Raw genomic sequence first — 107,323 nt, forward strand, 5'->3', positions numbered from 1 at the left:
TCCGGCGAGTCGAGTTTTTGCTCGCCCGGGCGGACTTTCGGTCGCCCGGTCTCGCCCCGGCGACGCCTCGGTCGCCCAGGCGAAATCCTGGAATTTTTTTTTTTCCGCCCAAACGGGTTTTTGCTCGCCCCGGCGACGCCCTGGTCGCCCAAGCTCGCCCCGACGACGCCCTGGTCGCCCGAGCTCGCCCTGATGACTCCTGGTTCGCCCAGACTACTGGAATTTGGACAGAATGCTAATTTTTGTCATTTTCAACAATCAAGACACATTCAAACATGGTTTTTCAACCACCTGCACTCAGAAAATTTCACAACAACATTCATATACAATATTCAACACATTTCATCAACAATCACATATATTCAAAAGCATTCAAACATAAAAATCTTGGGTTTCTTAAACCCAAGTTAACTCCAAAACCTTTGAGATGGTTTAGGAGATCCGGGTGTCATATTCGGACACCACTATGTCACGATGTGTTCTCTCTCACCTTAATGAAGCGTGCTTTACGAAATCCCTATGGTTCGGTTGGGTTGCAAGGTTCAAATGCCGGAAATCTTCGTAACTACCATAATAAAACTCGTTAGTTTCCGATATTTCTAAAATCGTTACCAAAATACTTAAAACTCCATATTCCGATTTAAAACATTCTTTGATAATCTTACCACTTTAAAGTAAGTTATACAAAGTATCATTTAAGAGTTTCATGAGACCTTCATGTACTCATAAACCTCAACATCATTTTTAACAAAGATTTCTATTTTTCCAACTTGATTCAAGCCATGGTTTAAGGCTAAAAACAAATAGAAATACATACATTCTCATTTTTACAAAACATTTCCTAAAGGTTCCTTTGATTTTATCATCATCCCCTTTGGCTAAAACAACAAAAGTATGTAATACAACATTATAACAACTCTATGAACACAAGTTGTTCATGTTTTCAACAAGATATTTTCATGAGTTCAAGAACCACATCATTTTCGGTTTTGAAGAGAAAATGAGTTAGAAAGTGTTTTAGAAAATTTCAACGGTTGAATATGTTCTTGACATACTCATGAACGACATACTTAAATCTCATCAACATCCATTGGTTGAATGTTGAGAGATCAAGGATTGAAGATGGAAGAAGACTTGAGAAAAATGAGAGAAAAATGGAGAGAGTTACCTTCTCTTTGAAAATGCCAAAGTGAGTGAGTGAAGTGTGGAGTGTGAGGGTTTAAGGAGAGAGGGAAATCAGATTTTCCCTAGGCAATAAGGACAAATCTCATAGGGTGGCTAATGATGAGCTCATGAGATATGGTGAAAGTGATGGGAGATTTGCTTTATGGAAGTCAAATCTCTCATCCCAATGTGTAATGATCACCTTGTGGACATGTGTGATAAACATTCCCGAGTATTATCGGCCAATACTCGATCGGGTATTTTAAATCGCCCGATCCTAATATCCGATTAGAATTTCGGATTTCGGCATTCCGATTGAAAAATATTTAGAAAATAGGTATGAGTGTATTCAGGGTCTATATTGACTCAAAATTAAATTACGAATCCAACGGCGCGATCGGAATTCGATTCCGAGTTATGGAACTCAAAAAGACACGTTTTGAGCTGTACCGGGCGGATTCGGCCCCGACAGTGGTCCAGAACCGACTGTCTCAAAAAATTACCAAAATTTACCAAAATATCGGCAATAAAATTTCAAGAATAAAACTCAACGAGAGTTTTGTCTAATTCTGTACCGAAAATTCCCAGAAATTCATTTTCGAATATATAATTAATGAAAATATTAGTAAAATATTATAATTCAAACTCGTAAAATTCGCGGTGTTACAATATGTCACCGTATAACCAAAATGAGTGACTACTTCTTTCATCAATGCTTTAATTAGTATATCGAGATCTTCAGATACTAATTGAATAATACGGTTTCGATGAATGATGAGTTCAATTTCGTGTGATCATGGGAAATATTAGTGGATACACAAGTGTGTCTTCCACTAATTTTTCTAATCTCCCAAATATCAGGCTTCCCATTTTTTGATGCCCGAATTCTCCATTCACATTCATCACCAAAATATTTACATTTTCCAACATATCTATCTGGTCTAGACTCTTCCACATGGTAATCAACAGAATTCCTAATATGAAACTGTTTTACATCATTCATTGTTACTTCTTTTGATTCAAATGGTATGCCAACACATAGATCATTATCAATATCATTACTTAGATTACTACTTCTATATGAAAAATCTTTCCTAGATTGATAATCAATGTCAAGGGAAAAAATGAAGGAGTAGCATACACTATGCTAATCAGTTCACTAGTAGCAATGTCAACATCATCACCATCACCACCATGTAGCTCAATGTCCTCATCATTACTAAAATCGTTAACAATATCTCTAATAATGACCATCCACGCGTAAACATATAGTAACAATAAATAACAAATCAAAAAACTATATGAAATTAAAATCAAAATAATAAATTTAATTACCTTATATAATGACTCTTCATAGATTAGGAATCATTCTTATTAGATAATTATGAATCACTCTTCTTGGATAATAAATTACACTGCATTTTTTCCTTATTTTTTATTTCTTCAGTGTGATTTGGAGTAAAGGGTAGATATTGTATATATGGTGTTGGGATCTCATGTGTTGCATGCACGACCACGGATCTCGTGTTGTACATGCACGAGATTTCCATAGAACTCGTGTCCTCTGTCCACAAGTTCCATGATGTGTGACAAGGTGTAAGGAACTCGTGTCTACCATGCACGAGTTCCATTGGATCTCGCATTGTTGGTTCACGACATCAGCAAAATTGTGGATGTCATCCATGACTTCCCAAAAACTTATGCTAGTTCTGTAAATATTTCAAAACCTACACTAAATATGTGATAGTGTAGTCAAACTACATTATCCATGTAATTTTTCTAGCAAAGAGGGTGAAGAACACTTTGGTTGGACAAGGTCTCTAAAAAAGTACTGCACGAGGATAAATCAGACGAGTTTAAGAAGAAATAAATATTTCATGTATTGGAATGAGAGCCGGGGGAGGTTGTGGAGATAAGGACCCAACTAAATGAATAATCATACTATGAGACACATGTTGACAATATCTCTCTAGTTGATGGAGATGATAATCTCATTGCTGATAGGAAGTAGTATATACTTATGGTGTTTTCGCACATCATAGAGAAATATGTTAATTGCTAGAGGATCCATAATAGCACATGAGCTCTAACTAACTTTGATTCAAGGTTTAACACTAACGTTGACATGGATGTAGAGTGTGACATGAGCATTGATAAGATATAGGGTGTGACAGAAGCATTGGTTTGGATGTACAAGTGCGACACAAATATTGGTTGGCATTGATGCAAGGTGTATGGTGGATATATTCTCTTAAGGTAGAGTATGATAGTTCTTCTGAACTATAATTGTCGATATAGATAATGATAGTCGTGGTTAAGGTTTTCCTAGGAAGCTCCATTGTTCAGTTAGGTTGAGTATTGAAGAAAACGGTTGTTGGTGAACTTTAATGTAAATGTTTCATAATATTAAAAGACTTCCTAGCAATGAAGAGTTAGGTGACGGTAGTGGTATGTGAAGTTTCACTACAATTTTAGAGAGTTAGACTCTTGAAAATATCATCAAGGATACTCGGAAAGACATATGTTGATGGGGGCACGCTCTTATTTGAAAGACTTGTCAAAGAGAGTTAGACATTAAGCAAGGTGGGGGCAAATATTGGTTTAGGTGAAGTTTGTTGCGTAGATTTCCTAAAGACTTTGATATTCGTCCATTTCAATCAATGCGAAGATTGTTGATGTTGCTTGAAATATCTTAGTCATTCATTCTATGAAAATCTAATGATTAAGATTACTAACTAATTCAAATTATGTAAACCATTAGATTTTCATAGAATTGATGACTAAGATTTGAAATAATTTTTTTAACTTACTCCTGAAGTAAGTGGATCTTCTCCCTTATTATATATATACTGACAATCTAGGATTAGAATGAAGGTGAGAGACCAAGAGTATATATTGGACTAAATCTCTTTGTTACAACTTCTACAAGTTACAAGCACAAATAATAGGTATCATATTGATCTGAGGACCTTAGACTCATGAATATACTAGAGCTTATTGGTAGACACTCAATGCTCATAAGGACGTTACAATTGATTGAACTTCATTAACAAGTCTATTGTTTTCTTTACTTTTATCTATTCTTTGTATGTTATTTAATCGTTTGTAGCAATGTTGCACAAACATGAATCAATTTTTATGATAAACTCACTACAAGAAATTTGCATATACCTACGAACGCTTATAGTAACGGCTAATAAAACTGTTGGTATAGACATAATATACCTATGAACGTACAATAAAGCGTAGGTATAAATATAATATAGCTACATATGTCTAAGTTCATAACTATAAGTATTAGTGACATAATACATTCTGTAGGTATAGATGCCTTATACCTACAGAAAGTAATATTTGTAACTATATGCTTTAACAACGGCTTCAAAACTGTAAGTATAGATTACATATACCTACATATGCCTACTTTTAGAATCGTAGGTATAAATTGCATATACCTACAAATGCATATTTTCAAAACTGTAGATATAGATTACATATACTTACATATGCCTACTTTCAAAACCATAGGTATATATATATATATATATATATAACTTTTTTTAAAACCTTGGTCCTAAACTAAACATTTTGTCTTTTTAGTTCCTAATCTCTAATTCTTCTTACTTACACTATCCAGAGTCCATATTCCTCCATTAATGACTAAATAGATTTTGAAATATTTAAAATTTAATCATTTATGAAATAGATGAAGCTGGAGAAACTAATGTCCACACCCATCAAATCTCAAAAATATTTTTTAAAATAGTTGGAAATTTATTTTTTGATTAAAGAGCCAGCTCCTTGATTATATTATTACTTAATTTTTATGAAATAAATTCACATAGGAAATGAACCAATAAAGATTAGAAGTCATAAAAAACAAATATTGAGTAATAAAGAACAAATATTGAGTATAATTAGACGTAATAAAAAACAAATATTGAGTAATAAAGAATAAATATTGAGTACAATTAGCCAAATACACTTATGCATATCTTGCTCTCTCTCCCTGTCAACATTGTTGTTGAGGTGTTCTAGGTATGTGCTTCTCTTTCTCTCCCAATACAAAACAGTAAAGAACAAGGTGAGGCAGAAACGTTGAAGAGTCGGCGACAACGAAAGAACAAGGTGCGTGTCTCTCTCTTTCTCTCCTCTTAGGCACGAAAATGTTCATCTTCTTGAAGAAAAGTTTATGTTTCTATTGGAAAATCCCAACATCCATCATCTGTTGCAGCAAAACATGTTTATGTTTCTTCTTCTTATTCATTGAACCTTAAGTCTCTCTTTGGTAGAGGAGAGTTAGAGTAGAGAGAAAAGGGTGAGAGAGAGAGATTGAAGAGAAAATGCAAATTTCTCTTGTTTGGTTTAGAAGAGAGAAAGAGATGAGAGACTAAAAAGTATGTGGGTCCCACCCAAAAAACTTTCTCTCCTCCTTTGGTGAGAAAGTGGGAGGAGATGAAATTTTTGCATGCAATGACATAAATGTCCTTCAATTTTTTCTCTACTTTTTAGTTTTAAATATTATTATGGACATTTTTGTCATTTAAATCCTAATATCATCTCTTTTTCTCATTTTCTATTCAACCAAACAAAAAATAAAGAGAATAAAATATGTCTTTCTATTCATTTTCTCTCATTTTTCTCTTATACCAAACATCACTAAAATCTACTTTATTTCTCCTCTTTCTCTTTCTCACTTCTTTCTCTCTTCTTATTTTCTCTTGTACAACCAAATAAAGCATAAAAGAAACAATTGCATTCATCGAACCCTAAAAAAATGAATTTATGAACCCTAAGAAACAATTGAATTTATTGAATCCCGTAAAAAAACATGTGTGAAACAAATCTCAAAAGGTTTTTTGATGAAGTAATTAGCTTTATTTATAGAATCTGTAACACAAACAGGAGGGATGGCGGTAACACTTCCTAATTTTAGGTATTGTGCTTGAGGTGTTTGTGAAAATGACTCAAACAAATTGTCTCTTGCTTTTTTAAACTCCATGTCGGGTCTTTTTTAAACTCCATTTAAAACAAAATCACACAAAATAAAAATACACTATCTAATCCTTATTCTTTTGTCACGTTATGACAAAAAATTATATGTATTTAGACAAGTTTAATGAAATATTAATAGCTATTATTTATTTTGTTTGTATTATTAACAGATACTTTTGGAGTAATATGGGTTTTTTTATTTCTTTTTGTAGTATTATAGATTTTTTTTTATCTTGTTTGCAGTATTAAAAGATCAGTGTGTTGAGTTTTGTTTAAATTTAATTTTGAGTAATAGTGGGGAAATATACATTGCCTAAGCATCCAATATAATAAAGTTTATCTACAATCATGAGTTTTACTTGCATTGTTAAGGAAAAGATAAGAGTGAAAAAAAATCATAAGTCTTGAATAAGCCTGTTTTACAACAACCTTCATTACACTCAAAAGCATTCATCAAGACAAACATTTTATTGATTCTAAATATTGCATGGATATAAATGCTAAATAAGTTTATGGAGGTTGTGATTAGTACTATTTTTGGAATAATTTTACAATTATTATCAATATTGTTGTTCTACTAATCTGGTTGTTTAGAATTGCTTATGCTAATGTTTGACCAACTCTACCTTATGTGCATGATAAGATGCATAAAGCAAGGATAACTATAAAGAGGGTATTCATGGATAAAAAGTCATTATATATGCTCTATACAATAATAATTATACATCAAAGGTGAGATAAATAATTTCATACAAAATTACAAATACTAAGTTGTATGTGTTGTTAATGTTGTTATCTTAGTACTATGTATTGAAATTTGTAAAATATAATGATGTTTTATTAGTATTAGTATCTTTGTATTAGTTTATATCTTTATTCATTTAGTGTACAAACATATATATGATTTTGTTTCTACAATTAAGTTTAGTTTAGAGTATATTTGGTTGTGTTGACTTATAAGTCAATCAACTAGCTTTTGTTTGCTAAATGAACTTAAAATCTCTAAAGTGGTAAGTCCATAATCATTTATTTGGAGATGACTTGTAACTAATAAGTTAGGAGCTTATTTTAACATACACCTATTAGCTAAGGTGTAATTTATTTTATCAAATAGTTCCATTTCATGGGCTATCTTATAAACCCATACTTTTATACTCTTCTTTTATAAATTTCATATAAAGTTAATTGATCCCCTTTTAGTTTAAGTCCATAATTTTTTGATGCAAGAACTTCTTCCGATAACATTAAGAAGTTTAGTGCCTAATAAAGTTACTCAATTGTAGTTGACCTTTGTAATTTCTTCAAATAAATATGTTCTAAGGTACTTAATGTGGAGTTTCTAGAGCAATTGGAGTCTCGTTAGGAACAATACTTTGTCACCTATAAATGATTTTTCCTCCATCCTTTTTCACTATTAAGGTGCATTTGGTAATTCATTTGACATATGAGGCTAAAGTTGCAGGATCTGTACATTATCGATGGATGTATCCTATTGAAAGGTATAAATTATTACTTTTTAAATATAAACTATTTGTTATAATTTTTAAAAACTCATATGTGTATATCTCAACTTACATTTACATTTGGGTTTCTTCTCACTCTTAAGTCATTTGTACGTAATAGAGCACAACTATGATGCAGTTGCTCTATTTATAGAGTAAGACATTTACCATTTTTGTTTTTACCATTTTTTAAATAAGTATCATTTAATCTCTTTGTTATTATTTTAGAGAATACATTGGACTTCTTAAGAGGCAATCACGACCACGACGAGTATCACAAGTTGAACTTGATAAACAAAGTCAAAAATTTAGTGAATGGTTTCAACGTAGGGTAAGCAATAAAGGATTCAATTATTTTAACATTTAGTATTTATTTCATGTTGTAACTAAATTTTATTCTTAAAATATGTTAGATTCAACTGTTGGATGATCAAAGGAGCTCACAAGTTACTTATGAACTTAGATAGTTAGCTCGTGGACCATCTGAGGTAGTAAGGAGATACACAGGTTATGTTATTAATGGTTTTAGGTTCCACACAAAGACAAGAGAACATTACTTGAAACACAAAATAATGTGTAGTCGTAAGGGCTAAGACCATAAATGATGAGATCAATTACTATGGGGCTTTAACTAATACAATCTAACTAGATTATTCTGGAAGATACAAGGTTGTGCTATTCAAATGTGATTGGATTGATATCAAGAAAGGTGCCAAGAAAGATAAATTTGGGATGACCATGGTGATTTTTAACTTTTTGAAACATACTAGAAAACATATTCTTGATGACCCATTTGTTTTTGCATCACAAGCCAAAAAGGTATTTTATGTATATAATGAGAGAAATAAGGATTGGCCGGTTGTTGTGAATGTAAAGGTGAGAGATATGTATGATACGTGTGACAATGAATCAAATGTAGTTGAAGAAATCTACGAGTAACAAATGCTTGGTACAAATGAAACTACTCAAAATGTAATGATTTGCTTAGTGCAGATATGGACGATGACAATGAATTCTTTGAAATTGATGTTGATGTTGTTAATCATACTAGTGGAAATGAGGATGAAGATGAGTAATTGGAGAATATTTTTTAGACTTAAACTATTCTGGAGGAGATGTTGATGATATGATAAAAGCTGCAAAACAGGTTTACCATATTTCCCTCAAATTTAATTTTCAAAGTTTATGTTATATTTGTATGACTTTTGTGAACTGATTGATATAGTTTAATAGCTCTACTAAAATTATTTTGTAATCTGTTTTTTATGAACTGGTTTGCTATAATTCATTAACTTCAATTTTATACATGATACTTTGAGTTAAGGACAAAATAGATCACACCACAATAGTTCACTAACATGTATTCTTTTGCTTTCACATTCAATAGGTTCAAGATTCTTCTACCAACTCAACTTCTTTTGTTCTCCAAATTCATGTTGTAATTATAATAATGAATATGGTATAACAATTTTTTATTAATAGAGTTTTCATTGGGTTATTTTATTCATTCATTGATGATTTATTTTTATTCTTTGCAGGTGAGATTAGCAAATAATTTCTTTTTGATGCAACAAACTCACAAATGAACCATTTTGATTTTTCTGGAAGCACAATTTCTGTCTATTTAGATGGACATCCAAATTGTGTAGTTTTTAGGATTATAAGACTTTTTATGTCTATGCTATAAGTATTTATGTTATTTTTAGATAGGCATATTTAACTCATGTATTTAATGGGATTGTATGATTTTTTTTTAAATTTTAAAAATAATAATGTTTTCAGATATTTATTTTTCCATTGTAAATTCCTATTGTGATTTTATATTAAGATCAATCACTAAAACAGGTCAAGTTGTAAGTATAGATATGACTCTTTTAATATCCCCAATACTTATACCAACAAAATAAAACTGTAGGTATAAGAAAAACATATTAATCTATAGTGATGAACAAAAACTGAAGTTATAGGTTTTAGCCATATACCTACAGTAATGATTATCATCACTAAAACCTATTGTGACAGGAAAAATCCGTAGGTATAAATACTTCTAGTGACGGAGATAATTCGAGGGTATAGCTTAACGTTTATAGCCACGTTTCCGACAACCATCACTAAAACCTATAGTGACAGTGAAAATCCGTAGGTATAGCGACTTAAATATGACGGAAAAATATCCGTATGTAAAAGTTTTTATGAACTACACCCTACGGTTTTTTATCTTTTACCTATAGTTTTTATCCGTAAGTATATGACAAATTTCTTGTAATAACTTAATATCTTGTATATAATAAGGTAAATGTAGTATGATATGTATGCACCGTGGGCCTATCTGAATGTGTAGCATTCAGTTTACTCTTACATTTATTATTAGTTAAACTCGTTTGTTCAAGATTTTATTGATTATTGTATTATATGATCATAATTACTGTAAAATTAAATTAGGGAGCCGCCCTTAATGTACTAAATATATCATTCAATGTCCATTAAAAATGTAATCAAAACTAAAAATATATTACGTCCAAGTCCCCAATAAGCATCAGTAATGAATGAGTTAGAAAAGAAAATATATCATAACCTTCACAATTTGTCTTAGATTTTTTTAAAATTTAGTTAATTAAGTGCTTTTTATAAATAACGAATACTGCTTCTTCACTCATATTTTGTTTGGAATTCTCATTTTCGTTTAAATTTTACATATAAATTTGAGTGGGGATCCACTTACTCTCCATTTGAGCCATCAATTCTAAGGATATCTAATGGTTTAGATTTACTAACTAATTCAACTTATTGAATTTCCCCCTCACATAGCCTATAAAATGTCATGATGTTGTATGTATGTATGTATGGTAGAGGAAGGAATTATATGTAGATAAAATTCCAAGGCAATTCATTGCAGAAGTTGGGGAACAGATGCGACAATCTTAATAGTTTGTTTTGCTAAATCGTTATATTTCAATCTCTATCTGTCCCATGCTTGTAAGGTATTTATTACACCAAATTGATGAGGACAAATTTTATGCTTAAAATATGTAGTTAAGTTGTTATGTGTTAATGACTTAATATGTACAATCCACTTGAAAAAAAGTTGTGTACCTAAATCATACTGATAAGATTCTGATACAACACTCTTTATCATCATTCTCCTCTAAAGATTAAACTTTATTTTAATAAATTTCATTTACTTAATTTTTGAATATTTTTATTAGATTAATATTTATTAGTTTATTTTTTATTTCAAAATATTTTTATATTCAATTAATATTCATAAATTCAATTTTTATTTCCAAATATTATAGTATATACATTCAGATAGCTTTATAAGTTCAATTCTTTATTTCCTAAAATTATACGTAAAAGTTATCACTACAATCATTAAAATTACGTAAAACATGAATTTGTTTTTTATATTTCTTTATTTTATTGTCACCAGCGGAATTTCAACGAGCAAACTGTAATGTCTTTTAGTAAACAAACCCAGAAGATGCTAACGGTTTTTGATAAAAATAAATTTATTTCTATAGGGTGAGAATGAAATCAATCCACCTCATATACTACCATATTATATTCAATGGTTGCATGGGAATTTTGTTTGTATTCCCCCTTATATCACTATTGAAGATAGAAAGGGATTAAGGTTCAAAATCAAGCCCGATCAAGAAAACAAACAGACTCATGGCCTTGACACACGACTGAGGCACATGATGTAACCGGGATGTATAGAGCAAGACTGAGGATGGCACATGAGTCCACAATGTGACGCGTGAAGCTTGACCATGGTACATGAGTCCTAATCGAGAAGCATAAGGTATTAGGCACTGGCTCGAGAACTTGGCGCATCAGAAGTTGTATGACATCTTTACTTATTGATTTAAATAAAATGGCATGGGCTTAGGATCTAGGATGTTCTAGAATTATTCCTCAGGTAACATTAGTTTAGTTTATTGGGTAGTTAGTAGTTGAATTCTTATTTTTAGAAAGGTGGCTTATTCTTACTTGTGAAGCAAGTAATGTTGGGTAACCACTTTATCTTAGATAGATACCTATCCAAGGCACTTCTAATCAATAAGAATGAGTTTTATTTTCATAACAAATCGCAAAACCAAACATAGTCTTTTTTTTCTTTTTACAAATGGGTTGGAAATTGAGTTGAAAAGTTGTATTTTTTCCCTTGTTAAAAGTAGTGTGAATCCCTAAAAGTTTACACCGAGACGTTCATAATAATAATGAATCAAAATGGTGGTAAACTAATTGCATAGTCAATGTCCATAATAACCATGCAAACATTCTAAACTATAAAATATTTTGAAGTGATTTTCTATTTAAAAAAGTCACATGAAAGAAAAAAAATTGAAAGATTTTAAAACCTATTTATTATTCCATTAATATAGTCGACTCCACCTAATAGTAGAATTAAACTAGATTGTTGTTGTATCTTAATACCGTATTCACCTGCAGATTATAAATTAGTATATGAGAAATATATGTCATTTCTACAGGGTGAAAACATGGCATAATCAAGGAAAAAGAGCTTCCTTCAAATAATTGATTAAACACATTCACCAGAATTTACACCACTTGGATATTTCAGTACTTCCTTTCACAAAACACAACAACTCTGCAACAAAGATATCCCATCAAGATCGCTTAATAATGAAAAGAATTGATCCCTAACCACTCAAATACATTGTTTTGGGATTCATATTCTCAACAAATGACATTGCAAAGAGTGAAAACATAGACAAATAGGTGCAACTTCAAATTAATAAACTACAAAATGAGAAACAAAACTTTCTCTTCTTAAACTCCATAAGATAAGCAAACATAGCCAACAAGTCTTGTTGAATCGTCCATCAAATGACCATAACTATTAAATAATGCCAGATATTCATTCTCTTGGAAAGCATGTCAATTCCATTAACACAAAAACAAAAAGAAAAGGGGCAAAAGCTTATAAGCTTACATGTACCTCAAGCCACCCATTGAGCCTACTTCAAAATTTACTGATTTCCAAATTGTGCAAGGGTGATTGGCCAAGTATGTCTCTCAAATGTAAAAGTTCGTAACAACAATTGTTTTAATAATAGTTATCAAAGAAAAAGGGCCCCTGAATTTTCATCTTAGCTTAGAGCATTCTTGCTGGAAGATGTCTTTAATGTTGGATAAGAAGCTGACTGAAAGCCAAAGAATATAGTTATTTTTTGTATAACCAAGGGTTCCCTTCACCCTGTGGGTAAGGAACTAATCCCTTTCAGAGTGTGTGACTGTCCCTTGCAACAAGTGTCACTTCTCGGAATCAAACTTTTGACATTTTGGTTTAACTAGTGGCTTACTTAAAAAAGAAGGCTTTTAGACAGACTCTCTGCTACAAACTTACATGTATCAGTGAAATAATCTGAGGTCAAAGCAGCAGCATGTGGTGATAGGACAACATTATCCAATGTAATGAGCTCTTTGGGAACTTCAGGCTCATTCTCAAACACATCCAAGCCAGCACCCCTTATCTCCCCTTTCATCAAACACTGCACCAATGCGTTTTCGTCAATTAGAGCTCCGCGTCCAACATTGACAATAACTCCTTCCTTCCCTAATGCCAACATCACTTCCCTGTTGATCATGTGCCTTGTTTCATCAGTTAATGAACAACAAAGCACAAGGACATCACTATTACTGGCAAGCTCCAAAATATTAGAATAAAAAGTGTACGAGACAAATGGCTTCTTGTGCCGTGAATGGTACATAATTCTGCAATTGAAGGCCTCCAGCCTTTTAGCAACTTCTCCCCCAATTCTTCCCAATCCAACAATCCCAACTCTCTTGCCTCCCAGCTGAAACACAAAGCCAAATGCTGGTTATGATTCAAGCTTCGGAATTTTCTGTTTCAGTTGTCAATTCTATGAGTACTATGGTCCTACATGGTAAGCAAATATATTGCCTGTCCTCTATTAAAAATTGGAACACAGTGATAGACCTCCAATTAGGAGGGTATTTCAGAGAAGAAAGAAAGGTGACCAGGGTACTTTAGGAAGGAGGGAGAATGAGCAGATTGCACATGACTCTAACCAACAGGACATGTGGCAAGCCACAAGTGGATAGAAGACCCTAGAATCAAGGGAGGGAAGGGAATATGAGGAGGGAAGGCAGCACGTTGGAGGCAGACAATCTTTTGGGAATTGTGGGGTGACTTTTGTCACAGGGTAGATTGGGATTATTCCCTTGAGTCATTCTATTATACTTTTTCTGCCATTATTCCCTTGAGTCATTCTATTATACTTTTTCTGCCATTACAGTTTACTATTGTACTCTTGCAACCTTACTGGTATGCAATACATTTACTTACACTGGAATAATACAATGTTCCTCTGAATTCTTACCTTTCCTGTCTATTTTCATTATTTCTTTTGGTTGGTATCAGAGCTCCCGATCTTGGGAGCATCTGGATGGTATCAACACGAATGGAGAATAGGTTGGAAAATGTAGAAAAAAGGCTAGAGGGAATACAGTCCTCTCTTCAAGGAACCTTAAGGCAACAAATGGAGATGTTGATGAAAACGGTAATTGACCGTTTAGAGGAGACGGTGGGAGAAATAAGGGGACTAGGGAGAGAAGAAGCAGGGAAAAATAGTACTCGTGATGGGAGGCAATGGAGGGGAGGTACTCGCGACAACGAGGAGAACCGACGAGAAGAACGAGTGAAGAGGGTCAGGGTCCCATATTTCACAGGGGAGGACCCCCACGGTTGGGTTTACAGGGTGAAACGCTATTTTGAAATCAACCGCGTACCAGAAGATGAGAAGGTAGACATGGCCGTAATTTGCTTGGAAGGGAAGGCCATGAATTGGTATCAATGGTGGGAGTCTCGCATGATGGTAGCGGTGAGGTGGTCGTTGTTCCGTCAAGCTTTGATGAGTAGATTCCAGGTGGCTTCATCGGAAAATCCTTACGAGGCATTAATGGGGTTGAAGCAAAGGGGAATAATCATGGAGTATAGAGAACAACTTGAACTCCGATCTGCTCCACTCCGGTTCGCCGATGAAGAGTTTATAAAGGGAGTATTTATGAATGGTCTTAAGGAAGAAATTAAGGCTGAAGTAAGACTTATGAGCTAGGGTGATTTACATGAGTTAATGGAGATGGCGCAAAAAGTAGAAGAAAGGAACCGGATTTTGGGGCGGTCGTACGGGTATCCAACCCGAGGGAATGGATCTGGGTTCACCAAAACTGCTTTGCATGGACGCTGGGCCGAGTCACCCGATTTTAAAGAAGCAACTCACGAAACTCACATGCAAGTGGGCCAAAAAGAAAACCCACGAGCCCAGTTGGGAAAAAATGAAAACGCAGGGGGCAAAGGAGGGTTGGCTGGACATGACGGGGAATAATTCCACAACCAAGGAAGAGGGGTAGGTTTAAAAAATTTGACGAAGGAAGAAGAAAACGAAAAGAGAATAAGGAATCTTTGTTTCCATTGCGATGAACGTTACTTTCCCGGTCACATTTGCAGCAATAAACATCTTCACATCATTCTGCTCGGACATGGCGAAGAGAAAGAAGAGGAGAATGGGCTCGAGGAAGAAGAAATGGATGAACTGAATCTGCAGTTGAATGTTAGCAGTATTGCGGGAATGACTTAGAAAAATTCCCTCAAGTTGTGGGGGACAGTTAAAGGACGCAAGGTCATCGTCATGGTTGATTCTGGAGCTTCCCATAATTTCCTCTCACCTGGAATAGTTGAAGAATTGAAGATTACCACTAACAAAACGCCGGGGTATTTTGTGGAAGTGGGCAATGGACAGCGTCTCGGTAGCCAAGGGGTTTGTCGCGATGTGGAACTCCAACTTCCAACAATGAAAATCATCCAGGATTTCTATTTGTTTGATTTGGTAGGGGTGGATGTCATTTTGGGCTATGAATGGCTTAAAAGTCTTGGCAAGTTTAGTGCGGATTTAGGGCGGTACTTGTTGGAGATTCAAGATAACGGACGGATCATTGAAATTCGGGGCGACCCGGCGTTATCCAGAACTGTGGCCTATGTAAAAGCCATTATGAAGGAGATGCGTAATGAGGCAGAAGCTTATTATGTCGAATTTGGTATGATGAGTATGATGTGCTCTTCTGAAACAGTTATTCCTGACAGCGTTCAGCATCTTATATAGGAGTTTGGAGACATTTTTCGTGATCCCACATATTAGAGAACACGTGTCAAATTGAATCAATATTCAATTTGCAACACGTGCCTTTAGTTTTGCTCGAACTGTTTACACAGTTAGAGATTTGTTTTTTCTGTTACTGATTTTTCAGTAACTGTTTTGTGTTAGTTATAGAGGGTGAGTTTTTAATCACCTCCTCTTAACTCTGTTGTGATTCCTTTAAATAGGAACATTCTTTGTTGTTTTCTAATCAATAAAATTACATTCCAGAATTAACATTCTGTTTACATCATCTTCTCTATATTCCTTCTTTATCCTATCTTTTACATCTTTTTACACCACAGGATTACCACCTCAGCGCACATGTGATCATGCCATTGTCTTGAAAGAAGGGGCAGAAATTCCTCACCTACGGCCGTATAGACAGCCACATAGTTACAAGTAAGAAATTGAGAAATTTGTAAGGGAGATGATGACAGCGGGGATGATTCGGCCTAGTGTGAGTCTGTTCTCAAGCCCTTTGATCTTAGTGAAGAAGAAGGACAGAGGATGGAGAATCTGTGTTGATTATCGAGCCCTCAATAATATTACTGTTCCTAACAAGTTTCCTATTCCGATAATTGAAGAAATGTTGGATGAGCTAGGGGGAGCTTCGTTGTTCTCCAAATTGGATTTGAAATCTGGTTACTACCAGATTCGTATGAAGGAGGAGGATATTCCCAAAACTGCCTTTCGCACTCATGAAAGCCACTATGAATATGTGGTGATGCCGTTTGGGCTCACCAATGCTCCCTCCACCTTTCAACCACTCATGAATGACGTTTTCAGACCATTCTTGAGAAGACTTGTGTTAGTCTTCTTTGATGATATCCCGGTGTACAGTGATAATATGGGAGCACATTGTGATCATTTACAGCAGGTATTCCAAACACTTAAGGAGCACAAGTTGTGGGTGAACTACAAGAAGTGTTGCTTTGGTGTTGTCCAATTGGAGTATTTGGGACATCTTATTTCTGGTAAGGGCATTCAAGCCGATCCAGAAAAAATTTCAGCAATGACGCAATGGCCACCGCCGAGAGACATTCGGGGTTTGAGAGGATTTTTGGGTCTCGCGGGTTATTATCGGCGTTTTGTCAAGAACTATGGGGTCATGGCTAGACCCTTGACACAACTCTTGAAAAAGAACAAGTTCAAATGGTCACCGGAGGCACAACTTGCATTTGAAAAGCTTAAAACAACCATGGAGCAGTTACCCGCGTTAGCCTTGCCAAATTTCAAATTGCCATTTGAGGTGGAAATGGATGCATCTGGAATTGGGATTGGCACGGTGCTTATGCAGCAAGGCAGACCGTTGGCATTTGTCAGTCAAGCCTTGTCGGAACGAGCAAAGGTGAAATCGGTCTATGAAAGAGAATTGATGGCTATTGTCTTCACTGTCCAAAAATGGCGGCAATATTTAATGGGACACCATTTTATTATTAGGACCGATCAAAAAAGTCTTAAGTTCTTATTAGATCAACACATTTTGGCAGGGGAGCAACTGAAATGGGTCACCAAGCTCATGGGTTTTGATTTTGAAATTCAATACAAGCCCGAATCTAAAAATAGAGTGGCGGATGCATTGTCACGAGTTATGGAATATAAGCTAACTTCAATGGTTAATAATGTTAATTTGGTGGAGTTAGCTGATGAAATCTTAGCTGATGCTAAGTTGTTGCAACTATTGCAAGAAGTTGCCCAGGATTCGAAATCTCATCCATTATATTCCATTTCCAAGGGCTGTTTATGGTACAGAGGATGGCTGGTTTTGCCTAGCAATTCTACTCGAATTCCATTATTGTTAGAAGAATTTCATTCATCTCCATGGGGGGACATTCAGGGTAATCCACACATATAAACGGATTGCTATGGCATTTCATTGGACAGATATGCGGCAAGATATAGAGAAGTTTGTGGCTGGTTGTATTATATGTCAACAGAACAAATATCAGGCATTGAAACCAGTCGGGCTATTACAACCTCTTCCAATTCCCAACCAAGTATGGGAAGATATTTCCATGGATTTCATCGGTGGCTTACCAAAGGCAAAGGGAGCAGGCACAATTATGGTGGTGGTCGATCGATTGAGTAAGTTTGCTCACTTTATCCCTTTACATCATCCTTATACAGCCAAAGATGTTGCCCAGGTTTTTATTAAGGATATCATTCGCTTGCATGGTTTTCCTAGCTCTATTGTCTCGGACCGTGACCGTGTTTTTATCAGCTTGTTTTGGAAAGAACTGTTTCGTTTAGCAGGTACCAAATTGTGTTTTAGCTCCGCCTACCATCCTCAAACGGATGGCCAAACAGAAGTGACTAATCGTACTCTGGAAACATACTTAAGGTGTTTTGTTACTGAACACCCGAGACAATGGCTAAAGTGGTTGGCATTGGCAGAATTGTGGTTTAACTGTTCATACAACTCATCCATCAATATGTGCCCTTTTAAGGCATTGTATGGACGGGATCCTCTATCCATTATTCCCTTCCACAGAGAAAGCACCATTGTAGCTGCTATAGACATGTTACTAACAGAGCGGGACAGCGTCCTACTAGAACTCAAAACCAGTTTGGCTAAAGCCCAACAGAGAATGCGGGACCAAGCCAACCAGCAGAGAAGACAAGTGGAATTGCAGGTGGGTGAAATGGTGTATTTGAAGGCACAACCTTACAAGCTTCGGTCTTTGACGTCCAAGATAAATGAAAAGCTAAGCCCTCGCTTCTATGGTCCTTTTCCGATTGTGGAAAGGATAGGCACCGTGGCATATAGACTGCAACTTCCGGATTATTCTCACATACATCCTGTTTTCCATGTTTCACAGCTCAAGCAGGCCATTCCCGCTAGTGTCCCTTGTCACCAATTACCTGTTGGACTGACCGAAGAATGGGAATTGCAAGTGGTTCCTGAAAAAGTGTTGTCCAGTCGCAAATTGTTGAATGGACAAACTGAAGTTTTGATCAAGTGGGTCGGCCTCCCAGATCATGACAGTACTTGGGAAGACTTTACATTACTCAACGCCACCTTTCCTGATTTTCACCTTGAGGACAAGGTGTTGCTCGTTGGGGCGGGTATTGAGAGACCTCCAATTAGGAGGGTATTTCAGAGAAGAAAGAAAGGTGACCAGGGTACTTTAGGAAGGAGGGAGAATGAGCAGATTGTACATGACTCTAACCAATAGGACACATGGCAAGCCACGAGTGGATAGAAGACCCTAGAATCAAGGGAGGGAAGGGAATATGAGGAGGGAATGCAGCACGTTGGAGGCAGGCAATCTTTTGGGAATTGTGGGGTAACTTTTGCCACAGGGTAGATTGGGATTATTCCCTTGAGTCATTCTATTATCCTTTTTCTGCCATTACAGTTTACTATTGTACTCTTGCAACCTTACTGGTATGCAATACCTTTACTTACACTGGAATAATAAAATGATGCTCTGAATTCTTACCTTTGCTATCTATTTTCATTATTTCTTTTGGTTGGTATCTATCACACAGACACACACAAGTGATTGGTTTGAGGTGAAATTAGTTAAAATCTTAATCGAAATAGAAACAAAAACCAGAAGCATTAATAATATGCATATACCATAATATATACATATATTACATTGCAGCTCAATTTTCAAAAAAAATTGTTCATCAATATGTAAAGAACATGCACAAAAAGCAGAAGAATAATGAGTACCTTCGAACCTGGAGGGAGGTTCCACGGCTTAGATGGAACCCATTTCCTAACATATCGATCAGCAGCAGAAATTCTGTACAGGACATCAATCAACAACCCCACAGCCATGTCAGCAACATCCTCAGTAGACTGGCTTCCAACATTGACAACCTGAACACCGCGTCGGTTGCACTCAGGCAAGTCTATGTGGTCGTTTCCGATGGTAGTGGTGACAATGAGGGCAAGTGACGGGAGGAGCCGGATGACATTGGCAGTGATGGGCTGGAGTTGGTTGCATAATATGGTTCGGATGGATGAAGGGTCTACATTTTGGGTGGTAAGGAATTCAAGGAGAGGGAGTTGAATGGAGAAAGCTTTGAGGAAAAGGTATTTGTGAGAGTTTCTTGATTCAAAAACTTCAAAGATTAATGGAGGACCAAACACAAGGAGTGGTTGAAGCTCCTTATTATCATCCTGGTAGTGCTCATCTGCTACTGCCATTGATGATTGAACTCTGGTGAAGAATACCCATCAAACACGGTCAAACTAAGATATTTTCACCATGTTAAATCTTAAGTTCACTTTCTTTTTTAGAGAGGAAGCTACAAGGATGAATGTCCAATGAATAGGAGATAGGTCCGAGAACTCTGTTAAAAATATTAAGATATGGAACTAAAAGATATAAGGCTACTGTGAGTAACCAGATTTCAGATGGAAAAAAGGATTAGTAGCACTTCACCATTCAATTTCAATAGAATAATATAAGCTATTGCATATTAAGTGAATGAAAAGGCAAATTTGGTTAAAATAAGAACATCACATTAAGTAGGTCATGGTACAGAGAAAACTTGACCTGATTTGATCCATCCCAAGTAAAGATGAGGTTTGACAAAATGAGTTGCAAGTGTAGCTCCCAAGGTCTGCGCAGGAAGAAACAAGAAAGTTACAAGACATTTACACATCTAGAAATGTGAGACAACATGATAGGAATGTACGGTGTCTTAAATTGTGGTTACAGCAGCGATTGTGGCCGTTGTGACCATTTTGATTTGAATTATTTTGTAATTACAAAAAAAAAAATTTGAACTTGATGCGACCCAAATGCGGTCTAATGAGGTTGTGGTTCGACGAAGTCACGTCATTATAATTTGGTATGACACCGAAATTACAGTGTGATGCAATTGTGGTGGTCATCGCATTCGTAATATTGTGGCCACATTATGTGGTCCACAATTTCAATAAGTGGCAATTTGATTAAATAGAGCAAAGAAGAGGCATACAAGAAATGTAATCATATAATCAAAAGGAAAAATATTAATTTTTCTCAAGAGGATGAAAATGTATATGGATAAATCCAAGGTTAGGAGGCAGATATGGAAATATATTGAAGATTTTCACACAACTGAAAAACAGGGCTCGCCATAATATAGATGTCCGCAACTTTATCCCACAAGCGAAAAGGCTCTTTTCGAATCGCACTAGGTAGCAACCTCGTGCAATAGGTCGTCCTTTCGAAGATCAGGAGTCTAAAACTATATGGGAACAATGAAGAAGCCGTGGGCAGACATTATCTCAAACAGTTGATGGGGATAATTTCATTCCAAAAAACAGAATAGATAAGTAGCATTAAAATGGAAGAGAGTAAGGTTAGAAATTACTGTAACAATCCCCACCTCTTTGTTGCTGCTGCTTAATGGTGGCAATGATCACTTATGGCTAAAAAAATTTCATTTTCCATCATCCTCAGTATAACAAGTGAAATTGTAGTGGATGTGTTTAAGCCACACTGTAAATCAAAATCCTAATCTGAATTCATCACTCAGCATTGGAAATGGTCGAGTTAGCTAAGTTACTATCTAACTAGCATAGATGAAATTTTACAAATGAAATTTTTTTCAAAGTGAAGATCTATTTCCCTTAAAATAAATTTGTCTCCATCAATTTTGTCCTTGAAAAAATCGAAAATCTTGAATTAGTCCTTCAAGATACCAAATGTCAGCTAAATTAGAATTTTAGAACTCTTTATGACAATTGTTTAGATACTTTAATCTCCTAATCTTTAAGGATTGGCTAGGATTTTCAAGTATGTATTAATAAATATTTCGGAATGATGACACATGGTGCATTATTATTACCACTAGATGAATAAATGTTTTAAAGAAAATTCTATAACTAACCAATCAAATTTTATAAAATAATATAAAAATATGAATTTATATTTTTATTATTATTTTTAATTAAATAAGAATTTTTAATTAAAGATGACATGAAATAATATAAGAATAAAGACATGTGATCTTCATCCTCATAGGATATAATGCCTTTTTTTCTTCTCATTTTGAAACATCCAAATTGTTTAATAGTCAGTTTTGGAGAGCTCCTAGTGTTTGATGAACATCTCCAAGATAATGCTAACAAACCAGTTTCAGGTATTATGAATTTTCAAGAGAAAATTAAGTTATATGATTTGATTAAAAAAATGCAATATAACAATAATCAAACCTTAATCCTACCACGTGAATCAAAGAATGTTTGAAGTTGAAGCTGTGATTGAAAAAAGTACATACTACTGTTAATAACCTTTGAATGAATATTCCTAAAACTAAAAGTTTAGACAAAGGAATGAGTTGCCGATGAAGTATGTATGTTGAAGCTGAATTGAGGAACCCAAACTTCATTTTGCATTCCATAAATCTTAAATGTAACAATGCCCAATCAATTCAGGTCTTTCATCCTTTGGGTCCTTATTCTCTTATCCTATTACCCTCTCTTTACATTGTCCAATCCTATGCTTCATACAGTGTTATGATAAAGGACATCAGGGTTTGATTTATTCAAGATTTGAGTGATGATTTCACCCTAGCTACATGTATGCATTAGGAAATGTAGTAAAGAAGACAATTTGGACTAGCTTCATGTGAATTAGGGACACATCAACGCTTACATTTTTGTAGTTTTTTTCTTCATTATGAAACAAATACTGTGCAGATTAGGGATTGTGTATTTGTTGATTGTTAGTTGTATTCTTAAGCATGAATTCCAACTAATAGTAACGGTTGTGTTGAAGAAAGCATTACAAAAATGTATTATCAACATTGCTCATTCAAATAATAAAAATTGACCCAGTTAAAGGTGGTGAGTTCTTTTGCTAATGGGTGTCCCATTTGGAGAAAAGAAAGTGTCGATATCGGAGTAATGTTATATTTTCTTACTAAATCTTCATATCCATATAAATAATCTATGTTACTCCTAAACCAATCATTACTAAATAAAATATCATTTTATGACACATATTATTTTTTTCTGAGTATGAAGATTCAATAGGAGGATTTATCATTTTTCAATAATATAAAGAATCCTTGTATTCTACCTTCAAACTAGAAAACTGTATGGGAGACATGAGGATCAATTTATGTAGTTGCATATTCCATTAAAAATATTATGTAGTTGTATGAAAGGAGTAGAGATGTGGTTTTTGTTCAAGTTCAAGAGAAAAGTGAAATAATATCATACCTCTTGATGATTTAATTTCTTGAAAATTAGTCCTGACATTTTGCCAGAAAAAAATATTAATAAGCATCTTCTTATGTTAAAGCTTTGAAAAAAAGTAAAAATATTGCATTGCATTCCCTCATTTTAATCAAGCACGCGCTGCAAAGTTGAAAACAGATCAATGCCTTTCGGCTTATAGATTAAAGGCCACACCATGCGTACTACTGAGTGGTGATGATGTCCACAACACGGTAATAAATGACTTCCAAAGTTTTGAAAGTTTCTTACCAGAAATTATTGTGTGGTCCGAAATTAATGATCTCATACAGATATAAATTGATATTTTGTTAGTACAAAAAAATACATCTAAATCACTTATTATGCATTACTCAATAAAATTATCGTTATTCATAAAACCAATATAGTAAATATGTTTAGAAAGAGATTAGTTCATTATCCAAAAAGGTGATAAATATTATTGGTGGTATAAAAAAAGTAAACGTGTGAGGAGACCCAATAATATTTAAGTCAACAACACAAAAAACACATCCAATTTGTAGACCAATCTGATTTCTAGCAATGTAGTGAGATAATAAGATTATGGCGGAAGGATATCTTAGATATATTTTCAACTGGTTAGGGTACTGGTATAGTAATATAGTGGTTCAACTGGTGATTTAGTAATTAAACCACATGCCGGTTAAACTGGACATATATACTTATATTTATATATATAAAAACCTATAATAAAAAAAATTCAAATAGGCAGATACTTAAATTTATAATACATATTCATAATCTACTCAAAATTCACATAAATGAACAACTTTAAGTCTTTAACAAATTCAAAATATAAATTACAAAATATATATCAATTCAAAAGTATCACTTAACAACCACAAAATATAAATAAATGACACAAGTTCACAACTCACTCTACAAAACAAATAAATTTGGAGTTTTAATATTTAACAGCAAAGTGTCAAAGATGTCTCATATTGAGATTATATTTTTGCATCAAATCTTATCTTCAGACACTCCAAGATTACACAAATGTCATGAGATTACACACGAATGTTAGAAACCAAAATGTGTAATCTAAGTATGCCTTGGAAGCATGTGTCTTGAAGTGTTGAAAAAGAGTAGGGAAAATGAGTCACCTTATAATGGGTTTTTAAGTTTTTTTTTTTTTAAAAAAATGTGTATAAACCGGTTGGTTTAGTCAAATACCAGCCGGTTCATCGGTTTTAACCAGTTTTGACCGATTTTTGACCAAATTTGATACTTGGCTGATTCAACATCTGTACCCTACCGGTTATGGGTCCAGTTTTCCGAGCGAACTAGTTGGTATGGTACAGTTCTTACATTATTGCTAGTGCATAATTAGTGCTCCATATCTTATGTGTGTTTCCTTGTGTAGAAATTAAATTTTGCAAATGGAGGTGGTTGAGACTTGAGGTTACTATGACAGCCATCAATGAAAAAAACTTCTTGCACTAAAAGATGTATGCACTTACTAAAAGATATATGCGCGCATAAGAGTTTTTTACACTGTCATTTATCATTCACATCTAATCATTATTTATTCTTCAAAAAACAATACAAATGAATATTATATGATATATTGTCTTTATATAAATCTTTAGACTGACAATATATAGATATTATAGTTAAAGTTCATTTATGTTTTCTTTGTTTGCCATGTTCCTATTTGGAGTTTGCCTCCATTTAGGAGCCATATTTGCCACAACACCATACCTTGTCCTCCCTTGATGCTTTTTAGCACATGTACTTGTCACAACAAACCAAATGACACCCATACAAAATCAAATAGTAATATTAATACTCTTATATATTGCATTCATAAAATTATAAACATAAAAAAGAGGGTATAACCTCAATAGGTTCAAGTCACTTCCATAATGAATTTTATCTACTTTAAGTCACACATAAAATTAGAAGACATCAGTGATAAAACACAAAGAAAACATGAAAATAGTCCCTTCTATCATCTCTATACTCTCATAACAGAACAAAACTCGGTTCTGGAGGGTCCAATACTGGAGAGGAATCAAATTCCGGTTCAAAAGCCTGAGAATGTAGCTGCTACCAATAGGCAAACAAGCAAGGATCCAAGTGAAATTGGGAATAGTGCAGATGCTGTGTTCCTTATAGCTGGTGATGGTGCTGGAGAATGAGTTAGCTCATTTTCAGGACCATTTACACTACGTGCTGCAGCAGGAGATATTGAAGGTTGTGGAGAGAGGGACCCAACTACAAAGAATTAATAACAACAAATTATACAAATTAGAGACACCAATAATGTTTCAAGTATATCATTATTAGTTATGAAATTGGTCAAAAAAATTCATAGAATGCCATAACAATAAATTATTAATGAAGGCAGGTACAATATGAGAATAAAATATCTTTTTATACCAAAAAATAATTTATCTTCTTAAATTTACTCAGTATTTGACATGTGTTTCTTTCATTTCCTTCAAAAAAACTTTCATTTTAAAATATATTGTAAAAGAAAAAATAAGACACATATTAAATACTGAATAAATTTAAGATAACAAATTATCTCTTTATAAAGAAGAGACTATTTATTCTTATAGAATATATAAGATGGATAATAGATGTTGATTTTCAAATTTTATAATTTTATGCTCCTTGAAGATACGACCATTTCAGTATTGATAAAAAACTGAAAATCTTGTCATCTCCAAATAATATAAAACAGAAAATTATATGATCTTCATCATAGTCAAATGAACATGTACTAAATCCCAAAGGGTCAAAATATCAGAAAGAAAACAATGATAATATCCTGTTTAATTTATTGACAGTTTGTTCCATCAATATAATAATTGGCAGAATTTTAATAGATCCTATTGTGCTAGGAACACAGACATTGGAATTAAAAAATATTGTAGAACATATAAAATACAAAGGCTTGTAAAGGATCACAACTATAGTATAAATATTTTTAATTTGTTGGTAATTAGTTAATTCTAGTTTAGACTGCCAAAGGAATAATTAGAAGAAAACATCCAGCAAAAAAATAATAATAAACAAGAACACAAAATCAGATATGGTTCTCATTTATTTAAGCATAAGAACCTGAACACAATTAAAAATAAAATCAAGATTTGTGAATAACATTTATGTATTAAAAGATTTGAATAAGGAAAGAAAATGATCTCTGAGAAATTACCTGGAACAGAAGCAGGTGTTTCAGATACTGCAAAAAAAAAGCTGAAGTAAATAACATGAATCCAGAAATGGATTAAACCTCAAAGCAAACCCACTACACATAAAAATAAACCTTTTCCACTAGAAAATAAGACTAAAAGAGAGAAATCAAAACAATGTATACATAAGAGGTAAACTTTCTTCAACAACAGTTCAAAGCACCAAATTTTAGATGACAATACCCTCAAAGAGGAAAATACTCCCCAAAAAAAAATAACATAGAGCCAAAGAATAAAGCTTTTCAGTTTAGATTCTCAAAATAACTAATTCTCCAAAAACAATTCATGGCATAAACAATTTGTGAGAAGCAGGGTATATATATATATATATATATATATATGATCCTAACCGAGACTAAAAGAACAGCCCAGTGCATGAAATTCTCACTTAGTGGAGGATCCAGAAAGTTCTATAAGCAGTGTTTCTAAGATTTGTACCTGTCACCGGTCACTAACCAACAACCTTAGTTTTGGCCAAGGTCACCCTCTATCCTAAAAGTGTGTCAAAATTTATTCTAGAAGGGACTAATTTGTAGAATTTTCCAAGACCAAATCTATCACTGGTGGGTCTTCACTCATTTTTCAAGTAAAGGGTTTAGTAAAGCTCAAAAAACATGCATAAGTGTCAAAGATGATTTGTTTAACTAAAAAAAGACATTTTTAAAAGAAATGAGAAAAATGAAAGTATGTAATAAGAAGAATAAGCTTACATCCACAGTTAGTAGCAGAAGGAGCAGAAACTTTGCAAGCAGAAGGAAGAGTAGTAGCCTTAGTAACATTCAAAACAACACCAAACTGAGCACTACTTTTAAAAGCTTCACAAAGACAAGCAGGGTCAGTTTTGAGAACAGATTTCAATCCAGAACAACAAGAACCTTCTGGTTTAGTTGTGGTGCTTCCATTGGTCACAAAAGACAAGCAATCAGCCATGGTTAATACCAAGGTTGAACAGTCCACTGATGGTGCTGGGGCATGGTGTGATGATGCACCATGAGATAGATCAATGGCCCAGATGGAAAGGATGAAGAGAATGAGTGTGAGGTTTGGTGCCATGGATATTTGTGTGAGAATGGGAATGGGAATAGAGGGTGTGGGATTTGGAGAGATGAGTGGTGTGTGAGACTTGAGAATGGAAGAGAATGTGTATGGAAATGTGGGATTGTGTTGTGGGGATTAAATAAGGGAAGTAGGATTTTGTGGAAGGATATTTACTCCATTGCTGGATTTCACCACTTGAGTACATTTTTTTTTATCTAAAATGATATACCATGAATCAAAGTAATATTTTTTTATTAATGTATTATTTTATAGGGTTCATTGTGATGTATGATAATTTGGTAAGAGATATATCATTATTATTTTTATTATTTTACTTTATGTTTATTAGTATGTTGATTAGTATTTTGTGTCTGTCGACCCACGTTCTTATTTTTTGATATTAAATATATATACAAACTTTTTATAAATTTCTCAACTTATACTTATAAATTTCTCAACTTGTACCTATAAATTTCTCGTTTTCAACTTCGCCACAATATTTGTTTTGCTATTCCGCATGGTGGAATTCAACTAATTATGGACATATGCAATTCTTGGTTAAGAAAATGTATGTTCATTCATTTTTATGTTTTATACAACATTTAGGTAAAAACAATTATTTGCAACTGTTTTACAAAACTATTTGAAATATGTGTTATAAAATTATTAGCAACTTATATGTTACAAAAACAAACATAAAAATATTAGATATAATTAAGGGCAAAATTGAAATTTAGAAATTATACATGTTCAATTACATATTTATTTCTTAATCATGTTTTGACTTTATATATTAGTATATATAAGTATAGATATAGTAACCAACTCCTTTTTATATAAGATATAATTTTTTGTTTTAGTTTCTAATTTTTTTAATGTATTTGTATATTCTAACTCTTGGTCATGGTTGAAGGCCAAAACTAAGGGTTAAGCTTTTTCTTCTGAAATTTGGAACTCAAACCCATTATATTTGTTTAAATTGCGTCTAGTTGCCTAGAGGCATGGGTGAAGAATCATGTTGATTGTACATGATAACTATTTTATATGGATGATGAAGTTGATGTTTCATTTGGGAATTACTTTATAACTATTTGAATACCACTAATATGGATTCTAGAATATGTATTCTAGACGTGTCATTAACTATGCCTATTACTAGAACATATCAAAATATTTTGTCTTTCACATTTTCAATTATACAATATGTACTATCAAGATGTTGGTCTAATAAAGTAAGACCTCGTCAAAATTTGGAATAATAAAAAATTAATAATTCAATTCATATAAATAACACTTGTTAGGAAAGGTAACCTACATTTGAAATTTATTATTTTCTTATTTAAAAAGATGAAGAATATCCTTGTTAGTAAATATTGTGTATTATGGTGATTTAAGTTTGTATATTAGTAAGAATGTATGCTTTATTTCAAAGGAGAAAGTGCAAATTAAAGTTTTACCTTTGTGAATAAAACATCTTTAACTTTCATTTTGTCCGAATCAGGACTTCAATTTTATGTTTTCTTATTACAGTAAGACTTTTTGTTAACTTCACTTATCAACATTAAATAAATCCCAGACAGCCAATCTTGATTAAAGGCGCCAAAAAGTTCAAAACGTTTATGCTTTGGTAATGTTTAAATAAGCAATAATATATATTTAGTCATAATTAACAGTTAAAGTTTTGTTAGCATTAATAAATTAACCAAGAATTAATAGAAGGACATACATAATGTCAGAATACATAACATTTAAGGACTAGTGGAAATGAATTAAAGTGGAGAGTATATACTTTGCAAAAGACTTAAATTTTTTGATTAGTGGGCTAGCCTCCAATGAAAAAATATGAGCTTCTGCATTAGATTTTAGAAGATAAAAAATGTGTTGACTATTTTTATTATATTTTTTAAACTTAAAAGAAGGTAATTTAAATATATCTAAAATATTTGATTACTAAATGAAAACTTGTAATTATAAATTAAAATTTAAATAAATCTTTGCAATACGTAGAGACATTTTTTGTTTAACTTGTAACATTTTTATGAAAATAGATCATAATGGTACAACACTAAATGTGGTTGTCGGTGATGATAATAATAATGGAAAAACAACACACCAAAGTGTTGGAGAAATGAACAATGAGATTGAGAAAAATCAGAATAAAAATGTACTTAATTATGTAACAATCACCAATGAGATTGAGATGTCAATAGTGATTTAAGGTTCTCCTAAATCCTAAATAAAAGGATTAAGATTTTCTCCGTTAAGAAATTTTTTATGATGGGTAAATTTAACCATTTATAAATAATGTAATCACATTTTTATCCTTAAATGTAAACGTAAAACCAATAATTTGTCTCTCCATTATTGAAGATGATTCTTTTTCAGGTAAAAAAAATGTTAAGAGTTTGATCTCCATTACTAGAGATTACACACCCGAGAAGAGATTAGTTCCTAGGAAATGTTTGGTTATACAAAAAAAAATGTAGCAGTGTCACTGTCAATATTTAAGGTTCTTATTGAAGGCCAAGGTAGCAATTTTAGAATCAAATGCCAGATTGTTGAGGAAACAGTTGAGGTAGAAATGGGTTTGAATAGTCTTCCATGGTGACCTAATTAACAGGGTCTTTCTTCTCCCATCTTCACTTTCTTCTCTGCATTACTGCTTATGGAACTTGACTAATATATATATTGAACTATTCAACCATCTAACTCTAGTTTACATAATTGTTTATATATTATATATACATACATAATGATCATTAGCCTCTCCATGCATGAGGTATTTGTGTAAATAATTTTTTTGGGTACTACCATGAGTATTCTTTCACTATATGACTAAGGAACTAATCTTTTTTGGAATGTGTAGCAGTCCTTTCAACAAATGTTGCTCTCAAGAATCGAACATTTGATGTTTTGGTCATCATGTGATCTAACGAGACCTTATATCATTAAATCATATTGTTTGTGTAAATAATTTGTTTTTGATAATTTTTTATTTTAATTTCACTATGTATTTTTTAATGTACGTAGAAGGAATGCATAGTTCAAGTTTTCTAATTTTAAGAATTTTTTTCTGAACTGTATATTCCTATTTTCTATATAAAAAATCAAATAGAAGGAATGCATTCTCACTTCTCAGCATGGGTGTTCACATGATGATAATGAATGTGGTCCACTAATAAAAATGCATCCCATGTTCCTTTTCCAACCATACTACATGGATTAAGAAGTTGGGCTGCTGCACCTTACTCTTATTGTCTTATTGTTTTGCTTGAAATTAGACATGTGTCTGGCTAGACTCTCCGATACCGAAGATGGAAGTATTATTTACAATAATATTATATGATATTTTTATCTTTTTATTTATAATGGGGTATATCTTTATCCGTAAAGCAAAAAAAACTCTTTCATGTAATATTAGAAAGGATCTTTGTTCCATCGTAGGAGTACATCAAACATATACATTAGAGAGCACACGGGATCTAATAACAATAGCACATGGATCAGTGCACAGAATGAGAAAGAGGAGAGATATATTCACTTTCCTATCTCTTCAAAATCTTTGAATAGGAAAGTTGCACATATTTATTTGATTATGAGATTGGGTCCGGTGAGTGCAAATGATTATAACATATGGGATCGGGAATAACAAGCATAGGCACACCTAGTGGCAATTATAGAAAGCAAATTGCTCAATCCTCGCCAAAAGGGATCAAAAAACACTAATTATACATTGTGTTGTAGTGTGCCTCCCAAAGCAAAAGAAAAATAAAATATATATATATGATAAGATGCTCATGCTACAATATCATAATAAAAGACGATTACGAATATGAGACTCCTATAATTGGGATTTGAAGAGATAAATATACATAACATTATTTTATTAGATAAATGATTATTTATAGAATTTGAACTCATATCATATTTAGAATTAGACATTTAGACTTTTAGAGTAGGATGCATTATTTTAATCCGTTGCGTTGTCAAGCAGCAACTTCCCACAATCATCAAATGGAAATGCTGAGATCATTATGGAGCCACATAATATAAAGTTTAAATTACATGGGTAAATTTGATGCTTTTCAAACCCTCTTATGCGTGACATATAGATGATGGTGGTAATGATGTATTTGTTAGGTGATATGGATCTTTCATACTTTAGATCATATAAAAATGTTATGTTTTCATGATTCTAATTATTTTCCTATAACGTTAACTAAATAGTGCGTGGAAAATTTTCTTCTATGGGAACTGATATGGGCCCCATGTCATTGTAAATGTGATGATGGATGGTCAAAGTGTTTGTAGTCTTATTTGCTAATTTAGGAAAGCATTTGGTATGATTTTTATTTCTATTTAAAATTATAAAAATGTTAGTGTGAAAATTACTCTACGTAATAAGGATAATTGAGCATTATTTGACTCTAGAAACATAAATAAATGTTATTTATACCATGTATTAAGTTAAATAATTACACAAATCATATTACATGATTTTTATTTCTTTCAAAGTATTAAGAGGCAAAAAGTACATAATCTGGTGACATGAAGTTGCGCCCAGGCACGAACCAGGATGAGCGAAATATTTGTACAATAGAAAGCCCAATCCCATTAAAATTAGTCAAATTAAGACAAATCTAAAACAATCTTAGAAAATTAAATTACAACCACATTGAGATTGGGATAAATAGGAGATCAATAAGAGTTATAAGAGACCATGAAACCCTAGATTGAGACGACAAACAACTATATGCAACCTTGCTTAAAATAAAAATGTCAACCAAATAAGGCACTAAGTTTTTTTTTTGTCTGGGATTAGATGTAACTATTTTAAATGCGATGAATCCAATATGATCTTATGCTTTAATATTATTTTAGTGATTTTCATGTCTACTCTTGTTTCTAATGTTTGTTTGATTTGATCACTCAATACATGATTTAATATTTGAATATGTGTAATGAAAAAATCATACTTAAACTATACCTAGAATATGTCATCTAATAACATGTTAATTCTAGGAATAGAATTAATTGAACTAGTCATTATAACATCCACTTTATTATGATTGGTTGATTAATTTGTCAATAAATTGAGAATTGTTAATTCACTTATTGATATATTTATACAAGGAATTGGAAAATAGATAAGAACTAGTCGTAGAAAATTCATAAAAATAATCATTTTTATTATATCATTATATGTTAGATACCAGAGGTTAAATAAAGTCTAATGTCAAAAATTTCACCCTTCAATTCAAACTCCCCAATATCAAAATTCAACAAGACCACAACTCAATTAAGTCCGCCTTCTGTCCTCCACTACCAAAAGACGTGGAGACCTGTTTATCTCGTCAGCTCCTTACCTAAGGTTACCTTCACCTCACTTCCTTGAACTCGCTTAAGGAAATCCCGAGCTCCAATCAGCTCAGCTCCAACACTCTAAAATAGTAGCTACACAACAACAAGACAATTGGGCCTACAGACCCCCACGACTATTAATAAAGCACTGCTCTTTCCTAACATCTACCTAACCAATTCCGATTGAGCGCGTTAAAATGCAAGATGGAGGCCTTTCTGAATGAAAGGAAGATCATCCCTTGGGAAAGAGATCGATACAAATAATATTGTTGAATAGCATGAATCATATTATAGAGAATAAGGTTAAGAACTGCTGAGAACTTTGCCAATGAGACTGGGGAACAAGGTCAAATTCTTTGACCCTTTGAGCCTTGCAGGCACAATCAAAGATGGAGTTTACATTGCTGATACAGAGAAGCTAGAAAGACTTAAGCTGACTGAGATTAAGCATGCTAGGATTGTTATGTTGGCTATGCTGATTTTCTATTTTGAGGCTGGACAAGGGAAAACACCCCTTGGTGCTCTTGGCTTGTAGACTAACCAATGTATGTAGATAATTGAATTGAAAGGCTAGGTAGTCGTGCATGAATCTTTGTCATGTAGACCAAGATTTCTCCCATGAAAAAACTTCAAGTTCTATGCATATTTGGTCATATTTATATAAGTTTCAATATTTGTCATATCTAACAAGTAAAGAAAATGTATATAAGCTTCTTTTTTTTTTATTTGTATATCCAAGTGTGAAGCCTCCCTATTGGATATGAGAGAAGGTAGAAGAGTTTATAAGTGAAAAAAACTCAGAATCATTGCCTTAAAGTTTTGGTTAAAGACTTTGTGTCTCACATGTGGCTTTTTACTTTTCGCATGCACGATAATGAGACTCCCCAATGATTGGAGGCTCCCATTCGCGGTCTGGTTCAACAAGTCATATCAAAGACGGTGGTCTGGCTAACATGTTGAACTTAAGGAAGGAGCGGACCCGTAAATGTGTAATGCCCACACTAGAAGGAAATATGGTTGGGTATATACAACATTTGGTACTCACCTTCATCCATAAAAAAAACCTCACCAAAGTAGCAACAAAATTGAAATTGCTACATATCAAGGAATGAAAGGATAAATAAGAATCCAAAACATGCAAAACCCATTCATCAACAGAATCCTACAACTCTGCTTAACCATGGTGTTAGTGTGTACATATATGCCATCACATATGGACCATTGCACCAACCAACACCCTATAGCCCCTGTGGAGGGTAATGATCACATTATCTATATTTGCCAATCTCCCTCTTCCTCTTGATCGTCCTCCGACCGTAATATATTGATGAATCTACTATTCCCGCGATAGTGAAAATACCTACCCAAAGAGGTCGAAATCCAATTTTAACAAGTTGAATGAGGAAATAAACTGAGAAAATTACACTAACATTTCCTAAGGTTTGGTTTAATTACATTCGGAATCTCTCTTATTCCAAAAGCTACAACCACTTTCCTTGAGATTACATTGACTTACCCTTGACGAGGTGTAGCTTTTGAAGCAAGAGGGTGTCAAGTGTAGTTAAGGTAAATTTCAAGGAAAGTCGGTGTAACATTTCCAAAAACTTGTGTCCAGATAAATTCATTTATTTCTAAAAACTAATTCATAGCTATAAATTCTACTATTTTCATTTAGTATTATGAATGAGAACTATATTTATCAATTTACCTAATTGTTAGATAAGAAATTAATTCATTCACACTTATTTTGTTGATGACCCAAGAAGGAGGAAGGGACAGAGAGAACAAGGAAGTACCTCCAATGATTGCACAAATATTGGTCAAGAAGTGAAAAAATGGAAGATGTTCCTCTTTAAAGGTGACCTGCAACATAAAACATATTAATATATCAAGGATCAGATGACAAAGATCATTTTTTTTTAAATAAATAAATGCATCAAGTGAATTATGATATTAAGTTCTTACAGCTCCTATAACTAATAGGAAGACAATGGTTATAAATCATGAGTTGAATCAGCAGGATGCATTATATTTTGGGTAAATTCAGAGTTGAAGGATATTGCAATACCAATACCAATACCAATCATAGGTGTTTAGCTGTAACACAAAAAAAGTAAAGTTCTATGTTTTTTATGGGATACTACAGTTCTATTTTGTACTTAGCAGCAGCTTCAAATTCAATAGCATAATTGAGACCATTGAGGTAAGTGGCAATTGTTAATAGGGCAATATTGACAGAAAAACAATATTGTCACTATATAAAAGTCTTCATAGCTGAATGCAGCAACTCATTTTTGGATATTGCGCCATAGTACATCAATAATATATATCTTTTAGAACCATTCACATCGTACATTATGCTCACATTATGCATATAATCATGTTATTGTCTTGATCAATTTCATCATTGTCCTCTAATAACAAAACTGCAAAATAGGGCCCAAGAATATCACAGGATGGATGAGATCATCCAAAATGCAAAGGAATGGGGCGAAAATGAAATAAGTGTTGCTTAAGTTTAATCGTTCATTTAAATGTACACAAATTTTGGAAACTCAACCCCAATTCCCCAAATGTGCCTCATTCACTATATGAGAAAATATTCAGAACCAGAAGCTAATATTTTGTCAGAAATACTAAGACTACCTTTTCCATGCTTGTCGGTATCAAATTAAAGTGAAGAAATACATGCACTTCCATTGTGATCATGGGAAAAGAAAAAAACACTCCAATCTTCACACTAATTTGCTTGTAAAACTAAACATTTTTTACCTTGATTGGAGATATGTCATAAAAGAAGAAAACTCCAGGAATGACACCTTCATCTGAACTCTTGAAATGCTCGGTCACAGAATACTGTGCAATAACATTTATGATACTACTCAGGCATTATCCAATAAACATGAAAATACATTATATTTATGATATTTTGACAATACCTGATTTGAATTGATAACATGACCTCTAATGTCTTTATATACTGTAGGGACCACCTGCAATGTGTTCACAGAAGTATCAGCTCAGTTCATTAGTGCCAACGGAAAATGTTCAAATAGTTTCGAAGCGTAAAAAAACATTGGATGCAATATTTCAAGGGAATTATTCCAAATGTTTATTTTCTGATTCTCTCTTATGGTGCACGCGAGACAAATGCAGGACCAGAGTTTGTTAAATGAATGTGACACCTTGTTATTATAAGCATACCTGCAAGTAGGAAAGGGTAATATAGCACAAGGATATGGTAAATACTTGTTAATAATTTCCATAAAAATAATAGCTTATGTTTTAGCTAATAACACTATCACACCAGGCACATATTCACAACATTGAATAAAATAAATAAATATATTAGTTGAATTTAATATCATCATTATTAGAATATCTTAAATTATATTATAGATAATATATACATAATACTTAGATATAGAGAGAATATCTCATGATGATTATATCTTAGATTTGTTTGGAGTATCTTAGAAGATCTCTTAAGATTGAGATTACTTTATTTTATCTTTTATCATTTGTTACCTTATTTGATTAGGAGTCTAGTATTAGTATAAATCGGGATTAATATTATATCTTTTACATCACAATATTATCAATACAATTTACTAGTTAGATCATTCCTTCTTCTCCTTCCATATCTACCTATAATTTCAACAAATACCAAGCAATTAGTTAATAAAGTTAACATGCAAACAAGAAATTTAATTGGGAAAATATCCTGTGATAGTACCAACCTTTATGAAATACTGGTACATGCCAAGACTTGCTCCCTGCACCCATTTTACCCTGCAAAGAATCGAAAGCAGAAGGAAAGAAAGATAGGTTAAATGGTTGGAACTTGGAACAACAATTTTTCTCATAGCATTTTCTTTAATAAAGGCTATCACTCATTTAAGTATAATACAGTATTCATATAATAAATTCAGCATTACCAGCTTATTCTAAAATTTCACAGCAAAAATTCGATGCAGCATGTTATATTTAAATACTAAATGTTAAGTATGTGTATGTAATATACATATCTGCCACTCCAATTTTTTGGTACATTAGAATTATGAGCAAATTACTCTCTCTCCACTGTATTCGCATATTCGGCATTTCCATTTACTACTTAAATCTACCCTCTATTATGAAGACCTGTGCAATACTCCCTTTTATGTTGTAAGGAGTCAACAACTTACTTTGAGATATTGTCAAGACAAATAGATTCGTTAGCTTAGTTATAGTTTTTTTTATAAATACAAGGAAAACATAGTGTAAGTTTTAATGGTAGAGGGTTTTCTGTGTAGTAAACACACTTTAAATTGCACTTTATGTCATTAGATACAAAGTTGAGAATTTCACTATGTAAAAACACTTGGGTCATACACCACCCTTGTCACCAGAAAATAAAGGTTTCTGCTTGAGAGGAGAAAAAAATTACCCATCAAGAGGATTTACCAATCCAGGGTAGTGGTCACCAAAACTTAATTTGTTGATCTGACGGCTTATCTGCGTCATAAACCATACTTTGAAAATCAATCATGTGATAACAAGCAAACAGAAAACATTAGAAATATATCAAATAATAATTTATTTAAACCAAATTATCTTGGAAATTCAGTTCAGTCGTACATTAAAATGACTATCCTGTAAAGCAAGCAGATCGGTTAGAAAGATGGCTGAATGAAGAAAGCTTTTCCCAATTGCGAAATGAAAATTTCCAGCCACTTTACTGAGTTCAAGAGATCCATGAACATTGCATCCTTCACCTTCTTCATCCTTTACACTTTGCACATAACCTTCTCGTTTACACTAAAACAAAACCAATCTGTCAGGACGCTATAGTGTAGGTTGCCAAATTCTTTAAAATGAATTGATGATTTCCAGATCTTGGAAACAAGACATACAAATAGGAGAGAATTTGTTTCATGTGTAAAGTTAAAAATATTGAAAATTGTTAAGAAAAAGCTTATTCAAGGGTGAATAAGTGATTAATTGCAGTTAATTAGGAGGCAGATTTTGTGGTGAATCAGGTGATTCAACTATACAATTGAATGATCTTGCATTCTTACCTCTAGTAGAAATATAATCTCTCTCTCTACACACACATCAGTCTCTAATGCCTTATATAACACATAACTTCTCTTTTTTCTAATTTTTCAACGTGTACAGTTAGAATACAATTCCAAAACTTGTCACGCCGGTTAGTAAATTACCATAAATGTTGTATATTATTCTACCATGCATGGATACGTTGTATTGTGCTCAAAAAAAGTTTTGCTTGAATTAAGATATAAAAGTTGGTAATGTAATGCAGATAAGGTTTATACAAAATATAGCACTGTAATATCAAGGGAGTCTCTTTGATGTTATTAGCATCATCACTGTGTTCTTAAGCTTTTACAAATTATGACATGTATGTTTCAGCAATAACATAAACAAAAGGTCTATAGGCTCGGAAGTGGGGCATTTGAATGCATAAAAAGTTCCAGTGTACTTAAGTAATAGAATAAGGGTATCGAGCCAACCTGGTCAATCAAATCCACATTTGTCAGAGCCCAGCCTCTTTTCTTATATGCATCACGCACTTCTTCACAAGAATTACAACAGTGATGATCTGACTGTATATGAGAAAGAAAAATGGCGCAGTGTATAAGAAAATAAGAAACATATGGAGAGTATAAGTTGTACTGTAATAAAAAAGTCTACTAGTACACAAAGAAACAGGACATGGCACAATTCTATAGGACGTGGGACGGTTGGTCAGGACACCCACCTCTCCCCTAAAATACAACAATAACCAAGTCTTTATCCCATTGAGTAAGGACGACGCGCCCTCCCTAAAATAAATAAATAAATTCCTTCCGGTTAAATGTCACCAATACTGTAACTATATATTCCTTGAAACCTAATTTATGCTCTTTTTTTCTTTTAGCTAAAACACTGCAAGTTTCGACAGTCAACATTTATACTCAACACATCTTACGAGTAATGACAAGACTATAGAAAAACCAGAGCAAATATAAGGATATTAAATGATCAAATGTACCGATTCTGCACCAAAACATGAACCACAATACTCCTCATCACGTCCAAGTCTGCCACCATGTTTCTGTAAGGGCCTCTCAATCTACATTAATAAAGATATACACAGAAATGGAGAAAGTAAATTTATTATACACAAATGAAAAGAAACTTGTCTTTTGAACGTAAAACATAATTCTTTTGTAGAAATGTGTTGAAAAATAACGGATTTCAACTCATCCAAAGGGCAACAATGGATCCCTGGACAACTACCTCATACTATACCAAAAAAAGTTTGATCATCTGATATGAGGTATAGACAACAATTCTGTTTAATTTAATTTATGCTAATAATTCTTGGTAATGAAGAGGCATGAACCAAGATCCATGAACAAACTCCCATCAAGGAAAACAATTCATGTAAGCAAATGCCTTATACAGTTTTCATACATAGATAAGCCATTACAATGTATAATCTTTTCAGTCCACAAAACAATCAAAACATTTTTCTTTGTTTAATTTAATAGAAAAAGGAATTCATTAACAAAGAGCTCTGAAGCACGGATTCGTCGAACACTCTCACGTGTTGGTGTCCGGCACGGGTAAGCTCGGATTCACGAAGGATATGTATCAGTAGAGTATCCAAAAATATAAAAAAATAAAAAAATAAAAAAAATATCAAGGCACATATCAGATTCTTTTTGAATAAAATATAGGATAATATAGATTTGTTTTCAATAAAATAGGATAAGATAGATTCGTTTTCAATAAACACCAAAAATTTAAAGGCCACAAAGACTGATACCAACATATCTCTGATGGCAGGTCCACCATACCGACTCTCCGATCCATAACATCATCGTCAAGGAGGAGATGAAATTAATATTATTTCCGTTTCTATGGCTAGACAATAAGCAATTTTATAAATTATTCTACTATATTTTCTAGTTTTGGTACTTGGAATTTTGGAGGGCAATGATTTTCAATTTCTATTATATTTTTTTACTTTGGATATTTTGATTTACATTTATACTTTTATCATATTTTATGTGTTTTTTATTATTTTATACATGTATCCTTGAACATATCGTATCACATATTTTAGATAAAATGTATGTCTATGTATCATATACATATTGTATCTGACGCACGTATTTGAATTTGTGCTTCATAGACAGAGGATTATAAAAAGGGATGATATGTAACCCTCCACCAGAAGACTAACAATATAAAATATAATGGATTACAAAAGCTTTCAAAGCTAGGAACCTTCAATTTCCTTGTAGCACCCATAACTAACATGTAACATTGACTGGGGAGAATAAATATGGAGCTGGATAAGCAATCTTCAAGAAAAGTAATCACAGAGATTTAGCTATATGATTACAATCCTAAATAATGAGTATTCAGTTAAAACATTCTATTTTTGGTATTACCAAGGGAACTAATCCATTTCGGGGTATGTGGTTGCCCCTCCCAACAAGTGTCACTCCCAGGAATCGAACCCTTGACCTTTTGATCTTTCTAGGGATCTAGCAAGACCTTACACCACTAGACCAATACATTGTTGGTAATTTAAACATTCTAGTGACGACAAAAAAGTCGCTAATATTAAACATTCAGTAAGAGTTTCATTGACACACAACAATCATGCCACCATCCACATTACATTCCTCACCTAAGAAATCTCTTATTTACGCCAAAATCCTTTGACATTAAATATGAACATCCTTCAAAGCTGATAGCTGAGATAAAGAACCTAGCTGGAAAAATCTCTATTGTAGTACCTTCCTTTCCATGTTTAAACCACCTACCAGCCATCCATATACATAAAATGAAATAACGACAAGCATGCTGATCAGGGTTAAGTCCACCATAGTAAGCAACTAGATTAGATGGCAATATTTTTTATTCAAAGCCCAACATGCACACAGAACATGGCATTGAACTTCTCATGAGAAAATAATATTTCTCCTAACAATAGTTCCTCCTAATTTGTGTTGTATTTGATATCAACCACAACTTAGACTTCTTTCAATCTGTTAGGTCAGCTACATGATCAAGTGACGGCTTTGAGCTCTACCAAAAACCAAATTTTTCAATAAAATGAGTTAGAGTGGTTTTTTATAATGTTTTCTCTTAACTTGATCTCCTGTCTTCATCTACACCTTTTAATAGGACTATCTTTCACTTGATCCACATTTCATAAGCAACATAAAACAAAATAAACATAATCATATTTTATAGTTAACACAGTACAGGCAACTACTCTACAGTGAAAAATTGTTTGATCATTGCAGCTAACCTTCGGTGCACCAAGTCCATCTTTCTTCACTTCGATGACATTACAATTAGCATCAATTCTCTTTTTCATTATATTATGTCGCTGCAAATAGAAATAGGTAGTGTAAGTAATAATTAGCAAGAATGATATAAATATGAAACATAGAGAAAGATTAAGGATAAGAAAGAGTGCAATGAATCAAAAAGTCTAAATATGCAGTTAGAATTACTGGAACTGAAAATTAATTGATAAAATGCTCATTTAAGCAGCACTTACTATATCAAAATGCTGCTCCCCACTAATATCCTTTGTGTCTAAACTGAGCATTGAACATCGAACAGCCGGAAAAGTGACATCAAACTGCATTTTCAAAGGAGAATGAAAAATAACAATATAAGAACTCTGGAGAAGTGGTTGAAGTTAAAGCTAATGTCCGCAAGCTGACAGGATAGAAGTTATAAGACCGATCACGCCATTGCAAAATGATTTGGAATGATGCATTTATGCAATTTTTCTTAAAAGTAAATAATCACCCTAATAGATTTATAACAAAATAATCTAGCACAACCCTTGAATCATGACAAAGTCCATAGATTGGACTTGAAATATGAAGAGCTGAATAAAACTACAGAAGTTATAGCATAAATATATCAGATAATTTATAAATACATTGATCTGTAAGGTTTCTCCTCTTGAAGTATCCACCAAAAGCTGACTCTCCGTAACTGTATAGAGGTATAATCCTGCAACCACAAGTAATAGATGACAATATTAAAGGTTATTGAAATTTTCCATAATAATATAATGGGGGAATGGAAAAAATATTTTTTTTTAATTCCTTTTCCATTGGAAAACAACAAAGTATTTCAAATTCAGTAATTGAAACAAACTAGCCAAGCAAAATACATAAATTGAGATGATTTTCTCAACACCCCAGAAACCGAAATCCACATAATTCAATATCTCCCTTACAAATTTCTAAGCTTTTCTTAACCAAGTAACCAAAATCACTCAGAGTTTAAATATTTACAAAAAAAAAGGAAAAAAAATATTAAGAGAGAGTGAGATAAGGTCATACTTAGCTCGGAAAAAAAGAGGAAGAGCATGACGGCGGCGGAGACGACGGTAACGACGCCTCCGGCGAAAGTGCGGCTATAAAAATCTTCATTGACCTTTGGGTATGCGTCTAAATTGCGAAGCTTGTTGAAGACCTTGTCCATGATGATGATGGTGGCGCCAAAACCACGGAGCACCAAACTTTCTATCTAGGAAAAGAGCGGAGCTCCGCCGGAGACGGTGGCCGGAAAGGAATGGGATTTTGGTGAAGAATAAAAAAGAAAAGAACCAAAGTTCGAATCAAATCACGGTCACTACTACCTTATTCAATGGTCAATTAAGTCAAATTTGTGTTGTTTGGGGTGAATTGGTTCTGGCATTATTACATGCACTTAATTTTTTGAATCTGAATAATTTAAAGGCTTATTTGGTCTTAATTGTGGATTGAGTTAATTTTTAGATTCAAACATTTTAGTATTAACTGTCATAAATGATATAGATAAATATACTGATTATATATAAATTTTTATACGTGGAGTCAATCATATCAGAATTGTTGAGTTAAATCATTTATATTAAAGTTTCTTAAATTAGCAGTGAAAAGCAATTGAAAAACACTTTTAAAAGATGAGATTAATGTTTCCCTTGAATGTTTTATCTAGGTTGGAATAAAAAGATGTCTTACTCATATTCACTGTACAATTAAGCAATTACATAAAAGTATATAAGCATTAATCGAGTAACATTTATCTATTTTCCAATCTTAAATATATTTTTGAACTTAACTATCACACCCGGTGATATTCGATTATATGCAAATCCAATTAGGACTGAATCAAACTGGAGAAGCTGATATGTTGGTCTTAATCACCTTAGATTGTGCATTGTTTTTTTATTTATTTATAAAAAAACAACTTTCTTTGTTTTATTCAAAAAATTAAGCATTTAAATTTTGAAATTTTTTAATTTACAATAATTACTCCTATCACTCTTCACTGAATCTTAAAGTGCATAAAATTATATGTAAAATAAATATTTTAATCTATTATATGCAGATGTAATTGTATTTTTTTTAGTATTACTCCCCATGATATGATAGATAATATAGGATATATTCTTTATAATGTTGTAATTCAAAGTATGACGAGTTAGTAAAATATAATAGCACAGTCTTGTTGGATTATAGTATATTTTTTAACTAAATTTAAACGAACTAAAATAATTTTATTTAAAGTATACATTTTTATAAATAATCAATATATCATTCATTATTAATTTATATTACTTTTTAAAAAATTAATATTAAAAATATGAATGATTGACGATACAATAATAATATATAAAATATATTCGTTTTTAATGTATTGATTTTTTTCAATTTGTCAAATACAAACTAGACATTAACATCTATCATTGTCAACATGCTATCAGTATTTTTTGTGGATAGCTTATTACTCCTTCATTTTCCACCGATATTTCGGGATATGATTCGGTTTAATTAGGGTAATGTTTAATTTTTATATAGGAACCAAAATACCAAATCAATTATAAATGGTTAGTTTGGTTACAGAGTTTAATTCTTATAGGGTTTGACAATAATGTATAATTATAGTTCTCACACTGTGTAAAACTTAACATCAAAATATCAATTTATAAATTTTAAATTTTGTTAAACTTTAAAGTTTTAATCATCTTATATCTGTTATGATGGTTAGTTATCAAATGAACTTAAATTAAAAATATGAAAAGTACTAAAACTAAAAATATTCATATCTAGTCAAATTCTAGCCGTTATATTGAAAATAAAAATAATTCAAATAATGTAAATATTTTTTAAATATGTAGTTCGTTCCAGCAATTCTTAAATCTTCGAAACCACAAACACGTCTTAAATGATTTTTTGAAAAATAATTGATTCCTGATCTTCTCAGTTTCATGCTATAAATCATATCAACTTGCACCCTTAAAGAGTGAGGAAGCTACATATATGGGAGGGTGTGCAAGTTGCCCATCCTCAATTTTGTAGAACAAAAAAATATATTTCATTTATAACTCTACAAGTCCCAATTTTTTAAAAGACAGAGAATTTTTTGTGAAAAATAAATAATTAGTACCATGTTGAATTATTTGGATATATAATTTAAGTAATTTTCATGATCATAATTATTGGTTTGTATATTTTTTGAGTTTAACTGATTTCTTCTATAGTTTTGATAGGATAAAATTGATTGAAATTACAAAGTTTTGTTTAACTAATTTGATGATGTTTGACAGTCAACTTAAGACTTACATTATTAATATGCAAAACAATGTTGAATTTGTTTCTTTGAAATGAATCAATAATCTTTTATATAAGTTTATTGAAAGTGGAAGACACGTTATTTTTACATTAGTTATCTTCTTTTGAAGTTAGCAATACAAATGTAAAAATAGTTTTTTCAACTATAAAAATTGTAAAAAAAATATTGTGTGATCGAATAGGAGATGTGTGGATGAATGTATGTCTAATCTCTAGGGACTTATATTTAGCGAAAAATGTTCAACAACGTTAAGAACAAATTGATCATTCAACAATTTTAAAATTAAAATTATAGAGAGTAATTATAAAATATGTTATCAATTTCATTAATATATTTACATTTTCTAGCTCTCACATAAACGTTTTCATTTTTTTATGATTGATCATATTTTAATTTTTAACCCATATATTACACACGGTCCTAGAATAGTCACTGCCCTTAAATGCCAACAAGATTTGAACTTTAAAATGCTATTTTTTAATGTGAATTGTCTCCCATTGCCTAATGCAATAGTCATAGAACTTAGTTAGGTTAACCTTCTTGATAATTGCCCTGCTAAAGATTTATTTTGGTCTACCAAAAAAAATTTGTATCAGTTTTCGAAAAATTAAAAAACTTAAAATAATTATAAAAATATTAAATGTAGGTCAAATAAATTATATTTAACATTTTTATAACTTCATAACAGATATTATTCTGACTCATGTTTACAATATTTGAATATTTTAATTTAAATTTTGTTTTTTTTGAGATGAAACTAATACACATAAAAATTTACAAGACTGAATAGAATATTTACACTTTTATTTATCATAGTATTAGGCTGTTTTACCAAAAATATTATTATTATGTTTTCTCAATTTCCTCGCACTTATTTCATAAGTTTTCTATATAATAATAATTGTAAAGGTATAATGAGTAATTAATATTATCTTAAACTTTAAAAGAATTATTAAATTAGAACAAAAACTTTTCTGAAAAATGGTTCTCGTGAAAGAATGGACAGAGTACTACTTATATACTCTTTTTTTGGGTACATAGAGTACTACTTATATATACTTTGATATAAATTGAAACTCACTTTAACCAACCATGTATATGTTAAATGTCAAACTCAAATGTTAGAAAAAGACAGTTTTGTTAGAAACAGAAGCATCTTTTAAAATCTAAATTAAATACTGGATTGTGTTAGCCTCATAGAATAAAAGGTTAAAGTAAGGTAAATAAAAGTTATAAATTTATCATTTCTCAATACATCTTAACTCTAAGTTTAATATGTACCTTAAATATATTAATCTTTCACGATCAAATGAAATTAAATTCATATATATATATCAAGACACAAAGTTAATGAAACCTAGTCTTATATTATTAAAATGATCTTACATACATGCATGATACATAAGTAAAGGAAAGTTCAACACAACACACCAAACTAGTAATGGTTTAACAGTGACAAGATAACTTGATTACACAACCATTGAACTCTTTATTCACAAGAACCACTTCACTTCCTTTATTTGCATAACATTAACACAAGAAATGTTCTCCTCATAGACCCATCAAAACCACCCTCTTTCACTTAACATAATGTCCTTTTTCTCACCCTAAGAGGTGGTAGAACTTAAGACTCACTTTATATATTTGATGGCAGTGGCAACGTTGGGGTTACCAGTGATAAGTTCTTCCTCTTTTACCCAATTTGAGAAAGCATCAAGGGTTTTTGGGTTACACCTATAATGCTTCTGTGTAAATTCATGAAAAGTTGGCCAATTGAAATCTGGATAGAGTCTTGGATTCTCTTTGTTAATAAGCTCTTTTGGAGGAGTAACCACTTTTTCAGCATTTGTACACAGAAAGAAAGCAATTGATTTTCTCACTATTTTGTCATTCACAAGTGCTCTATGCAAGCAACTCTTGTAAATCCCATTAGATAGAGCCTGATAGATAAATCACAGTATATAATCATTTCATGTTTAACTGGTGCAGAGTAGAGGTATTAATATTAGGTGTATCATTAAAAAAATGTGTAAAGTATTGGCTATATATTGAAAAATATAGCTAAATACAAAAATAGTTATAACTCATAAAAGTGAGTGGCAAACATTGGATAATACAGAGACAAAATAATATACATCAGCCATGTGGTTGATTAGCACACCTAGTGTTATTAATTGATGATGTGTAAAATGGACCATAATTTCACAATTCTACTGTAACAAATTCATCATACTACATATTGCATATTGAGCTTGTTATAATTTTTTTTATGAAATTGATGTAAAAAGTGACAATGCATATCCAAATGAATCATATACTTGTGTCTATGAGGTAAGTATGCAATGGACACAAATAGTATAACTATTTGATTCATTAAAGTAGTTATTTTAGAAGACAATAAGGTTCTTGTTGAAGATATTTGATTTAAATATGTTTTTTTGTCTTCATGAACTAATGGCTATTTTGATTCTGGTATTTATAAAAATATTTTTTATTAAAGTCATTTTAAACTCATTTATTTTGATTGTAGTCATTGTCAATAGTTCTTATTGTGTTTTTTTATTTGGTTTTTATGATATGTTGATATTTTGGTCTTTTAGATATAGTCTCCAACCAACTAAAATCTAAATAAATGAGTTTACAAATTATTTAAAAAAAATTATGTTTGCATGACTAAAATCAAAGCATCTCAAATTTCATGGGAACTAAAAACACTTAAACAGTTATTTTAATAAATGTATTGCTTGAAATTATTTTTTATGATTGGATTATATTCATGTCCATGCAAAGTCTTGCACTCTTTGTTTGAATGATCATGTGGACCTAATAAATATGAAACTTACCATAAAGGTGTCACCAAGGTTGACAACAAAGGCATCTTCTTTGGGAACAATAGAGTACCATGTTCCATCCACAAGCACTTGCAAGCCCCCAACTTGATCTTGGTTAAGTATGGCTAGTGCAGGAGGGTCACAATGAGGTCCAGTTCCTAAAACCAAGTCAGGTTTTTGGCATGGTGGATAGTAATTCAATCTCATTATGGACTTTGCTCCTTCAAAGAAATCTCTGAAATATTCTCTGCTAACTCCTAGGCTCAGTCCTAGAATTTCCATGACCACAAAGGATATATTGTTCATGGCTTCACTGTAGTCTTGGTACATATTCCTAGCAAATGGAAACATAAAGTGATTAAAATGGTTTATTTTAAATAAGAAAATATATATTATTGGCTTGTTATTACATGTTATCTTCTCCTACTTCTATTTTAGGAAAAGGAATGAGAGATAACAATATAATGCATTGGAAGTTGTGCTTCTCCTATTCTTTTACCCAAAAAGGAAGTTATAAGAATAAGTTTTCAACTTGATGAGGTTGTGAAACTAATGTAAAAATACTCTTCAGGTTCTGAAAGTTCCTTTTTTTCTGTTTAAGGCAACTTTTATGGTTCTTAAAGTTTGTAAATAGTCCTTTTAAAGTGAATGTGAGTTTAAAATGAGTAAATAAGGATATGTTCAATAATGTTAGATTTTTGGGAGGGACAGTTACATATCTGAAAGAGATTAGTTCCGTATGCATAGGTTAAAGATACTTGATTAAATAAAAATGGTGAATACCTTACTTCCTTGTTCATTTTACACTCAAAATCACTTTAGAAGAAATTGGAACTCATAATTGTGATAAGTCCATAGACTTTATCTTACCCAAATTTCCTGAAATCTTCTCCCAGAACCTTCACAAAGTAATCCTCCACACTTTGTACTGAAGAATCCGTAGAGTAAAAGAAAGAAAGTGTTTCCTTCCAAGGAAGATTAGAAGAGAATCTTCCTATGAAGCTATTAGCATACCCCTCATGTTCTCCAACCTTTCTCTTAGCCCTCTCCTTCTCAGAGAGTGGCATGCAGAAGAAATCATCAAGAAGGTTAAGAGCTTCACTTTTGAGCTTACCATCAACTCCATGGTTAACAATATGAAAGAAACCATGTTTCTTGCATGCCTCACTAACTTGTAAACATGCAGTTTCAATGGCTTTTGGGTCTCCAGAGAGAAAGGCTTTCAAGTCAATGGTTGGAACTTCAAGTTCTGGTGATGTTAGGGATTGTAACTCATGATCAGGCCATAAGAACTGAGAGGGTATGTTAGGTTGGTGTTGCATAACATCAAAGGTTAACTTTTCTGCAACCTTATCATTCTGAATGGGGTTTTGAGGTGCATGCAGCATTGCCATGTTTCAAGTGCAGAAAAGGAACTAGTTTAGTTTGTAATATCTTGTGAGTAGGAGAAGCTGCTATGAATATAGGAGTAGAGAAGAGGTTAATATATAAAGGGTTGGTGAAAATGGTTGTGGATAAAGGGAAAAATGATTCATTAGGGGAAGTAGTCGGTGAATAGATATAGGAATCTTAAATGTTTGTTTTGCTCAATTCTTCAGTTTCAAGCTTTGTCTGTCTCTCTATGAATATTAAGAATACATAGTATATGTCTATATGATTAGGATAAATTAGATCATGATGAGTTAGCTTGTATTGTCATCATGGTGGCTGTGATGGAAATAGACCAAAAAATCATATTTCCATTCATTAAAATATTAGTTTATGTTTTTATAAAAGAAATTATAATTAATGAAATGACACCTTTTAATTAGATTGAGACAGTAAATAAATATATTAAATACGACATATAATGTTAATTTGATAGTGGTGATGATAAGAGTAAACACTATGATATGATTAGTTTTCTATGTGATGGAAAATGCACTACTGAATGAAATATGTTAATATTGATTCGAACACTAAATATATTTATAATTTCATTTCATAAACCCTCCCCCTCAATTAAATGCCACTTCATGACTCACAAATCAAACCTAATTTATATATTTTCCATAAACTATCCAATATGTAAAGAAGAAAAAAAGAGAGTCTAATGTTATATATGTTTTCTTTCCTATTTGTTCGGACATTATATCGTGCCATTATTTTATTCATATCAAATAAGTGGGACGAATGAACATATCCATATCCCCTCAAAATAAGATAAGTTAATTCCTTCATTTTATTGCACTGTAATACTCGCCAATTCCATTTGTTTTCTTGTTTCAAGTTTTATATTTTGTTTCAAAATTATTTTTGTTTTATAGTTTCAAGGCTATTAAAAATTATTTCCAATTCTATCCACATTTAACAAATATACCTATCATTTTTTTTTAGTTAATTCTACTTTTTATCCTCTCTTGGAAAATAAATAATGGTGTTTTAGTCAAACCACAATACTCCTTAATATTTTATTTAATTTACATACATTAAAATTATTGTGGTATACAAAAATAAGGACTAAATACGAATTTGACAATAAAGAAAACTATATGTATAAGCTAATTAAGTACCAATGAGATATAATACTTTCTCTTTAGGGATGATGTCTCACACCTTGTCCACAGAAAAAATGTGATAAAACTATAACTAATATAAGATAATTATAGATTTATTTCATAAACTATACTTGTGATGAAGTGGGATTTTAGATACATTTTATTTTATGAAAGCAAACTTAGGTGAACCATCATATATTACATTGATATTTTTTCAAGGACTTTGGCATACATATGACCCATTTTCTTGATTCATGAACTTGTTCGCATGCATGCATGCTGTGTCCACCAATTGGGTCCACATCCGATGTCTCCCTCTATGTGTCAGAAAATATAATTGCCTAGAAAAATATTTAATATTATAATTTTAACTTAAATAATTTTTTTCAACCAATTAGAGGTGATGATACATGGAGTGACACAAGCAGTGAGACAACAGATGTGCTCTCATAGTGATATGGGATCCAAAAGCAACAATGTCTAACCTCGAGTTTCGTTGGGTATTCCAACTGTGAATGAAGAAGTCTCACATTAAGCAAAAATGGATGAGTTAAAGAGCATATAAGTGGATGGACCCATAGACCTAATGCCTTAAGGTTTTGGGTCAAGATGTGGGGTCAAGCCGACTTCTATGTTTCTTTCACTTAGCCCATAGGAATGTTGTAACTCATGGATGAAGATCTCCCAACAAGTGGTATTAGAGCTGATGGTTCGACGGCTCAACAGAGTATTGAAGCGACAAGTTGTCAGTAGATCCATGAATGATCATTGTGTTGAAAGTCTTCCTGACGAAAGGTCAAGGCAGCATGTTCCTTTGATGAATGGATAAACTAACAACGGTGCAAGTAGATGGAGAGCTGAGCTCTGATGTATCCAATACTCGAAGGGAAATTCACACTTGAGGGGGAGATGTTGGGTATTTCAAGTATGAATGAAGAAGTCTCACATTGAGCAAAAATGGATGAGTTAAAAAACATATAAGTAGAAGGACCCATAAACCTAATGTCTTAAAGTTTTGGATCAAGATGTGGTGTCAATCTCACTTCTATGCTTCTTTTTACTTAGCTCATTGGAGAATGTTGTAACACATGGATGAAGATCTCCCCACAAGTTTTGAATTTGTAATTAAGTATGAGTATAATATTTATATATTGTTAGTATAAAGATCTATACACACTCAATACATTATCTGTCATTTATTTGTATTACTTTTTTGAAGAATTAATAATGACTAAATATGAACGATGAATAATACAACCGTAATATATAAAAGTTATATACTTTAATTTTTTTTCTCCTCGTGAAGTATTGTCAATATCTTATGTTCACAAATATTGATGCAATCCATAATTAAATGAGTAGTATTATAATTGTACATGGATAATAAAAAAGAAAATATTAAATGTTGAAAAGGACAGTTTAGACTAATTTGCATGCATGGGTGGAGGTGTAAGAATATTATGAATGGACCCCTTCAAATGCAATGGACACTTCACATCATCATTGATATTTTTCTGAATGACAAAGACAATGGAGAAGAGGTTAATAAAGGTGGTGAGTAATTGAATAAATAAAGGCCAATAAGATTCATCATTTCATTGGGTATCTGGTCGGTGAACAGATATGAGAATCTCAATAGTTGTCTTGCTCTCAATAGTTGTCTTGCTAAATTCAGATTATATTGGTGGTTAATGAGGAGATTATACAAGAGGATATTGAAAAATAGTGTAATATTTATATATGGTTAGTGTAAAGATTTATACAAATGCATCACATACCATTAATTTGTATTATTATATTTAGAAGTCAATAATAATTAAAATTTAATAATTGTTAATGTAATGACCTTGTAAAAACTTTTATACTGTTAATACATATAATTTTTCTTTGATTCAGAAATTAGTGGATCATACATGACATCATTGTATAGATTATGTGGTTTATTGGGAGGTTAAGTGAGGGGAGAAAATGGTTAAAGACTAAGGATATCATCATCTTATGGATATGGTTAATTAGAATATTAAATCAGGATAATTGAGAAATTAGTCGATAATTCAGGATATCACCATATCAATGTGGTTAATTAGGATATTAAATAAGGAAAGAAAATGAGAAATTAGCTGAAGATTCAGGATGATATCATAATTGTAAGAATTATTATCAAGCTATGTCCCTTACTAGGCACTACTGATTTTCTGTTTTTAACATTAAGGTATAACAAATGCTTTTTTAGGATATTTTTGGGTATATGTTGTCTAGGAATATGATACTTTGTTCAATGCTCATGTTTGGTTGTCTTGTTTTTTATCTAGCCATATGAATATAATGGGCAACTTGAAAACATGCACAATATAATGTGGCAAACTCTCTTATTTGGACTTTTTGGTTTTAGTTAATATACAACATTTCTAAAAATATGATTGAGTTTTAAGAAATAAAACTATGATAATTCAACATTCTCATCTCCTTCACAATTTAAGGTTATTGTGAATATGACACGTGTTGCCCTATTTTGTCCATGAGTCTTGTTTTTGGAATACAAAAATAGATTACTTTGTATTAAAAAACCAAGTTCATTATTCCCAAAATACAATAGTTTCAAATACACAGTTATCATTTCTTAAATTATTCTTTTTTTTTTTTGTTCCCCACAGGTATCCTCGCACTAGAGGCAATCCTGTCCGAGCCGAGAACATCCACAGGTAAGTAGGGCTAACTCTCCCAACGAACATTTTTTTCATTCACAAGACTCGAACCCGAGTTCTTGCTTAAGGGGAATCAAGCATGTATTACTTGAACCAACGCCCCATAGGTTCTTAAATTATTCTTTACTAACGTTTTAAGTCATTTGTGATATTCACCTTTCCATTACAAAGCTACAAACTAGAGGACAAATAAGTTTCACTACTTATACAAATGTGTATTGGGTGTAAATAGATATTAATTAAATAAAGATTTACTTTCATCCCTAAGATTTCTACTCTTTACCCGTCCTGTCCTTAAAGATATGAAAAAACTCGCTAATCCCAAAAGAAATTCCCGTACTCACGTGCACATATGGCCGATTATTGTGGTGACATTTCCCTTATTTTCCATAGTATAAAGATAGTAATATCTGTCGGTATATACATTTTTTTCTACTAAAGATCGGTTACAGAATAGTAAAATGAGTTCAAAAAAATCTTGCCTTCATCTTCAATTCTTCTCCACCTATCTTTTTTTTGCCGATCTTGCTCATCAAAATGTACCTATCTTTCTTTACAGATCTTTTACTTATGGGAATGTCAACCTCATCATCCTAACACAAAAACTCACTCTATGAACTACTATATGATAACTTGTTTTAGAAAATGAACCATATAACCACGTTAGACAAGCTTCATTTATCATCTGTTTTTCATTTTCAATTTATTAGTTTTCACTGAAAATAATAACAGAAATACAACATTGTTTTCATGTATGAATGTTAAGGAAACGATCCTTATTATACGAAGAGATTTTTTTTGGTACATTTATTATACGAAGAGAATGAAAGCAAACTATCATTTTTATAATCAATGAAATAATATCAATAACAAGTGAAAAATGAAAAGAAAAAAAAACCCTTTTATGTATAATGTATTGCATGAAAGGGTTAACGAATGAAACAGAAAAAGCTAATAAGTAGTAAAACAGGTTCTCAACCAACTAAAAAGATTAGAAGTTATATGTAATCCCATAATTCTACTTCCTTTAAATGTGTTTCAAGAAGATCCAATTGATAATCAAGAAGCAATCAACAAGAGTTGTTGATGTAGTAGCATTACCCTACATCATATATGCTACCTTATCTTGATAATCAGCAAAAGTATATACATCAGGATTATGATGTCGAATGGGGAAAAAATGAATTGCAAATAAACTAAGATATGAGTAAGCCTCAAATATTTACATGATATATGATATGGTAACTTACTTCAAAAGAAGACATTGTGCACCAATATAACACCAATGGTAGTTTTACTTTTAACTAGGTGTTACCCTTAAAGACTTCTTTTCTACTCCAGCAGGAGATTCTTCTTGACAAATCGGTGTCTCGTTCATTACTGGTAGATTGGTCACAATTCCATGTACCTGTTGCTGTTGATTAAACGAGAAAATGAGAACAGAAGCAAAGAACAATTTCATTTGAGCATGCTAATGATTCATGAAAGCATACCATGGAACTTGATTTGAAAGGAATATTATCATTACGGGGAAACATTGATGGATCTGAAGGCCTGTGAAACAGTAAGTGTGCTATTGAACGATCAATGGGATTTGTGTTAGTTTCGATATCCATGAACCCCGTGCAGCTGAAAAAGATTCAAGTGATATATATTAATAAATTAGATTAATCAAAAACACTACTCCCTCCCTAACATAGTCCCATTATAAAAGTGAACAATACTTGTTTGCATCTGGTGTCTTCATTGCTTTGAACGTTTCGACATCGCCACCAATTTGACCATTTGTATTTGCATTAGTATGCCTTTTTTCAGCACTCCTAGCCAAGCGGTATAGACTGTCTCTTATGCACAGTTTGGTTCTAATATCCAGCTGTAATCAAGCAAAAAATTTGTTTACCAAAGTGCGTTACAATCAACAAAGTGACAGATTTTCAGAAATGAAGAAATGTAACTAATAACATTCTAAGATCACAACACCGAAAACTCTCTTTCTTTCAAAAAAAATGGAAGAGCATTATTCTGGACCACCCATTATAACAACCACAAGTCCAGAATTGCGGTTGATACTAGGAGCTATCTTCCTAACATCATGTGTTTCAGGAGCACTATATTCACAATATCTATATGGTTGAGCAGAATTAGATGCAATTTTAACACAAAACAAAAGAAAATCTATATTCACGAAAATGTAATTAGCTAGATGCATGACATATTAGTTTTGACTTCATTGTCCAAGAGACGCTAATAAAGAAAATAGGATCAAATTTCAACATCAGAAAATATCCAATACCTGATCCATGACCCGTTGCAACTGGCAAAAGCTAGCTGCTTGAAGTGAGATGTTGTCGAGTGCAGAGCTCATGGATGAGCTTTCGTGCAGATTTGATGAGTCTATTTCTTGTGAAAATCCTATGCTAACTCCACCAACTTCACTATGACCTTCATTCTCATTTTCAAACTTATGACACACCTGCAAAGCTGAACCTGGATTTTGAAATGGCAAAGGATTTGCTATATTTTCACTTTTGAAACCCCCATTTAACAGTTGTGAATCAGAGCAAACAAAATCCCCTAATGCACCCCGACTGTAGTCATATTCACAGCAATTCTGGTTCATTTGGGAATTTTGTATCAGTATGGAAGAATCCATGTTTTGTTTATGTTTTTGGATGCTACCCTGAGAAGTCACCCCGCTGGAAGAGGTTCCAAAGGGTTGCTTCAGATTTGCATATTCCTCCATATGAGCATAGGGACGAACAAAATCACCATTTTCTAGATTTCTTCTCTTTCCTGTTAATGGCTTTGACATCTTGCCCTGCATCAGTAGTACAAGAGAATGTTTGTGACATAAATTCAGTTTATAAATTCACTTGAATTAAGTAGACTGGGCAGTCAGACTAGTTGATGATTGCTACAAAACACACATTGCAAACCCAATGTATCCAACAAATCACCCAAAACTGAATTTTGAGTATTACATTTGAGGTCACACCAATCTCTATTGAAAAACATAACTTACACCAAAGAGGATAAGATTACATGATTTCCTTTAATGAAAACATACTATAAATTCAAAATCTAATAAGGATAAAGTCCCACTACATGACTACATAAAATCATCTTGAAGACTAAGAACTTCAATATTTCAATTTCTATAGAATATCAATTCCTCAAATAAAGGTTCACAACATTTGATTTCACAAACTACAAACCAGTTTTAGATTGATGAATGTGCGATCATATTCAGACATCAACTGAATTGAATTCTAGAATACAATAATTTTGATATTATAGCATTTTGAGATGCCAAATACAGTCAGGTTTAGACGTCTAGTGCCAACATCATTTAAGCATGTCTGTAACCCGGACTTGAGTAATTAATTTCAATAGCAATAAATAAAAACTTTCAAAAGGTCAGGCAAATTCATACTTATTACGTCATATTCCTTTGAGACCATTATGTTAGTTTATAACTGTATATATGTCTCTGCAAGTGTTGTTCGGTAAAAGTATTCACTCAGATTCGTAGCAACATAATTTGAAATTCAGGAATTCCGAGTCCTAGTTATCAAATGAACAAAAACAAAATGAAGGGGAAGCCAACCTTTTCTTCGGGCATCCTATCATTTGTATTACCAGATATCATGTCTGATTCACTGCATGTTGATAGCGGAGCAGGGACAGCATCATGATCAACATCCATTTGAGACCCTAGTTTTTCATCAATGGGAGATGTTTTTTGGTTGCAGTCATTAATTGGCAGACCTTCAATATTTTCCTTCAAGGCTATATTATAATCTGATAAACTTTTCAACGGACACATTTCAGCAGACGCAAACTTGAAGCCAGACTTCAATGCATCATCAGATCCCTCAGTTCCATGCGAAGATGAGAGCCAGGCGAACCCATCTTCATTATCGAGACTCTCCATTCCAAAGGTTAAGTCACAACTCCTGCAATTTTAAAATTAACATTCAGATACTTATGGGGGTCATATAAGGTGAAATGTGAAAATTTTCTGTCAAGTATAGAAATTCTTACATCGTCCTATCAACATCTTCAAAGTTTCCTATATCCATCCACAAATCATTATCAAGAAAACTGAGCTCATTGTCAGTTTGAGATGTATGATTGATTGAATATTGCGACACATTATCATCCCCCACCATACACTTGTTTCCCATGATAGTATCATCTGCACAAAGCTTGCTACTGCTAGAATCTACATTGCTGCTCTTGAAACAATGGTCCGACATCTTTGTATTATCTGATGTCAGCCTTTTCAGTTCTTTGCATGAGTCACCCTCACATGAAGAAAACAGACCTTCAGGTTTGTGAGACCATGATGAACCCTTTTTCAGCATTCCTTCTTTTCGGTTCAGATTTGGTAAGTATAATTCCTCTTCACTCTGAATATCATAGTTCCTTACATAATCAGTCCTTTTGATACCCTGTAACTCTTGAAGTGATTTCTTACAGCTATCACCCTGTACTGCAAACTGGTCCTTATGTTTGTCACCAGCATTGGGCACTATATGATCATCAGTTTCAACAAATTCATCCCAGACATTATCCTGAAGCTGTAACACAGACAGATATTTAGAAAATTACTTACAACAACCTGACATCACAAAGCACAATAAATCCGCACAAACATAGCATCAAACCCGATAAATAGAAGGAAAAAAGAGATAATCATTTCAGAGATTCCAATATAACTTACATGGAACAGGAAAAGTGACTCTGATATATGAAAGTTAAAGCTATATTTTGCCTCCAATGACAATATTTAATTGATTTACTGTTAAAACTCCCTGCCCTGGCAATGATTTGTAAATCATACAAGAGAACATGAGCGCAAACCCTCTCTTAATTTTTAGGATTTGTATGTGAGAAACACATGAAAATTTTACAACCAACAAGTTGGCACATACATGGCTTTAAGTACTTTTTAGCACGAGAAACCAAACAAATTCAGGTAGATTTCCAGTAAACCGTGGATTAGTAAGAAGGAAATGTATCACTGAAGAATTTTTCATTCTGGAGATGTGCCTCAATGTGTCTTTAAAGCTCAGGTGTCTGAGGGTGAAAAGTATGCAGCCTTTCCCCATGAATGAGAAGGATACTTCTACAACCACAAACCTGACCACTAGGAAAAAATAAAATATGAAACAGGCAAACACCAATGGAATGAAAAAGCTGTTGCATCACAAAGAGTTTAGAAGAATTTATAGACAGAACACATCTAAGAAAAAAGGAACCATGAAATTCTAAAATTCAACCTGAAAACTCAAGAAAGCTTAACTCAGGCCTGGCATGTTATCAAAAGTTCTTACAAGGTCAATTGGTTTGGCGCAAATGAAGATGGAAGTGGTGCCATAGTAAGCAAAGAGTAGAAGGATAAGATGATAGGTATACACATTTTAGTTTTTAATTTAACATTTAACACGAAGTAGCAACATTCACATTAATAGCAACATCATCTAAACCCACCACCAATCAACAAATAGCTTTTCAATAGTAAGGTTTCTGGAGTCTTATTAATAACTACCAATACCAAACCATTTCTTCATCCCTAGATCTTTTGAACTTGGATTGCATAATAGCCTGTTAATAAGATTAAGCTACATGGAAAGACCAAAAATACATTTGTGTGCAAAAGTAAAACTCAATCAGAGATAACATAAACACTAATGAAAACTCAAATTAAGTCCAAACAGTAAGACTGGAACTGTAGATTGTTCACATTATACAAAAGCACACTTATAGATATCATCAAGATCTGCCACTAAATAGATAGGTGTCACATTCCTCCAGCTCACACAACTGCTCAATGTTGGCATCATTACTTCTGAATTCTTAACATTTATATAGAAATAAAACTCTATGGGACAATCCCAAATATATGATATCACCGGGCTACCATTAAGAGAAAGCCCATTCCGATGTACATATCACATAAGCCACACTCACAACAAAATTAAATAAAAAAATCCTCTAATTTATCTGGGAAGTGGGAAATATTTTAAGAATAAATGACAAAATCTTACATATCAATGCAGAAAAGCACTTCCGAGACAACTTGTGTGTTTAAGATTATGAGTAGAGTCAATATGTAATTCAACATATATATCATAGGAATGTCATATCTTAATAAGGAGATGAATTAGGGATATATATGAAGATTCAGATTTAAAGTGAAGGTTATGAGAAGCAACTACACTATATAATAAGAGTAGATGATGGTACAGGAATATTGTATTCAAACATTGGGCTTTGAATTGAACTGCAATATTTTGTACCTCATACATACAGAAGTTTGACATTCCTTTGAGATCTTCTATCCACCACTGAAGAAACATGCAACTGCTTGGTCCAATGACATGTTATTTTGCAAAATCTGTCCTTGGAGATGCCTCTATCAAAATAGAATAAACCTATAAAAAGAAAATGGAAAAAAGGCTTAAGTTTCAGGGTTTGAAAATTTAAGTATGAATAGAACCGTATGGACCATGAAGAAATAAATCAGAAGCTAAATTCTAATCTCATCACATATTGTATCCAATGTTACAGGCACAACATGTGTAAACACAGACATCACATGATCCTAGCATAGCACCCTATAATGACAGTTGGACTTTTGAAATCTGATCAGTAAAACATGTCCCCTTCTGTGTCAATCAGTACTCACAGTCACACATTCACCAGGTCTAGAAATTAAGAACATCAATGAAATCAACAGCAACCATCACTGAGTTTTTAATGCAAGGTTAACACAATAGTAGTCATGTTCTGAGTCCTACAACCACATAAGATTTTTAATACTGATGCCACCATCCTTGTTCACCACCAATATCATCCTTGCCACATTTGGAAGATTTCGATATAAATGTAATTTCTCAAATAGTTTAGTTGAATCAACTACTGCCTTTTCAGTCGAAAAATACAAGGCCTGCGCTATAGCGGTAATTTTAGGTACTCAATCAGTAAGTTACAAAACAGGACACAAATCGCATCTTTTTCGAAAAGGCAACAAACATAAAGATGGTTTCCAATTTTCAGGTCAACGGGCATTAAAACATAATCTGTCCAAAAACATTCACCACAGATTACAAATCACTTTAACAGAACAAATCACATCTTATGCCCACCTTGTGCTATAAATGCAACAAAGATGACTGATCTGGACCGGAACAAAGGTGGCGGCCCAACTCAAGCAGTTCACTATTGAAAGGCCCAAAGACCACTTCTTATGTTATAAATACAGATTCCAGTGAAGATCGACCACATATTAATTAACTGCCAATACTGAAAAGTTCAAAAACCTCATTCCCTTTCTAAGGAAAAGGGCCACTCATAAGAATAATAATTATCCTCTTGTTTTGAAATTTAACCATGAACCAAAGCCCTCAAAATCAAAACATCACAAACTGAAATTTCTACTTGCATATGAACTTATACTACAATTTCTTCACTAAAACTAAAACACACCACAATAATTTCATTTTTTCGAAAAAAAATAAATAAAAGAGCAAGACACGGAGAGTTTAAGATCCTCAATACAAACTTAAATCACAAAAATGAAACTCATTCAATTTTACCAGTTCCTTAAGATCCAAACATAATACCAGCAACTCAATAGAATCGTTACAATTAAAATAAGAATTCACAACAATTAAATCCAGCGAAGTATAACATAATAAACATAATCATGATAGTTTTAGAAGCTCTATTATCCTAACATATATTTGCATAAAGTAAATCATTCATGAATAAGATAACGAACAAAAGAACCGAAACTAGAATAACCTTATCATCCAGAACCGAATTTTCAATGAGAAATTTCGAAGAGAGAGAACTCTGAAGCTTCGTTCAGCGATTCAGTTGAAATGATTCCAAAGACTTATTTTGTGGAGCTCGTAGGTTTTCTATTTTGTTTTATATTTTAAAATTATTATTTTATATTTTATTGTTGAATGCTCTGAAATTGAAGCGATGGGGATCACGGAGAGAATGACACGTGGCAAGTGGTAGATCTCTGGATTCGTGGTTCGTGGTTTAGGTGAGCGCTGAGATACGATAAGTTCCTGTGCTACTATTGGTCCACGTGTTTTTCGGGTGTTTGATTTAGACACGTGTCATGAGATTAGTAGTGGTGTAATGTTGCGTTAGGCGTAGTCGATTTGACGCGTGCACGAATCGTAGTTGATTTCTGTCTTTTTTTCGAAAAATAGTTTATGGAATATGTTTTCTCTGTGGTAAATAATAATAATTAATTTCCGATTTTGGAAATTGGAATCCTCCTCAGCCGTAGAAATTGTTTTGTTTATATATCATGATCATCACGTTTCTTTGTTCTTTTCCATTTTTTTCCTTGGCTTATGAAATATAGTGAAAGGGAGTAAAAGTAATGGAAAATCATGCAATTTTTATTGGTGTTTAAGGAAAGTAAGCCAAAAGAATATACATTTTTATGAATGATATATTTAATATGGCATATACGTCCTATTTTTATGTACTACTTATTATGTAGATATGTAAGCTTTTTAAAATATTTTAATTTGAAAAAATAGTTTTTCTTTTGCAAACTAAATAAATAAATATGATTTTTTAACTAATATCTAAATTATAAAACTAAAATAGTCAGTTTTTACTTATACAACTCAATAAAAAATATGGTAAAGTGTTTTTGTTCCAAGATAATGTATTCAAGTCTTGTTAATGAAAAATAAACCTAAAAAAGTTTCACCTAAAATGAGAAATCATGATCTTCTGAAATTTGTCAAAGTCTTCAAATACTTAGGGTCTCAAACTAATAACAAATTAAGTTATTATTAATATATGTCTCATTCATGATCCTAGACCAATTGAAAACCATGAAAAATGGCTAGCAAGACAATATTCAACCTTAATGATCAATCTCGCCAACATTATCAACAAGATGTTGGTATAGTAATGTAAGATCTTACTACATTATCAAAATAATTAAAAGATTAATGGCTCAATTCTAGGGAGCAATACTTTTTAGGAAGTGTAACTATGCACCCAAAAATAATTAATTCATTACTCAAAATGTGAAGGAATATTCATAGTGGTATTAAAAAAACTAGTACACATTCAATCGTAAACAAAACTAAGATTCTATTATTGGCTTAACCCAACATTCAACCACCTCGTGGTACCATAACTGCTAGCAACTCCATAATATCTTAAGTCAAATCGTTGTCATAACTTATGGCCACTCAATCTCATTAACCTATCATCAAGGGTGGAGAATGCAAATTCTGTATATCATAGGGGTGGAATATCATATATGAGTTCTAATTATTGATGGTGTATCCACACTAAGATAGGGATTGAGGCATGTGATCATGGGAGCTTGGTGCTAATAATGCCAGCAAGAACTCAAAATTTAATTCAGCTAGCTTGGCTCATCATAAGGGTGCATATTTGATGTTCTACAATGTACGTCACTTCATATACTATAAGTTTATTATTAATTGAAAATTTTATTTAAATTATAATTTAATTTGTAAATATTTTTCTAATCAATCATAAATCTCCTCATCACAAGTTCTAACTGTGTTGATTTATGTTTTTTATAACTCGTTACCTCCTACTATGAAATCCGTATGTAAGTACCCATTTTAGTTGAGTTGGCTAATGTTTTTTATAACTCCAATATGTGGGCAAGGAAGATAAGTCACTTGGGTGAAACCAATTGTACCAATACTAATGTAGTAAAAATTGTTATATAAAACCAAAATATAAGTAAAGCATTTTTTTTATAGAGCCAAATTAAAAAGAGAAAATAACATACTAACATTAACATTAAGAAGAGTTTATTGTTTCTAGCCACAAATTTTTGGCGCCGAGGAGAAAATAAAAGACCAGTTATCAACTATTTCAACCTTAGTTATAGGGCTTTAATAACATTCAACAATTTTATTTAGTGGTGTAAGATTTTACTAGATCCCCATAAAGATTAAAATTTATGGACTCAATTATTGAAAACGATACTTGTTGGGAGGGGCAGCTACGCATATAAAAATATATTATTTTCTTACCAATAGGGTGATGAGATGTAGATAGCATTACAAACAAATTCAACAATTTTGTATAAAATATTATATAATATGATTTACACACAAATAATATAACTCATCGTTTATTTCCATTACTTTTACTAGCATATCGATCGGCATTTTGTGTCAACCAATTCACATTTTTTCCTAATATAAAGTGTATTGTGTTTCGAGTTGTTAAATATGTTTTTCTTGAGTTGAGGAAAAGAGAAGATAGAAGCAAGAGAATTTGTGGAATGATAATGATGAATTGATTGAAAAAACATTAAAAGTGTGGAAGATTCTAGTAACTATAAATAAGAAATTTAAAACAAATAAATTTGAAATATAAAAATTATCTCATTGTGGCCGCTAATTCTTTTGACTTTATAAATACTATAGATATAAAACAAGTTAATGATTACTAAATATGAAATATAAGAGTTTTATATATTGTCACTTCATTATTCATTATATTTCATTATCTATTATTTATTTTTAACTCTCATTAATTACTCTAAAAGATAAGTAATACAATGACTAACGAATACTATATTAACCGTATAAAATAATTTTATACCATAAGTATTTACATCTTTTTTTCTCTTATAAAAATGTGACTCCTCATTCAATAGTTTTGAATAAAATTAAAATAAATAAGCGCCGTCTTTCTTCAACTCTCGTCTTCTTTCTCATAATGAATGAGAGCAGCCCTTACACAAAATAGGAACAAGAATTGGGCCAAAAGCTTTGAAACCTATTCTGGTGATTGCCTTATGCAAGTTTAATTGCCTGTAATGTTTTCATGTTCCTGTTATTTATTTGTCATGTTCAGGAAATATGTGGTCATTTCAATTTTGTTTCATTCTAAAGATAGTTCAATTTAGTTGCCATACTTACTTCTAGTGTACAACAACTCAATCATGTGTGCCCATATCTTTCATTCTACAATGCATTAGTTTTAGTAAATTTTCTACAATTTTAGGTTGGTTTATTTCTATGGTGATTACGTGTTTCATTGTGTGTTAATGCAATTAAAAAGTGTCAATTAAAAAATAAAAAATAGAAAATAAATTTGTTTACATTACTTAGTAAAAATATGATCAGCTTAATTTATGGGGAGAACAAGTTTTTGGGACATTATCCTTGTTTTGTTTCTTTTTTACCTTTTAAGATATATTCCGCCACCAAAATAGTTTGAGTTTCTGTTTTTAAACTTATCAAATAGACAATATGTTTTGGAGATGAAATGTGATATGATCATAATGGAATATTATGATATAATTTGATTTAGTTGATTCTACCTTGTGAAATAAGAATAAGGATTGGTTCAAAAAATGGTTCTTCATTTCTATCTTTCATTTTCAGAGTAAACATATTAATTGTAATATCTATATAGTGTTAGTGTAAAGATTTATTATATACAATTATTATATTATTCATTATATATTTGTATTACTTTTTTTAAAGATTTAATGATAATAAAAAATAAACAATGAATAATGAACTAATAGTATATAAAATTCTTAATCAAACATATTTACCTATTTATGGTGCCGAGTTGCATGTTCTATACTATCAAATTTAATGGAGGATTCAACTGATTCCTTGCACTTTAAATTTCAGGAGTTTTAACATAGCATTCCAAAGTTGCTGTATTTCTTTTGTTCTAGACAATTCTTAGCACCCAAAAGAAAATTTAGTGCATTTTCCTATATTAGCATAGGATTCGAAACTTGATGCATTTTTTTGTTCAACACAACACAAGAGCTTCTAAAAGGGAAATAAGTGTATTTCCCTTGTATCTTACATATGGAGTTCCACCATTTTCCCTTATCTTTTCTTCACATGAAATATGTAGCTTTATTAAGTTTAGAGTAAATACTCATTTTAGTCTCTTATGTTTTTTATCTTTATCAGTTTAGTCTTTCAAAAAATTAAAGATCTAAAATGGTGCACAAATTTTTTAAATGTAGGTCAAATTAGTCTTTTTATCATGTTTTATAATATTTAGTAGGGACTAATTTGACCTCAAAAAGGACTAATTTGACTCACATTTAAAACTTTTGTGGACCATTTTAGGTCTTTCATTTTTTGAAGGACTAAACTAGTAAAGTCGAAAAACATGAAGGACTAAAATGGGTATTTACTCTTAAGTTTATGTCTTACGCTAAATTAATGTAATATAATATATATCGCGAAAGGAAATTATAGACATATGGGGATGTAGCTCAAATGGTAGAGCGCTCGCTTTGCATGCGAGAGGCACGGGGTTCGATCCCCCGCATCTCCAAAAATATTTTAATTTTTATAAATTTATCTGCACTTAATTATTAATATTTAAAATGAAAAAAAAATGTATTGTATTGAAGAGAGGGTATTCAATATTGGACTAATTGGAGTGGAGGCCAAAGAGGAAGAAACGAGAGATGAAGTGGGGGCAATAACAAATCTGAAGATTGCAATTTATGGATGTTTAACTTTTGGTTATACATGAAAATTTATTTCGGCTGAGCACATTTATGATTTAAAATTTTTGTGTATTCCAATGTAATTCTTGAAAATTTGAGAAACTAAAAATAGTCTTAAACTAATGATATTCTAGTATTAGTTTGAACTTTTATCTTCAAGGACCAAATTTGTACAAGTAAAATTTTGTAAGGAAGTATTTGTTTAGAGATGCTTATCACCTTAATGGAATACTATATGTAAAGTATACTTAAAGAAAGGAAAATATGCTTATCATGAAAAATTAAATTGATATGAACTCTCATTGTGATTAACCTAAGTAATTATTTAGAGATACATGATAAGTTTTAAATTTGGGTTTATGACCATAAATACGTTGATATATTAAGGTTTTGTGAGTTACCAAAACTGTATTATGACTACAATTATGATTACATCAATTGCATTTATCCATACTTATTAGAAATGTTAACCTTTTAGAGTTTCCAAATTTAACGGCTATTTAAAACTTTACAATAGCAATTGTGAAAAATTGAAAATGACAATGTTCCATGTTTCCATCATGTATATAGATTATCCACCACAGTTAACTTAGGATTTGAGAGAGTTCTACCATTAACCAGTGTGATGGCGTGAGTGAATATAAGCCCAAAGTAGGAAGAATACTTAATGAAGTTCTATTTAGGCTAATATATCAAACTCTTTATGTATCAACAAAAAGTGATTAAATGTACAGAGATTCCATTTAGTAATTTCTAGAAGAGTAAATATATATAGTCGGAATGTAATTTTCAAGATTTGAACATGTTTAATCACTAGCATAAATCTTATGGGTGCATTGAAGCTCATCATCATTCTCTTATGAACAACAATTAAGTAACACTAAAATTATAATTTAGTAAGTGACTATACATCTATTCTACTCATATAACATCCTTGCGAACTTGGCCCTACTTTTTAAACCACTTAAACTCTGCTAGATAATATAGAAAAAGAGAATCTGAAAATAGCAGTGAGCTGGAAGAATTACAATAAAGTTGTGTGAGAGAGAGAAAGCACACATCCCAAGCATCAACTATATGGAATGAGACTAAGCAAAAGTACACCATCCAAACCAATTATACCAAACTTGTTACTTGGTCTCTTTCCTTTTTCATTCTTCTTGTCTACATAATAGATGTTTCTATTCTCTTTTTCTTTTCTCATCTTTCATCCCTTTTCTTTGCTAAATGTGCTCCATCATAATCTAAATCAAATACCATATGTCAGGTAACAAGTAAAGAATTAATGCACTTTTATCACCAATGCTAATACTTAGAAAAATGTAGATGGGAAAATAAAAGATCCAAGAACCTAAAATCATGTGAACGTTATTTATCACTTTATCATTTTAGCATTACATTCCACCCTCTTGTAAAAAAAAAACTTAATATGACTTATTATTTTAATTGAAAATATTTGTAATCTAAATGTATGAGGTAACCAAAAAAATATTGCATGAGGTGGAACAATAATCTTATTTACATTCAAATTGTTAATGATATAGCAATGAGTTAATTACAAGTTTATTCAAAATCAGTAATTTAGATATGGTTGAGACAATTGTTTCCACAAAATATATACTATCTATTTATCAATTTAATATGGTAATAGACACTTAGACAGGTTCAAGATATGTCAGAATAGTGTTCAACAATGCTGCATGCACTTGTCTTCATCAAAGCCAAGAGCTCCTTGTCTATTTTCTTTTTCCTCTATCTGTCTGAGTACAACTTCAGTCAAAAGAAAAAAGCCATGTTGAACCTGACAAAGCCAATCATTTCAAATTCTCATACACTCATTACTTTGCTTAGATCCAAAGCCCTTGGTCTTGAGTGGCATATTCTAAAGCTCAATGTGTTTTGAAAAAGCATTTTATATCCTTCCCGTAATAGAGAGTCCAATATTAAATCCAGATGCTTACATATGTTACAAACAATTTTTTAATGGTCCACAATTTAATTATTTTTTAATAAAATAATATAAAAAATTATCAAACTTCATTCTCCCCTTATATTCAAACGAAAAAGCATATGATTTAATATTATAATAGTAGTTCAAATAGTTAGTACAACTCAAGACCCAAGACATTCCTCACTTTAATGTTCCTTCCAACTTTAGTTGAGTTTGTCTTTGTTGTTACATATAAATAACCCTGTCTAGCTTTGTCTCTTGGATTAACTCTCATTTCAATTGTTTTTGAATCATTCTTCTGTCTCACTTTATCCTCAATTCCTGTCCTGTCTTCCCTCTCCAACATCATACTTTTGTAGCATACTCTTAGTGGTTTTCATGGAGGTATTGTTACTATAATTTTTTATGTGTCATTGATTCTTACATGGTTTATTCATAAATTATTTCCCATTAAGCATCTTTGGCTATACTCAATTATGCAGAAAGATAGAGAAAATGTGGTGTTTCTAGTATAATTGAAGTTCACAGAGAAATGATATATGAAGTAGCAATACTTCAAAGTTGATAAATAATTGCATATTACACAAATTGCATATTACACAAATTTGATAAATAATTAGATCACATCGAATCAAGAATGGTTAATGTTTACTTATGAAACATTCATGCCTTTGTTCTAATTAAACATATGTTTTTATGTCAACATTTATCACTTATATATTATTACTCATATTTTAATATTTATTAAAACATTCATACCAGTGAATGGCCTCATCAATTGGGTAATGATATTGTGTCATGTGCATGATTAATTAACACCAACTAGTGAAACCTCTATTGAATCACTCTTAAAAAAACACAGACAACTCTGTTCAGTAATATTCAATCATTGTTTTACTTTGCAGGTTGTTGAGTTAAAAGTAGAGATGGTTTGCATACATGAGAGAAGACTAAGGAAATGCCTCTCAAAATTAAGAGGTTTGTTTGTTTATATGAAAGATATTTCCAATCAGTTCCATAATAATATAGAAGTAAAAAACTATTTTGGTCCCTCAAAATTCACGATATTTAAGTGCTAGTTTAAAATTTTATTTTTTCGATAATCAAATTGGTATACACAAAAATTTACTCATAATATAGTTATATTAATGTGTTTTGACAATGGATACGCATGCAGGAATAGAGAAGGTGGAAGTTGATGCTAATTGCCAGAAAGTAGTAGTAACTGGATACACACACAAGAACAAAATCCTTAAAGCAGTTAGAAGAGGGGGTCTAAAAGCTGATTTTTGGTCTGCTCAGAATGAGTTGCTTAATGCTTATGTCAGTGCTAAATATGTCAGCTTCAGATTCAACCCCTTCAGTTTCTTCTAGTTTTTTTCTCATACTTAACCCCTTCGCATAGGATCATAGATATACACACTTGTGTTGTATTTCCTTTTGCATCACCATAGAAACCATGACCAAACAATGTGCAATTAAGATATATCATACTGCAATAGAGATGTTTCCAGCTAAATTTTGAGGCCATAAATCTTTCTACCAATTAAAAAAAAACACCTTTTTGGCTGTATGAAACTGATTTAGTTCCTGAATGATGTCATGCCCTTCAAGAATTTCATGAAGTTAATGAAAAAATAATCAATTTCTACATATCATTTTCACTTGTTTAAGTCAGAAGATCACAATGTAACTCTTCCACAATGTCTTGAATTTTTATATCAGCTCTAATCCCTAAAACCATTAATGTATGATAATTCACTGTAGCCATAGCTTATATATCATCCTCAACTTGTCATTCACTATAACTCAACACACCTACTATCATTCTTATGGTCATTTGGAACACTATCATTGCCATCATAGGATTATCATAGAGCAAAACCCTGATTAAATGTACAAGTTTTGCTCTTAGATAAACCTATATTTCTAGGTTGTTGTGAAGAGATAACAGCCACCATCATCTCTTATTCAATCCTTTATTGACAAGGAACAACCATTCTCAAAATGGTAATGGCCAAAATTGGTTATAAATCAAAATGATTTCATCAATTACACAAGGACACAATTTGGAGGAACCCGGTCTCCAAAAAGAAATGTTAGTCACTATTTCTGTAGCAGAACCAAACCTCACAACAATGTAGAATAGTAACCACAATGTTATAGCAACAAGCAAAAAGAAATCAAGAATCTTTTAAAGCTGCAAGAATATGAACAAACTGAAATAGAAACTACAAAACGAATTGAATCGGCGCTTAATTGGGAAAATCATTTTCAGGTAGCTTTGGAATCAACAGAAACCAGCAGCACAGCTAGACAGCAATCATCGATAACCGCTAATAACATTGACAACCCAACCACAGCAAAAAGTACAGCAACAGACAGCTACAGTAATGTTAGTTCTTCAAATTATTCACGAACACACGCATTTCATACAAAAGATGCATCAGCTATCACCTCACAGCAACAGTCATGGGGCAGTGTGCTACATACCTCACTACATTAAGTAGCAGATGTTATAGTCTTTGAAGGTCAATGTTAAATGATAATGGAGTAAAATGCACAAAAAAGAAACCATGAATGTGTTACCATTGTCCCCTTCATTATAATTCAAAATAACACCAGCAAATTAGGGTTCATATTTAGTGCCACAGTTTACGTTTCATATCTGCAGCTGAATCAGCAACACATGACAGGTGCAACTCCTATCAGGCATCAGCAATATGTCGAAATACGTTCTACTTGTGACCATCACAGCACCAATAATCCCTTTCAGGATTTTTTTATATAGACCAAAAACGGTTACCAGATCAAAGATCAGAATTCTCAATCATCATGAGGGATTTCATAAGAAAGAAGTAAAACACAATCTTACCATTAATCAGATCAATCAGGAAAAACCAAGTCAACTAATCGCTTGTCAAATCAGCACACTGGTAAAACAATCATACTTCTAAAACCAGCATACTGTTGCAACCAGCATCAAATTCACGACCAATAATCATGACATAGAAACAGCATCAACGGCAACCATGTCAACAAGTGCATATCAGGCCCTCATCACTTTTCCCGATCATAACTATAAAACCCAATACGTTGTTGATAAATTAAATGAGCTACGACATCACAAACATTCCTTCTTATAAAGTGGTATAAGAAAATGGAGAAATAAAAGAAAAACGCAACCATTAGGTTGAAACTGAAATGGCAAAATCCTTCATAGACTGAAATATTAACCTACAAACTACAAGGTCCAAGAGTTATCAAATTTAGAAAACAAATAGGTCCAAATGTAGAAACATTCAAACACCAAAGAAGTCTGACCCTACCAAACACACAGATCATAAAATCCTTCAATGACTCGGATAATACCATTGACAATAAACAAAAGATGCAGCATTAGCAAAACAGCTACAAGTGCACTAGTCAAGGAATCTCCAGAAATTTTCATGAAGAACAGAGCTCATTCCTGCAAAAGAAAAATAAAATTGAGAAGTCACATTAAGTAGAAAACAATACATTGTCGACTACAAATTTGATAATTCTATCTCAATGAGCAGTTCAAGACGAATACTTACATCACCATTGGAGTTTCGAGGGGATGGGCTTCGCGAAGCATCAGGGTGACCACGTGGTGAGACACTGCGAGGTGAGGCAGACCGTCTATCATGCCTACGATTGTCAGGACTTTCACCTCGTGGGCTTTTCCTAGGGGAAGCACTCCTTTGAGGGGAAATAACCTTCTTTGGGGAAGGACTCCTTCGAGGACTAGGACTGTGTCGGGCAGGAGAGAGGCTATAGGGAATCACAAATTAAAAAGTTAAAAATAAGCTTAAATGTAAAAACTAACAGTTAAAGAACTGTGCATTAATGTATGATAACCTATCCACAGATCGGCGCGGGCTCCTGCTATGACGCTCATCATCATAGCGGCCCCTTCTACGAGTCTTGTTATCAGGACTGGCACTGCGACTTCTGCTTCGGCGGCGATAATCTTTGTCTCTCCCACGGTATCTGTCACGTTCATATCTATCATAGCTTCTGCTGCGGCTTCTCCTCCTATAGTCCCTATCTCGGTTGTCATCACGATGCCTACAAATAGTTAGGTTGATAATCAATAGAAACATCTAGATATGAAACTTGCAAATGAAAGGTTAAACAACATTACAACTGGAAACGCATTTTAATTACCATATGCATTTTTCAATACGACCAAAAACATTCTCCTGAACACATCACCCACAATATAATTTTGTGCTAAACCCTATGATAGTGAGTTAGTGACAAATGGTGGCTGCAAAAAAATATATCATATAAACTTGGTCCAAACTGCAAAGTCTACAAAAGACTCAGATTTCTTTAATTAAAAAGATGGTTGTATAGGAATCAGATGAAATCTACTATAAGCTTGGTGCACAGCACCACAGTTTAGGCTATAAAAGATTCTTTCAATCAGACATGTTAATGTACCTAGATGAGAAAAGCAACCTGAACCTCTCATTGAGGTGCAGAGTCAGGCTATGAAATGAACCTTAGTTGAAGATAAAATGAATGTATTTATTGTATCAAATGAAGGAACCAAAGAATATTACAGCTCTCAAATTTGCCCATCCATCAAAACGTAAATAAAAACAAAACCTAATAAAACACATACAATTGAAAGTTGGAACATCACATCAAACTTGTCAAAAGCAGTCAAAACACACAGCCCAATTTGTACCAGAAATACAAGTCTAAAATGGTATTTTGCAAAGTTCTCAAGCAGTGAGTAGATGAAAAAACAACACACCTTTTCCTGGGACTGCGGCTCCTTGACCTGTGCCTTGAATTTGGTTTTGGGGATGTTTCAATAATCCTTCCTTTGTGACTTTCAAATTAAATAAAGAAAAATTAGAAACTGATGGACGCAAATAAGCTAAAGCTTACACCTTGAGAAACCTAGGTCCACCGTACAACATAATACTTAATAAATAATAACCACAAAACTGAATAACATGAAAGCCAAGTAATGGGCCCATTTGTTTAAGGTTAACAAAGGTAACTCTACAAAACTGATTTTGGCAAAAGCGATATTTTGAGAATCTGTATAATATAGCTTCTCAAAATTCAGCTCTTTTGCAGTTTCAGAATTTTGTATAAAAAGCCCAACCAAACAAATGTCCAATTCACAAAAGTGATTTTTTCTATCAAGACAACAGATTTTTAGGTGTAACATATTAACAAACAGGCCCTATATTATGGTCGAATTAAATTGTAAATACAGGTGTATATATAAATACAAAAAACGGAGTAAATGTTAAAGTTTGACACAGTAAACAAAATACATACTACATTAACAACAGCAATGAACAAAAAGACACATGTAACTTACATCTTCTCAGCATTTGGCCCATATTTTGCAAACTGGACAGTTATTTCACGACCATCAACCATTCTTCCTGATAAATTAAATTACAAAAAAAACAGATATTTATTATTTTATTTTGATTCAAAAATCAAATTCTTTAAAACAAAAATAGACAAATGAATGAACAAGAATACCATCGAGCCTATCAACAGCTTTTGAAGCCTCATCAGCATACTTATAACGCACAAATGCAAAACCCCTCGATTCACCAGTTCTTCACCAAATTAAATCAATCAATTAATTAAAAACCAACCCAATTAAAAAAGATTGAAACTTTAATTGAATAAAGTGAGAAAATCATTACCTTCGATCTTTGGGGATGAAGATGTCCACAACTTTGCCATACTTATCGAACAGTGGGAATAAATCATCAGCAGTAGTACCTTCAACATTGAAAAAAATCAAAATAAAAAAATCAAAATCGAAGATTAGGTTAAAAATGAAAATAAGAGAAAAAGAAAAAGGAATGAGAAAAAAGAGAGAGAGGGTTACGGAAAGTGATGTTGAGAATTAGGAGAGAGTAAGTGTCGGAAATATCTGGAGGACCGGTTCTTCCGAAATGAGACATTTTTTGTTGCAGCCGAAGGTTGAAGAAGAAGAAGAAGAAGATAAGAGATTAGGGATTTAGGGATTAGAGTCTTGTGTGTGAATTGTGAAATGATGTTGTATTTCGAGTGAATATTCCTAAAAATACAAATTCAATTTAATAGTCAAAGATGGCTATAAAAATGAATAGTACATTATACAATCAATGTAATAAATATCTTTTACTATTGTATAGATTTTTTTCTTAATTCTAACTAGTATGAATTAAAATATATGGAAATTTAATTATAAAAGCAGAAAAAATGTATATATTAATTGTGTAATAATTTTTTATTGTTATTGTATCATTCCTGATTTCATATTTTTAACACTATTATTATATTATTTATATTTAATTATTATTAATTTTAAAAATATAAGTTATACAGATGAATGATAAATAAAATATTGATTGTATATAATTTTTACACCCACGATTTATAGATATTTTTTTCTCATAAAACTACTCTAAAAATATAGTTTACCCTTAATATTAAATAGCAACAAAAATTATTCTAAAATTTTCAATTTCTTAACTAATTAGATTGTTAGGAAATAGATTTGGATCAAATATATTTCTATAGATCCTCACATAACCTTTTTGACCAATCATTTTATTATTTATATTTTATATTTAAACATGAATTTAAATATATATATATATATATATATATATATATATATATATATATATATATATATATATATATATATATATATATATATATATATATATATATATATATATATATATATATATTTTTGTTTGATTTTTAGTTTAAAAATACTAATTGATAATTATAATAATTTAGTAATTTAATATTAATGAATAATTTGTGTAATTGATAACAGTTTTGAAATTTTATGCTGGGTTATTGAACATTATAAAGTATGGAATTGAGTCTTATTTTAAACTTTAAAATGGTTTATAATTCACTTCAAAAAGTATGATTTTCCTACTCTCTTGAATTTTTTTGTTATTGTGTTTCTTAAATTTTAGATGCTTTTACTTGAGAAATAGAATTAGGTTTCCTAAATATCATATCTCATCTTGACACCAAATAGAAAATATAGGTAGCTTAATAAGATTTATACTTCATATGGAGAAGAGTATATATCCACTCTTAATCTTAATAGACTTATCTATGTCTATAAAATTTTGGGGAAATTTTGTAAAGCTTTCACTATATTTGGATAAACATGTATAACCTTTAACGTATGAGTTTTGAAAATGTATTCACTAAAAGGTTGTTTTTGTGTGGATTGATGTGAGACATGAAGTTAAAAAGTATGAGTTAGTTTAGTAAGTTTGGATCTAACTATGCATAAATGTTTAAAGGCAACTTTTTTATGCACAGACTTATTTTTACATTCAAATGTGGGATTGTTGGATGGAGAGTATGGGAGCTTCCACCAAATGCCATATTACCTCTTCTTGCTAATGACCAATTGGGTCATTGTTACATAAGATTGTAATATGTTGTTTTGTTTTTTCTTCTTCAATTGTATAAAAAAATTGTGGGATTGCTAGAACTGAAGGAGGTAAATTGGACAAAAAAAAATTTAAAAATCTCACATTTGGTATTTGACACACTTAAAAAGTATTTATAAGAAAAAGATAAGCTTATTAGAGTGTACCAATGAGTACAAAAGCTTTTTGTGAGAGGAAAGGTCATGCACTCCTTGACCACCACATCCATGTCTAACTCGGGCTTGGGTTTAGGCAAGGATCCTATGGTGTATTCTTTTTGTTGTTTTAGAAAAACAAATATTTTTTAGTTTACAAGGTTAAATTAAGTTACAATCTCACCTTGCATAGTACGAACATTTTGAACACATCAACACATCCCAGTACGACCTTCCACATGTTGAAAGTTTAACACATCCCTCACATTGATTGTGACATTTTAGTTGAAGGAGGTTGGGTTGTAAAATTTAGGTGTCAATGATTTGAAAGTAAGACTAAGGATTGGGTGTTACCTTAATTAAAAAGGTAATTTGATGACTTAATATACATTTTTATTCAAAAAACTTGTCCTTTCATAGGTAGGTGATGCTTTCTTGAAAATGTAATATAAGAAATTTCGGTAAGATTTATTAAGAGAACTAGTAGAAGACTTATGCATTCGCACGTGCTATCATCTATTCTATATGAATTTAACTAAAGAATAAAAAAATAAATTGTTAATATAAAAGTTTTTTATCATTACCTCACGAGAAATCATGTGTGTGTATTTGATTGATGACTTGGGGATGCTGATGAACGACACAGTGTAGAATCTGTGATTTATAATAAGGAAAATATTGTTAGGAAATAATATTTAGAAGAGAATATAACATAAGTTGTAAAATATCTGTTAGTAATTTTGGAATACTTCTTCATAAATCATATTTGTTAGTATCTTTAGTGGTTGATCATTTTTATCATGTATTAATGTATTCAATCTCTTTTTGTTTTGACCCCTTGAAATAGTTCGCACTTTGTAAAGATTGAACTTGAGATTTATTTATCTTCATAGCATATGAAACAATGATAAAGAATTGTCTTCCGTTAAGTTTGAACGACCAATGACATTGTGATGGAGACATTGACATTCAAGGAATATATATATATGATATTCCTAATATTTTTACCCGACATGAATTTTGCTTCAAGTACATGATTAGCCATTTTACTAACAATCAGTATTGTATCCTTACATAATCCTTCAAATTGGTCTAAATTCGTCAATAACATGATTGAAGTCCCAATTTTTAACTTGATCTTATGATTGGGAAGACTAGATATTGAAAGCGAGTTTAGAAATGATGGAGTTAGTATATCGAATGGCCCACTTTCAGTAGCATCAGACATATCGACTTCATTTGAACTCAGATATTATTTTTCCTCGCCTATAGTTAAAGATTTATCAGTATATATTTAAGAAATAAATTATATAGAATGTAAAAAAAAATTGAAATAGGAAAAATTACTTTACCTGGAATTTTACTCAAAACATATTCATTGATTTGATCAACAATCTCATTTGTTGATGCAACTATTGCTCTACAATATAGAAATTATTCATTGTTGTAGTTATCTTGTAGGTTTGGATAGGTGCTAGAGACTATTGTATCAGTTGAGTTATCAAAATCAAGACTAAAAAGCTCTTCTAAAATAAGAACTTCAGCATAACCATCGTTAGGCTCAAATAATTTTCCATCTCCAACCTTTAGTATCCATAATAAGAATTCCTAAATCTCTTTTGCATTGTCAAGATTCTATAAACACATGTTCTTTGTAAGAGTTAAAATTCTATATTAATGCCACATGTAGGATGAATTCCTTAACCTCTTGAAATAAATGGCAATATTTGTCTGAAATTATCTCCAAATACCATAATTTTTCCTCTAAAAATAATTGACTCATTTGTTGTTGTACTCATTATGTTAGGTAAGATTTATTAAGAGAGTTAGATATTGATTCCCACTATTAGTCATTAATGTGCTTTTCATGACAAGAGAAAAATTATATTTAGTAAGGTAATTTCAAATGTTCTTTAAAAGTGTTGACTATGGATGGAGTGTTTGATAAAGATTTCATGTTGAAACACACAATTTTCGCAGAGGTTCACAGTGAAGTGGAGAAAGGCTATAAAGAGCCATAAGAAAAAAACAATGGATGAGTGTCATAATGGAGGAGATGAAGTCTTTATACAAAAACCAAATTATTAAGCTTGTCTCATTGCCACCTAAACAAGTGTCTACTTGGGTGCAAGAGGTGTATAAAAAGAAGTCACCAATATCAGAATAAGAATCAGAAAAGTTCAAGTGATATCAACGAGTTTATTTTTCTACTACTTTATGTGAATGATATGTTGGTTGATGTTAATCATTTGAGTAATATCAATGAGTTGAAAGTCATGTTGGGCAAAGAGTTTGACATAAAAAATTTAGGATTTGCTAAGAAGTTTCTTGACATGGAGATTCGCACGAAAATGAGACCTGGAAAACTATGGTTTTCCCAGCAAAGCTATGTTGGAAAGATCATAAAGAGATTTGATTTGAGCAATGCTAAAATATTAAGCTCTTTGTTGTTAAACAACTTCAAGCTTTCCCTAGATCAATCTCCAAAGACAAATAAAGATAAGATCTATGTGCCAAAGGTTCCTTATGCTAATGAAGTAGGTTGTTTGGTGTATGTTATGGTTTGCACTAGACTATACTTGACACAAAGAGTTAGTCGAGTGTGCAAGTACATGTTGAAAGCGGAGAAACAACATTGAGAAGTAGTCAAATGGATTTCAGATAATTGAAGGGGACTACAAGTTCAGTACCAATGTAGTTAGGTTCCTTCAGTAGTTGGTTCTATTGATTTAGACTATGTATAAGACTTGGATGATAGAAGATCAACAATAGAGTTTATCTTCAACCTTGCAGAAGGACCAATTATATGGAGATCATCGGTGCTATTTGATGTTGCTATGTCCACAACTGGAGCAAAGTACATGGTAGGTGGTGAAACTTCTAAGGAAACTCTATGACTTATGGGGCTGGTAAATGAATTAGTCACTAAGCAAGGTGAAATTCCCCAACATTGCGAAAGTCATAGTTCTATCTTTTTTTTTGCTAAGAACTAGATGTGTCAAGCTCCAACAAAACATATTGATGTGAGATTTAATAAGGTTCGAGAGTTGATGGCTTATGGGTGTCGCTACCCCACTTTGTGAATGCGACGAGATATATGCAAATAAATGCAATGGAGTCGCCATCAATGTTTTTTTTAGTGGGAAAATATGAAAAAACCAAATTTTGAAAATGAGATTTGATTCGCTCAAAAATAGAAATTGAGTTCGGGAGTCTGTTACGGATGAGGAAAGTGTTAGGCACCTCATACCATCCGTTGTAAAAAATGGTACCTAGATTGATTGCTTGGATTTTTTATTCATATTAATTTTACCTTTCACACGTTAATAAACAAAACACAATAAAAAACCCAAAAAACAATTTTTTATTTTTTTTTGTGTCTGACAGAATAAAACCCGCTCTTACGTATCTCTAGCTGCAATAGAGAAATCAATACTACGTAGTTCTTTCGGAAAAAATGTTGACTTGTCTTTATATTTTTTTATTTATTTTATTCATGTAAAAATTGGCAAGATAAAATGACGCAACAATGTACTTAACCTATAGTGGAGTCATCTCACCTTGCCTTTGATAACATAAAGTAGCACGACAAGATACTCGACCTATAGTGGAACCATTTTACATCGTTTTTTAAACATTTGAAAATTTATTTATGAAGATAAGGTAACACGACAAGGCACAAGACCTATAGTATGGTTACATTACCTCATTTTAGACAACATGAAATAGTGCGATAAGGCACCCGACCTATAGTGGAACTACTTCATGTTATTTTAAAAATATTTTTCTTCATTGGCATTCATACATATATATACCTACACTACTAAATAAACAAATAATATTTATTGTAAAACAATAAAAAAATAAAACAATAAAAAAATAAAAGGATAAAGAAGATCACTGAGGAGTCGAAACACAATCACGTGATCATTGAGGGGTCGGGGTGTGAAAGGATAAAGAAGACCACTGAGGAGTCAAAGCATACTCACGCGACCGCTGATAAGTCAAAGCATAATCACGCGACCGCTGATGAGTCAGGGTGCAAAAGGATAAAAGAGATCACTGAGGGGTCAAAGCAGGATCACGCGACCACTAAGGGGTAGGGGTACAAAAGGCTAAAAAAAGGCCATTGAGGGGTCAAAGCCTAATCACGCGACCAATGAGAGATCAGGATGCAAAATGGTAAAAGAGACCACTGATGGGTCAAGGCTTTCGGCCATGTGTGTATATGATGGTGTGAATGCAAATGATTTATGAGTAATGCGATGATATTTTTATGATACATGAATAACGGATTACATATATGTGAATTACTTAATCACCATCAGTTTTGATTATAAGCAACCATAATGCTTCCTCGATAGACAACAACTAATCATGCCGATGTTGATCACATTTTCTTCTTCTTTTTTCCCGTTTTTTTTAAACTTGGAATCCGATGGGCTCTACCTTCCTTCATAATGGAAAAATACATCATATGTTCCTCTTTGGTTTACACCTCGAGACTTAGTTCCAATGAGTTTTGTTCGCCTGAATCACTAGTGAAAGACATTATCATAAGAGTTACGTGATTATGCAGTTCGAACATCATATTTATATAACTATAGACTTTTCAAAGTAAACATGCACATATAAATGTATTGTAGGGAGATGAATAAATTTTCTTATATTGATATTCAATGAATTTTAATAGGAATGATCAGTGATATATGTGTTACGATAGGTATTACAAGTTACAAAACTTTGCAAAATCTTTGCCCCAGTATAAGGCAATTGCTCATTTATAAATTGATCTCCTGAGACAGCCAGATAACTTGACCACTACATTTCCTTGTTTGGTACTCTCAAGAATTTCATATTTTATCCCTTAAAGCTCAAAACTTATACAATTCCAACTTGATGTGCAGACATGTGGAGGATTCTAGCTTACTCCAATGGTAGTAGACTTTCAAGAGAATTGTCTTTTCATTGCCCTAACTTTTGCTTAGGTTGCCCTTTCGGGTTTTCAACCTAACATGCCTTGATTCCTACACTAATTTTTGTTTAGGTTGCCCTTTCGAGTTTTCAACCTAACAAGTTTCTCATTCATACCCTAAATTTTGCTTAGATTGCCCTTTCAGGTTTTCAACCTAACGGGTTTCTCATTCATACCCTAATTTTTGCTTAGGCTGACCATTTTGGTTTTCAATCTAGTGGAATTTTCTTTTATTTCAAGTTTCTACTTTTAGGCATAGACACTCTTGATTACATTTGTGTTCAGAGGTTTGGGTAAAACATTTCCATCCATGTCTTGTAAGACTAGAACAAGTTACAAAATTTTACAAATTTTTTGCCCTAGTATAAGTTAATTACCCAATCATCAATTGCTCTTCCGAGATAGCCGAATAACTAGACCATTGCAATGACTTTGTTTTATTCTTCACATAACTTATTACTTTTTTCCACATTACTCGAAACTTATATGATTCTCACTTGATGCACAAACGTGTGAAGGGTCTTGGCTCGCCTCTAGTGTGATAGACTGATAATAAAAAATGTCCGTTCTTTTTTTAACTTTTGCCTAGGTCGCCCTTTCGGGTTTTCAACCTACCAGACTTTTATAGATACCCTAATTTTTGCTTAGGTTGCCCTTTCAGGTTTTCAACCTAACAAGTTTTCTCTTTTCTTTTCTTTTTTAGGCATAAAATCTTTTAATCATGTATGTGTTCACAAGTCTAGGTAAAACGTTTCCATTTCTTGCAGAATCAGAGCCCCCCTTGAGAATGCATACTTCACAATTTAGGGACCTTCATAGCCTGGGGCCTATTTTCCACGAGCATATTCCTGATTTCGGAGAATCTTTTTAACACTAAGTCCCCAACTTCTAATTCTCTAGGACGAACCTTCTTATCAAAAGCTCTCCCCACTCTACCTTGGTATAATTGATCATGGTGAATGGTCTCCAACCTTCTCGCCAATTATGTGCAATTGCTTATACTTGAGTTTAACTCATACCGACTCTTCTTGTTCTACTTTCATGACGACTCTTAACAAGGAAATATCTACTTCTATGGGTAAAACAACTTCCATCCTATACAACATTATTGTCTATGGTGTCTAACATATCCGTCCATTAGGGATAGCTTATGACTTATATCCGCACCATTGACTAAAACATCAATGAGATCATTTTTCAGGCTTGCTTTGTTCAAATCTCTATAGTCTACACACATTCTCAGTTACCCTCGATTGCTTCGTTACCTTTTCTTTTAATCATCGACCCTCTTCTCCATCACCAAGCTCAATGGATCATTATCAAATACCGCAAAAGAATTAATTTATAAATATTTAAGTACCCTATAACTGGCAAAGTCTCTACAAAATTGTGATACATGTGTTGATTTGTGAAACATCGGGAAAAAATGAGACACGAAATATGGATGTTTGTAAAGGTATGAAAGAAGACTAAATATATGAGAGTGAAGATGATAAAATAGATGAATGTGGAGGAAATATTAGATAGTCATGCAAATTCACTAAGTAACATAAATATAAGTCCAATGAAAATTTAAAGCGTATGAATTACAACATAATCAAATAATTACTATGCAATTATGTCAATCATTGGCTTAGACTATCATTTTTTAAAGGACCATTGTCTTCATCAGGAAGGATGACATAGTTTATGAACAACTTGTCTTTTTCCAAGGAACTAATGGAGAGGTGGAGATAAAGATTAATAACAGAACCATTCTCCTCTTCCCCTCATTTATGTTGACACATTGATTCCTTCATTTTGTGAATTGTTAGCATTCATTGTTGTTCGAGCTCTGATGTTGGAAATATGACTTTGATTAGTGTTGTTTTTCCTAGGTCACGCAATGATTCCAATTTTGAATTTGTAACTCTCAGGGAGTTTGATTTAAAAATTATTTTGAGTTGTTGAAATTATGTCCATCATCAAACGAAGAAATTTCCATTCAACCGTTTTCTAGGGTTATAATCTTTCTAGATCGTGTAGTGGTTGACGATAATCATAGAGAGAACACACAAGCCCCACAATATAATTGCATATGTTCTGCTGAGTATTCATTGTCTTGTGATATATAGATTATGACATCATTTGACAGAAGATCTAAAAAATGATAATATTAGTCATTTCGCACATGTGTATGCAATGAATATATGATTTGACGAATGTATTTCAAATGAATGATGCATTAACACACAAGCCCCACCTTATACCGCTTGTTGTAAAAAACGATACCTGGATCGATTGCATGAATATTTTATTCAAAATATTAATTTTACTTTTCACACGTTATTAAACAAAATACAAAATAAACACCAAAAAACAATTTTTTTATTTTTTGTGTCTAACAAGATAAAATCTGCTCCTACGTATCTCTATCTGCAATAGAGAAATCAAGGCTACGTAGTTCTTTCGGAAAAAATGTTGATTTGTCTTTATATTTTTTATTTATTTTATTCATGTAAAAATTGGTAAGATAAAATGATGCGACAAGGTACTAAATCTATAGTGGAGTAATCTTATCTTGCATTTGACAACATAAAGTATCACGATAATGCAATCGGCCTATAGTGGAACCACTTTACATCGTTTTTTTTAACATTTGAAAATTTATTTAGGAAGATAAGGTAACACGACAAGACACAATGCCTATAGTGGTGTTACTTTACCTCATTTTAGACGACATGAAGTAGTGCGACAAGACACTTGGCCTATAGTAGAACCACTTGACACTACTTTTAAAATTATTTAAAAAAATTTATTTTACAAGATAAGGTAACACGACAAGACACAAGACCTATAGTGAGGTTACCTTACCTCGTTTTAGACGACATGAAGTAGCGCAACAAGACATTCGGCCTATAGTGGAACTACTTCATGTTATTTTAAAAATATTTTTCTTCATGGGCATTCATACATATATATACCTACACTACTAAATAAACAAATAATATTTATTATAAAACAAAAAACATAAAACATAATAAAAAATAAAAAAGTCATAATAAAAAACTATCAGAAATGTAAATAATTAATAATCAAAATGAAAAATCAAATTGGAGATTTAGGGTATAATGTTTGAAATTGATTCAGGGTTTTATATTAAATTAATTTGGGGGTTTGGGGTTAGAATAAAATGAAATTTGGGTTAATTTTCAAAATCAATTTGAAATTAGGGTTAAGGTAAAATTAAATTAGGGTTAGATTTCAAAATCAATTTGGGGATTAGATTTTAAAATCAATTTTAGGATCTGGGGTCCAGGATAAGGGGTTAACATGGGGGTAACTCCCTTTTTTTGTGTTGGACAGCCAGCGACTGTTGGGACAGTTTGGCCGATGGCCACGATGGTGCACCACCACCCACCCGGGGCGGCAATGGTGCAGCCAACCGCGAGGATCGCCGTTGGACAGGGCGGCCCAACCCCTTTGGGCTCGGCTGGGGACAGATAGCCCTCCATGGCTGTTGTTCGGTCCTTCTCCACTACTATAGTGAGGCCGCAATGGTGACTTAAGGCCGAGCCGACACCGTCCAGCAACCCATGTTTCAGAACAGTTTGTGAACCTTGAAAAGAGCTTGAAGGTAATGAAGGTTGTGCGAGAACTCCCTTCCTTATTACTCTTCCTATTTGTCCTTTCTATTTCCCTTTTTTTAACACCAGGTTTTGCCTCCTTTTCTAAATTTTTAGATTCACCTTGCTTTGGTTCTTGCTAATTTAGGCTTATAAAGGGGAATGGGGATTAGATACCCTAATCTAGTTGAGCTAGGGGAAAAGTACAGTTGCCACAAACATTTGAAATTCTGATTTTCTCCTCTTTTTGTTTTGAAATTTTTACCCTGGTCAAAATTGAGTATTTATAATGGGCATATATTATTGTAGATGGTTCAAACTTGAGAAAATGCAACTGATATGTTAACCAAACCGATTATCATAGACAAGTTCATGCATTGTCTATGCTTGTTGAACATTCACTGATGCTAGCCTATAGAGCACCCCAAACCCAACGGCAGAAGATGAAGATTGATGATGATACTCATATTCTAATGACTCAACCTTTTCTCCATAAAATAACAATACAAATTATGAGTTTTGGCCGATGTAAATAGATTAGGGTAAAAACTATATATTCATGTGTTATGTAAACTTAGTGTAGAAGAATAAAAATAGTCATAAAACAAATCTTTATTTTCTAATATATAGTGGTAGTCATTCAACACTCCTGAAGAAGTAATCACAATTGGTTGAATTTCGTTAACAAATTCTCTTGTCTTCTTTTCTTTTGTTTAATTTATATCTTTTATTTGATTTCTTGTTGGCAATTTTATATAATGATGGCTCAGCTGCACCAATAAAAAGTTTAAAATGATCATTAAATTGCATAAAAAAGAAAATAATCATCAAATAAATTCTTGAAAGGTGTGGTATTAAGTTTCAGTTCTTGATGGTGACACTTGTTGATAAGAACAAACATGTATTATAAAAATGATTAGTTTCTTACCCATATAAGGGAATGCTTTGAAAGGTAATGTATGAATTTTATATACTCTCATTGCATCATCCACTATTCATATTTAATCATGATTAACTAAAAAAAAGTAATATTAATAAATAGTGGAAGTTATAGTAAGCATATGTAAATCATTACAATAATAACACTCTTATATTTTTAGCAACTATTTTGTTATCAACTCTTAATCTGTAGGTGATATGTGCTTATATCTTTTTGCAATTATATTCCAATGTAACGCAACTTATATCCATGTATTAGGTAAGAGTTTTCTTATCAGAATTTTTCACTACCATTATATGCTAAACAAAATTCATTTTATAATAAAATTTTCTTTATGCTTACTAGTACTGTCTTAGTTGAATTTTCTAACTCCATAAAATTAATATTTTAAATTATATATACTAAAGTTTAAACAATAAAATATACAAATTTAATACAAGCAATTACATTTTAAAACATTAAAGTATACAAAACTTGTTATTATAAGTACTAACAATAAATCTAATTTTAGATATATAATAATTTACAATTTTATCATTCAATCGGTATAAAATATATATTGAACTATACAAAATTAAGCAATAAAATCATCTTACACCGTTAAAAAAGTTACATGTACTACAAATATAATATTTTATTTATAATTATTAATTGGTTTATAAAGTAACATATGTTATTATTTTTCTAATATGATCATGGTGAACCAACATATGTCTTTTTTAGAATTTAGGAAAAGATATATTATTATTTAAGGGAACCAACAAGGTGTCACAAAATGATATATAAGAGGAGAAATTTATTTATATCCAAATTATTGATTACTCAATCTCATTAGAGAGATAAAGATAATTATTAGATAACTATTTCACTCACCTTTATGATTCATTAGGTTTGAAAAGAATGAATAGATGAGATTAAATATAACTTGTGTAATTCAATTTGAGTGTAAATAGATATATCTCTCACTATATTATATATATATATATATATATTATTTTTCAAAATTTGCTTTAAGCCTATATTAGATTTTTATTAGATCAAATGACGAGAGTCTATAGTTGTTAAGAGGTGAAACCCAAAAATATTATCTAACCCATTATTGCTAGGGGTGAATATTTTCTACCACTAAAATAGATTATTCTATATACTAATATTTATATCTGATCAAAAAAATATTTAATAATTAATTTTTAATTTAAATACATTTTTTAAACTTATCACAGTCTTAAGTGTGAGAATGATGCAAAGGTAGCAAAATGAAGGATTAGTAAGAAAGAGAAAGTAGTTAGTTTATTTATGTTCTACTTTCTAATCTCATTCTAACATCAACATTCAACTTTCACTTTTTCAATCGCATCACAGTCTCACCTTCTTTCTCCTAATCAAATTAATTTTCTCTCCCGATCCCATTTTCCCATTCCAAAACCCTAATTCCCCTTTTTCGTTTTCGAATTTCCGATTTTTTCACACCTACGATGGCTGAGGAGGAGAGAGATACAGAAAGAGGATCGTCAATGGATTCCACTGAATCCAGATGGGTTTTTCAGGAAGACGAGGATGCGTCGGAGATAGACGATTTCGACGGCGATTCGCCTATGATTGATTCCGAAGATGAGGAAAATGGTGAACATAGACTCATTCGAACTGGTCCTCGAATCGATTCCTTCGATGTTGAAGCTCTCGAGGTCCCTGGTGCTCATAGAAGTGATTATGAGGTGATTAAAATTTGAAGTTCTAGTTTTTATGTTACGTTCCATATTTGTTACTATGATCTGAGTAATATTTTTAATTGTTTCGTTTCCTTTTTAGTTTCTCTTTCTACATAGGAAAATTTTAATTATAAGATGTTTTCGATGCACACTGTTAATTTGAAATCCAAACACCTGTGTTGGCTGGCGTAGATTATCAGGAATTGGTGATGTGAATTATTTTATGCTATTTGCATATGGATTGTGCTCATTGTTTACGTTTTGAGTTCTTTGTTGAGTGAAAAAAGAAGAACGCAATGTGCCACCTAATGATTAGTCGTTTGTGTTGAGCTTCCCTCATGTATTTCATAGCAGATGGTGCTTTCATTGGGATTTGGGCTACACAAATGTACTGCTATTAAGATTTGCTCTCATTATGTGCTTAAGTTATAACAGTATACCCATTTAAATTCTTATAGACAAATGTGTGTCCGTCAAAGTGGGAGAGGCTTTGCTCCCTTAAGCATGTGGTCTTGTGTTCAATCCTAGGATTCATAAAAAGGGTGCCCCGTTGTAAGATGCTCCCACCTAGTGGGATATGAGAAGGGTAAATGTATACGGTCTTATCCTCACAAGCGAAAAGTATATTTCCACGATTTGAACCCATGTCCTCCAAGTCACAAGGCAAACAAGCTTACATGTTTGTGAAAAAATATTTGGGAGGGGTCCTGCTTAGGTGTCTGGTAGTACTCAGGTGATTAGTCTCTCACCTATCTATTGGTTGAGAGGGTACTGCGGGTCACTAAACAAAAACCTTATCTGCTCATGATAAGACTATATGTTGCTGTAAGCTCTATTGGAACAATGTACAATATAATGTTTTTGTAACTGTTTTTTTTCTTATTTCTGATTGCAGGATATCAGTACGGGAAAGAGAATTGTATTGGTTTTTCAAACTCTTGGTGTTGTCTTTGGAGATGTTGGAACAAGTCCATTATACACCTTCAGCGTTATGTTTAGAAAGGCTCCTATTAATGGAAATGAAGATATTCTTGGCGCATTATCACTTGTCTTGTACACTTTAATCTTGATTCCTTTATTGAAGTATGTCCTGGTTGTACTAAGGGCCAATGATGATGGTGAAGGTATGTTCTAAAGATAAACAATTACAATTTTTTTATTCTGTTCTCTCTCTTTTCCCCTTAGGGTCCTGTTACGAGTTGAGTTTTGGAGGGAGTGAAAGGAAAGGGAAGGCTTCATAGCCAGGACATACACTTATGAGATGACTTTGAAGCCTTCCCTTTCCCTTCCTTCTCCTCCAGAATCCAATTCACAAATGGGCCCTTAATGATTTCTCCTCAATATTCTAGTTATTTTAAAACACTGCAGGTGGTACATTTGCCTTGTACTCCTTGATTTGTCGTAACGCTAAGGTGAGTCTTCTTCCGAATCAGTTGTCATCGGATACCCGAATATCAGGCTTTAGGCTAAAGGTGCCATCCCCTGAGCTTGAAAGGTCATTGAAAATCAAGGAAAGGCTAGAGACTTCACTAACTCTGAAGAAGATTCTACTATTATTAGTGCTTGCTGGTACTTCTATGGTGATAGCTAACGGGGCCGTTACACCGGCAATGTCAGGTTATCAATTGTTGTGTCATATATTTTGTCATCTTTTCAGAATCACTTTTGTCATGATATGTTGGGAGTGATACCAGAATTGTAATTGTAATGATCTACTGTCACTTGTGTTCATGGCCAACTGTTGTTTTCAGTTACCATTTCGTCATATTATTTCTTACTTTATATCCTTTCTTCTGCAGTACTGTCATCTGTTAATGGTTTGAAAGTTGGGGTAGATGCAATCGGGCAAGGTATTGTTTAACCTATTAATTAACTCTCATCTGTAATTGTTGTTAATGATGCATTTGATGTTGATATGCATAGACACATTGAGAGTGTTGCCCTTCTATGCTATGTGATATAAATTATTGCAGCTTTTGCTTTAATAACAGTCGCTTTTGATGTCTTATTTTTGTATAGTTGTCTGAACTGTGCTTTGGTCCTCTTTGGAGACTAAACTAACATGTGTAGCTGGAGAGGGAAAGTTTTGATCTTTGGTCCTACCATGTAGCAAATTTAAGTAGTCTGTTAATTGGTAGAATGTTTATGCTGTGTAGGCTAGTGGTTACCTTTGTAGTTAAATTAATCTATTTGTTTCTTTTTCATTGACTCTGCAGATGAAGTGGTTATGATTTCCGTTGCCTTCCTTGTTATTTTGTTCAGTGTACAGAAGTATGGAACAAGTAAAGTGGGGCTTTTTCTAGGACCTGCTTTGTTCATATGGTTTTGTTCTCTTGCGGGCATTGGGATATACAATCTTGTTAAATATGACAGTAGTGTCTTGAGGGCATTCAATCCTATTTACATATTTTACTTCTTTGCAAGGAATTCAACTAAAGCATGGTATTCTCTTGGGGGCTGTCTTCTGTGTGCAACTGGTGAGCAAATATTTACAGGCCCATTAGTATGTAGATGCAATCTTGCAAAAATATGTCTGTCTTTGCCTGTATGTTTGTGGATTTGATTTGATTCTACTGGTGTGTGTGTGTTTTCTCTGTTCATAAGCCAATGGATTGCTAACAATAATCATGGCTAATATCTAAGTTTCTGTTAATTATAAGCTCTGGTTGAATTTATTGAATTATGGTATCGAACCTAGAACTGGGCGTTTCAGTTCTTTATCGGGTACATGTCTAGGAAGAATAGAATTTAAGAATGTGAAATATTCGTAGCTGAATTTTACAGTGTGGCTGAGCTACTGAGCTACAATTGTTCTTCTAGATCTGCCACTTCATGATTATGATAGTCTTTTGCAGTCTCTTCTGTAGTCCCCTGGTTTTAAGGAAATAGTGGCGGACTGACGGCTTGCAGCTGGTGTAAAAAACAAAGTAATCATGGGGTGCATATAATTTTCTTTTATTATAAACGTAATATGATTTTAATGAAATGACTGAGCAAATGTTACTGTTATTATAAATGCTTACTCTATGCCAACGAGGGTTAGATCAACTTGTGGGATAAACAACATTGACAAAAAGGTCTTCTTGCCAGTGATCTTTCATTGGCAGGTCATTTTAAGTGCCAATATAAGCCCTTGCCGGGCTTTTGGCACAAGACCTTGCTCTCCCGAAATTTGTGTACACCTAAACCAAAAATGTGCATGTTCCATAACAGGATCCCGATCCCCCAAAGTATAATAAAATATTGATATTGCAATGTGGTAACTATGCGGTTTGTGTTTAATTACTGCTAGCAAGTACACATTATTGATTAAAATTATTAATGGGCCGTGTTACAGGCTCTGAGGCCATGTTCGCCGATCTTTGCTACTTCTCTGTTCGATCAGTTCAGGTGACGAATAATGTCTATGTTATAACTATCTGGCATCTGTTTTCGTTTCTTTTACTTAAGCTAATATATTGATTTAACTGATGGTGGTTTGTTTGCAGCTTACATTTGTATTTCTTGTTTTGCCATGCCTAATATTGGGATATTTGGGTCAAGCTGCATACCTTATGGAAAACCATGCTGATGCTGGTCAGGCGTTTTTTTCTTCTGTTCCAAGTAAGTGTTGGTATATATATGCTTCTATACTAGTGTTTATCATTCTTCAGAGTGGCATATCTTTGCACTTAGCACGATCTTTATGTAATACTATTCTGTGTCTGCAGGTGGTGCATTCTGGCCAACTTTGCTCATTGCTAACATTGCTGCACTAATTGCAAGTCGGGCTATGACAACAGCTACATTTTCTTGTATAAAACAGTCAACTGCACTTGGTTGTTTCCCCCGTCTTAAAATAATTCATACTTCTCGGAAATTTATGGGCCAGATCTATATCCCTGTCATAAACTGGTTTCTCTTGGCTGTTTCCCTGGTGTTTGTCTGCTCTATATCCAGCTTTGATGAGATTGGAAATGCATATGGTAATGAATTTCTCGGTTTCTTTTTCATCTCAAGAAATAATTTGTAAAATTTATCAGCAGTATATATATCACTTGTTAAATTTTCAATGAGATCAACAACAATATAGAATCGTTTGCTCAAGAAAACTATGTTACTTTTTTGGTACTACCAAGGGTATCCCCTCACCCTTTTGGGTAAGGAACTAATCCCTTTCAGGGTGAGTGACTGTCCCTCCCAACAAGCGTCGCTCCCAAGAATTGAACTCTTGACCTTTTGGTCATCCTGGGGATCTAGCGGGCCTTACACCACTAGACCAACACCTTGTTGGTAAATTATGTTACTTTAATTACTTGGAAAGGTGTTTAACTCCTCTATTATTATTTCTCTGGGATATCCTCATCTATGGTTGAATAATAATAATAGAAGAGCTGGATCCTTGTTTGGGAGGACCCAATTTTGCTCACAGAAACTTTTGTTACACCGAGTGTATTAAAACAATCGGAGCAGTTCTTTAAACATTGGCTGTATGCTAAGAAAAAGGACATTCTACGCATATATCAATTATACTTTTTATGAGATGGTGGTCATAATTATTTTTCCAAAAGGATGTGATCAAAGCATTGCTTGCTTTTATTTGGGTATTTAAAAGTTCAGCAGAATGGCTTCAACAGGATGGCACCTGCCAATAAAATTCTACCAGCAGAAATTGAACCCATGACCTTTTTATCATTGTTGTTCAACATTACCTGTTGAATTAAGCCGCATTGTATAAACATTGCTATTTAATTGAGGGGAAAGCTTTCAAATTGAAATTTGTAAAATGAAAAGGTCAATATTACTTTTGATTCTACAAGCATATATAGGGGAGGGTGTTGAGCTTTCTTTGGTGGCTAGGAACTAAACTTACCTTCATTATCATTGTAATATTATATACTACAAAATGTATGTTTTCAGTTCATTCCTTTGTCTTTTTTCAGGCATTGCTGAGCTGGGGGTGATGATGATGACTACTATTTTAGTAACTCTTGTAATGCTTCTTATATGGCAGATAAACATCATCATAGTACTGAGTTTTGCAGTAGTCTTTTTGGGATTGGAGTTGATTTTCTTTTCATCAGTTTTGTGGAGTGTGACAGATGGTAGTTGGATTATATTGGTATTTGCTGTAATAATGTTTCTTATAATGTTTGTATGGAATTATGGAAGCAAGCTCAAGTATGAAAATGAAGTCAAGCAAAAGCTGTCAATGGATTTAATGCGAGAGTTAGGCTGCAATCTTGGGACAATTAGAGCTCCTGGGATTGGTTTAATCTATAATGAGTTGGTCAAAGGAATTCCAGGCATTTTTGGGCATTTTCTAACCACGCTTCCAGCAATACACTCTATGATCATATTTGTGAGTATCAAGTATGTTCCAATTGCCGTGGTGCCTCAAAGTGAAAGATTCCTGTTCCGGCGAGTCTGTCAGAAAAGCTACCATATATTTCGCTGTATTGCCAGGTAAGGGATCAAGCTTTTTCATTTTCATTTTGGGATATATGTGTAGCTTGTACCTATATTAGATCAGTAGAGGTGCGAATTGGAAAAGTTGAATGGATTGTGAAAAAGAAGTCCTGCCGATTACTTTTCGAGATATGTGCATTGTGCAATAGATTTACATGAACATGTCTAGGTAATAATTTATTGAATTAATATGGGAAAGTTACAAAGAAGGGATTCTTGTTGAAAATATTGTCCAGGAACATGTAATAAGTGGTTTAGCCATTAATTACTCTTTCATCATAGTTAGAGTTGAATATTTTTGTTCATAAACTGGAAATGTTTTACCTATATCTTTTTTTTGTAGTTTTCCCTATAATATATATTATCCTTATGATTAAAATGTTTTTTTATCTTACAAGTATGCTCTGAACTTTTTATATTTCAACAGGTATGGTTACAAAGATGTTCGCAAAGAAAATCATCAAACTTTCGAGCAGTTGCTGATGGAGAGCCTAGAGAAGTTTATACGTCGTGAGGCTCAGGAGAAGTCACTCGAGAGTGATAGGAATGACGATTCTAGTTCAGAGGATGAGTACTCTGGTTCTAGGGTTCTCATAGCTCCTAATGGGAGTGTTTACTCACTCGGTGTTCCTCTTCTGGCTGATTTTACAGAGACAAACATTCCCATTTTTGAAGCAAGCACATCAGAGGATGTAAACCCACAGTTTCCTAATCCCCCGGTGCTTGATGCCGAGCAGAGTCTTGAAAGGGAGTTATCTTTTATACGCAAGGCTAAAGAGTCTGGAATTGTTTATCTCGTTGGTCATGCAGATATACGGGCAAGGAAAGACTCTTGGTTTATGAAGAAGCTAGTTATAAACTATTTCTATGCCTTTTTGAGAAAGAACTGCCGGAGGGGGATCGCAAATCTAAGTGTACCCCATTCCCATTTGATGCAGGTTGGCATGACATACATGGTTTGACCATCAATGCCGCAACCCAAATAAAACAAAAGCCAGTTAATTTGGAATTATAGCTTAGTAGCATTAGCATTGAGTCTTGGAAAGTTCTCATTTTGGAATGCACATTTTGTATTCTTTGCTTGATCACTTCTTTTGGATCCCCAAATTGCTGAATATCTTTCCAGCTTCATCTCTTCTGGAAAATTGTTCTGAGGTTCCTTATGGTTGTGGACTTGCACTGTGGTTATATGGATTCAGAATAGAATGACAACAGAAAGAAACAGATTAGATATGTAAAAAAACAAAAGATTGGAAAGCTATAGATGTACACATATTTTGGATGTGTCAAATTCCACTTCAATGTGAGAAACACCGAGTTTTGTATAGTGGTATTTGACTGACTTTAATTTATTCTTTTTATCTTATGATGAACTAAGCATTAATTGTTTGTATTATCCCATCTTTTGTGGACAATAGTGATCGAACATGAAATGAGAAAATGTTTTGTATCTGGTTAGATTTCTTTGTTATGCCATTGCCTTTGTTTTTGATAGATCCTAAATATTAATTGGTCTGAAAATTTTCCATGAGAGTAAATTAGTAGATAGAATTTGTGGAAAGATGGGAGGAACCAAAATTCTTATTGTCAGGAATAAAATAATTTTTGGATATGTTTGGTAAAATTGTCTGAAAAATCAGGGTTAAAGGTTTCCTGATGATAAACTGACTGAAAAGGTAAAATGATTTCTAAGAACTTATGAGTTAAGGATTATCACATGGCTTTTATGAAAGTAGCCTTAAACCACAAGGTTCTGGGCTTAAAATCACATGTGGGGGTCTAAAGTTCATCATGTTCAAGATGATAATGCTTTAGACATTCACTTATGTGGAGAGAATGTAGGCTTTGTTGGGGCTAAACAAAATGTGAACAAAGGTAATATCTCACCACACGTGTCGCCGGAGGAGAGGACGTGGGTCTCTTTTTCGGGCTTCCTTAGCTTCGTCCTCTACTACCCATGGAAAATGTGGGAAAAATAAGGCCTATTATTCCTCCAACTCCGTGGCTTCGTCTAACAAGTCTAAGGAAGAGGATTCGCGGATTAAATAGAGATGGAGAAGAGAGATTGAATAACTAGAGGGGTGTATATTCAAATGTGTGAAAATGAATGTTGCAACGTTTAATATAATGGGTTTAGGGGGACATGTTAAGAAGAAGGAGGTCCGTTCATTAGTGTTGTTGGAAAAGTTAGACTTTCTGGCTTTACAAGAAACGAAGTTAGAAAATGTAGATATGCAATTATGTGTGAATCTTTGGGGGTCAGAGTTATATGGTTGGTCATATGTACCGTCTTTTGGGAGTTTAGGTGGTCTCTTAAATTTATGGAATTCGGAGTTGCTGCAATGGAGGTTCAATTTCACATAAAGTTCTTTTGTTGGGGTTTGTTTAGAAAGAGGTGATGATTTCAAAGTTTTCCTGGTAAATGTATATTCTCCTTGTGATCTGGTGGGGAAAAGGAAATTATGGGAGGACTTGGTTGAGCTTAGATTGCTTCATGGGGATGGAGCTTGGTGTTTGTTGGGAGATTTTTTATTGTTTCGTCTTCTTCGGAACGTGTTGGTATTAGAGAGTTGGCTAATGTTGTGGAGATTCAAGAGTTTAACAATTTTATTTCTGATATGGGTCTTGTTGATCTTCCTTTTTATGGGAAAAAGTTTACTTGGGTAAGACCTGATGATTCAGCATTGAGTAGGTTAGACAGGTTTTGGTGTCACCTGCTTGGGTTTCTGCTTGGGGGCACTCCTCTCAAAGGGTGTTACTTGGAGATGTTTCAGATCATAGCCCAGTTGTGCTGAAAAGAGGTATTGATGATTGGGGACCAAAGCCTTTTCGTTTTAATAATTGTTGGTTGTCTCATAACACTGTGCCATTTCTTGTGAGTTCTTGTTAGAATTCTTTTCAAGTGTTTGTTGGAAGGCGTTTTATCTGAAGGAGAAATAAAACTCCTTAAGGCAAAGTTAAAGTCTTAGAATTATGAGGTATTTGGTCATGTGGATAAGGATATTAACAAATTGAGAGCTAATATCTCAGACCTAGAGGAGATGTCTTTAAGGATGTTTTCAATGGTTCTATTATGGCAATGCTTAAGAAATAGAGAGTTTATTGTGCCAGAAGTCTAGGGTGCGTTGGGCAAGAGAGGGAAATGCTAATACTTCTTACTTTCATGCATGTGTAGTGCAAAAGAGGAAGAAGAATAATATGTGTGCATTGTGGGATGGAGCTAAGTGGCTGCAAAAAGTAGGAGAGCTAAAACATTTTATTATGCAACATTTTTATAAGCACTTTCAGGAGTCGATGATGAATCGTTCAACAATTGATGGGGTGCCCTTTCGCAAGGTTTCAGATTTGGAGAATAATGTTTTGATTGAACCCTTTATGATGGAGGAATTGGAAGAAGTAATAATGACCCGTAATGGTAATAAAAGTTCAGGGTCTGATAGTTTCAATTTTTGTTTCTTTTAGAAGTTTTGGGAGGTTGTGAAGGATGATGTATGGGCAATGATAAAGGAGTTCTTTGTGCAAGGTTCTTTGCCTAAATCTATTTTCTCTTATTTTGTGGCACTTATTCCAAAGATTCAAAACCCATTAGGTGAGTATAGACCTATTTCCTTGTTAGAAAGCCAATATAAGATCATTACTAAGATTTTGAATGCGAGATTGAGGAAGGTAGTTGGCTTTGTCATATCAGATAATCAGTTTGGATTCATTCCAGATAGACAAATTTTTGATGGAGTTTTGGTGTTGAATGAAGTCGTGGATCACGCTAGGAAATTTAAGAAGGAATGTTTTGTTTTGAAGGTTGATTTTGAAAAAGCTTATGATTCAGTAAGTTAGTCTTTCTTGGAATATATGTTGCAAAAATTGGATTTTTGTGAGAAATGGATTAGTTGGATAAAAGTGTGTGTGTCCTCAAGAAGTTTATATGTTCTAGTTAATGGTGGTCCTACTGGAGAAGTCCAAATTAGGCATGGTCTAAAACAAAGATCATTTAGCTCCTTTCTTGTTTTTTGGTGGTGACTGAGGGGTTGAATAGCCTCATGAAGTAAGCTATTACTACAGAAAGCTTTGTTGGATATAACTTGGGCTCTAGTGTGGGAGATATATCTTTGTTGCAATATGTAGATGATACCATTATGATGGAGGAAGCATCTTTGGAGAACATTTTATGTTTGAAATCCGTGTTGCAATGTTTTGAGATGATCTCTAGTCTTAAAGTCAATTTTTTTAAGAGTTGTTTGTATGGCTTGGATGTTTTTGTGGAGCGTAGATGCGGAAGTCCTTAATTGCAATTTTAGTTGTCTTCCTTTTTCTTATTTTGGTTTACCAATTGGAGCTAATCCTAGAAGAGTGTCATGTTGACAATCAATCATTGATTCTCTAACTAAGAGGTTGGTAGTATGGAAAGGAAAGCATTTATCCTTGGGAGGTTGATAATGAAGGGACTACTATTTACAAGCATTTGTGGAAGATTAAATCGGCGACAAAGTTTTTGGCTTTTAATTGACAGCTTCTTTTGAATAGATTACCTACAAAAGATAATCTTATAAAAAGGGGTGTTCAAGTCAATTTGATGTGTACCTTTTGTGGAGTTGTACTTGAAAATGTTGGCATATCTTTTTTTTGTTATAGTGAGTCAATGATTATTTGGAATTCAGTGGCTAGATGGATGGGTGTCCAATTCAGAAATATAGTGTCTCCCGTTGAAAACTTCATGTATTTCAGGTGTCTATTTCAAAGTAAAAAGCATCACATGTTTGGGATGATGATATGACTTTCGGCACCATGATCATTATGGTTGGTTCGGAATGCTTCTATTTTTAGGAATGAGAATTTAGATGAGTTGCATGTATTGGATTTAATTAAAGTTCGTACTTGCACTGGTTCAATAGTATAATATATGGGTTTAATATTTCCTTTGCAGACTGGTGTATGAATCCATTTTCTTGAATTATACGTGTATGTTGACTCTTCTGTATTTGGTTGAGTACCCCTAGACTCTTCTAATAAAAAATCAAGTAAGCCTCAATCACTATTATAATCCTCTTCAAAGACTTTCCTAACAGAATTTATATGGATGTGTACACATGAATAAATATAAGTATATGTACACATCAACATAAAACGAATAAAGAATAAGATCAATGAAGAATAAAACTAGTGAAGAATAAGATGACTGATAAGTTAGACTAATGCTGATTCAGACAAGTGACAATTTAGATATGTGAATTTATTGTACATAATTTAATAAAAAAAGTGTAACTTCATTATAACACTATCTTGATCCTCTCCCTTTGTTTCCGAGCACTTGTCCCCAACTGTTTTGAACATTTACTGCTTTTCACTGGTTATTGTTGTTGGCAATAGGTTATAAAATGCAAAAATATATAACAAAAATGAAAGAAAGAACATTTCCACAAACATAGAATCACTAAGAATGTTGAAGATCAGGGTACCCCATTGCAAGAATTGATTGAATAGCTTCTTGAACTTATTTTTGTTTATTATCAAAACTTAGATCTTACAAGGAAGAAGAGGAAACTATTTAAAGAAACTAAAGTTAGTTTTCCTAACTAACTTAACCAACTGAAAAGGATAAAAAATAGCAAGTTGGGCCTAAGAGTAACAAGGCCTAATCTGAAAATAGAAAATAGAGAAGAGATACAAGCCTAATTATTTTCTTCCTTCTTCTTAATTGCATAATTCCTTCCTTCTTTATCTTCCTCATCTTCCTTCTTCTTTATCACATGATGAGCATCATGTCCTAACTCCAACAGCCCCCCACAAGCTGGAATGTGTATGTTTAACATTCCAAGCTTGGAGTGAAGCTTGCGAACAAGAGATGGAGATAGTGTCTTGGTGAACATGTCAACTGTTTGAGAGAGACTTGGAATAGAAAGTAAGTGAATGAGTCCTGATTGTATCTTCTCCCTTAGTGAGTGGCAGTCTACTTCGATGTGTTTGGTTCTTTCATGGAAGATGGGATTTGCAGTTATGTGAATGGCAGATTCATTGTCACAAAACAGAGCTATCGGTTCTGGATGAGCAATCCTCAAATCTTTCATGAGATAGGCAAGCCACTGAGCTTCAGAAGTAGCTAATGCTATTGCCATGTATTCGGCTTCAACAGAAGATCTAGCCACAACTTGTTGCTTCTTGCTTTTCCATGATATAAGAGCATTGCCAAGGTAAAAGCAATATCCTGAAACAGATTTTCTAGAGTCAGGGCATCCTGCCTAATCTGAATCAGTGTATCCCCTTACCCTGAAATCACAACCTGAAGAAAAGAAAATTCCAGTACTAGTTGAACCCTTGAGGCACCTCAGTACTCTCTTAGCTGCCTCATAATGAAGGTTAGTGGGTTTGGATACAAACTGGCTCAAATGGCCAACACAGAAACTAATATCAGGTCTTGAATGAGTTAAATACAACATCTTACATATGAGTCTTTGGTATACAGTGGGATCATCCAGAGGAAATCCACTTTTTATGCTGATTAGCTTTCCTGCATATGCCATTGGTGTGGAGCAAGGCTTACTAGCTAGCATACAAGTTTCTTCGAGGAGATCAAGGGTACACTTTCTCTGATATAGAGAAATTCCCTTGTTGGACCTGGCTATTTCCATACCTAAGAAGAATTTCAATTACCCAAGGTCCTTTATGTTGAATCTTTTATAGAGAAGATGTTTCATGTCATCAATCTCATTGATGCTAGTACCTGCTAGAACAAGATCATCGACATACACTAGTATACATGTGAAGCTAAAATCAGTGGATTTAATGAACAAGGATTGGTCAGCAAAAGCCTTCTCATAACCTGCTTGTAATAGGAAACCCGTTAACTTGGTATGTCACTGCCTACTGGCTTGTTTGAGCTCATATAAAGACTTCTCAAGCTTGCAAACAAGATTGGGATTGCCAACTGTTAAGCCTTGAGGAATCTTCATGTAGACCTCCTCCTTTAAGTCACCATGGAGGAAAGTTGTATTGACATCTAGCTAATGTAGGTGCCACTTGTTGGCTGAGGCTAGAGCAAGGATGACCCTAATGGTGGTCATCTTGACTACATGGCTAAAGGTTTCCATGTAGTCCACTCCTTCAGTTTGGGTAAAGCCCTTGGCAACAAGTCTTGCCTTGTGCCTTTCAATAGACCCATCTGCCTTATATTTCAGTTTAAAAACCCATTTTCATCTTATTGCTCTTTTGTCTTTAGGTAAAGTAGTTAATATCCAAGTTTTATTGTGATCTAGGGCTCCCAACTCTTGTTTGATTGCATTTTTCCAGCATACATGTTTGACAACATCATTATAAGTTTTAGGTTCTATATTGGAAGATATGCTAAGAGAAAAGTGTTTGTGAGCTAAAGACAAATGTTCATAAGAAATACTATTACATAAAAGATACCTTTCTTTTGAAGATTTTGGTGAGTTTGAAAGAGAAGTGGAAGCAATTAGACTGCAATGGTAATCTTGTAAGTAATGAGGTCTGCTCCTGTTTCTAGTGGACTTCCTAGGATTATAAGTTTCATTGGTGGTAATGTTATCTTCATTGGTGATGACAATGAGTTGAGTATCATTGTTGTGTTCATTTATTGAAGTCTTACAAATCTCAGTAGGATGAGTATAATTATGAGTATGTTGTGCAAGGAATTCCTCATTGATACTCTCAAAACAACTTGTTTCAGGGTCAAGGCCACTGCTCAGGCTTAATTTGGGATCTTGATCTATGTCAATGGTTTCTTCAAAAGGGAAGATATGCTCATAAAATGAGGCACTCCTAGATATGAAGATCTCATGAGATTTGGTGTCTAGAATTAAGTGGCCTTTTACTCCTTCCTTTATTCCTAAGTAAACACCCCATTTTGCTCTAGGGTCTAATTTCTTTCTATGAGAGGTGATGGTAGTGGTATAGCATAGGCATCCAAATACCCTTAGATTGGATATGTTAGGTAGTTTTCCATACAAGACACAAAATGGGCTCTTATTAGATAGGTATCTACTTGGTTGCCTATTGATTAAGTAAATGGCATGTGCCATCACATAGTTCCAGAAACAGTAGGGTATTCTGGATTGGAAAATCAGAGATCTTGCAACACCAAGTATGTGTTGGTGTTTTCTCTCAACCATCCCATTTTGTTGGGGTGTTTCAACACAAGTTGTTTGATGTTCTATTCCCTTACTAGCATAAAATTCAGGAAGGTAAAACTCCCTTCCATTATCACTTCTCACACACTTTACTGATATACCAAATTGAGTTTGAATGAGGCAGACAAAGTTCTTGATAAGTCCAGGCACTTCAGATTTGAGTTTTAAGAAATATAACCATGTGAATTTAGACTTATCATCAACTATTGTCAAGAAATACCTATGAACAAGGGTACTTGGAGTGGCAAGAGGCCCTTATATATCCATGTGAAGTAAATAAAAAATGCAAGCCGATTTAGAGATCCTATTGTCATAAGGTAGATTTCTTTGTTTAGCTAAATGGGAAACATGACAAGGATCCATAGTCTTAGTACAAATAATGGAAGGGAAAATCTGATGCATTGCTAACATCTTATTATGGGAAAGATGACCTAACCTATTATGCCAAACACTAGTGTTATATGTATTGAAACTATTGGCTGAACTGTTGAGCTTTTCTTTATGCATGATGGGTAGGGTCTTCACATAGCTCCTCATTGCATATAGTCCACTTCTCAGTTCAGCTACACCAATCATCTTCAATGATGGGAGATCCTGAATATGGCAAACATCATTTAGGAAAGTTAGCTGACATGGGGTTGTCTCAATCAGTTTTGATATGGTAATCAAGTTATAGGTGAAACAAGGAATGTATAATACATAAACCAAGTAAAGATGAGAAGAAAACACAATACTCCATGAGATGTTGGTGGATATTTGACTGCCATTAGGCAGAGTTACATAAATGGTATTGATTTTCTTGTATGTTTGAAATTGTGAGAGGGTATGGCATATGTGATCGGTGGCCCCTGTGTCAAGAAACTAATCAAGACTTTTAGTATAAAATTTAATATGTGCACCATACCTTTGCTTATGTCATTATGATCTGTAGAGTGTGTAGCAAACTGGTTTGTGCTGTGTGTGATTACAGGCTGCAATATGGACAGTAGTGTTTGATGTTGTTGAGGAGTGATGCTCACTCCTGATGATGTCCCATTGCCAATTAGAGGTTGATCTTTTGTCTGATCTTGTGATGCAGAGTCATAAGGTTGAACTTCATTTGTTCCAATGTTATTAACAACATAAATTTTGAAATTTCCAGGGGGAAATCCATGCTTCTTGAAGCATTGATCAACTGTGTGGCCTGTCTTGTGGCAAAAGGTGCAAGCCTTGATTCCTCTCCCAATTGATGATCTACCCGAATTTCTCCCTGGTTGGTATGCTCTTCCTCTGCTGAGTCTTGTGTCTCTCCCAATTTCATCATCATGATGCTCATTACTGGAAGCATTCATCAGAATTCTTGGCTCTCCCAATTGAGAGTTTATATGTGTTTCTTGTTGTGTTAATAGGCAAAAGGCTTTATTCATAGTAGGTAGAGGGTTCATCAACATAATTTGTGACCTCACTCCTTCATATTGGTCATTGAGACCATTTAGGAAACAAATGACATAGTCATTCTCTCTATAGCCTTTTATAGTAGGTATTAGATCACATCTGCATTTGTGTGTGCAAGAACATCCAGGAATTGGTCTAAAGTTATCCAATTCCTGCCATAAACCCTTAATGTGAGTGTGGTTAGCCCCTATACTCAGATTGCCTTGCTTATAGGTGTAGATTTCTCTCAGCAACTGTGAAATTCGGAAGACATCTCTTTGGTAGTATCTCTCACGCAGATCTTGCCATATTTTCAATGCCGTGTCCATCCAAAGGAGGCTTTGAACAATAGATGCATCAATTGATTGAGTCAACCAAGAAACTACTAAAGTGTTACATCTGTCCCAGGCATTGAAGTTTGGATCTTCGACCGAAGGTTTCAAGAGGGATCCATCGATGAATTGAAGCTTGTTCTTCGTCTTGATTGAAATCCATATTGCACGAGACCAAGAATGGTATTTCTCACCTTCGAGAGATTTGGAGACGAGGACGACACCTGGATTCTCATTGGGGCTCATGTAGTAAGGGGAACAAGGATCTTGGAGAGGATTTATTGGCTGAATTGCTATATTCTCCATATCGTTGCAGGTGAACAGATGTTGTAGATGAAGAGTTGGAGAAGAAGAAAAGAAGAATTAAGAACGTGATTCCTGAAGGAATTGTCAGCGGAAGAATGGTATATCAGAGCCTAAGCTCTGATACCATGTTGAAGATCATGGTACCCCATTGCAAGAATTGATTGAATAGCTTCTTGAACTTATTTTTGTTTATTATCAAAACTTAGATCTTACAAGGAAGAAGAGGAAACTATTTAAAGAAACTAAAGTTAGTTTTCCTAACTAACTTAACCAACTGAAAATGATAAAAAATAGCAAGTTGGGTCTAAGAGTAACAAGACCCAATCTGAAAATAGAAAACAGAGAAGAGATATGAGCCTAATTATTTTCTTCCTTCTTCTTAATTGCATAATTTCTTCCTTCTTTATCTTCCTCATATTCCTTCTTCTTTATCACATGATGAGGATCATGTCCTAACTCCAACAAAGAAAGCAATTATAGAGGGTAGTTTGAGTCCATTGTGCAGTGAAATATCGTATATTAAAGATAGTTGAGTTATTTTATCCTCTGGATAACACGTTTGATAATAATTATTTGGACAATTAAGACAGTTCTAAAATATTTTAAAGAAGAAACATGATCAACAACATCATTATAATTTGTGACAATAGATATATAGTTGTTTTATCGAACATTATTTTCTTAAGCTTGGCTTGGCATTCTCAAATAATGAGGAATTATTGATCTTGCTCCACAATCAATTCACCATTGTGTGTTTCTTGCCAACCAATTCCTAATTTTGTATTGTTCAAACGTATTCACACATATTTTGTAACCAATCTATCTATATCTATATATTAATTGAAGGAGTGGTGTAATACCTAAAATAAGTTTCATCTTTATTTGACACTTGGCTTTTATAGGGGTAAATTTGTAATCCAATAATAAGTGTCTTCTATATCTATATATTAATTGAAGGGGCTGGTATAATACCTAAAATAAGTTTCATCTTTACTTGACAGTTGGCTTTTATAGGGGTAAATTTGTAATTCAATAATAATTGTCTTTCAAAAGAAAAAAAAATTAAAAACATCATATGTTATTAAAACAATAAAATAATGTATCATTCATTTCATTTATTACAAAAGCAAAATTGTTTCTCAATATTTTAATTTCCAACGTCAGAAGATGAAATGAAAGGACAAAGGTTGTCTTTTTCTTTACATGTATAGCATGCTTTTTCAGCCTATTCACTATTCATTTATTGCATTATTAATCTTCTCTCACCCTCTTCATTGAATGTTGCAATATTACTCTTCTCTCACAGTATTACCTTCTTCAAAAACCAAAGTTTAAAAACGAAGATTATCATTTGAAGGTTGCCTTATTACTCTTCTCTCACAATATTACCTTCTTCTTTAATAACCAAGGTTTAAAACCAAAGGTTACCATTTGAAGGTTGCATTATTTACTTTGCATTATTATTTCATTTCATTTCATTATTAGTGGTTTTTTGACATTTCTTTTGAGTTTTATTCTTCATAAAAATGACATCTTCAACATTGTGTTATATTCTTCTTTAAAAACGAAGGTTACTATTTGTTCTCACTATGGAAATGTTCAACACTATGCACTGTTTTGTATTTTTTCATCCCTTCATGTTTTGTATTTTTTTTATTTTTAATTTATAAAAGTAAAACTATCTCTCTTCTCGTTCCCTTCAAACTCACTAATCTAAACATATCCTCAAGAACACTTAAAAGCATCTAAAAATGGGTTCCCCCATCCATTCTTCATTATCTTCCGTCTTTTTTTGCTTTTCATTTTACTATTTTCAAACTAAATCTCATTCCTTTTGCTTTTTATATTTAATTTCGGCTGCACGACTTGATTTAGAGTCGCCACTACATCTTACAATTAAAAATGTAGAAAAATCTTTAAAGGCCAATTACCTTGGGCTTTTAGATTTTTGATATCCAGGTTCGGGAGTCGGTTACAAGGTAGGGAAGGTATTAGCCCCCTACCTGTCCGCCTTAAGTGGTACCCTTCATTAAAATATATGACTTTATTTTTATTATTATTATTATTATTTTATGAAATTATCTAATTAATTAACTAATTATTATGAAGAAAAAAATTATTATTTTTATTATTGAGTCTAACAATATTGACTTTGGTCATACGTACCCCTATTAAGGGGATCAATGCTTACGTAGTTCTTTAGGTAGAAAAATGTTTGTTGATTGAATATATTTTAATTAAAGAAAATATATTTTCTTAGTCAAAAATATTTATTTTGCAAGTTTCACTTATTATTGAAAAGAATTTTCGATTTGGCTAATTTTTGTTATTTGTTTAATTAGGAAAATAAAATTTAATCAATTTTGAGATTTAATCGGTTGAAAAGAAGCGACGTAGCGCAACTTTTCGAAGATTATTTTAGAAGAAAGAAGCCTCCACGACAACCTTCTCTCCATCTTTGATTAAATCTCAAAATTGATTTATTCTTTTTAAGATGAAACTATTATTTATTTTTTGTTTAATATACGGAGACATAACGAATATTCAAAACTTTATTAATCACAATAAAAATAATCCTTCTAAATTGTTAATTGGTAGGTATATGAAAGTAGTTTTAGTTTTGCTATTTTGACCATATTAGGATGAGTTCTATTAAATCAAATAGATTTTGTTAATGTGTATTTCCTTTAATAGTTTAGCTTGTTAATCCGTAATAATATTTGATGATATAACTTAATACATTACATAAATCATTTGCGAAAGTAATAAAATTTTGTACAATCATAATAACCATTTATCAAAACGACATAGACCCCTTTTTACATGATGCATGTTCCAAAAAATAAAAATACAAAGTCAGTTAAATAATTTCACCTTTACTTAATTCTCATGCAATATTATAAATTTTTTACTCAAAAAGACAAAATTTATACATTTTTTATGCATGGTTACGAACCTACTGTATTAAAGTTAAACAGATAAATAATAAAATGGATTAAATTTACATGGATTAATAATAAAATAGATTAAAGTTAAACAAAAATTATACATTTTTTATGCGTGTCGAGCCGTGATTGGTAGGCATTGGAGATTAGGGAGCGTGTTGACACGTGTCAAGACGCGTTTGGCAGGGAGGGAAGGGTGCACGGTGCGCAGTGTAGGCTTGCTCGCGGGTGATTCTTTGCTCCCACAGTAGACTAAATCAAGTGCGGCCAGGTGCAGTGTAACCGAACCACGTTTCGACCGCTGATTGGCAGATCCGCAGTCAATGGAGAAGAGAAATTTGGTCAGCCAATCTAACAGTCCTGGCTTGTGCGAAAAACAAGTGCACCGAGACTGCGTAGTTCTGCCTCCACTGGATCACTCTATATTTAATATATTCTCTCTCACACAGGTTCTTTTTTCAGGCAGTGTTTTTGATCATCACTGTTAAATTTTTTGGACCCTCTTAACCTCTCACAAACCCACCTATTTATAATAAAAATTACTTAACCCTAGTCCCTAAAATTTTGTTAACTGAACCCTAATTTTGTTAACTGAACCCTAATTTTGTTAGCCCATTATCACTACTTTTATGGGATTTAAACCACCCACCAAATCAGATTTGCCTTGGTATTTATCTATTATTTTATTATTATTTTTATATCTTTTCTAAAAAACATTTTAAATTGATTTATGTATTTATTTTTTTATTTATCCGAATTAAATCAAAAAATAAAAATAAAAATATCTTTGGTTAGGATTAAATTATTTTAAAATTATATTTTCGAAAAATTAAAATAATAACCCATTTTATTGATTATTTGGAATTGAAAAGTGGTTATTTATAATATGCCACCTATACTATTTATTATAAATTCGATTAAAATAAAAATGTTATTTATAAAATTCGAAAAGCAAAATAATAATAATAAAAATTATTTTTCTTCTCTTTTTTTTAGGAAAATGACTATATGCCTTTTTAGAATCCATTTTAATTTAATTCTTTTTTATTACTTTTGTTGTTTTGAATTTTAGGTTAACCCAATCACTTAGATATAGGAACCTTATCAACATAAATTTAATATTATCATTTGTTATATTTCCGGTTAACCCAAGCACTTAGATTTAGGAACCTTATCAATATAAATTTAATATTAGTATTCATTATATATCCTCCATAACATGGTTTTAATTATTTTTATTTATTGAAATTAAGTAAAAATGTTTTATAATTTTTATTTTAAATATTTTGGGTTGTACAAAAAATGAGTGTTCACAGCTGTCCATCTTTACTTGTTACTTACCTTATAGCAAGCAAACCAATGTTTGAAAAATATCATAGTAAGTAACCAGTAAAGAAATGAACGCTATTTTTTGTTAATGCTCAGAAAAAGGTCATTGTGAAGATATCGAATTTTGATGAAGCATATTGATGATTTGCTGGTGAACCAGAGATTTGTGGAAGCAGTTCCCACGCTTGCCGTGATGGACCAGGGATTTGCTGAGGCACCTGTGCTGTCGAAACGATTCAAGGATTTGCTGAGGCACCCATGCTGCCGAAACGATTCAGGGATTTGCTGAGGCACCCATGCTGCCGAAACGATGCAGGGATTTGTTGAAGCACCCGTGCTACCGAAATGATGCAGGGATTTGCTTATGCACCCATGGTGCCAAAACGATTGCCTTTTGTGATGTTATGTAACCAGTTAGGTGGTTCTTGGGTGATTGCTTAAGTAACTAAGATGCAGAAAATGCACAATTTAAATGCATGAATGTAATATTTTTTGTAAAAGGATTATATGCGATGGTTGATTTGTGAAGCATGAGGCTTATGTCGGAGTTCGTATATAGATATGATTGTGCTTTGAATGATATGGTTATGCATGTTTGCTTATGTTTATTGGAAAGTCGTATAATGCTTCTACAACACCCCTAAACATTATACACGCTAACATTTGGTAAGAGATCGGGATCTTGCTTTTGTCGAGGTTCGTGTTTGTGTCCACCTTTCACGCCTTTTAAGCACTATGCATCAAGATGGACTGAAAAACTTTGATCAATCTTTTTGTAAATTGTATATTTTTGTTTATTGGAAAATGATTTGCATACTAAAAGACACAGAATCATATATATATAAAAACCAAATTTATTTGTCTCCTTTTAGCTTTCTGAAAATGAAGGTCATACAAGCTCGTCTTAAGCCAAAACCCTGACCCAAACCTTATAACTGATGACAACCTCTTGGGGGATGCCTTAGAATTAGGAGAATTAGGATCGTTTTAGCTTGAAGTCTTGAGCTTTATAAATAAGAATTCAGTGTTGGTGTTGATAGAGATTTTTAGGACAATTTTAGGATAAATTTGTGGAGAAAGATGGAAAAGATATGAAGATGGAGACGCCACAAGCTCAAGAGCTTGATAAGTCAATGATATTCACCACAAGGAAGGATTCTTGATAAGAATTTAGACGCCACACCGAGAGGGTTATGAGTCTTAGAACACCACAAGAATAAGAATCTTGATAAGTTCAAATTTTAAGGAGCTTTGGCTCAACTTTAGGAATTCAATCCAATTTTTCTCAAAAACAAACTTTGTAACGCCCCGAAAAATACTTCTAAAAAACATTGCGGAAAAATGGGTATTTTTTTTTTTTGAAATGGGGATGTATAAAATTGTTTTCTTTTTAAAACCTTCCTTTTCCGGGACATCACTTTAAGTAACTCAAATGCGGAAAATCAACTTATCGTTATCGAATGATAACTTAACCTGATTCACAATTTCCTGAATAACACAATTCATATAAATGGTTAAGTCATCTTTAGTTTATACAAACTAAATCAACAAAGGCGGAAACTACATCGCCATAAACATATACAAAATCCACATAACACAGCCCCCATCAAAACAAAAAGGGGTCATCGACTATCCTGCAAGCCGAATCAGAAGATTCTAGGAATGCTGGACCCCTCACTCGGGTCCTCCTCC

General features: G+C 32.7%; 8 protein-coding genes, 1 long non-coding RNA gene and 1 other non-coding gene across 20 annotated transcripts; 4 read left to right on the forward strand and 6 right to left on the reverse strand.

Annotated features, from left to right (window-relative positions):
* Positions 1-12,979: 12,979 nt before the first annotated feature.
* On the reverse strand, positions 12,980-21,303 carry LOC109340199 (glyoxylate/hydroxypyruvate reductase HPR3-like). 3 transcript variants are annotated; one of them, XM_019577807.1, is made up of 4 exons: positions 21,182-21,303; positions 20,362-20,428; positions 19,530-20,022; positions 12,980-13,486 (listed from the first exon to the last, which is right to left on the reverse strand). In XM_019577807.1, the coding sequence occupies exons 2-4, from the start codon at positions 20,373-20,375 to the stop codon at positions 12,992-12,994; spliced, it is 1,002 nt and encodes a 333-aa protein (XP_019433352.1). In that variant the 5' UTR covers positions 20,376-20,428; positions 21,182-21,303; the 3' UTR covers positions 12,980-12,991. The 3 variants fall into 3 exon arrangements, with proteins under 3 accessions (XP_019433352.1, XP_019433351.1, XP_019433350.1); XM_019577806.1 differs by lacking the exon at positions 21,182-21,303 and having other exon boundaries at positions 20,362-20,480; XM_019577805.1 differs by lacking the exon at positions 21,182-21,303 and having other exon boundaries at positions 20,329-20,472.
* Positions 21,304-24,825: 3,522 nt separating this feature from the next.
* On the reverse strand, positions 24,826-27,408 carry LOC109340200 (non-specific lipid-transfer protein-like protein At5g64080). Its single transcript, XM_019577809.1, has 3 exons — positions 26,968-27,408; positions 26,221-26,247; positions 24,826-25,274 (listed from the first exon to the last, which is right to left on the reverse strand). Exons 1-3 carry the CDS (start codon positions 27,308-27,310, stop codon positions 25,084-25,086), a joined length of 561 nt encoding a protein of 186 aa, XP_019433354.1. The 5' UTR covers positions 27,311-27,408; the 3' UTR covers positions 24,826-25,083.
* A 6,272-nt stretch (positions 27,409-33,680) lies between these two features.
* On the reverse strand, positions 33,681-42,372 carry LOC109340196 (endoplasmic reticulum-Golgi intermediate compartment protein 3-like). The gene is made up of 14 exons (XM_019577804.1): positions 42,232-42,372; positions 42,031-42,200; positions 41,622-41,695; positions 41,229-41,312; positions 40,974-41,054; positions 38,694-38,774; positions 38,173-38,265; positions 37,277-37,456; positions 37,086-37,153; positions 36,397-36,448; positions 35,596-35,649; positions 35,429-35,512; positions 34,453-34,519; positions 33,681-34,016 (listed from the first exon to the last, which is right to left on the reverse strand). Exons 2-14 carry the CDS (start codon positions 42,170-42,172, stop codon positions 33,925-33,927), a joined length of 1,152 nt encoding a protein of 383 aa, XP_019433349.1. The 5' UTR covers positions 42,173-42,200; positions 42,232-42,372; the 3' UTR covers positions 33,681-33,924.
* Positions 40,115-51,362, forward strand: LOC109340198. The gene is made up of 3 exons (XR_002106762.1): positions 40,115-40,238; positions 43,621-43,630; positions 51,352-51,362. It is a non-coding gene; the product is annotated as an uncharacterized LOC109340198 (long non-coding RNA).
* LOC109340195 (gibberellin 20 oxidase 1-D-like) lies at positions 45,656-48,674 on the reverse strand. Its single transcript, XM_019577803.1, has 3 exons — positions 48,010-48,674; positions 47,152-47,473; positions 45,656-46,248 (listed from the first exon to the last, which is right to left on the reverse strand). Exons 1-3 carry the CDS (start codon positions 48,531-48,533, stop codon positions 45,940-45,942), a joined length of 1,155 nt encoding a protein of 384 aa, XP_019433348.1. The 5' UTR covers positions 48,534-48,674; the 3' UTR covers positions 45,656-45,939.
* Positions 51,363-53,372: 2,010 nt separating the features above from the next.
* On the reverse strand, positions 53,373-60,322 carry LOC109340194 (protein LNK1-like). Of its 7 annotated transcripts, XM_019577802.1 has the most exons (11): positions 60,194-60,322; positions 58,687-58,821; positions 57,319-57,533; positions 57,108-57,203; positions 56,820-56,964; positions 56,426-56,753; positions 55,989-56,337; positions 54,675-55,199; positions 54,106-54,254; positions 53,875-54,010; positions 53,373-53,795 (listed from the first exon to the last, which is right to left on the reverse strand). In XM_019577802.1, exons 6-11 carry the CDS (start codon positions 56,746-56,748, stop codon positions 53,682-53,684), a joined length of 1,596 nt encoding a protein of 531 aa, XP_019433347.1. In that variant the 5' UTR covers positions 56,749-56,753; positions 56,820-56,964; positions 57,108-57,203; positions 57,319-57,533; positions 58,687-58,821; positions 60,194-60,322; the 3' UTR covers positions 53,373-53,681. The 7 variants fall into 7 exon arrangements, with proteins under 7 accessions (XP_019433347.1, XP_019433344.1, XP_019433346.1 ...); XM_019577799.1 differs by lacking the exons at positions 57,108-57,203; positions 57,319-57,533; XM_019577801.1 differs by lacking the exons at positions 57,108-57,203; positions 57,319-57,533 and having other exon boundaries at positions 53,373-53,740; positions 53,781-53,789; positions 56,426-56,964.
* A 4,346-nt stretch (positions 60,323-64,668) lies between these two features.
* On the forward strand, positions 64,669-64,741 carry TRNAA-UGC. The gene has a single exon. It is a non-coding gene; the product is annotated as a tRNA-Ala (tRNA).
* Positions 64,742-67,083: 2,342 nt separating this feature from the next.
* Positions 67,084-69,233, forward strand: LOC109340203 (heavy metal-associated isoprenylated plant protein 44-like). The gene is made up of 3 exons (XM_019577813.1): positions 67,084-67,254; positions 67,776-67,848; positions 68,048-69,233. Exons 1-3 carry the CDS (start codon positions 67,249-67,251, stop codon positions 68,242-68,244), a joined length of 276 nt encoding a protein of 91 aa, XP_019433358.1. The 5' UTR covers positions 67,084-67,248; the 3' UTR covers positions 68,245-69,233.
* LOC109340202 (serine/arginine-rich splicing factor SC35-like) lies at positions 68,954-72,951 on the reverse strand. 2 transcript variants are annotated; one of them, XR_002106763.1, is made up of 10 exons: positions 72,770-72,951; positions 72,582-72,660; positions 72,412-72,491; positions 72,242-72,308; positions 71,660-71,737; positions 70,753-70,962; positions 70,449-70,665; positions 70,200-70,339; positions 69,460-69,949; positions 68,954-69,367 (listed from the first exon to the last, which is right to left on the reverse strand). XR_002106763.1 is itself a non-coding variant. In XM_019577812.1 (8 exons), exons 1-8 carry the CDS (start codon positions 72,843-72,845, stop codon positions 70,334-70,336), a joined length of 813 nt encoding a protein of 270 aa, XP_019433357.1. In that variant the 5' UTR covers positions 72,846-72,951; the 3' UTR covers positions 70,040-70,333. The 2 variants fall into 2 exon arrangements, 1 of the variants encoding a protein (XP_019433357.1); XM_019577812.1 differs by lacking the exons at positions 68,954-69,367; positions 69,460-69,949 and having other exon boundaries at positions 70,040-70,339.
* A 12,303-nt stretch (positions 72,952-85,254) lies between these two features.
* Positions 85,255-92,601, forward strand: LOC109340201 (potassium transporter 7-like). Of its 2 annotated transcripts, XM_019577811.1 has the most exons (11): positions 85,255-85,723; positions 86,613-86,841; positions 87,086-87,334; positions 87,517-87,567; positions 87,934-88,194; positions 89,055-89,107; positions 89,206-89,320; positions 89,428-89,682; positions 90,640-91,162; positions 91,593-92,157; positions 92,192-92,601. In XM_019577811.1, the coding sequence occupies exons 1-10, from the start codon at positions 85,484-85,486 to the stop codon at positions 92,125-92,127; spliced, it is 2,511 nt and encodes an 836-aa protein (XP_019433356.1). In that variant the 5' UTR covers positions 85,255-85,483; the 3' UTR covers positions 92,128-92,157; positions 92,192-92,601. The 2 variants fall into 2 exon arrangements, with proteins under 2 accessions (XP_019433356.1, XP_019433355.1); XM_019577810.1 differs by having other exon boundaries at positions 91,593-92,601.
* Positions 92,602-107,323: the final 14,722 nt, after the last annotated feature.

Source organism: Lupinus angustifolius, unplaced genomic scaffold (genome assembly GCF_001865875.1).
Source record: "Lupinus angustifolius cultivar Tanjil unplaced genomic scaffold, LupAngTanjil_v1.0 Scaffold_147_70, whole genome shotgun sequence".
In the NCBI taxonomy this organism is placed as follows: domain Eukaryota; kingdom Viridiplantae; phylum Streptophyta; class Magnoliopsida; order Fabales; family Fabaceae; genus Lupinus; species Lupinus angustifolius.

Coding starts and splice junctions, on each gene's coding strand:
- LOC109340199 (XM_019577805.1), bottom strand. CDS start 20,462: ATGTCTTGTAACTTTCTTGTTTCTTCCTGCGCAGACCTTGGGAGCTAC. Junction 20,023..20,328: donor TGTACCATGACCTACTTAAT/GTGATGTTCTTA, acceptor ATTCTTCACCAG/AGTTCAATCATCAATGGCAG. Junction 13,487..19,529: donor ACCTCCCTCCAGGTTCGAAG/GTACTCATTATT, acceptor TTTGTGTTTCAG/CTGGGAGGCAAGAGAGTTGG.
- LOC109340200 (XM_019577809.1), bottom strand. CDS start 27,310: ATGGCACCAAACCTCACACTCATTCTCTTCATCCTTTCCATCTGGGCC. Junction 26,248..26,967: donor TTCTGCTACTAACTGTGGAT/GTAAGCTTATTC, acceptor TTTTTTTTGCAG/TATCTGAAACACCTGCTTCT. Junction 25,275..26,220: donor AACACCTGCTTCTGTTCCAG/GTAATTTCTCAG, acceptor AATTCTTTGTAG/TTGGGTCCCTCTCTCCACAA.
- LOC109340196 (XM_019577804.1), bottom strand. CDS start 42,172: ATGGACAAGGTCTTCAACAAGCTTCGCAATTTAGACGCATACCCAAAG. Junction 41,696..42,030: donor CCTCTTTTTTTCCGAGCTAA/GTATGACCTTAT, acceptor TTGTGGTTGCAG/GATTATACCTCTATACAGTT. Junction 34,017..34,452: donor TATTTGTGCAATCATTGGAG/GTACTTCCTTGT, acceptor CTCTTTGGGTAG/GTATTTTCACTATCGCGGGA.
- LOC109340195 (XM_019577803.1), bottom strand. CDS start 48,533: ATGGCAATGCTGCATGCACCTCAAAACCCCATTCAGAATGATAAGGTT. Junction 47,474..48,009: donor GAAGATTTCAGGAAATTTGG/GTAAGATAAAGT, acceptor TCCATTTGCTAG/GAATATGTACCAAGACTACA. Junction 46,249..47,151: donor ACCTTGGTGACACCTTTATG/GTAAGTTTCATA, acceptor TTTATCTATCAG/GCTCTATCTAATGGGATTTA.
- LOC109340194 (XM_019577796.1), bottom strand. CDS start 58,746: ATGTTTCTTCAGTGGTGGATAGAAGATCTCAAAGGAATGTCAAACTTC. Junction 55,200..55,988: donor ATAGGATGCCCGAAGAAAAG/GTTGGCTTCCCC, acceptor CTACTGATGCAG/GGCAAGATGTCAAAGCCATT. Junction 53,796..53,874: donor CTTTCAAATCAAGTTCCATG/GTATGCTTTCAT, acceptor TTTAATCAACAG/CAACAGGTACATGGAATTGT.
- LOC109340203 (XM_019577813.1), top strand. Junction 67,849..68,047: donor ATGCCTCTCAAAATTAAGAG/GTTTGTTTGTTT, acceptor ATACGCATGCAG/GAATAGAGAAGGTGGAAGTT.
- LOC109340202 (XM_019577812.1), bottom strand. CDS start 72,845: ATGTCTCATTTCGGAAGAACCGGTCCTCCAGATATTTCCGACACTTAC. Junction 72,661..72,769: donor AATTCTCAACATCACTTTCC/GTAACCCTCTCT, acceptor TCAATGTTGAAG/GTACTACTGCTGATGATTTA. Junction 72,309..72,411: donor AGCTGTTGATAGGCTCGATG/GTATTCTTGTTC, acceptor TTAATTTATCAG/GAAGAATGGTTGATGGTCGT.
- LOC109340201 (XM_019577810.1), top strand. CDS start 85,484: ATGGCTGAGGAGGAGAGAGATACAGAAAGAGGATCGTCAATGGATTCC. Junction 88,195..89,054: donor CTGTCTTCTGTGTGCAACTG/GTGAGCAAATAT, acceptor GCCGTGTTACAG/GCTCTGAGGCCATGTTCGCC. Junction 89,108..89,205: donor TCTCTGTTCGATCAGTTCAG/GTGACGAATAAT, acceptor GTTTGTTTGCAG/CTTACATTTGTATTTCTTGT.